This window comes from Dermacentor variabilis, chromosome 9 (assembly GCF_050947875.1).
Source record: "Dermacentor variabilis isolate Ectoservices chromosome 9, ASM5094787v1, whole genome shotgun sequence".
NCBI classification, from domain to species: domain Eukaryota; kingdom Metazoa; phylum Arthropoda; class Arachnida; order Ixodida; family Ixodidae; genus Dermacentor; species Dermacentor variabilis.
The window spans coordinates 72535007-72679185 of record NC_134576.1 but is presented as its reverse complement, the minus strand read 5'-3'; positions in this window follow the sequence as shown (position 1 = coordinate 72679185).

The window sequence follows — 144179 nt, the reverse complement described above, 5'->3', positions numbered from 1 at the left end:
GAGAGGATAAGGGGATGGACTCGAAATTCACTTTGGTCTCCCGGTACATGCTCGAATCTTGTCGACTGCTTTATTTAGCGGTTGTTTCTTCATTTTACTCCCACATGGACACGTAGTAAAGTGGTTCCCGAAAGCCGGGAAAGGTACGGGCAGACGTGGCCGAGGGCGAACTTACATTTGAGTGTCCTTTCCGGGAGGTCGAGTTGCCTTGTGTTTGTGTTGGTGCGCTTCGACGTGCTTATCGCCATACCGTTATGAGCACTCGTCCTTGGGTAACTGTCATGAGGGCCATTCTACCGTGTAGCCATGGCGGTTAATATTGAAGGAGCTCTATATACGAGTATAGTCAGTGTACGGCCAGTGTTTCCATGTGAATCTGGGCGCCTCTTAGTTGGGGATTTTTCTTTTTGCGATTTAGATTGCCATGTTTTTGTGACGATGCCCCGAATATGGAAACAGAGCAGTGGTGTTCTTTTCGGTGTTTTGAGGCGTACCAAACTCTCAGAAGGTGGTAATACTGCTGGATGATTTTAACTGCGTTTGCACGGCTTATGATCGTGCAAACTGTTCACGCGTTCGCGATAAGAGTGCCGAATTGATAAATGCGGTGTTGCACGATTAAGACCCGCAAGATACCAGTTGTGTTTTTCCAGCGGTACTCACCCCAAATTTGGGCACTTACTACTGCATGATTGCCACGCTCGCTTAGACTGTGCGTGTCAGCGGAATTAGTGTCCTTGTGTTGTTAATACGAATTGCAACCTATACCATATAGCGATCAATGCTTCGCAACTGCCACCTTTGGAGAAAGACAGAGCAAACGCACTTTTCATTGGGACTTCTGAAAATTGAACACTCGTTTGTTGGATAACGATGGTTTTGTCTATGCTGTTATGACGGAATTAGAAAACCTTGTTTCAGACAGGCCAGTGAGCTTCGCCGTTCAATGGCAATAATTTAAGGAGAAAGTAAAACCAATGGCCATTGAAACAAGCCGCGTCATTCGGCCCAACCGGAAACATCCAGAACCAAAGCTTCACCAGCAACTGCAGTTTTGGCCAGCATGGAAAGTGTCGACGCTGTTGTGTATGTTAACGAAATACGCGAAGTGAAAACTGAACTGCAAAGGTCAGCTCGTGATAAATGCAAATCGGCAGTTGTGAGATTAATGTCTGAGAAGGCGGGGAAGGGAAAATGCCAGCGAAACGAGCTCTCTCAGACGAGAAAAGGTATGCATGTCGGAGGGAAATCGGCCGCCTGGCAGGAGGCAATGACATTACGTCCGACAATAGTGACGTTAAGCAAGGGATCGTTGATCCCTTTAAAAGTCAATCTTAGGTCACCCACGCGACCTTAAATATGGCTATCAAAAATAATTTCTCTTATTTATGTCAAAGTTCGATGAAGAATTTAGGACATGGCTTGAACAGTCAATTGCCCCGACTTTGGTAGACTGCGCAGTGCCCTAGTTGGTCATCGGTAATGCATCTGGGCCTAATTGGTTTAGGGGCCACTTTATATAAAACTATAAAGTCAGCGTTGGCTCACGTTCTTCATCTAGTTATCGGCGAAGCGTATGACCAAAAAGACTGCCCTTCTCCTTCACAATCTTGCATATTGTGGTAATTCCTAAGAGTGATGTCGAAAGAAAAAAAGACGTTTGTTCCCAGGGACATATTGCCAGACAACTATTGCCAACGTTGACTATAACCTACTCACGTCAGTTTTAGGGAAATCATTGGTAGGTCAGCACCAGACCTGTGGCATTAAAGACCGCAATATCACAATAAATGTACACGTGGCTCGAAGTATGCTTGAGTGTTGCGACGCGATTGGCAGTAATGCGAAACGATTTAGCAAAAGCGTTCGACCTCGTCTCGCACAAAGCTTTGCTCTGCATACTTGAACGTGCGAACATTGGCAGTTTCATAACTGAAGGCGTCACGATAGTGTACAAAGACTGCTCAACGCGATTCATTGTCAATGGGCACCCAACGATAGCTTTCGTGTGCTCTCATCGAAGCCGCAAAGATGCCCGCCTTCGCCCCTTCTGGGTGCGGCAGATGTCAAGCCACTCTATGTGGTCAATAAATATAGTGAACGCATACCAAGCTAATGACTACAGGCAGCTAACGTAACACTTTTGGCGCATGCATCGTGATTTTCTACACACAAAGCGAGCGTTACAGATGCAACAGCCATCGTTGAAAAGTTTATCGATTCAACCGGAGCTCATGTAAACTGGACTAAAAGTCACTTATTCTGGCATGGCAGTTGGAAAGAGACGCCGGAGACGTTTTATCGATTGAATTGGCTGACGATACCAACAGAGTACTTGGGGTGTTTCACGGAAGCTACCATGAGTCTTAACCGCACGTAGTGGTTCGATCAGGTTTCGGGAGCTAGGGAAAAGTCTGACGGATGGAGAGGAAACAGTTGTCTATGTATTGAAGAGCCACTGTCTCCCACCTTCTTTTTAACATCGAAAATATGGTATGTAGTGAATGTGTTGTGTGCTGCGCGGCTAAGCGTACAAAATATTCATTGCATTCTCGCTATTTTTAGTTGGGTCTATCTGAGAGAGGATGAGTCGAACGAGTTTGTTTCTCCCGGTCAAGTAAGGTGGGCTCGATCTGGTTATTTCTACTACAAGTAGTGTCATGCATTGGGTTTTTACGTGATCAAAGTAACCTGTTCCTCCGAACAATGATACGAGTACGACTGTGTAGACTTCTTCCAGGATTTGTCATTTCGTCGGTTCAGAATACGCAGGGATCCATGACTGGGTACCTGCGTGAAGTGGTGCGGTCATATAGGCTGCTGAATATACGTTTTTCACAGCAATATCTGTCCACCGTTACAACGAAAAAAGCTCAAGAGAGGACTTGCGGACGGGATGCTTCCTGTACTACTGTACCGTCCTCCACACTGTGGAGGCGCAGGACAGAGTGTTCTATAAGAGTGAAGAAAACTGCAGTGGGCCGTCAGCTAAACCTTTCTTGTTCGAACTGCAAACCAAAACACTTCCCGTTAGGAACTGGCTTCATGGCAAGGGTATTTTCATCCCCTGGAACACCGACTACTTTTAACGTAAACAACTGGAAACAGAACATGTACTCCTAGTTTGCTGGGACCCTATCTTTCACTGGGACGTACTAAAGGGACATTGAAGAAACAGTTATCATTAGACCCATATGGAATATAGGCTTCTTGCTGGTGGGTATTTTCGAGGATGTACCGTACGACCTCATTATGGTCTTGGGCCTGCAGGCTAAGTGGAAAACTCGAATGCAATTTGAGCATGCAGACGTCGTTCTTCGACCGGTTCCTCAGCACTTCATTGAGAGTGTTGGATGTGTGAGAGACGCGTAAACGCAGCGCCCGGTCCACCACAATGGATGTCTGTCCTGGATGAATTGATGTTGCTGAAAATAGTTTAGTACCGTGTTGGTCCAAGTATGGCTGGCCCGTTTTATCCTTTGTAGGCCCTTGTTTTGGACTTCGAAGTTGGGGACGAGAAAACCAGACGTCGCAGAGTGGTTAAAGCGATGGAATCGAAATCTATTAAGCCCTCCACGTACAAGTTCGAATCCTGTCTACTGCCTGATGTAGCGCTGCTTTCTTTATTTTACTCCCGCTTGAATGCGTAGTAGAGCGGTGCAGAAAAGCCGGGAGAAGCCTGTGCAGCCGTGGCCGATTGTTTAAAGTGATGGACTCAAAATTTTCTCGGTGGTTCCGGGATGACCGACAATTTGCCTGCGGTGTCAGCGAACAGGTTATATTGGCCGAGACTGCTGCGTTCCGCGGTGCAAGCTTTGTAGGCGTTTTAGACATGGTGATAGCCAGTGCGCTAAGACTTATGTGACCGTACAAGCCACAAGGGACTGGAGGGCCCCATTGAGTACATCACTGACGAGGTAGACGCCGTGGAGGCTGCGAGAGTCAAGGCCAGCAACCTATGTCAGTAGCAGTTGAAAGTTCCGACAGAATGAATGTAAAAAATGTTCAAAGTGACAGTTGTGATGAGCCATGTGCACAACATGGAACCGCCACCACAAGGTGCGCCGTAAGTGATGTCATTGATACCACTCCGGCCTCACCGAGTAACGGTCAAGAAAAAAGTGGTCGTCCCAAGCAGCTCATTTGCGAAGCGGCCCACGGGCAAGTTTCCGAAGGCGACGGAGGATGCTTCGAGAAGGTACAGGAATCGCCCAAAAAAGAAACTCCATACCGCCGTCCATGTTGCAAGCCAGAACCTAACGTTCTGCGTGATCCCAATCCAACTGCATCCAAGGCGCCCCATGCACAGTAACGAAGGCGCCGCCCAGCAATGCTTCTTCTACGAGGTGAGGGACGGGATATGTTCGTTTCGAAAGTTCGGCCGCTTTTTGCGTATGAAAAGGTTTTTGCGCCTTCTGCCAAAAACTATACGTAAGGGACTTATTAAGCTAGAGGCCGGGTTCTCTTTCACGAAAAAAATTTTACATCAGATTCTGACATAGCGCTAGGCATTGGTACGCGTAATATCCGAGGCCTGGGGGCCAGAAGGCGGAGGTATCTCGTCAGCCGGTTACTTCACGAAAGTGGTTTGGAAATTTTTTCTCCACAGGAAACAAGAACTGAAAGTGAAAAACGAACAGGCCGAATGGTTGACCCATTTAGAACGCAGTTCAGTGCGTGTGTTTCCGACGCTGTCGGCAATTCCGGTGGTTGTGCTTTGTTTTTGGCCACGCTCTTGAAATTGCTGTGCAATATACATTTGCTTGTGATAAAAGTCCATAGATCGTGTATGAGTTTTTGCTCTGGGAAATACTGAATGGCAGGCAATTTTCATATACGTCCCAAATAATGAAACAGGTCGCCGTGACTTCTTCGAATCAGTAGATGTCTATTTCAAATATGAGCGCTATATCACCTTGCTGGGAGGCTTCATTTGTGTTTGTTTTACTGAATACCGCAATGGCAACGCGCTGATTCGTGATTGCAGTGAGCATTTCTTGCTCGCAGCTATGAGAGAGCGAATCAGAGGATGTTGGTGTTATGTTTCGCAGTGCAAAGGAAATGTATTTAGAACCGGGCAGTACCGCGAAATTAGATCGAACATATGTATCAGCGAGACTGGATCCGTTCTGCAGAAACTAAGAGGTGAGGCGCGTACCTTTCATCGACCATAGTCTACTTATGTTCTCGCTCGGCAAACAAAAATAAAACCGACCTTTGAATTGGGGATGAAGAGAATTCAACGCCATGCTTCTGGACAATGTTACCTTTGCCGTGTTTGTAAAGGAATATATATGAGAGATGCTTGCTTGTGAATTCGGAGGGTTTATGGCGATGTGGGAAGAGTTTAAACATCACTTTAAAATAACAACTATAAGAAGAGCATGTAGGCTGCGCTTCAATGAAAAATAAGACACAATTAAATACAAAGTAAGTCTAACATATTGTTGTCGATAGAACGCACACAGCCAGGTGAAATGTCAACAGATATAAGGATTGTAAAAAAATCAGCTTCAAATCATTGATATCAAGAAATAATAGGGTTCATGAATACCACGGCGTTGAGACCATTTGTGGCTGGGGGAAACGACCTCAAGAGGGGCATTCGGCGATGAGGAAAGATACATGTAACTGTATGCAATAAAGTAAATTGAATATGGCAGCGTGCGTAGTAGTGATATTATTTAATATGCAGTGCGCCTTCGCTGAACTCTACCCAGAGTTGTGAAGCTGTAAAAGATGTAAAAGCTGGCTTTTACATGTAATGCTTGCCTTTAATGCGGAGACTGGATGATGACGTAAGGACAGTTCTTGAGGAAACGATTACGTTGAGTGAAACCGAAACAGCAATTGACGAACTAGAACCTGGAAAATCACCTGGGCCTGATGGGCTTGGCGCGGCTTTCTTTAAGGCATTTAAGCATGAAGTAGCGGCCGTTTTACAACGTGTTCTATCCGAGGCTTAAGATATAAAATACATGCCGCCTTCTTTCCGAAAAATCCATACCGTGCTGCTTCCCAAAAGCGACGAACCTGTAGAGCTGTTCTCGGTAAGGTCGTATGGTCCCATAAGCTTGCCGGATGTAGATTACGAAGTAATAATGAACGTGGTCGGAAGAAGGTTGCCGACAGTGATGACATCAATACTAGGCCCGCAACAAACTTCTGGCATAAGAGGCCGGTCGATACTTAATAATATACGTGTAGAAAGAAGCCATTCTTGAGTGTTGCGATGCTTGGGAAGACAGAGTTCGAATGAAGGCATTCGATCGTGTTGTGTAGTGTGCTCTTTATACTAGAATACGTGAATCCTGGCTCCATCATATCAGAAGGATTAAATTATCTACGCAGGGTATAGCAGCAAATTACTAGCAAATAAACAACTCTCTGGTGACAATCCAATTTTTAGAATCATAAAATAAAGATTTCCGGCTTCGTCGCTTCTTTTCGCATTATACTTAGAGCCTTTTTTCTTAAAAGTTACAAACAGTGAGAAAATTCGGGGTTGCCGTTTAATAGCAAGAAAAGTCAAAATTATCTCGTGTGCAGATGGTTTTGCCGTCTTCTGCGGGGACAAAGAAAGTGTTAGTGGAACTGCTAAAGAGCCTCTAATCTATTGCAAATGTTTTGAAGTGCCGTTAATTTATATACGCGCGTTAGATTTTCAGGCGGAGGCTGGTATGGGAATCGCATTGCCTTTGATGATGATGATGATGTGTGGAGTTTTGTGGCGCAAGGGCCAGGTTTGGCCAAAGAGCGCCATGACAAGTGGTAGTGTTAACGATGTGTTATGGAGGATGTGACTAGGCTGTAAAGTGGCCTAAAAATAGTCGCTGTAAAGTGCGTAAAATCTACGTGCTATAAAATTATGGCGATGACTAATGACGAATGCTATGAACATTAAAATCCATCGTAAAAGAATGATGCATTGTTTAAAATATGCGAGGTGTTAAATTGCTTACAGCACTACTGCCTCGCCAGAGCCCTTGAACCACAAGGGCCTAGAGGCATGTGCTATTCAAAATAATTATCGCAGCGGCATCCTCTGGAGAGAGGAACCGCTACGAACGTGTGGGGCTAATAACATGCAACACAACATCTTTCAAAAAACCTAGGACGGCGTTGGTGCCAAAGAGTAGTTCTGGACCAAGTAACATAACACGATGAAGGGGGATGTGCTGCCGGTATGCTAAGAGAAAATGCTTTTTTCTTTCGGATTCGGCTTCCCGACACTCCAGTAGGACGTGGAGGACGGTCAGCCTCTCCCCGCATCTACCACAGTTTGGAGGCTCGTTTCCCGTGAGTAAAAAGTTATGTGTGCCAAAAGTGTGTCCTATTCTTAGACGGCAGAATAGGACATCTGTCCTGCGGGATTTTGTTGCAGGATGCCAGAAACCTAATTGTGGCTTTATTACATGCAGTTTATTATTTATTTCTTCGTCCCACATGCGTTGCCAGTGGTTTCGTAGTTTCCTTCTTAAGAAAGGCTTCAGGTCTGTGACAGGGACCGAAGCAGTAGGATTAACTGCATGCAATGAAATTGATGTGGCCATCTGGTCGGCTAGAACGTTTCCCTCGATGCCCCTATGTCCAGGCACCCAGCATATGATCACATGTTGGTTAGTTATATATGCTTTGCACAGTGCAGAGTAGAATTCATTAAATACTGGATTTTTGTGATTACTGAAAGACATCAAGGCCTTCACAACACTGAGGGAGTCCGTATATATAATTGATTTCTGGAGTTGTGATTTATTTATATGCTTTACGGCCGACAGCAGTGCGTAATAATAATAATAATATTTGGGGTTTTACGTGCCAAAACCACTTTCTGATTATGAGGCACGCCGTAGTGGAGGACTCCGGAAATTTCGACCACCTGGGGTTCTTTAACGTGCACCTAAATCTAAGCACACGGGTGTTTTTCGCATTTCGCCCCCATCGAAATGCGGCCGCCGTGGCCGGTATTCAATCCGGCGACCTCGTGCTCAGCAGCCCAACACCATAGCTACTGAGCAACCACGGCGGGTGACAGCAGTGCGTAGGCCTCAGCCGTAAAGATACTAGTTTCCGGATGCGGTACGTCGGATTCCGAGAAGGATGGACCGACGGCTGCATAGGACACCCCGTTGTGTAACTTTGATGCGTCTGTGTAGAACTCCGTGCAGGAGTATTTGTGCTGGAGTTCCCGGAAATGAATCTTGATTTCAATCTCTGGAGCGTGCTTTGTGACTTCCACGAAAGATATATCACATTGTATGAGCTGCCACTCCCAAGGAGGTAGCAGCTTGGCTGGATGCATTAGGCGAAGCTCGAGGATTGGAACGCGCATTTCTTCACTAAGCTCCCTCACACGCAGCGAGAAAGGCTGTCTTACGGAGGGGCGATTGCGAAAGAGTGTAGCATGTCATTAATGGTATTAAAACGGATGTTGAGGATTTGAGTGGACTTTCAGAAAATATGTTTGGCTGATGTATGTTCTCTGCAGATGAAGTGACCACTCATTTGATTCTACATATAAACTTTGTATGGGACTCGTTCTCAAAGCGCCAGTGGCCAGTCGGATTCCTAGATGGTGGACTGGGTCTAGCATCTTTATTGCGCTCGGGGCGGCAGAGTGATAAATCACGGCGCCATAGTCTAGTCGCGATCTAATGAGGCTTTTATAGAGATTCATTAAGCACTTCCTGTCACTACCCCACGTAGTCTGGGATAGAAGTTTGATTGTGGTCATTGTTTTTAGACACTTTTCTTTAAGATGTTTAATTTGGGGGACGAAAGTGAGTCTGTAGTCAAGTATGATACCTAGAAATTTGTGTTCTTTGTTTACAGGTATCTGTTGCCCCACATTTCTAAGCAGGGATCCCAAACAAGGCCTCTCTTCCTTGTAAACAAAACACAGGAACTCTTATGAGGATTGATTTTGAATCCATTTCTCTCTGCCCACCCTGATACCTTGTTCAAACTATGCTGTACCTGTCTCTCGCACACTGCGAGGTTACAGGATTTGAAACCTATTTGAATGTCTTCCACATTGACGGAATACAAAATGGACGGTGGTAAGGAAGCACGACGTGTTGTCATCTTAACAATAAAGCGTGTGCTACTGAGCACGCCACCCTGGGGTACTCCGGTTTCTTGTGCAAAAGGACGTGACAGCACATTGCCTACTTTCACCCGGAAGGTACGATTGGACAAATAGCTTTTTATTACGTTTAGCATACTACCATGAATGCCCATTTCTGACAAATCTCTCAAGATTCCGTAGCGCCAGGTCGTATCGTACGCCTTCTCCATATCGAGGAATATCGATAAGAAAAACTGTTTGTATACAAACGCTTCACGAATATGTCCTTCAATACGTACAAGATAGTCGGTTGTGCAGCGCCCTTCTCGGAAGCCACACTGAAAGGGATCAAGCATTTTGTTTTGTTCAAGGAAATGGATGAGTCACCGATTTATCATTTTTTTCAAATACCTTACACATGCAGCTTGTGAGCGCTATCGGGCGGTAACTTGCCACTGAAGAAGGGTCTTTCCCTCGTTTCAAAACAGGGACAAGAATGGCTTCTTTCCATGCCGTTGGAAGGTACCCTGCGTCCCAGATAGTGTTGAAAAGTGTAAGTAGTGTTACTTGCGTGTCATTGTGTAAGTTTTTGAGCATTTCATACATTATTCTATCGGATCCCGGTGCAGAGCTCTTGCATGCGCTCAAGGCAGCTTTCAACTCGGCAGCACTAAAAGGGCAATTGTACGGTTCATTCTGTCGGCATTTATTGATGAGTGGCTTGTATTCTTCTATTTGTGCATATTTTAGGAAGGATTGCGAATAATGATTTGAGCTTGATACACTCTCAAAGTGCTCCCCAAGTGAGTCGGCCTGATCTTTCAGTGTATCGCCCTGTGTATTTACTAGAGGGAGTGAATACGTTAGCCGCCCTTTAATCCTATTAACCCTGTTCCAGGCTTTGGCCTCATCTCTAAACGAGTTAATACTCGATAAAAACTTGCGCCAGCTTTCTCTTCTGGCTTGCCGGCGGGTTCTCCTACCTTGGGATTTTATTTTTTTAAAGTTGACAAGATTCTCAGCGGTGGGAGAAGCTCGCAGCAACCCCCACGCCTTGTTCTGATTCTTACGGGCGGTCCGACATTCGCTGTTCCACCACGGTACACGTGGTTTGCATGCCAAACCGCTTACGTCGGATATGCATTTTGATGCGGCATCTAATATGAATGCTGTAAGATAGTCCACAGCAGCATCAATTTCTAGAGAAGACAGGTCAGCCCATGAGATGCTAGAGAGAGTTCGAAATTTTTCCAGTCGGCTGTGTCTATCTTCCACCTAGGAGCTTGTGGGGGATATTCGTTTTCTTTAGATGTTCTTATCAGTATGGGGAAGTGGTCGCTCCCGTAAGGATTGTTCATAACTTCCCATTCGAGTTCAGGCAGTATACACGGGGAAACTAGGCTGAGGTCAATTGATGAAAATGTTCTGTTGGTGAGAGAATAATATGTGGGTGCCTTCTTATTCATCAGGCATGCACAGAAGAGAAGAGGAACTGTTCAACGAGACGACCTCGCGCATCTATACGAGAGTCGCCCAACAGGCTGTTGTGCGCATTGAAATCCCCAAGTACAACGTAAGGTTCTGGCAATTCATCTACGAAGGACAGAAATTCATGTTTGCTTAGTTTGTAGTGTGGGGGTATATAAATCGAGCAAATAGTGATGACTTTGTTGAGCAAAACAATTCGAACCGCCACTGCTTCAAGGGCCGTTCGTAGCTGTAAATGTTGACATGCTATGCTCTTTTGGATTACAATCGCAACACCTCCCGATGATGCGATTGCATCACCGCGATCTTTACGAAAAGTAACATGCTGTCGGAGAAAGTTTGTGTGTTGTGATTTTAGGTGTGTTTCCTGTAGACACAGCACTTTTGGATTGTGTTTGTGTATAATCTCTTGCACATCATCAAGGTTCTTAAGAAGACCTCTGACAATCCATTGAATGATTTGTGTATCCATGTTGAAAGTAAATAGGTGCTGTGTGTACGGAAACGGAAGTGCTTAGATTACAGAGCTCTTTCGAGGCCCTGTAATCCGGATTTTGCCCTTTCTGGAGCGCTCGAGCGAGCCTCGCCGCTCCTTAGGCGCTTGGCGCGCCGTGGGGATAGGTGTTGTGTCCATTGCCTCTTGTGAGGCGCCGGACACGTGCTCTTCCGAGCGAGAAGTTACCAGGGAGAGTCCCGCCTTGGAAGGCAAGACCCCTGCCCCCACCAGCCCGGAGGTTGATGGGGCTCCCTAGGGGATTTGGCTGCGCCGGCTGTTGCCAGCGCTGGAAGGGGCCGGGGAGGTTGGGGCAGTCTCGGCTGCACCCACCTTCGGGGTCGATGGCCCTCTCTGCTGTGTTGACGGAGCAGCGCTAGCTGCAACCGCCGCGGGGGCAGATGGCGTAACTGCCGACTCACCGTCTGTGGGTCGGACAGCCGCCGGAGGCCGTTGTGGCGCTGCCCCCCTATGCGCCACATCGGCAAAGCTGCTCTTAGACAGGTATGACACACGCCTCCGTGCCTCTTTGAAAGTGATATTTTCTTTTACTTTTATGGTCACAATTTCTTTTTCTTTTTTCCAGGACGGGCAGGACCGCGAGTATGCGGCATGCTCGCCATCACAGTTGACACAATGTGGAGTGTTCTGGCATGTTTCGGAAGAATGTTCTTTGTCACTGCACTTGGCACAAGTCAACCGGCCTCGGCAGTTCTGTGAACTGTGACCGAACCTTTGGCACTTAAAGCATCTAAGGGGATTGGGCACGTATGGCCTAACACGAAGTTTGATATAACCGGCCTCGAGCGACTCGGGAAGGACACTTGAGCCGAAGGTGAGTATCAGGTGTTTCGTTTTGATCTCTTTTCCATCTCGCCTCATCTTAATTCGCTTAACATTGATAACATTCTGGTCACTGAAGCCCTCCAAGAGTTCAGCCTCAGTGAGCTCCATCAAGTCATCGTCAGAGACAACACCACGGGTGGTGTTCATCGTGCGGTGCGGGGTTATAATTCTTTGAGTTTCCCCAAATGAAACTAGTGTTGACAATTTTTCATATTGTTTTTGATCGCGGAGCTCCAAGAGGAGATCACCGCTTGCCATCCTCGACGCCTTATATCCAGGACCAAAGACTTCAGTCAATGACTTCGAAACAAGGAAGGGTGAGATAGTTCTTACTGGTTTATCTGGTTTTTCAGAGTGCATCACGTGAAAACGAGGGAAAGATTCTTTTTGCCGTCCAAAAAACTGGAATACTTCATCGGTTCGCCCTCTTTTCTGAGGGCGATCAGGAAGTGGAGGGAAGGGTGTTGCCATAAAGGAATTGAATTTTCGGCAATAACGTCAGCCACCCACCATGGAGTCCTACAAGGGGACGCTACAGAGACTGTAAGAACAGGTCCTGTAAATGCCAGCTGTACGTCTTCACTATAACCAAATATGAAATAACCTAGGTTGGCTAATCACACAAGGTTAACCCTTGCTGCCTGGAAAATTTGGAAGTAAGCGGAAGAAAGGAGAAGACAGGAAAGATGAAAAGTGAAAGAAAGATGAAGGCGGGAGGGAGAGAGAGACAGGAAAAGGCAACTACCGATTTCCCCCGGGTGGGTCAGTCCGGGGGTGCCGTCTATGTGAAGCAGAGGCCAAAGAGGCGTGTTGCCTCCCCCGGGGGGCCTTAAAGGTCCAAACACCCGGCATCGGCTCAACCTCCAGGATCCCCTTTTCCCCAGACACGGCTAAGCCACACACGGCTACACGCGGGAGGGGCCAACCCTCGTGTGCTCGGGTACGTGGTGTCGCAACACACCAAACGCCTGCTGACGCAGACGCCCCTGCGGGGCATTGCCTTTGAAAACTTACAGTGAACAGTCTCGCCTGCAAAATATCTAGGGGCACCACTTAACTGGTATGACTAGCCTTCAGAATACCGAAAGAGCGCCAGAAAACTACCAATCGTGGTGGGAAAAAAATATCCATATTTACTAGTTCAACGATTTGCAATGTGTTCCTTGTTGCGCGATAATCGTATGCGTTGCAGGTGCTCGCAATGTCCCGAACTAATGTTCAAAAATTGGGACTTGGCTTAGCTCATCCTTTCCAGAGGCAGATAATCTGAAGGCTTTTTTTCTTGTGGGACCATCACGACCCCTTCTCGCATGTTGTGCTTCAAGCGAGAATGCACAATGCTATTCCTGAATTCAATATGTCATCGTGTGGTGTTACAGGAGGTGGGTTGTGTGGTTATCTACGTGAAATTGTAAGTGCTCTGAAAATTATTAAACTAGATTTCTCCTTAGATGAACTCACTATTGTAATAAATAAACGATCTTATAAAGATCGTGATGTGATGCTTCCCGTGCCTTTATATCGACATATGTTTTCACTTGGCCTGCGTAAGGACGTTTTAAAGAGAGGAGGAGGAATGCTAGCTCAGTCGTCTGTAGAAACTTTGGCTGTAGGAAATAGGTTTATCTGTTACCTCGTAAGATGACTGCCGTTCATGCCGCATACCGGAAACCGTAATGCATGTTCTCCTGGAATGTTACAATTCAATACTTCACTGAGACCTTTTCCTGAGAACGCTGAAAAAATGATTTCCTCCTCACACCGTATGAAGTCCATTTTCTTGCCATAAACGATGAAAGGGGAGTGCCTTGTGACATGTTTATGGTATAAAGCCTGCATAGTATTTGGAACACAAGAATGACAATCAGACATGCAGAACCCATTGTAAGATGCGAAATGTGAAGAAATCTCAAGATCATGGGCAAACTAAACTGCACTTTGAGCAAGAGCACTTCAGTGTACTCAGTATCATTAGGGTGGCGCTCTGCTAGCTCGATAGAAAAGTGTTGTTTCAAATTGGTGACGATGGCGATCAAGAGTCAGAATGCAAAGCATATATTTGTTAACGTAGAAATGCCTGCTCAAAAACAGTTTGTTACCGTGAGAAACAGCATTTACACTCAACTAAGTGCATGTGAATTAATTCATTACAATCTCAATGACAATATTAATCAGCACGAGCGAAGAAAAGGCAAGACTTTACCAGTACTTCCCCAAACGATGCGTTCCGCCAAACAACTGTTCAGCCCCTACCCGGCGTGGCCGTGAACAGCCTGAGACCAAGTGGACCTGTTCTTGCTGTTCTTTCTTCTTTTGCAGTGTGGCAAATGTTTTTACCTTGTAACATTAGCAATTTAAACGAATGTTAATGAAAATTACTCCCTACTGTGGTTTCAATATTGCTTATTTTTTACTCATTGTTAACGAGGCATCACACTTCTCCGACAAGTGCGCTCTGCAGTAAGTGTCACTATGTGTTCCCGTGTGGCAGCCCACGAATGACGCTAGCGACGAACTGCACTCCCTAAAATTGCACTTAAATTCTCCCGTGTGACGTCGGTATAAGACAGTGCGAATGATCTCACCATTTCTTGAATTTCGCTTCAATCTACAGTATGACCAGCTGTCGAAATTTGTAGAATTTGGGCACGTTCCTGTTTTAGCAGGCCCACGCAAGTCAATGAACAAAGAGCACGGTGTCATCTCGGACGATGACCTCCTCGAACTCGGTGAAAGCGAACTGCTTGAAGAATGGAGAGAAAAGAACGCAGTCAAGACGCAAAGTGTAACAATAAGGAGAGATGACAAAGAAGTGCCTACCAAACACATAATCATCTTCCGCAACCAGCTACCTACCTGAAGCAATCGAAACTGGTAACTGCAAGTTTCGTGTCAGACCCCACACACACCGCAACCCCCCCGGCACCCCCACCCCCCCACGGAGGGGCGTCCGCGTCAGCAGGCGCTTCGTGTGTTGCGGCACGACGGTGCGCACGAGCGTTGAACCCTCCTGCACCAAGCGTGCACTACTTTGCCTTGTCTGGGGAAAAGAGGATCCTGGGGGTTAGGACAATGCCGGGTGTATGGACTTTTATGGCCCCTCGGCAGGGAAAACACACCTCATTCGCCTCCGCTTCACGTAGACGGTACATCCAGACTGACCCTCCCTGGGGAAATCGTTAGTTACCTTTCCTGTGCTCCTCTCCAATCTTCGTTTTTCTTCCTCACTTTGAATCTACTTGTCTTCGCCTCCCTTCTGCATTGCTTTCGATTTTCTAGCCAGCGAGGGTTAAGCCTGGGTAAGCAGCCAAACCAGGTAATTTCATACTTAAGTGTAGTGCTAACGTACATCTGCTGTATGCGGAACCTGTTCGACAGGTCCTGCAGCGTCCCCTTGTAGAACTCCATGGTGGGTGGGTGGCATTACTGCCAAAAAATACACACTCACTCATGGTACGTTCCTTTCCCCTACTACCTGACCGCTCCCTGAAGCGGAGAGACACCGATGAAATATTACTTCCGAATGTAACCAAATTAAAAATTTCGCAAGTAACATGGGATACATATCCTACATGAAATGAAGGCAGTACATACAATATCACCATTTGTGGTCGCAAGATCTCTTACAGAAACAATTGGGTGAGGTTACAAAGTAACGAAGGTGGAATGTGGCGACGTTATTTTGGACGTGCGTGACAATCTTCAGTATAGAAAGCTGTCCAAACACACGTCGTTTGGGGACATTGCTCTGTCAGTGGGCGCACACAGATCAAAGAACCCTGTGCTCAGCGTTATCGCTGATGGAGACCTGCTTGAACTTAGTGAAAGTGAGCTGTTCGATGGGTGTCAAGACCAGAACATGGTAAAAATGCTAAGGATCAAGGTAACCCGCAACAATACGGAAATACCAACCAAACACGTTTTAATTACATTTGGTGCAAGTAGCCTGCCTGACTGAATTGAAACCGCGTATTGTGAGCTCTGTGTGCGAGCGTACATTCTGAATACGCGCCGATGCTTCGAGTGTCAGTGTTTTGGGCATGGGTCGCAAAGCTGCCAAGAGCACTCTACTTGCGAAAAATGTGCATATAAAAACCATTCCTAAAAAATCTGCACTTCCGGAATTGACTGTGCCAATTGAACGCCTATTCGCGATCATGCCCATCGTGGAAAAAAGAAAGACAGAATATAACTGAAGGTGAAACTATACATCTCCTTTCCAAAAGTGCCCAAGTGTTTTTCTGCCTTTAATCAGCCAAATCCGTCGTAGCTTAATGTAACGCCACATGGGGCAGCGCCCCATTATTCGGCGGCCGCACTTGTCGCACGAAGTGGGACAGCGGTCACCATCAAAGCGAAGAAGGGCTTTGCCCTTCTTGGCTCTGCCCCAGCCATGAAGGGCCGGTAGACCTCTGGGCCTGCCGGTCCTAGGGCCACAGCCCGCACAGAGAAGCCCGAAATTCCTTTAATGGGCCCGCCGAGTGGGCTTCATTCACCGCCTCTGATTTTTGCGATGAATGCAACCAATCCTCCTTGAGTGTCGCAGACGCCCAAGGAAAGTACAGTTCTGTGGAGCATGCAGGCAAAACAGTAAAATCTAGTATCACGGGGAATGGAAAGGCCGCGTGAGCTATGTTGATCTGCCTCTAGTCCCACACATCACAAAACGCTTCCAATGTGGCTACACCAATACTTCATTGGAACTTCAGGGGGTCAACTCCACAATTTCGATGTCATAAAGGAACCCCTACGCAAGTTTAATCCATGGGTGCTGTCTGTGCAAGAGACACACCTGAATTGTAGACACCAACTTTCTGCGGCAATATCGGGCGGTGTTGCCATAATAGTTTATAACAATACCGCCCGCCAACATGTACAACTGCAATTGGCCCTTGAGAGATTTGCAGAACGAGCAGTGCTTTTTGGCAAGCTGTTGACATTTATGCCTTTATACATCCCTCCCAGCTATGAATTTTGCAGAACAGAATTTCAAAGCTTCAATTTTGGGACCCTTACATTGTCGTTGGCCACCAAAACGCAAATAGTACCTTGTGGGACGACTCTCGATGTGATGCGAAAAGGTGCCTGGTGGAACAGTTCCTCTTATATACAGGTGCACGCTTGCTAAGAAATAAGCGCCTTTTTATAGGGTCGTACAGAAAACATTTTCATCCTTAGATTTATGCATTCCGTGAACTACAGTCATGCGGTACTTTGAATCGAAGCTGGTTAAGAACCCATACGGGAGTGGCCATGATCCAATAATTTTAAATTAAACAAAATGGGACGAATGCTCTCCATGTGTGCCCCAGTGGAAAGTCGACTGAGCGCATTCGCAGCGCTTCAGAGAGCTGAAATATTTGACCTGAGATCAGATAATCGACGGCAAATATCTCAGCAACAATCGGTTTGTCGACGTCATTGTTCTATGCACCACCACTGCAGACTAGTTACTATAAATGAATGAGGACCTTAAAAGAGACATTGTAAGAGTGGCTTTAAAGATTATCATGCGTAACAAAAAGATATTTCTGAATAGCCGGGCAAGGGAACAAGAGTTCAGGATCGCCACTCAGCCTCTAGAGCCTGTGAAGGAGTAGGTTTAGCTAGGTCAGTTAATGACAGGGAACCCTGATCACCCGAGGGAAATTCATAGAATAATAAAGATGGTTGGATAGAATCGGCAGGCATTGTCAGCTCCTGACCGGAAGCTTATCATCATCACTTGAAAAAGAAGGCCTACAATCAGTGCATTTTACCGGTGCTGACATATGCATCAGAGACTGGGAAACTGAGAAGGAAGCTTGAGAACAAGTTAAGGAACGCGCGAAGGGGCCACGGAACGAATAATGCGAGGCTTAACGTTTAATGGCAGTAAGAGGGTGGTTTGGATCTGACAGCAAACGAGTATAGCCGATATTCTAGATGACATTAGGAGAAAGAAATGGGATTGCCCACGTCGTGTAATGCGCAGGGTATATAAACATTAGATTTACACAATGGGTACCAAGAGAACGGAAGCGCAGTAGAGGACACCAAAAGACTTGGGGGCCGATGAAATTAGGAAATTCGTGGGTGCTAGATGGAATCGCTTGGCGCAAGACAGGGGTAACTGGGGATCGGCGGGAGAGCTCTTCATCCTGCAGTGGGCATAAAATAGGATGATCATGATAATGGCATCCGTATGCTTAACATCGACTAACGACATTGTAGATTTGTCATATATAAGAGACATATGGCCTAAAAAGACAAGAAAAGGACAATGTATGCGAATCCGTCCGAACGGCGCGACCCGAGCTGTGATCGGGAGAGAAGCGGCGCTGGGCTGGCATTATCGACGGGGCTCTGGGCCAAGAAGGTTGTAGCGTAAGCATCGCAATGGCGACGGGCGCTACGGAGGTTCGGTCAAGGCCATGACGCTAGCGATCCACTGTGTGGGCGTCGACATGGGCAATGTTCGAGCAAGGCTCCTTGGACCTGCTACAGCCTCTTATGGCGGTGCCGCGAACCCCAGGAAAGATCCCCCCCGAGAGGCGGACCAGCACGTACGATAGTCCGGTGGATAGCGGGGGAACCCGACGTTAGGCCGGAGTGCCAGGTCACGAACGGAGTTTGGGACACCGGCATCAAAAGATGGACATTTGGACTGGCCCACATCAAGCCAGCGACGTCTGCAACGTCGGCGATGAGGAAGATCCGACAGGCATCGTATTCGGAGGATACAGGCGACGACAGAAGGCTGTAAGGACGCTCCATCCTGTTAGTGCGCAGCCATAGGCTAGGGTAGCCGGTCTTTCGTGTATAAAGCACTGACTTATGTGGCCAGCAATAGGGACATGTTAGTCACTGTTAAGTAGGTGGCTTAGATGCTGGCGTCTCTTCATGGTGTTTTAGTCTCACGAGTTTTGTTTCGGGCTTTTGAGTTTGGGTAAATAAAAATATGTTTGCTGTGCCGCCCCGCGTCTCCCGACTCCCTCTCTTCCCACATACGCATGCCCTCGAGATAAGTTACGCGCGACCAAAGTTGGCAGAAACATTTAATAGAATTTATTGTCGATGTAGCATCGATATGTACTACGCCACAAATGTATCGCCTTCTAAATGACGTGTGCCTTGGCGTTACGACGAATGCAGCGAAGCGAGAAAAAAACGAAACAAAATAAGGTTTGTAACTACCTCCGTGACCCTCCAACTACAGAAAATTTCATCAGCTTCAATGAAATAAAGTAGCAAGGTAGAAGAGAAAAAGCGAAAGGGCAGGTGTGAAAAAGAAAGCTGGCAAGAAAACATCTCCGTCATTAACTTGATAAGTTGGAATCTTGGGCGTGTTGGTGATTCAATATCTACATTTGTGCACAGCACAAAAGAAGACAGAAGAAAGAACATAACACAGGCGCTGACTTGAACTTATCTTTATTTGCGACATCGTCAGAACTGCATACACGAGCAAAAGCTATGAAAAACAACTTTTGCATTATGTCACAAGTGAACCCTTATTGCATCACAGGCAGATACTTGATTTCGTTTTAGGTGAGAGCAATAGACGGCATGATCATGCAAAGGCCACCCCGCAGCTGTATCTTTTCAGCCTCTATGATTTCACGTGTAATCTGTTCTCGCTGTTTGGAGATTACAACGCAGTTTTCAAAACCGGGGTCACAATGGCAGTCTCCGCAGTGAATACCAAGAAAACCTTTTACGCCGGCGTAAACATTGTAAAAATGCTTTTTCAATGGCTCATTTTAACAACTGCCTGTTTGGCGGAAAGAAATACGTTGGCCGAACAGACAGATGTTTAAATGAACAAATGAAACAGCATTTTTTCAATGTTTACGTCACCGTAAAAGGTCATCTTGGCATTCATTGCGGAGACTGCCATTGTGATCCTGAATTTGAAAACTGCGTCGTAATTTCCAAACACCAAGAATGGATTACACGTGAAATCGTACAGTCTGACAAGATACAGCGGCTGGGTGACCTTTGCACCAGTATGCAGTCTATTGCCCTCACCAAAACGAAATCAAGTATCTGGCTGTGATGTAAGAGGGTTCATGTGTGACCAAATGCAAAATTTGTATTTCATTCGTTTTGCTCATGCATACAGTTTTGGCGATTTCGCAAACAAAGATTAGTTGAAGTCAGCGCTTCTATTCTGTTCTTCAGTTCTCGTCTTTTGCGCTGTACACACACGCTGATCCGGGAAGCCTTGTACCGAGGAAAGAAATTCCTGGAACCCATTAAACAAAATAGAAGGCCGTGAAACTCGCCCTCTACCATTAGTAAATAAAGAAGGTGACATTTCTAAGGACTTGGCTGGTTGTCTAGGAGCACATTTCCAGTGCATCACATTACAAAGGTACATTTCCAAGGTACTAGAGACAAGCAGAGCTACAGCGTCTCGGTCGGAAAGGCTCAGCTAATGAAGCATAGAATCGCTCATTTCACATGGCGGAGTTTCAGCCTTCCCTTGATTGTGTTAGCAAGTCCATGCTACTATGTAACCACTCATTCTATGAGATGATCAACAACTTACACCCTGAAACGCACGGAACAGTACTATCACACTTTAAGATCAATTTCTCTGCCCTGTGCATTCCGTCCGACTGAAAAGAAGCAACAGTAATTCTTATTCTCTAAGAGGGCAAGAAACCTATTCGGACATTAGTTAGACACCGATAGGTCCGACAAGTCGTCTATGCAAACTTTTTTCGAAGATGATTAACGGACGCCCCATCCATTTTCTTGAAACCAACAGAATACTCGATCCCATACGGTGCATCTTCAAGGTAGGCAGATCCGTAACATCACGTTGCCGCATCAATACAAATATCCGCGATTCTTTTTTTGCTTATACACTTTTTCTTCTCAGGGTTTTTAGATATGTAAAATGCATATGACACAACTTAGCATTTTGGAATTCTCCGTGATCAAGAAAACGGAAGTCCGAGGCTACTTAGTATACGTGATTCTGGCCTACCTCTCTTTTCGCACGTTGCGTGTCAGAGTTCGTAATGCCCTGTCTCGATAATTTAAGCCGGAGGCTGGTGTATGAAAAGGTGGTGTGCTGAGTTATACGTTATATTGTGTCAAAACAAATGCGCTCCAAACTATCATGCAACGACGAATGTTTCATTCTGTATATTTTGATGCCATCTAAATGGGTTACAAATCACGTAATCCTAATATCTTCAAGCAACGAAGAACGGCTTGGCTTAAATAGGTTGCCTTAGTGAGAGGATGAGTACGATTTCGAACTAAACCTCCAAAAAATACGTGCCTACTCTTCTCCAACCAGACCCCGTTATATGCCTTCATGGAGAACGACAATCAGTCTGCTGCGAAGAAAAATTCTTAGGTATAATGTTAGACAATAAACTAACATTTATCTTCCATCTTAAGTATCTTAAAACGAAGTGTCTGAAGACTACGAACATATTGAAGCTTTTGTCATCAACATCCTGGGGTAGCTACAGGAGATATCTCCTAAGCTTGTATTAACGCCTAATGTGATCATGCCTTGATTATGGAGCCATAGTCTAACTATGCTACGCCTAGTGCTCTGAAAATATTAGATGTCATCCCAAATTTTGGTGTCCGCCTTGCTACAGGCACCTGCAGGACAAGTCCAGTACAAACCCAGTACATTGAATGTGACGAATGGCCTCTGCAATGGCCTCTACAATTCAGGAAATTCAAAATGACTTAAACCAAAAGTGGGGCATGCTAAGCTTCGGCACTTGCAGCATACAATGGCAAATTTTATTCGCTTCGCACCTTAAAAATTGTGGGCCTTTCTAAGAAAAAAACAACGCAATTAGCCATAATCTACACGAGGGGATTATCATCAATGAAAATCACAATAGTGCGCAATATTTTTATGAATACTCCCACAGTGTCCTTTCTAACTCTGATACTACTACACTTCATAAATGCGCGCCATGCAATTCTGCACCTGATAATGTGTCATTACCAGGTATTGTTTCAATGCTACACAACCTTAAAACTAAATCCTCCCCAGGTCGAGATGACATACCCAACGTTTTTTTGAGGAAGTATGCCGAAAAATGAGCACCTTTTATAGTTATTATATTTCAAGTGTCCTTGTCTTCAGCTACCCTGCCTAGAGATTGGCTCTTGGCACGTGTTGTACCTGTACTGAAGGAAGGTGACGCCACACTAGTAAAAAGTTATCGTCCTTTATCACTGACTCCATCATGCTGCAAACTACTTGAATATATCAGAGCTAAGGATATTAATAAGCTCGTAGGAGATAACAACATACTTTGTTCTTGCCAACATGGTTTTCGCAAGGGTTATTCGACTGTGAGACAATGAACAACAGTTATCCAGAATTTTGCTAGCGCTCTTGATAGGACCGGTCAAATTGATGTAATGTTTCTAGATTTTAGAAAGGCGTTCGATCTCGTATCACACAGAAAACTCATTAATAAGCTAGAATCAATATAACCTTCCAACCTATTTAGTGAATTGGGTGGCTGCTTATCTGGCTAACTCAACGCAGTTTGTTTCAATTAATGATCACTCATCGAACGAACTTCTAGTATCACGCGAAGTGCCCCAGAGCGGCGTACTGGGCTTCTTTACTATTTGTGATATACATTATTGACATTACAAATGATAAAGATCTCCGGTTCAAATTAGATTATTTGCGGACGATCGTGTACTGTACAATGAAATTAACTGCCGGGCAGATCAATTGGTGCTGAACTCTAATCTCCAAAGCATTATTTCGTGGTGTCGTCAATGGAGCATGAAATTAAATACTTGTAAAGCAGTATTCATGTCAATACCTAAAAAGAAAATTAAAACTATCGTTTGTTTACAAATTAGGTTCCGCACTGCTTGCGGAAGTCAGCAAGTATAGATACTTGGGAATCACAATAGTCAACAACCTCAGCTGGAGTACTCACATCTCTAACATATGTTACTCTTCATTCAGGAAACTTTGCTTTCTCAGACATAAGCTAAAACATGCACCTATTAAAACTAAGTTACCGGCTTATACATATCTAATTCGACCTAAACTCGATTACGCGAGCATTGCCTCGTATCCCTATACAAAAACTAACATCGATGCTCTTGAAATGATACAGTGTAAAGCTGTCAGGTTAATTTATTCTAAATATCGTACAAGTGACTCTCCCTCTAGTCTAATGACGCAGCATAACATTCATACTCTAAAGTTACGAAGAAAAAAAAAGAATAAAATTTTTATTTTCGCTCAGTAATAATCTCTTCTCTCTAAACGCAGATTCTTATTTAAAACCAATAACATCACGTCGAACACGCCATCCTCACGCTGAATCTTTAAGACCTTATAACACCCGAACTAATTTTTTCAAACATTCTTTCTTTGCACGCACCAGAACAGATTGGAACAACCTACCTTTTTCACAGTCATCATGCTAAATATTTAGACCATATAAGTATCTAACATCACTGGCATTAATGTATTGCGCATTTATGCCTACACTTATCTGTTTTCTTGTGTTCGGTTATCCAGTGTCTCGTTGGATTCAGTGACGGCATCGTAAAATGTTATTTTTTCTGTTTTTGGTGCATGTATCAGCCTGTGTGACATGCTTTTGACAATTTCGTTGTGTTTCAAATGCGTAAAAAACTTTATATCATTGTGTTGTTACGCTTCATTGCCCTACACTTGATGTTATTTGCTAATATTTGTACGGTTCGTGCCTTTTTCTTTTCATTTTTCTGCTTTCACAATTATTACTCCTCTTTCTTGCTAGGTATATGACCGTCTTACACGTCATTATTTGTACGGGTTGCTTGGATATATTTTATGTATTTTTGACCCTCCTGCTTGGGCCCACTTTCGAGCACGCAGTATTCTGTAACTAAATAGAAATAAATAAAGGGCAAATTTCAGCTTCTCCTACACCTTGAATATGAAATCAGGAGTAGATCATACGTGCCATTCAACCAACCGCGATTTGTCCACGGCTAGGCCTTTCCGTAACCGCCCAGCCACTACGCCACGTCTGTCCCTTCGGATAGAAGCATTGTCGAAAGAAACATACGCCCCTATTTTAAGGAATATGCTGATGGCTCCTACTCGGCTTCAGCTACCTTGGGAGTGGCAGATGATCAAACGTGAGATCTTTTAAGTAGAAATATCAAAAAGACCACCTGAGGCACATTACATTCACATTTCCTTCAACTTCAGGAGAAGTATTCTTGCACTGAATTTTATACAGATGCATCGAAGTATCCTGCTAGTGTTCTTTACGCAGCTCTGGGACCATCGTTCTCAATATACGGTACATTGACCCCGAAGAGCTTCTGAGTCAGCAGCTTTGGTGTGTTGCGGCACCAGGTACCCGAGCACACGACGGTTGGATCCTCCGCGTCTAACCGTGTGCGGCTTAGCTGTGTCCTGGGGAAACGGGATCCTGGGAGTTGAGCAGATGCCGGGTGTTTGGACCTTTACGGCCCCCCGGCGGAATCAACGCACCTCTTTGGCCTCGGCTTTACGTAGACGGCACCGCCGGACTGTACCACCCGGGGAAAATTGGTAGTTGACTTTTTCCGTCCTCCTCTCCAATCTGCTTCTTTCTCTCTCCCTTTCGATTTTCCCTGTCTTCTTCTCTCTTCTATCTGCTTCCGACTTTCCAGGCGGCGGCGGTTAAACTTGTGTAGGTGGCCAACCTTTGGCGCTCCAGATTGGGTTATGGTAGCACCGTACAACTGGGGAGGGCTTGTCTTACTCGTACGATTTGCTCCGTCCCCATGTTGCGCTCGGTGGTGAGCGGTTGACGCTGCTGCCGAACTCATGATTTCTATATTATAGCTTGCAGTAAACCGCTTTCCCTTAATAGCCCTCTAAAAAGATGGCGCACCGATTCAACCTTCCAATTTCTTTTTGACAAACAATGAAGAACACTTCCCTAAGTACCATGTAATCCACAGTGCAGGCAACACGAGCGTGCGCATTCTTCCCCTTCTCGATGACGAAATGCTTTGCATAGAACCTGGCTAAAAAGCACCAAAAATGACGAATGGAGACCTGCTCCTTGAACTGAAGGACAAAACTCAATATGAGGAAATCAATGACTAGAAATGTATTGGCGATGTAGCAGTCACTGCCGGCACAAAAAACTATGAACATGAGCCGTACCGTAATGTCGAAAGGCGACTTCTTGGACCTTGGTGATGAAGGGCTGTTTGAAGCTTTTCACGATCAAAATGTTATGAAGGTAGGACGAATCCTAAGCCACAGGAATAATTCACAGCTTCGAGCAAAGCACATTGTATCACCCTTTGGTACTAGTGTACTCCCTAGCACACTGGCTGCAGGCTACATCAAAGCAGGCGTGAGGCCATACACCCGAAATCCTCGACGGTACGGTAATTGCCAGAGATATGGGCATGGATGTCAGACATGCCGAGGAAGGCCGAATTGCGCAAAATGCAGCTCGAACAATCATGCGTCAGAGACTTGCGACTCATCTCTACACTCTGTGAACTGCGATGGAAGCCGTCCAGCCTACTCCACGACGTGTCCTAAATCGAGCAAAGAAACACAAATAATTCCACTAAAGGTCAAAGAAAATATGACATTTCACAAAGCAAGAAAACGCCTTTCGTACTTAGATCACACCAGCTTTTGCGAGATGGTGCGACGGGTGGCAGCGTCACAAATGCCTCGGGAATCTACCGCAATCACTGATAGTGGTCCGGCAATCACTCTGCCTGATCCCCTTGTGGCAGCAGCAGATCCTGCTCCAGCATCTTCGAAGGTGGGCCTGCAGACCTCGGTTCCGCAGGCTCCAAAACTAAACCGAATTCCACGGATTGGGACGCCACTTTCAGCGCCTATTTCACGATCCTCCAACGGCTCAGAGAAGGTTATGGAGGCCGATCATAGAATCCCGGCGTCATCATCGCCGAAAGATCAGACTCTCAGGAGCGCGCTAGGAGCGATAAAATTTCTGTACCTGCTCTGAGGAAGGGACCAGTAACCTAAACGGTTACCGTCCTTGTATACATATTTATCTATCCTCATCACATGTCCTTGAACAGAGACAACAAAATCTTCCTCTATATTGCCACACAAATTATTCAGTGGAATGCCAGGGGCCTATTTCACAATCTTGTTAACGTCAAAGACCTATTAAAGAAATATGACCCACGACTGTTCAGTATTTAGGAAACACACATAAAGTCCACACACAAGGTATTCTTAAGACAGTACATAGTTTTCCGTAAAGATCGAAATAATCCTAACTCTTCTTCAGCCGGTGTCTCAATTAAAGTCCAAAAGTCAGTCGCATGCCAGCATGCATAGCTCCAGAGTTCATTTTAGGCAGTGGCTGTCGGGGCTGTAATGTTCAATCAACTTATAACTGTTTTCTCCAGATCACGGGTATAAAACTATTTACACGATATATTTACACGATGCATATACACATAGCAGCCGAGATCCCGAGAGGTTGTTGCCACTTCGTCGTCTTCACCGTCGACAACTCCGTCCTCTTTTCTCACCGTAGCACGAACCTCGGCAGAAACAGCACCGTCCCGGTGCTTCAGACGGGGTCGTCAGTAATGACATAGAAGGCTTAAGCCGAGAGATGTGTACGACGTCAGGTGATGTGGAACCGGGTGGCATGAAGGAGGTCTCGGGAATTGTCTCGTAAGAGACATTGGTCACTTGACGTAGAACAGGGTAAGGGCCTTTGTAGCACGGAAGGAGTTTCACTTGACGTCAAGGGGACCAGGTTGCACGAGAGAGCCTGGTGAAAAGTATATGTCAGGATAAAGGTGATTGGTAAGCTTGCCATTGAGATTCCTGCGATGCCAACGGACGAGTACGGGCAAGCTGGCGCGCATGGTCAGTGTGGGCGATGGCGTTGCAAGTATACTCGGTCCTCGACTCTTGTATCGAGGGCAGTGAAGTGTGAAATGGTAATCCAGGGTCACGACCGAAGAGTAAGTAAAAGAAGTAATACCCAGCAATATCGTGGCGTGATGATGCACGTAAAATAAGGAGTGCCACATCTAAGTCCTTGTATTCGGGTGAAACGTATTTCGATAGCATGTCAATAATGTTCCCCCGATTAGGTCCCGATACAGTCTCGATACACTCTTTGACTATGGGACCCCCTTCGGTATATCATTCTTTTATATAACCTGTTCTATAACGAATATATCAATTTTATTTCAATTTCCAAAGTCGCTCAGTAATGCCGTTGGCGCCAGAAAACTACCAATCGTTGTGGGACAAAATATCCATATTTACTAGTTCAACGATTTGCAATGCGTTCCTTGTTGCGCGATAATCGTATGCGTTGCAGGTGCTCGCAATGTCACGAACTAATTTTCGAAAATTGGGGCTTAGCTTAGCTCATCCTTTTCTGAGGCAAATTCTCTCAAGGGCTTTTTTTTCTTGTGGAACCATCACGACCCCTTTTCGCATGTTGTGCTTCAAGCGAGACTGCACAATGCTATTCCTGAATTTAATGTGTCATCGTGTGGTGTTACGGGAAGTGGTTTGCGTGGTTTTCTACGTGAAATTGTAAGTGCTTTGAAAATTAACAAACTAGGTTTCCCCTTAGATGGTCTCACTATTGTAATAAATTAATGATCTTATAAAGGTCTTGATGTCATGCTTCCCGCCCCTTTATATCGAGATATGTTTTCACTTGGCATGCGTAAGGACGTTTTAAAGATAGGAAGAGGAATGCTAGTTCAGTCGTCTGTAGAAACTTTGGCTGCAGGAAATGGCTTATCTGTTACCTCGTAAGTTGACTGCCTTTCATGCTGCATGCCGGAAACAGTAATGCATGTATTCCTGAAATGCTACGCTTCAATATTTCAATGAGACCTTCTCCTGAGAACGCTGAAAAAAGGATTTGCTCTTCACATCATATGAAGTTCATTTTCTTGCCATAAACGATGAAAGGGGAGTGCCTTGTGACATGTTCATGGTATAAAGCCTGCATAGTATTTGGAAAACAAAAATGACAGCTAGACATGCAGAACCCATTGTAAGATGCGAAATGTGAAGAAATCTCAAGATTGTGGGAATCCCCTGGTCCCTTGACCGTCGCACTTGCGGCGAATGCCGCATCGCGCATACGCGCGCCAAACACGTTAGGGAGACGGGAAATCCTGCCTTCGAGGGCGGCACACGGCAATCGCAAGCGCTATCAGCGCCACCGGGTCTGTCGTTTAGATCTCCCTGACATTGCCCGTAGAGTTATGTGGTGGACACGCCTTAAAATGAAAAATCCTCTACAGTAACTCTAATCGCCCGGCTCTTTGGAAACCAGAAAGTGGCGAGTGCGGAAGTCTCTGCCACCGCTCCTGTTTTCCCGCGCGTGTTTAGTTAATGCCGTTTTCGCCGTGGTGATCGCCGCGGCCGCCCGCATCCCCGGCTGCTAAGCCGGAAGGCCTTCTTTAGCTAGCGTATTATTCTCTTCAAGGGAACCCTCAGTGACGTTTACTATAGCTAGCTGGTCTACTCGAAGTGTTAGGTGCAAACGTAATAAATGTTTTTCGAGCGCACACTTGGTTGTGGTCTATTGTTTCCTCGTGCTTGTACCGGACGGCGCTTGATGGGCAGACGTGCGCCAACCGCGGGGCTCGGTGTGCCGAGGCATAGCGTCGTGGGCATTTGGCCCCCGTATCCAGAGAAGATCAACGGCCAACATGGTATCTTACACTTCATTACCTAGTGTCATTAAGGCATTTTTAGTTGCGCGAAGTCAACAAGCTACTGGTTGGTGTTATTAGCATTTTTATGTTAGTTTCTCATTTAAATGCTGTTGCATTGGAAATAAAGAAAAAGCAAAACAAGAGCGTTACGTAGCGCTCCTTTATTTATTACGGCGAAGGCCTTAGACGGATCATGTGTCGAAAAATCCGTTGTCCGACGCTATGAACCAACATGGCGATATGGACGAACCCGTAATTTCTTAAAGTTAGGTGCTAACTGGCATTGTGAAGGTCAAGGGTCGAACCAATTACGTCTGGTGTTTATAAAGGCGAATTTGCTTAAGGTAGAGGTTATTAAGGCACTCGAACGCACGAGCTTTGGTAGGAGAAAACCAGTAATAGAAAGGAAATCGTATTCGAATGAAAATGTCAAGTACGTGGAAAAAAGGTTCATCGCCTTTAGCCTTTGCTAAAGTGACTGTCAATTGTTTTTTTCTTTCACTTGAATGCGTAGTACAGTGGCGTAGAATATCCGCTTGGGGCACGTGAAGTCGTTGCCGGATGATTAAGGTGATATGATAGACGGTAAATCCATGGGGGCATCCCCGCACAGGCTCCATCCAATCCTGTCGACAGTGTTATGTCGCCTTTCTTTATTTATTTTATTCTCGCGAGAATGCATAGTACAGGTGTGCAGAAAAGTCGGAAGAGGTACATGCAGTCGTGAGCGGGCCATTTGTTTTCCGGTAGTGGCGATTTCGTACATTTAATCATGTTCTCCATGGGCCGCGCATGGGTGTGAGCCTGAGCAGTCGGTTGGTGTGCTGCGACTCCATGAACCCGAGTGCATGCTGTCGGACCCTCCCGCGCTTAACGATGCGCGGCTTAGCCTTGTCCGCGAAAAATGGGGTACTCGGGGTTGAGCCAACGAGGGGTATTTGGACCTATATTGCCTCTCCGCAGAGGCAACACACCTTCTCGGTCTCCGCTTCACGTAGCCGGCACCCCGGAGTGACCCATGCACCGGAAATCGGTAGTTGCCCTTTCCTGTCCTTCTCTCTTTTCTTTGTCTTTCTCTCTCCATTTCCATCTCTCCTGTTTTCACTTCGTCTTACCTCCGAATTTCTGGACGGCAAGGGCTAACGTAGTGAAGTTATCCAATTTTTGTATATTAGGTTATAGCGGCGATGCATGCACGGCGTTAGCAGGTATTCTGCCAACCTTGTAGTATCCCATTGTGGGCCTGCCGAACGGGCTTCATTCACCGCCTCTGATGTGGCGATGAATGCAACGAATCCTCCTCGAGTGTCGCAGACGCCCAAGGAAAGTGCAGTTCTGTGGAGCGTGCCGGCCAAACAGAAAAATCCAGTATCATGGGGAAGGGAAAGACCGCGTGAGCGATGTTGATCGGCCTGTATTCACACACATCCCAAACGCTTCGAATAAGGCTACAGAAATAATTCATTTGAACGTCAGGGGTCTACTCCACAATTTGGATGACATAATAGAACTTCTACACAAGCTTAACACAAGGGTGCTGTCTGTGCAAGAGACACACCTCAATTGTACAACTTTCTGGGGCAATATATGTCATTCACCACAAATTCCGTGACGACGCTATCATCTCACTGGGCGGTGTTGCCATAATAGTTTATAACAATGCCGCCCGCCAACATTTAAAGCTGCAAACTACCCTTGAGACATTTGCAGAACGAGCAGTGCTTTTTGGCAAGCTGTTTACATGTATGTCTTTATACATCCCTCCGAGCTATGAATTTTGCAGAACAGAATTTTAAAGCTTCATTGCATAATTTTCGGACCCTTACATTGTCGTTGGCCACCCAAATGCACATAGTACCTTGTGGGGCGACTCACGATGTGATGCGAAAGGGTGCCTGGTAGAACACTACCTCTTATCTACAGGTGCACGTTTGCTAAGAAATAAGAGCCTTTTTTACAGGGTCGCAAACAAAAGAACCTCATCCAAAGATTTAAGCATTGCATCAAGTACAGTCATGCCGTACTTTGAATGGAAGCTGGTTAAGAAGAACATACGGTAGTGATCCACTATCCAATAATTTTAAATTAAACAAAACGGGACGAATGCTCTCCACGTGTGCCACAGGGGAAAGTCGACTCAGCGCACTGGCAGTGCTTCAAAGAGCTGAAATATTTGACCTGAGATCAGTTGATCGACGGCGAATATCTCAGCAACATTCGGTTTGCCGATGTCATTGTTCTACGCACCACCACTGCAGATGAGGTACAACAAATGATTGAGGACGTTAAAACAGAGAGTCTAAGAGTGGCTTTGAAAATGATTATGCATAAGGCAAAGATAATTCTTCATAGACGGGCAAGGGTACAATAGTTCAAAATCGCCACTCAGCCTCTAGAGTCTGTGAAGGAGTACGTTTACCTAGGTTAATTAATCACAGGGAACCCTGACCGCGAGAAGGAAATTCATAGAATAATAAAAATGGGTTGGATAACATACGGCAGACATTGTCAGCTCCTGACTGAAAGCTTATCATCATCATTGAAAAAGAAGGCGTAGAATCAGTGCATTTTACCGGTGCTTACATATGGGTCAGAGACTTGGGGACTAACAAGGAAGCTTGAGAACAAGTTAAGGAACACGCGAAGGGCCATGGAAAGAATAATGCTAGGCATAACGTTTATTGGCAGTAAGAGAGCGGTTTGGATCAGAGAGTAAACGAGTATTGCCGATATTCTAGATGACATTAGGAGAAAAAAATGAAACTGGCGACGTCATGTAATGCGCCGGTTTTATAACCGTTGGACCATTAGCGTTACAGAATGGGTACCAAGAGAAAGGAAGCGCAGTCGAGGACACCAGAAGACTGGGGGGGGGGGGGGGAGGAGACGATTATAATAAAAAAATCGCGGGCGCTAGTTGGAATCGTTTGGCACAGGACAGGGATAACTGGAGATCGCAGGGAGAGGCCTTCATCCAGCAGTGGTCATAAAATAGGATGATGATGATCATGATCATGACATCCGTATGTTTAGCATTGACTAACAAAGTTGCACATTTGTCATATATAGCAGGCATGTGGCGCAAAAAGAAAGGAAGAGGACTGTATGCGGATCCGTCCGAATGACACGAGCCCTTGAGGCACGTGACCCGAGCTGTGATCGGGAAAAAAGTGGCGCTGAGCTGGCAATATTGACCTGGCTCTTGGCCAAGAAGGTTGGAGCGTAAGCATCGCATTGGCGACGGGAGCCACGGATGTTCGGTGAAGCCCACAACGCTGGTGATCTAGGGTGTGGCCGTCGACCTCGGCGACTTTCGAACAAGGCTCCTTGGACCTGCTACAGCCTCTCACGGCGGCGCCGGGCACTCCGGGATGATCCCCCCCTCAGAGGTAGACAAGCACGTACGATAGTCCCCGGGACGTCTCGTCGGCACTCGAAGGCGTGGCGGCGGAATCCGGCGTTATGCATAGCCTGTGATGCCGGAGTGCCAGGTCACGGACGGAGTTTGGGACACAGGCATCAAACGATGGACAGGTGGACTGGCCGACATCAAGGCAGCGATGTCATCTGCGTCGGCGATGAGGAAGATCCGACAGGCATCGGACTCGGAGGATACAGGCGACGACAAAAGGCTCTAATGACGCTCCTTTCAGTTAGTGCGCAGCCTTAGGCTAGGGTTGCCAGACTTTGGCGTAGAAAGCACTAAGGACTTACGTGGCGAACAATAAGGGCATGTTTAGTCACTGTTAAGTAGGTGGCTTAGGGGCTGGCGTCTCTTCATGGTGCTTAAGTCTCATGAGTTTTGTTTTGAGTTTGGGTAAATTAAAATCTGTTTGCTGTGCTGCTCCGCGTCCCCGGACTTCATCTCTCCCAACATCTGCAAGCTCCCGAAATAAGTGACACGCGACAAAGTTGGCGAGAACATTTAACAGAGTTTCTTGTCGATGTAGCGTCGATAAGTGCTACGCCACAAATGTAGCGTCTTCTAAACGACGTGTGCCTTGGTGGAACGATGAATGTAGCGAAGCGAGAAAAAAACAAAATAAGGCTTCGAATGACCTCCGTGACTCTCCAACTACAGAAAATTTCATCATCTTTAAGAAAATAAAGCAGCAAGGTAGAAGGGAAAAAGGGAAACGGAAGGTGCGAAAAGGGAAAGCTGGCAAAAAATCATCTCCGTCATTAACTTGATAAGGTGGAAGCTTGGGCGAGATTGTGATCTAATATCCACATTTGTGCACAGCGCGAAAGACGAACACTGTAGTGTTACGTTTCGCCTCCGACGCACGGTATAGCCGGCGCGGATGCAACGGCCGCCGGGGCTTCGTTCAAAGCGGCGGACATTTGGCTCGTTCAGCCCTGCCGCAACGCTTCCTCCCAAGCGCGTCCAGGCATGTTTCAAAGCCACGTGCCTTCGTGTGTGTGTGTTTGTGTGTGTGTGTGTGTGTGTGTGTGTGTGTGTGTGTGTGTGTGTGTGTGTGTGTGTGTGTGTGTACATGTTGGTGCCCACGCTTGTCAAAGCGTGGCAGCCGGGGAGAGGAGCTCCCCAACTGTGAAGCGAGGAGGTCTAGCCAGAGCCGGCCCAGCGGATGCGTCACTTCTCGTCTCAACGTGTCCGGGTACCGCCGTCACGGGCGCCTCTCGCAAGCCGTTCCTTCTTGCCCTCGACTCCGAGAGTGTAAAACCAGCTGCCCCCGGACGCCAAGAGAGATGCTTCGAATTCTTCCGTCGAGTAACGTGCTCTCCCGTCTCACCACTTCGGTCGACCTGACCGGCCGCTCTTTCGCGATGCTATAATAAACAAGTTGTTCTGTTAGCAGTCGACTCATCCTTTGCCAGGACCTTCGGATGCTTCCAGCTGTGCCCCAGGCCGTCAGGCCAACGCTACCCTTGGGGCTTGCGACCCAGATGCAACAGTAGAAAGAACATAACAAAGGTGGTGACTTCAACTTATCTTTATTTGCGAAATCGCCAGAACTTTGTACACGAGCAAATGTAATGAAAAACAACTTTTGCATTATATCTCACGTGAACCCATATTTCATCACAGCTAGATACTTGATTTCGTTTTTGGTGAGGGCAATACACGGCTTGATCATGCAAAGGCAACTCCGCCGCTGAATCTTGTCAGCCTCTATGATTTCACGTGTAATCTGTTCTCGGTATTTGGAGATTACGACGCAGCTTTCAAATTCTTGGTCACAATGGCAGTCTCCGCAGTGAACGTCAAGATGACATTTTACGACGGCGTAAACATTGTAAAAATGATATTTCAATCGCTAATTCAAACATCTGCCTGTTTGGCGAAAAGAAATACGTAGGCCGAACAGGCAGATGTTCAAATGAGCGATTGAAAGAGCATTTTTTCAAAGTTTACGTCGCCGTAAAAGGTCATCTTGGAATTCAATGCGGAGACTACCATTGTGACCCTGAATTTGAAAACGGCGTCGTAATCTCTAAACACCAAAAAAAGCTTCCACGTGAAATCATACAGGCTGTCAAGATACAGCGGCTGGGTGACTTTTGCACCAGTATGCGGCCTATTGCCTTCACCAAAACCAAATGAAGTATCTGCCTGTGATGCAGCAGGGTTCATGTGTGACCTAAAGCAAAAGTTGTTTCTCATTCTTTTTGCCCGTGTATAATACAGTTTTGGCGATTTCGCAACTAAAGATTAGTTGAAGTTAGCGCTTATGTTGTGTTCGTCAGTTCTCGTCTTTTGCGCTGTACACACACGTCGATCCAGGATTAACCCTTATACAGATGAAAGAAATCCCTGGAACCGGGTAAACAAAATAAAAGACCGTGAAACTCTCCCTCTACCATTAGTAAAAAAAGAAGGTGACATTTCTAAGGCCTAAGCGGATTGTCTAGGAGCACATTTCCAGTACATCACATTACATAGATACATTTCCAAGATTCCAGAAACAAGCAGAGCTACAGCTTCTGGGTCGGAAAGGCGCAGCTAATGAAGCATAGAATCGCTCATTTCGCATGACGGAGTTTCAGGCTTCCCTTAATTGTTGTAACAAGTCCGTTCTATGATGTGACCACACATTCTATGAGATGATCAACAACTTGCACCTTGAAACACACGGAACACTACTGTCATACTTTGAGTTCAATTTCGCTGCTGTCAAAATTCCGTCCGACTGGAAAGAAGCAATGGTAATTGTTATTCTCAAAGAGGGCAAAAACCCTATTCGCCATTAGTTAGAGGCGTATAGGTCTGACAAGTTGTGTATGCAAACTTTTTCGAAAATTATTAACCGACGCCCCATCCATTTTCTTGAAAGCAAGAATACTCGATCCCATGCGGGTCGGTTTCAAGGTAGGTAGATCCATACAATCACGTTGCCCGCATCAAACAAATATCCGTGATGCTATTTTGCATATACAGTTTTTGTGCTCAGCGTTTCTTAGATATATAAAAGGCATACGACACAACTTAGCGTTTTGGAATTCTCCGTGACTTAGAAAATGGGAGCCCGAGGCTACTTATTAAACGTGATTCAAACCTACCTCTGCTGTCGCACGTTGCCTGTTAGAGTTCGTAACGCCCTGTCTCGATAATTTAAGCCGGAGGCTGGTGCACCAAAAGGTGGTGTGCTGAGCTATACTTTATATTGTGTCAAAACAAATGCGCTCCAAACTGTCATACCACGACGAATGTTTTATCCTGTTTATGCGGATGACATGTAAATGGGTTACAAATCACGTCATCTTTGTATCTGCAAGCAGCAAGTACGGCTTGGCTTAAGTAAGTTGTCTAAGTGAGCGGATGACAACGATTTCAAACTGAACCCCCCAGAAAGTACGTGCGTACCCTTGTCCAACCAGATCCCGTCATATGCCTTCATGGAGAACTACTATCAGTCGGCTGCAAACAAAAATTCTGAGGCATAATCTTAGACAATAAACTGACTGTAACGGGGGTGTTCACCTAGCAGCACTAGTTCTAGGTTGCAGCGATAGGCTTAAACAGGTCGGTGCTATATTGAAACGGGAAAGCAAGCACTCCTCGTCATCTTCTTCTCATTCACTAGCACCATGCCCACTGCCCAGTGCCTTCAGTACAATCACTCCCCACCGAAAGAGCAGCCATTCTGACGACCTAGGGACAGGAAAACACAGGGGGGTCATGGCACTGCTTGATCCGGGAGACGTGGACGATTTCCTGGCGGATGAACTGCTTTATCTCCAGTATTAAAGCAGAGATGTCAGCAGCGTGGCGGCCGAAATCCAACGGGGATAGATCCGCAGTCTCCTGCTGAGCAGCACGTGCTGATACACGTTGCTTGCGCAGCTCGTCGTACTGCTGGCAAAGCTGTATGACCTCGGCAGTGGTCCGGGGACTCTTCGCGACGAGCATCTGGAAGGCATGGTCATCGATGCCTTTCATGAAGTGTTTGATCTTTTCAGCTTCGTCCATAGATGAGTTGACGCGCTTGCAAAGCGAGAGCACGTCTTCAATATAACTGGTGAAGGTCTCGTCCTGGCGTTGAGCTCGACCACGCAAGCGCTGCTCAGCGCGAAGCCGGCGAACTGCGGGACGGCCGAAGACCTCAGCCAAAGTCGTCGAGAAAGCCGACCAGGTGGTAAAATCGGCTTCATGATTGCGGAACCATAGGTTGGCCACGTCAGTCAAGTAAAATTTGACATTTGTGAGCTTGGCGCGGTCGTCCCACTAATTATAGGCGCTTACACGGTCACATTCGGCGAGCTAGTCTGCCACGGCGTGGTCGTCTATGCCGCTAAATATAGCCGGATCGCGCTGCCGGATGACGCCATAGCAGACGATGGCCGGGGGCACGGGAGCAGCAGCCTGGGCTGGTCCCGGTTCATCCATTGCAACAGCTGGTGGTAGCGTCCCGCTGCGGAGTTCCAGGATGTTGAAGAGAAACCCAGCAGCTCCACCAAATGCAACGGGGGTGTTCGCCTAGCAGCACTAGTTCTAGGTTGCAGCGATAGGCTTAAGCAGGTCGGTGCTATATAGTTGTTGTTGTTGTTGTGGCCTGTGATGCGTGTGGCTCCTAACCACGATGGGGGATTGGCCAAGAGATGGGTGGATTATTCGAAATTATTATGGAGCATAAATTTCCTAATAGTTATTGAAATAGCATTGAATAGCGCAGAATTGCCTGTTAAATAACATCAGGAAGGTAATATTGAATTGGTAATAATTAACTTAAAAGTAAAAACAAAAATAAAGGAATTTAGCAGGGCATTCGTTTAGATTCCATAAGGAATGTTCGGACAGCGAAGCATGCATCCGTGTGGCTGAATCCCAAAGTGGACGCTCCGAACGAAAGAATTGCAGGTTCTGTCAAGTCCAGGCCAATTCTTCGAAAAGGTATTTCCAACCATCTTTTTCTAAGCGCAGTAAAGCGGCGACAAGATAGAAGAAAGTGGTGTATCGTCTCTTCCTCATTACAAAAAGAACAGAGGGGGGAGGGAACCAAACCCGACCTGTGTAAGTAGAAATTCAGCGAGGGTATGCGGCAGCGTAATTTGGTGAGGCAGACCTCCAGCATCTTTGTGTCACAGGATTCGCTATGCCAGGGAAATGCCAGGTGCTTATACTCTGGAGAAGCAGTCAAATGTGGGTTTGATAAGGCTAATCTTATTGATCGCATCCGAAATCTTGTCGCCGTGATCTGTGCTGTCACTGGTAGAATAGGAAGAACAGGGCCGGATAGTGATGCATTTGCCAGTGAATCAGCAGTTTCATTAAAAAACAAACCTTTATGCCCTGGCACCCAAATCAAATGAACACATCGCACATGGACAGGAACTAGTAAGCGGAATACTTTTAGCATGGGTGACTCATTAGTAGCGGTAAGGCAAGAGCATACTGAAAGGGAGTCAGTCAGAATGGCAGCTCTTGTAATAATTGGATCTAATTTACGTAAAGCTAGGATTACTGCTAACAACTCGGCCAGAAAAATAGGCACAAAATCAGGCAACCTTAAAGAAAAAGACCAGTCGAGCGCAGGACAAAATATTCCAATGCCAGCTTTTTCCTCGCACTGTGAGGCATCTGTTGCAATGATAACGTTTGTTTCTAGGCTGCTCAGGTGGTCTTGCAACATGGCGTTTAAAATGCCGTAAGGGAGGAGTTTAGCGTGGTTTGGGAAAATGTCATCAAACCTGATCTCTGGGTAATTTGAATGCGTATTATCATGAAGCACCTCGCGAATCTGCACATTTAGTGGTTCAAGTAATGTTTGCACAAATATAATCTGTGGTCTATGAAACCTGGGCCAACGAATAGGAAAAAATAATTCTGGATTAGAGAGGAAAATAATTTGTAGGCGGTTTAATGGGGATTCATATAGCCTTAGGAAAGTCTGAACTGTCAGAAGGCGAAATCGGCATATTATGGGTGGGATTCTTGCCTCCAGGTATAATACGGCATTCGAAACGAATTTTGGGAGCCCTAAGCACAGACGTAGCGCCTCTCGTTCCAACAAAACTAGCGGCCGAAGCTTGTATGCTGGAACACCTGAGAATAAAACGCATCCAAATTCTAACACCGGACGAACATACATCTTATACACCATCAAGAGGGATTTTCTTCGCATACCTGTTCTTCGGTTGCTCAACTTGCGCAAAATGCCCATTGAACGAGCTCCTTTTGTCGCAATATATTCAATATGCGGCCGCCAGTTAAGATTTCCGTTGTAAATCACTCCAAGGTATTTTAGTGATTCTACTTGTGGGATATCTTCGAGATGATAGTTAAGCGATATGTATACTGGGTCTGTAACGGGAAAAACAAGGATAGCACACTTATTAGCATTCAGGTTTAAGTGTAAGCTATCCAGCCAGCCTTCCAGTTCCCTTAGATACGACTGCAGTATTTCGTAAAGAGAGTATATGTCGCTAGCCATACCAAAAAAGGCAATGTCATCAGCATAAACGTATGTACTGACAGCTGGGTGAACGGGGATTCTGCTCAGTAAAATATTAAATAATACTGGTGAAAGTACCGATCCCTGAGGCACACCTCTTGTTTGCTTATATTTACTGGAAGAATAGCCGCTTCGAAAACAATAGAACTCCCGGTCTTTTAAAAATTCATGCACCCATGCTACTATATAGCCTGGAAAGCAATGGCTCTGTAACCGTTTCGTTAAAATTGTATGTTCAATGCTGTCATAGGCTTTGCATATATCTAAGGTAACTAGAGCCGCGTATTGTTTTTCCTGTCTGGCGATGTTAATGCGACTTTCAAGGTCTACATGCGCGTGCCATATTGAATAGCCAGATCGAAATCCAATTTGACACGGACTCAACAATCGATTGTCGTCAATAAACTCTAAAATATGTCCGAGAAGCACTCTTTCAATAAGTTTCACTATGTTTGATGTCAACGCAATTGGTCTGATGTTGTCGATAGTATACCCTGCCCCTGGTTTTTTAATTAACGGAATAATTTTGGCGATCTTCCATTCTTGTGGAATCCATGCGTTACTAACAGAGTAGTTTAGCAACTTCAGAAGCTCACGTGGAGCTTCTTGAAAGAAAATCTTTAACATTGCATTTGTTATGCCGTCCGGGCCAGGCGCTGTAGTTGGCAACTGTAACATAACCTTTGCTACTTCCGAATAGGATATCTCCTTGTAGCCTGAGAATGCAGGAGAAAAAGCAGAAGTTTGAAGACGCGTTGCGAATCGACTCTCCAGTCCTTTAGCTAGTAGTTCTAAGGACTCCTGCATTTCCTGTGAGGTATATACGACTGAGTCTACATTAATGCTCATTGGGAGTTTGTTTCTAAAACGAAGGTAATTAAATAAAGCACGTTTGTTTTTGGAATTAGATAGATAATTAAAATGGTTTTTATCGTACTCATCTTTTGCATGTTTAATCGTACGTTTGAAGGTTGCCGAAATAAATTGATAATCTTTCCAATTTTGTGGGCTCTGATTATGTAGAAGTTTTTTCCAAGCAGCTTTCCTTCTTCTATAAACTCGTGTGCATTCGCTATTCCACCAGGGACTAGATGAGGAACGCTTAGCTGTCTGAATTACAAATTCGGACTTTTTTCGGGACGTCTGTAATGCTGAGCAAACATACAAGCCAATTTCTTCGTCATTATTATTATTTAGTGATGCAATGGTGGACCGCAAGCAGTCCTTAAATTTTTTGCAATTAACAAATATTCTGCCTTGTCGTTCAACTGATGTCAAAGGGCATGCAATTTCAAAGTATACCGGGAGATGATCACTGTTTGTACAGAAATCAATCGTTGTCCAAGATGTCACAGTGACACTCGTGCTAGAAAACGTCAAATCTAACACTGAGCGAGATTGTCCGCGGACAAATGTAGGTCCGCTGCTATTAAGGCATGAAAGGTTTTTATCTATGGTCCAGTTCCACAGACGTGTCCCACCAGAATCTGTTTTGTAACCCCAAGACACGTGATGCGAGTTGAAGTCACCAGTAAGAATGACTTCATTTTTGCAGCTGGCAAGCGCACTATCCAATTGATATGTACTGTGTACGCCCGTAGGGAAATAAGCATTTATAATTGAGAATGTACGGTAGCCTGGGATACTAAGGTGCACTGCCAAAATTTCACATTCCGAAGACATTAACTTGAAAGCTATTTTCGCCTTATGGCAGAATTTAGATGACAACAAAATCATTAAGCCACCTCCTTGTGTAAGGCGATCTAATCGAAAAGATCGAAAATCTTTAAAATGAAAATTTTTCTCAGGAGTAAGCCAGGTTTCTTGTAAGATTATGACATCAGGATTAAGATGAGCTGTTAAGCAATATAAGTCCGTTGAAGCAGAAACGGGGAAGCAAGCACTCCTCGTCCTCTTCTCATTCACTAGCACCATGCCCACTGCCCAGTGCCTTCAGTACATAACATATATCTTCGATCTGAAGTATCTTCAAACGAAGTGTCTCACGACTACGAACATTTTGAAGGTTTTGACATGAACATCCTGGGGTAGCTACAGGAGATATCTCATGAGCTTGTATAAGCGCATAATATCACCATGCCTTGATTACGGAGCCATAGTCTATAATTCTGCTGCGCCTAGTGCTTTGAAAATGTTAGATATCATCCAAAATTTTGGTGTCCACCTTGCTACAGGAACCTTCAGGGCAAGTCCTGTACAAAGCCTGTACGTTGAATGTTACGAATGGCCTCTACAATCCAAGAAATCCAGAATAACTTAAAATATAGGTTAGGGCATGCTAAGCGTCGGTACTTCCAGTATACAATGCCAAATTTTATTCGCTTCGCACCTAAAATTATTGGGCCTTTCTAAGGAAATAGAACAAGGCAATTAGCCATATTCTACACGAGGGGATTATCATCAATGAAAATCACAATATTGCGCAATATTTTCACGAACACTTCTACATTGTCTTTTCTAACCCTGATACTACTACACTTCATAACTGCGCGCCATGCAATTCTGCACCTGATAATGTGTCGTTACCAGGTATTGTTTCAATGCTACACAACCTTAAAACTAAATCCTCCCCAGGTCCAGATGACATACCCAACGTTTTTTTGAGGAGGTATGCCGAAAAATGAGCACCTTCTATAGTTATTATATTTCAAGTGTCCTTGTCTTCAGCTACCCTGCCTAGAGATTGGCTCTTGGCACGTGTTGTACCTGCACTGAAGAAAGCTGACGCCTATAGTAGTAACAAGTTATCGTGCTTTATCACTGACTTCATAATATTGCAAACTACTTGAACATATCACAGCTAAAGAAATTAATAAGCTTGTTGGGGATAACAACATACTTTCTTCTTCCCAACCGAGTTTTCGCAAGGGTTATTTTACTGTGACACAATTAACAACAGTTATCCACAATTTTACTAGTGCTCTTGATAGGACCGGTCAAATTGATGTAATATTTCTAGATTTTAGAAAAGCGTTCGGTCTCGCATCACATAGCAAACTTATTAATAAACTAGAATCAATTAACCTTCCAATCTACTGAGTGAATTGGGTGGCTGCTTATCTGGCTAACCGGATGCAGTTTGTTCCACATAACGATCAGTCATCCAAAGAACTTTCAGTATCATGTGGAGTGCCCCAGAGCGGCGTACTAGGCTTATTTACTATTCTTGATATACATTTATGACATTACAAATGAAAAAAATTTCCGGTTCAAATTAGATTATTTGCGCACGATTGTGTATTGTACCATGAAATTAACTGCCGGGAACATCACTTAGTGCTCAACTCTAATCCCCAAAGCATTATTTTGTGGTGTCGTCAATTGAGCGTAGAATTAAATACCAGTAAAACAGTATTCATGTCAATAAGTAAAAAGAAAATTAAAACTATCGTTTGTTTACAAACTAGGTTCTGCACTGCTTGTGGAAGTAAGCAAGTATATATACTTGGGAATCACAATAGTCCACAACCTCAGCTGGAGTACTCACATCTCTAACATATATAAATCTTCATTCAGGAAACTTTGCTTTCTCAGACATAAGCTAAAACATGCACCTCCTAAAGCTAGGTCAACGGCCTATACATATCTAATTCGACCTAAACTCGAATACGCCAGCATTGTCTGGTATCCCTATACAAAAACTAACATTGATGCTCTTGAAATGATACGGCGTAAAGCAGTCAGGTTCATTTATTCTAAGTATCGTACAAGTAACTCTCCCTCCAGTCTAATGACGCAGTTACGAAGAAAAACACAGACCAAAATTTCTGTTTTCGCTCAAGAATAATCTCTTGTCTGTAAACCCAGATCCTTATTTAAAACCACTAAAAGCACGTCGAGCACGGCATCGTCACGCTGAATCTTCAAGACCTTATAACACCCAAACTAATTCTTTCAAACATTCTTTCTTTCCACGCACCAGAATAGATTGGAACAACCTACCTTTCTCGCAGTTATATAATGCTGATTTTTTATACCATATAAGTATTTAGCATCACTGGCATTAATCTACTGCGCATTTATGCCTACGCTTATCAGTTTTCTTCTGTTCGGTTATCCTGTGTCTCGTTGGCTGCAGGGACGGCCTCGTAAAATGTTCTTTTTCCTTTTTTTCGTGTGTGTATCAGCATGTTTGACATGCTTTTGGCAATTTAGTTGTGTTTCAAAGGCGTAAAAAACTTTATATCATTGTGTTGCTACGCTTCATTGCGCTGCACTTCATGTTCCTATTTGCTAATATTTGTACGGTGCGTGCCTTTTCCTTTTCATTTTTCTGCTTTTACGATAGTTACCCCTCTTTCTTGCTAGGTATATGATCGTGTTATATACCAATATTTTTCCGCGTTGCTTGGATATATTTTTACGTATTTTGCTTCCTCCTGGTTGGGCCCTCTTTCAGGCATGCAGTATTCTGTAAATAGATAAAAGTGAAATAAAATAAATCAAAATAAATTAAGGACGTATTTGCGCTTCTCCTACACCTTGAAGGTGAAATCAGGTGTAGATCATCCGTGCCATTCAACCAACCGCGATTTGTGCACGCCTAGGCCGTTTCGTAACCACCCAGCCACTACGCCACCTCTGTCCCTCCGGTTATAAGCATTGTCGGAAGAAACATACGCCCCTTTTCTAAGGAATATCCTGGTGGCTCCAACTCCGCTTCAGCTGCCTTGGCAGTGGCAGACGATCCAATGTGAGATCTTTTATGTCAAAATATCAAAAAGACCACTTTAGGCACATTACATTCACATTTCCTTCAACTTCAGAAGTATTTCTGCACTGAATTTTATACAGATGCATCAAAATATCCTGCTTGTGTTCTTTACGCAGCTCTAGGACCATCGTTCTCAATATACGGTACATTGACCCCGAAGGGGCTTCTGCGTCTGCAGCATTTGGTGTGTTGCGGCACCAAGTACCCGAGCACATGAGGGTTGGATCCTCCGCGTCTAACCGTGCGCGGCTTAGTTGTGTCCGGGGGAAAGGGGATCCTGGGAGTTGAGAGGGTGCCGGGTGTTTGGACCTTTACGGTCCCTCGGTGGAGGCAACACACCTCTTTGGTCTCGGCTTTACGTAGACGGCACCCCCGCACTGACCCACCCGGGGAAAATCGGTAGTTGCCTTTTTCTGTCCCCCTCTCCGATCGGCTTCTTTCTATCTCCCTTTCAATCTTTCCTGTCTTCTCTCTTCTATTTAATTCCAACTTTCCACGCAGCGACCGTACGGGCGAGCTGGTGCGCATGGTCAGCGTGGGCGTTCGCGTAGCGGGCATACGCGGTCCTCGAATCCTGTATCAAGGGGAGTGAGGTGTCCAATGTTAATACAGGGTCCCGACCGAAGCGTGAGTAAAAGGGGTAATAACGAGCAATATTGTGGCGTGATCAATTATAGGCGAACGTGACATAAATAAAGCCACATCGCAGTCCTTGTAGTCAGGTGAAACGTATTTCGATAGCATGTCAATAGTGGTCCGATTAAGTCGCTTAGTAAGACCGTTGGTCTGAGGATGATGGGAGATCGCCAGTGCGTGCTTGCTAGACCATGAGCGTAGCGTATCTGCGAAGACTTGCGAGAGGAAAGTGCGGCCGCAGTCACTGAAGAGCTGTCACGGGCCGCCATGTACTAAAATGACATCCCGGAGTAGGAAATCTTCGACGTCGGTTGTGCAGCCCGTGGGAAGAGCCAGACTGATGGTATAGCGCGTCGCGTCATTAGTAGCGACAGCGATCCACCTGTTGCCGCAGCTGGACTCAGGGATAGGGCCAAGGAGATCCAAACCCACACGAAAGGACGGCTCAGGTGGAATGTCGATCGGCTGTAAGTACCCGGCAGGTAGCGTTGCTGGCATTTTGCGATGTTGACAGGGCTTGCAAGCAGCTACATAGCGCCGCATGGAGCGTGCGAGGCCGGGCCAGTAGAAGTGGCGGCGCACGCTGTCGTAAGTGCGACGAAACCCATGGTGTCCGACAGTTTGGGCGTCATGAAGTTCCTGAAGCACGCTTTAGCGGAGGAGTTGAGGAACGACAAGAAGAAGGGGCGAACCGTCACGATGAAATCTGCGTCGGTACATTATCCCGTCATTGAGGACGAACCACGGTAACGATGGATGAGTAGGAGCAGATTCCATTGGGTCAGTGAGGGTCCTCAAAGTAGCGTAATGGCGTTGCTCGCTGGTCATGCCCAAAAGCTGGGTAACGAAAAGAACACTTGCGGAAGCGTCCACGTCGGCGTTGCGCGCATGTGTACAGGGTAACGGGACAAGCAGTCGGTGTCCTTGTGTAGGCGACCAGACCTATACACCACGGAATAGGAATACTCTTGCAGCCGCAAAGCTCATCGTCGAAGCCTTCCGGTGGGATCTTTTAAGGACGAAAGCCAACAGAGGGCGTGGTGGCCGGTTACAATAGAAAAGGGCCTGCCGTATAAATAGGACGAAATTTCGCCACTGCGCACACAACGGCCAAACATTCGCGCTCGGTAATAGGGTAGTTCCGCTCCGCAGGGTTCAAAAGACAGCAGCGTACGCGATGACACGTTCATGACCATGTTGAAGTTATGCCAAGACGGCACCGATTTCGGGGCCACTAGCATCGGTACGCACCTCTGTAGGGTTTCAAGCAGTGTAGTCTCCTAGAATCGGTAGGGTGGTGAGAATGATGATGATTCGAGAAAAGGCGGTGGCTGAAGAGGATCCTCATGAAAACGGCACACTTTTATTTAGGATATCTGTGAGAGGGCGTGCTATGGTGGCAAAATCTTTAACAAAGCGGCGGAAGTAAGAGCAAAGGCCCACGAAACTTCGGCCATCTCTTGCGGACCGTGGAACAGGGAGCGCTTTTACGGCGCGAACTTTCTCTGGGTCCGGTTGGATGCCAGTCACATTGACATGTCCAAGAACAGTAACCTCACGGTGACTGAATTTACACTTCTTGGAGTTGGGCTGTAGAGCGGCATTGCGAAAAACGTCAAGTGCAGTTGAAAGGCGCTAAATGGGTGTGCTGAATTAGGGGGAGAACAAAACAACATCATTTAGGTAGCAGAGACAAGTCGACCACTTAAATCTTTGGAGTAATGAGTCCATCATACACTAAAATGTAGCCGGAGCGTTCCATAACCCAAAAGGCATAGCTTTGAATAGCTTTGAATTGAAGACCGTCAGGGTTCATAAAGGAGGTTTTTTCACGATCTAGATCATGAACAGCGGTTTGCCAATATCCGGACCGCAGGTCGATGGACGAAAAATACTATGCCCCGTATAGGCAATTGAGGGCATTATCGATACGAGGCAGTGGGTAGATGTTCTTCTTCGTTATGCAGTTGAGGTAGCGGTAATCGACGCAGAATCTCCATGAACCACCCTTCTTTTTGACCAGCACGACCGGGGACGCCCAGGGACATGATGACTCAGTGATGTATTTCGCTATCATCTTGTCTACTTCCGTTTTTATGACGTGGCGCTCTGAAGCTGAAACTCGGTATTGTCGCTGATGGATGGGCGATTATCGCCTGTATGTATATGATGTTTGACAAGTGACGTCTTCCCTAAGGGTCTGTTGTTCAGGTTGAATGTATCCTTGTAGGAAAGCAGTAGACTGCAGAGCTATTGAGTCTCCGTAAAAGTAAGATTCGGGGCGATCACTTTCCTAATGTCGCTGTTCGGCAGTTCGGAAAGGCTCATAGGAAGCGTCGGCGGCAAAGGTCTCAACGCAACTAACTTTGAAAGCAGTGACTGTAGCCACGTGATGTCTTTAGGCAGAATTTGCTCAGCGAGTCCGAAATTCACCACAGGGAGATACGTGCAATTATCTGTGACCTTCACTATTGTATGCGGGACGGCAACGTTGTAGGTGAGAACGATGGAAGTTATGGGAGCGGAGAGGCAATCACCATCGGGAACTGGCGTAGAAGGCGACATTTCGATGTATGTCAAGACCTGTGGTGGAACGTGAACAAAATCAGTCCGTCTTAGGCGAATTTCGTGTGATGTCGGAAGAAAGTCCAGTTGAGGCAGCTGGAGACGCACCGTACTTGAGGAACAATCAATGAACGCTGAATGGATGGAGAGGAAGTCTAGGCCTAGTATAAGGTAAGGGGGGCATTGATCAAGCACAGTACAAAGGGCGATAGTATGGCGGCCGCAAATGCTCACACGTGCAGCACACATTCCGACCACGGTCACCGTGCTACCGTCAGCGATTCGTACGAACCGAGTAATGGTAGGCGTAAGGTTGTGGATAGTGAAGATGACGAAAAGGCAACAGCCTCTACGGATTGTCGGCTGCTGTTTATATACGCATCGTGTAAATACATCGTGTAAACAGTTTTATATCCGTGACATTTTGGTGGACGTACGGGGTACGCTTCTTCACCGCCGACAACCTTGTCCTCTATTTCTAGCGTAATAATATCGCCTTTCGAATTCGAAAAGCTGACACAGCCGAATTCGAAAAGCTGATAGACCAACTTCCTGAACCCTATATAGTAAGTGGAGATATTAATGCTCACAGCAAATTCTGGGGCGACTCAATATTGTTGCGTTTCGCCTGCGACACGTGGTTTTGCCGGCGCGACTGCGGCGGGGCGGCAGACATTTTGGCCCGATCGTCGTCGCCGCAACACTCATCGCCAGGTGTTTCCAGGCGCGACTGCGGCGGGGCGGCAGACATTTTGGCCCGATCGTCGTCGCCGCAACACTCATCGCCAGGTGTTTCCAGGCGCGACTGCGGCGATGCGACCGCCTAGGGATCATCCTCGCATTCCAGTCATTGTGCCCGAAACAGGCGATGCCAAAGCAGGGATCTCATTCCAGTCATTGTGCCCGAAACAGGCGATGCCAAAGCAGGGATCTCGTTCCAGTCATTGTGCCCGAAACAGGCGATGCCAAAGCAGGGACCATCCTCTCATTACAGTCATTGTGTCCGACCGGCAGCGCCACGACAGGGTGCTACGAGATCGTGCTCGACATGGTGCTACGGCATCGCTACGACAGTGTGCGTCACCATTAGCCCATTGTACATTCACGTGCTCGTCTTTTGAGGGGTTCCTTCTTGCCCTCAACTGCGAGAGTATAAAAACAGCTGCCCCCGGACGCCAAAAGGAGGGCTCCGATTTCTTCTGTTGAGTGAAGTGCTCTCCCGTCTCTCTACTTCGGTCAAACCTGACCACCAACTCTTTGCGATGTTAAAATAAACAAGTTGTTTCGTTGTTACCAGTCGACTCATGCTTTGCCGGGACCTTCGGATGCTGCCAGTTGTACCCCAGGCCGCCAGGCCAACGCTACCCTTGGGGCTTGCGACCCAGGTACAACCACGGGCGTCAGCGCCGAGTTCCCAACAGATCGTACCAGCAGTCCGATCCAAACATCTGGTGGCAGCGGTGGGATCGCCTCCGACTTCAGACAACTGTCTGCCAGCGGTGAGATCGCCTACGACTTCAAACATCTGTCTGCCAGCGGCGAGATCGCGACAACGGAGGCCAGCAGCGAAGAGATGCAGTTGACGGTATGCTGAGCAGCTCAACGACGATCCGGGAGCAGTGCAACGAGCCCTGTGTGACGACTGGTTGCCTGCAGCGGAACGACTGCGCGGAATTCCTGCCTGCGAGGTTTGGTGAGTGCGGGACTTTCTTCTTCTGAGCTTTGCCAGGCTTTTGTTAGTGTTAGAAACAGAGCTGGTAATTGTGGTTGTCGTTGCTGCCGGGTTAGTTGCGGCAAGACAATAGTAAGCAGTAGAGAAAGCAGCATTCAGAGCAGCCATGGATTTGAAGTCGTTGCGCAAACCGAAATTGTTGGAGCTTGCAAGAGAGTTGGGTCTGGATGTCTCAGACAAACTAAGAAAACCGGAACTGATAAAGGCTATTCTTGAGTTAGAGGCTGAGGATGACGAGCTGTCGGAATGCCTTGAGACCATTGAAGAGAGAGAGACTGCAAAAAGACAGGAGCGCGAACTTAAAGAGCAGAAAGAAAAAGAAGAGCGTGAACGTAAAGAACAGAAAGAGCGAGAGCAACAAGAGTGTGACCGTCAACACGCTTTGGAAATGAAGCGTCTTGAGGTAGAGATGGAACGCGCTCGTAATGGAAGTCAGGCACACGGTGCAGGAGAACGCGTATTGTTCAAAATGACTGACCTGATGCGGCCGTTTAAGCTTGGAGAGGACATTGGTTTGTTCCTGGTTAACTTTGAGCGAACGTGCGAGAAGCAGGGGTTCTCTCGGGAAACGTGGCCACAGCGCTTGCTCACTTTGTTACCCGGCGAGGCGGCCGACGTAGTCGCTCGCTTGGATAGAGAGGAGGCAGAGGATTTCGACAAAGTAAAATCGAGTCTGCTAAAAAAGTACCGGCTGTCTGCGGAAGCGTTCCGTCGGAAGTTTCGGGAAAATGAGAAAGGCAGAAGTGAGTCATATACAGATTTTGCGTATAGGCTTATGTCGAACATGCAGGAGTGGCTCAAAGAAGAGAAAGCGTTTGGTGACCACGATAAAGTTCTGCAGTGTTTCGGGCTAGAACAGTTTTATAGTCGGTTACCTGAGAACGTGCGATACTGGGTCTTGGATAGGCCAGACGTGAGTACGGTGGCTAGAGCCGCTGAGCTAGCCGAGGAGTTTGTGACGCGTCGAGCTCGCGGAGCTAAGGACGGTCAAAAGGGTGAATTTGGCTCGAAGTTTGAGAGGCCGAAGTTCACACCCATGAGAGCAAAGGGGGACACGCGTAGTGCGGATGCGAGCGAAAGCAGTCCGACCAAACGTAAAGAGACGGCGGCAGCCAAACGCAGAAAGCGGTTCGAGATGAGGCGAGCGCGCTTGTGTTATACGTGCCAGAAGCCGGGTCACTTTTCGGCGCAGTGTCCGGAAACAACGCCAAAAGTTGTGTTTTTTTCAATAGGCAGCACTGACGAGAACATGAAGCTTCTCGAGCCTTACATGCGAGACCTCCTCGTGAACGGGAAAGAGTGCCGAGTGCTTCGCGATTCCGCAGCTACGATGGATGTAGTTCACCCGTCTTACGTAGAACCCCATATGTTCACGGGCGAGTGCGCATGGATCAAGCAAGCCGTGGAAGCTCATAGCGTGTGTCTGCCGGTAGCAAAAGTGCTTATTGAAGGACCTTTCGGAGCGCTTGAGACAGAGGCGGCAGTGTCATCTATGCTGCCACCCCAGTACCCGTACCTATTTTCAAACAGGTCCGATCACCTCCTGCGCGAGAAGGGGCTTTTGTTTGGTGAAGCTAGTGTTCAGGCCTTAACCAGATCGAAGGTTCGGGAGCTCGCTGCAAAGGCGGTAGTTGCGGGGCCGACGTTATCAAACAACGAAAAAGGGTCAGAGGCGCAGCAAGCTGATATTCAGAGCACGCCCGAACTGAATAAAATTGAGTCTGTAGCGTTGAAGGCGCCAGATACTGGAGAGGAAAATCCCGATTCGGGAAAGTTAGAAGAGCTATCTACTGATTTGCTCATCGCGCCTACGTCAGACGGACTTGATAGGTTGCTAAAAGTCAGCCGGTCGGCTTTGATAGCCGAGCAAAAAAAGGATGGCAGCCTGGAAAACGTGCGCTGCAATGTCAAAGAAGGTATCGCCAGGAAAACTGCGCGTTTTGTGGAAAGAGGTGGAGTCCTGTACCGGAAGTATCTAGACCGAAGAGGAGTGGAGTTCGATCAGCTGGTCGTGCCTCAATGCTATCGTCAGGATCTGTTGCGCTTGTCACACGGGGGTTCGTGGTCCGGACACCTAGGAGTTAAGAAAACTAAGGACCGTCTCTTGCAAGAGTACTATTGGCCAGGGTGTTTTCGGGACGCAGACCATTTCGTGAGGACATGTGACACTTGTCAGCGGGTGGGCAAACCAGGGGACAAATCGAGGGCGCCGTTGAAATTGGTACCTATCATTACGGAGCCTTTTAGACGGCTCGTTATTGATACTGTGGGACCTCTGCCGGTAACAGCCACGGGGTACAGACACATTTTGACTGTGATCTGCCCAGCGACAAAGTTCCCTGAAGCAGTGCCGCTTAAAGAACTCAGCTCAGTTGAGATAGTCAATGCACTACTGTCCATATTTGCGCGAGTTGGTTTTCCTGCGGAAATTCAATCAGATCAGGGCACAGTGTTTACTAGCGCTTTGACGACAACTTTTCTCGAAAGGTGTGGGGTAAAGCTGCTACACAGCTCAGTGTACCACCCACAGTCGAATTCCGTTGAGAAGCTCCACTCCGTCATGAAGCGCGTGTTGAGAGCCTTGTGTTTTGAACATCAAACTGACTGGGAGCTGTGTCTGCCTGGGGTGATGTTTGCTTTAAGGACCGCGCCGCATGCGGCTACGGGGTTTTCGCCAGCTGAACTGGTGTACGGTCGCTCGCTTCGATCTCCGCTTCGCATGCTTCGAGAATCATGGGAAGGTAGGGGCGACGACCCAGTCGTGGTGGAGTACGTACTTAAGCTCCTCGAACGCTTAAGAAGGGCACAGGAGTTGTCAGGTGAAGCAATGACAAAGGCCCAGCAGAGGGCCAAGGTTTATTATGATCGGACAGCCAGGGCCCGTCGTTTTGAGGTTGGCGATGAGGTCATGATATTGCGCACATCGCTAAACAACAAACTAGACGTGCAGTGGGAGGGCCCAGCACGAATTGTTCAGAAACTGTCGGACGTTAACTACGTGGTAAGTCTGCCAGGAAAGCGGAAAGCACAGCAAGTTTACCACTGTAATCTGCTCAAACCTTATAGACAAAGGGAAGCAGTGGTGTGCATGATGGTAAACGTTCCTGAAGAGCTTCCGGTCGAGCTTCCAGGACTAGGCTCAGTGACGAACAGGGAAGACACCGGTCAAGTCATTAGTGACCTTATCAGTAAAGCGCCGCTGTCGCCCGAGCAGAAAACCGAACTACACCAGCTATTACAAGAGTTTCAAGGTCTGTTCTCTGAGAGGCCTGGTAGGACTTCTGTACTTACTCATGATATAGAACTTACCTCCACAGAGCCAGTACGATCCAAGGCGTATCGGGTGTCACCCCGCCAGAGCGATATTATGGAGGCTGAGGTAAAGAAAATGCTACAGCTCGGTGTTATTGAGGCAGGTGAGAGTGATTATACCTCCCCTTTGATTTTAGTTGAGGTACCGGGCAAGGAACCTCGTCCTTGCGTCGACTACCGCAGGCTTAATTCCATCACTAAGGATCAAATTTATCCGATCCCTAACATCGAGGAGCGCCTTGAGAAAGTTAGTAGCGCTCAGTTTATTTCCACCCTAGATCTTGTCAGGGGTTATTGGCAGGTTCCACTTACAGAAGAGGCTAGTAGGTATGCGGCGTTCATTTCACCAATGGGAACATTCCGTCCTAAAGTGTTGAGTTTTGGTTTGAAGAACGCGCCATACTGTTTTTCAAGCCTCATGGATAAAGTGTTGCGGGGACAGCAAGAATTCGCTTTACCGTATCTAGACGACGTAGCGATATTCTCCGCATCCTGGTCTGAGCATATGACACACTTGCGGGCAGTGCTAACCCGCCTGCGCGAAGCAGGCTTGACAGTCAAGGCTCCTAAGTGCCAGTTAGCACAGGCCGAGGTTGTCTACCTCGGTCACGTGATTGGTCAGGGTCGTCGCCGCCCCTCTGAAATAAAAGTGGCCGCTGTGCGAGACTTTCCGCAACCGCGCACCAAGACCGATATTCGGTCGTTCTTGGGTGTCGCCGGCTACTATCAGAGGTACATCCCTAGGTACTCTGATATCGCGGCTCCCCTGACGGATGCTCTAAGAAAAACAGAGCCTCAAACAGTCGTCTGGGACGAGACAAAGGAAAGAGCTTTTAGCGCCCTAAAGAGTGCCCTAACAAACCAGCCTGTGCTACGATCGCCAGACTATACAAAAGGGTTCGTTGTTCAGTGCGATGCTAGTGAGCGAGGCATGGGCGTTGTACTGTGCCAACGGGAAAATGGAGAAGTAGAACACCCCGTCCTGTATGCTAGTCGTAAGCTGACCAGTCGTGAGCAGGCGTATAGCGCCACCGAGAAAGAGTGTGCATGTCTCGTGTGGGCCGTTCAGAAATTGTCATGCTATCTAGCCGGCTCGAGGTTTATCATTGAGACGGATCACTGCCCTCTCCAATGGCTGCAGACCATCTCTCCCAAAAATGGCCGCCTCCTGCGCTGGAGCCTCGCTTTACAACAATATTCCTTTGAGGTGCGTTACAAAAAGGGGAGTCTCAACGGTAACGCCGATGGCTTAAGTCGAAGCCCCTAACGTAGGAATCAGCCTCAAAATTGTTTGTTACTGATGTTTTCTTCCTGAGGCAGGATTTTTTTTTTAACATATTGCTTTTGTTTAGTGTTTCAAAGTGATGATATGCTTTCTAGTGCAATTTTTCAATTTGTGGACGCGTTCTGAGTGATGCTAGACTACTGTAAGGAACTAGGCAGTGGTATAAAAAGGGGAAAGAGCCTGGCAGGGCTTAGTGAGGGTTGTGCCGTGCTTGCTGACTGAGCGGTTGAGTTTCAGCGTAGTTCTAACGCTTGCCGGGAACGAGAACAAAAATGTGAACTCTCCCGAAGTCACTTTGCAGTGTCCCGTGCGAACCTGAACAAGAGAACGAGGCCTTCTCTGTGCGCTGCGCTCAAGAAACGTCGAGGGACGCCCGACTTCGGTTATGAGCATCATCGAGCGACATCCCTCCGGACAGCGGATGCAGTCCCCTGTCCATCGGGATCTCCTTCCCCCGGCGGGGCGGTCTGTTGCGTTTCGCCTGCGACACGTGGTTTTGCCGGCGCGACTGCGGCGGGGCGGCAGACATTTTGGCCCGATCGTCGTCGCCGCAACACTCATCGCCAGGTGTTTCCAGGCGCGACTGCGGCGGGGCGGCAGACATTTTGGCCCGATCGTCGTCGCCGCAACACTCATCGCCAGGTGTTTCCAGGCGCGACTGCGGCGATGCGACCGCCTAGGGATCATCCTCGCATTCCAGTCATTGTGCCCGAAACAGGCGATGCCAAAGCAGGGATCTCATTCCAGTCATTGTGCCCGAAACAGGCGATGCCAAAGCAGGGATCTCGTTCCAGTCATTGTGCCCGAAACAGGCGATGCCAAAGCAGGGACCATCCTCTCATTACAGTCATTGTGTCCGACCGGCAGCGCCACGACAGGGTGCTACGAGATCGTGCTCGACATGGTGCTACGGCATCGCTACGACAGTGTGCGTCACCATTAGCCCATTGTACATTCACGTGCTCGTCTTTTGAGGGGTTCCTTCTTGCCCTCAACTGCGAGAGTATAAAAACAGCTGCCCCCGGACGCCAAAAGGAGGGCTCCGATTTCTTCTGTTGAGTGAAGTGCTCTCCCGTCTCTCTACTTCGGTCAAACCTGACCACCAACTCTTTGCGATGTTAAAATAAACAAGTTGTTTCGTTGTTACCAGTCGACTCATGCTTTGCCGGGACCTTCGGATGCTGCCAGTTGTACCCCAGGCCGCCAGGCCAACGCTACCCTTGGGGCTTGCGACCCAGGTACAACCACGGGCGTCAGCGCCGAGTTCCCAACAGATCGTACCAGCAGTCCGATCCAAACAATATGTAATGCGAGCGAACGGGCAACAGAATAGTTGCTTCTTTCATCTGGAGCCTGTCTATTTAACAGGAGCCAACTTTTTACAGTTCTACACACAACACGTATTCATGTATAGATTTAGCCATAATGTCAGCCTCACTTCTTCGATACCTGGATTGGAGGGTTATTACTAATCCATATGGGACCGATCGCTTCCCCATAATCCTAGAAGCAACAAAGTGGCACGATTTACCAGCTTACCCACAAAAAATGGAGACTTTATAGTGTAGACTGGTCAAAATTTTAAAAGCTGCGTAAACTGTGCCTAGAAGATGTGGACCACCTAGGTGTAGAGGAACTGACCAGCTACATCACTGAACATATCCTCTGTTCTGCTCAAAACTGCATACCTGAGTCCTGCATAGACAAATTGAAGCCAAAACCATGGTGCAACAAAGACTCACAAAATACAAAGACACGCTAGAACAAAGCATGTAGCAGCTTCTCACGCTACCCAACAACAAAACATCTATTAAATTTTAAGCGGTGCAAAGCGAATGACACTCGTATCCGCCAAATATCCAAAGGAGAAAGCCGGATACGTTACGTATCCACAATAATTTCGTGCGAGAGCGTGAGCAAAGTATATAATAGTGTCACGTGGTAGTGACGTTAAAGAACACAGTAGCTGTACTGTGAAAGACAAACGAACTTCTATTGGGCGAACCTGTGCCCACAAAAACAGGCTACACTTAAAGAACCGCGACAGCGGCGAACACAGTCGGCGATCGTCGAAAATCTGATCAGCAGGTCAAACGCATCGGCTTTTTATAAATCGGTCGTAGAATGTTCCAGAGTATTTGCTGGCCCCCGTGTGCCTTCCACAAAGTTGTACACCATTCCCATCAGGCATACCTGCAATCAGATTACACAAGGTTCGGTGACAACAGACAGCGCATAGAAGCATCGATAGCATTCTAGAAACTTCCGATACATGTAGAAGCGTCCCGCGCTGAGCGATACTGAACGCCTTTAAATGTCAACTATCAATTTCTACGTGCTTCCTATGCGACTGAAATATCCTGCTCAGAATGCTGAGCGAGTAAGGGTAAGCTCGCGTGAATTTTTTGCCTTTACTATGTGAGATCGGCTCCAGACGTTCTTTATTATATTTAGCGCTCTGGTTGTTTTATTCCAATTGAAAAAATACGGATAACATGAAAGCAGATATATTCATGCCTGAGGGCTAATAGCTCATTCCGAAAGCAATATATTTGTCCTCACCTAACCAGCTTTTCTTTTTTTGTCACCTACCGTAGCATGCGGCATATATTTGAACGTGGTAATGGCTTTCTCAAAAAACAAAGACAGTTTAGTAGGTATTTTTCTTTAAGATAACAGCTTATCTAAAGCCCACATAGCATTGGGTTAGTGGTTAGATTGCCGTATTTGCGTTATTAGAAGGGTGTTTTTCAAATATTTTTTTTCGCCTGCCCAGAGCGTTTACCTGGCCCACTGCCCTTTCGCTTCGCGTAAGTGCGGCGGGCTGGTTAGGGTCACTGCATTTCGCGCCATAATGTTTCGCCTGATATAGAACGCTGATAGCAAATTCGATCCAAATGGTCAGCGATGCTTCAGGAGGAAAGAGGTCCAGAACCAATTCTCACCGGTATCAGCAAGGGGGCTTAGAGATTCTGAAGTGATATAGCGTGACTGAAGCGAATGAAGCGTGACTATGTGAGGTGGAAACAATAATTGAGAAAGAAAAGCCGTGTTATAGTTATAACACGACAGTTCGATTTGATTGAACCAAAATAAAACTCGTAAGCAACGTTAATGCGTTATGCGAAGAAAAAAAAAGACCACTCCATCTTACTTTATCATTCACTATGTATACGTCTTGTCCGCGATCGCTATAAAATTGCCATGAGCCGTTCACGCCGCTATCAATAGCAACACAATGCAGGTTTCCAAGTGTGCAGAGAGGCAATGTCGCAAAGTTCAGCTGCTGCTGTACGCCCCCTTCATACGTTGAGTTGCTCTGCTCATCAACCTTTGTCTGGAATCTGGCGGCGTGGAGTTTTTGAGCTGTGTTTCATCGTTGTTTTCTACGTGTTTAGTCAAAAGTAGTGTGTTACGACTACCATATAAGCTTACATTAGCTGCCTTCATTCGGCTGCGTTTACCACGTAAAGCGTTATGTGGCCTGCAAGAAAAGTATGTTGGGTGCATGGGCCCAATTTCGACACCAATACGGCTGACGGATTACTCCATCGCTTTTCGCGCTAAAGGCTTGAAACGGGCAAAGAGAAAAATTCGAGGCACTTGAAAATACAGCCTTGTTGGCAAACCAAGGAAACGCATTTCACAGCTTCGACATCGAAAAGTACGTCACTTGTGTCTTTTATGGATATGGTGTCCCAATGTCTTTGTTCCGCCGGAAGCGCTCCCTCGTCATACTCATGGCGCTGAGCCCCGTGAACTGCCGACTAACTACGATGTTTTGAACATATGGGCTTCTTCCATACTTCGCTGCCAACATTGCCGCTTCGATGTAGTCACAGTGTTACAGTCACAGGCACTTGGCCGGAAGCGCAGGAGACAGGATGTCCTGTTGAAATAACTGGAGGAAACAGCCATCTTAGCGGAAGGGTAGACAGATATTGACGCGTGATGAAATCATGTGGGACGTAACTCCCACAGTAGAAAACCACTACTGCTGGAACTGCGAGGAGAGCAGGTGGGTGTCTTATTCGGCTATTGGCTTGCAGCTTGTTATGACCATTGCTTGTAACTTGTGCATTGCCGGGGTTAGAGGAAGGAAACCTGACCAGAGTGGGGGCAGATGGATGTCGGCGTGAACGCCAAAACGGCTAGGGTCACTGAACAGCGCGGGAGGGTCAGGCTCTCACTAAATAGCAATGATGCAACTACAGCTCTGAATTACGGAAACATAAATAGCCAAAGAAGAGACTAGAAATCAGAACAGTGCAAGGCCCGCCGCAAGAGCATTGACAAAGGCCGGAACGAGGAGAGGTGGGTAAAGTATGCGAGCCTTCTTAAAGACGTGTTGGTGCCCATGCCTACTCACGAACCGCTCGCTCCAACATGGCTTGGTGATGTTGAGGCGACACTTGATTCTTACGAAGTGCCGTACGAGTGTAGGGTAGGGTTGGTGTTGCCTCTGGCTTTCTCGTTCATCTGGGTACAGAGCAAAGCAAACATTACAAGGTTGTCAAACGAACCGTGCTTAAATGACTTCGATTATCTTCCGCAGTGTATTGCCGAATGTTTATTCAATCAAAAAACCGTAGCAGTAAGACACGGTCACAATTTGCAGTAGGCCTTGAAAATTACCCGAGTTAATACCTTAATGTGGACAACGTTTGCAGCGTTTAGCAAATTAAGGAGTACGAAGGTAACAGACAGGCTTCGCGACCCTCTTGTTTCGGAAGGCCGTTAGCGATCCAGAACGAGGCACGGAGTGCTTCCGCTAGATATTGCCGAACCGGCGGAGAGCTTCGAAGAAATCAAGAGGGGAATGACCAACTCAGGCGAGGTAGCGGAAGGTGAAAAGACGAAAGCGTTTCCTGATGCATGCAAGATTTGACTAGGGGCAACCAAGACAACCAACAAAATGAGCAGGCAGTGCTGCTCTGCCTATAATTCTGCAGAACATTTCGCTCGTGACTGCTCAAGTGCGCTGGCGGGCACAGCAGATCTGGTGCGGATGGTTAACTCGGACACTGAGAGTGCGCTCAGTGCGGAGATGTTGTATCACGCGGTGAGAGCCCCATGCTCTATGCTGTCTAGGCTATAAACTTCACGTGCGGCAGGTCAGAGCTTAAAGGTAGCATTGGATTCTGGATCAGAGATTAGTGTCATCCGAATCTGCAGTTCCGGGATATGAAGCTACGGGAACTAACATAAAACTGACGGGGGAATTCGGTCAGCAGGCAGTGGCCGATTTAGTCTGTGTTCCGCTCAGAGTGCTACGGAAACCCGGATATGTTGAGTGTGAAGGAAGGGAGCTAGAGATATTGTGCGCTGTCAATGATAAACTTCTAAATGATATGTAGCCACTCATAAAGCCAAAGGCCTGCATGTACTTAATAAATGAAACTGCCTTTGTACATTAATGCCCGTCGATGTACTGCCCAAAGGCTAAAGAGCAGTATTGAACAATACAGGTTACAGCGCAAATTCAGGCAGTGTGCGTCGATAATGAAACACGCCAAACGAATAAACCGGAATGGGACGAAAATGTCCGCGAACGAGAGCGTTTGAGGATAAGCCAGGTGGATGACCCCGCCCTAAAAGCAGCGCGTGTACAGGCACGGGCAGACACCCATGGACCCATGGACACCCACCCATAAATGATGGGCTACTGTGCCATAACTATAATGTGGTCAGTGGCAAGAGGCCGCACACATATCTAATCGAGCTAAATGATGACAGCCGACGAAGCATTCGTACGAATCAGTTGCGTGGGTACGTAACTAGGGCAAAGCTCTAAGAGAGTCGCATATGAAACTGACGAAGCGCTCTAGGATGTGCAATCCTTGCCGAGTAGCACGCAGGAAAGCAAAAACCTATACGATGGAGATGATCGGTTAACAGACACACACAGATGTATTTCGCGAACGCGGAGAGTGTGCATCGTGCCGTAAAACAACGGCATTTACTACAGTTCGAGTCTTCTCGCATCAGCGACATATATACGAACCGGCTTCTTTACTAGCGATTACCTAGTGAGAAATTTACTTCTCCCCACCTTGAATTACATCTCCCCTCCTTGCGAATTACCGCATAACTAATACGTCAAACCTCGGTAGGTGTCACGGATGAGGATGCCGTTCTCGGCGAATGATGACGTCAGCATTCGTTCTTTCTATATATCTTATCTACATACGGCAGTGGGAAGTAACAAAGGGCATCCCCTTTTGGGTATCGTCTCATGTCCTTTTTGTTTGTGTTATCACTTCCTCCTACTTTCGTAACATATATTTTCTTGATGCGGTAGCATTACTGGTGTCAAAGTAGACATATATAGAAATATATATATATATATATATATGTATGTATATCATAAGAACTCATATCATAAAAAGCCAACAAGCATCGCACGCGAAATGCGAAGGTTGTGGGTTCGGTTGCCCCTGCGGCAAGTTGTTTTTTTATCCACTTTAATTTCCATTAATTTATCGTTTTATTTCATTTATTTCATTTATTTCTTTATTTCATTTATTAAGCAAAAGTAATTTCCCCTATGTTGTCCTTGGTGTCAGTGTTTGTTGGCTTCTTATGATATGACTAATAAAAATTGGGCCCCTCGGTTAACCCCCTTTCTTCTCGTTCATTACATAAGAAGGGTCTCGAATCCGGCTACATTGATACCTTCAGGTAGCATATGTGGGTTTATTGACCAGTTGCCTTCACCCAAAAAGATCACGTTCTCGTGACGCCTGCGGCAAGAAGGACGTTCTACGTCCGCCGCGAAGGTCTGTCAGTGGTGGCGCTGGCTAACACTCCCAGGGTTCTACTAGGACACATAAATACTCAAGAAAGTGGATGGGGAAACAGCGCCGCGGTAGCTCAATTGGTAGAGCATTGCACGCGAAATGCCAAGGTTGTGGGTTCGGTTCCCACCTGCGGCAGGTTCTTTCTTCATCCACTTTAATTTCCATTAATTTATCGTTTCTTTATTTCATTTATTAAGCACAAGTAATTTCCCCTATGTTCGCCTTGGTGTCAGTTTTTGTTGGCTTATGATATGACTAATAAAAATCGGGCCCCTCGGTTAACCCCCTTTCTTCTCGTTCATTATATATATATATAATGTGATATAGATTTAGCCAGGTTATGGATTCTGTCTTAAAGATGTGTACATGCAGCGTTTTTTTATGTGCGATGCGCATTGTAAATCTCTCGGGACACCATCTTTTTGGCTTAAAAATAAAACACAGTTCAACATGCACTCTATACAAAACGAAAATCAGCAATAAGCTTTTAGCTTGCACGCTGCAAGTGCAGTCATACCTCACTCGCTACTGCGCATCAATGTCATTACCTTTCTTGCCGCGAGAATGATTTTGCTGGTCCCAATCCCTGAAGCAACGTTATCATTTGAGTGGGTGTGATCCAGAAAAAAAGAAACATTTCTGCGTTCAATTCTGTCTTAATAAGAAACTGTAATTCTCCGCCACAAACCTGCCAGACCACTCTTCATTTTATATCCGCGAATATTTTCTCTTTTTATTCAAGAAATTATTCTATAACGCATAATTTCTTTAGTTTGTTGCTCAGTGTATAAATGAGTGATCCTGTGCCTGTGGATCGTAATGTATATCAAGTATATAAGCAGGAATTACATGCAGGCGTTTGAGGGAGAGCTATAGAGAAACAGCTAGTTTATTTACAGGAAAGACAGAGAGTGCCTACGTAAACTGGTGTGCTCTAAGGTGCCGTTCTGCACTGTGGAAGCTCAAGAATGATTCAAAGTCTAAAGACGGATGACAATGATGAGAAGAGAATGGATGAATGCCTACGTGTATTAGACGGCAGCTCTACTACAGCTACTCGCCTTGTTTCGTGTCGTACAGAAACTTCGACAGCGCATTTGTGGTCGGAATGGCATTTGCAGTGTCAGACCATGTACCAAGAATTATCCCCCCTCGACAGAGGTGGTTTGACAACCGGCGGCAATGAGTCTGTCACAACATGTACAGTTCCGGCATAGACTGTGGGGCAATAATAATGAGCATCGTGTGTTGGCATCATCGCAAGATTCGATATAACTCTAGTATAGAAATATTGAAAGACGTCAACCGATCGAAGCATATAGAAATATATGAAGGCAGCGACCTTCCACTACGGAAGCAAATACCCAATATTATCAAATTCTACTATTTTAAATAGTTTCTTATTTCTTGTAGTGAGCCAGCACATAATAAAACAGAATACTTTTCATGTGGCCATTTCTAACTTCTGAAAATTCTCGGCGCCTCAGCCCCCTCACAGGAGGCTGAGGGGCTGATTCCGTCTTTTTCAATCGCCTGAGCTAAAGTTACTCTCCCCGTCTTTGTTTTCATACCTCCTGGGATGGTATTTAAAAACGTTTGCTATCGAAGCTGACTCAAAGGTGTCATTGAGGCCTATATACCAGACAGTCTAAGATTTTTTTTTGACGACGGTGAATGGCCATCTTTGATTTGAGCATGTTTAACAGCCCTTTTCTCACAAGCACCAAGTCTGCAATGTCTGTTCGTAGTATCGCTGTGTATTTTTTTATTTTATCGAAGTTCCTTGCCTTTTCATAATACTTGACTGATTGCTTTATTTGCTACATCTCCGTGCAGCGTAACAGGAGACGGAAGAAAATGCCGTTCAAATGAAGGCTTGAGGGATCCTGCGCGCCTTTGTCAACACTGACAGCAGCTGAAGGCAACACAATATTACATCACTGTTCTGTGAATGACAAATTGTTTTAAATAAGGGAAACAGTCATAAAGGAAAACTTACAACATAGCCTATACATGGCTTATACAAGATACAAAGCCGCTGCAATCTCCTACACTCAGATAATAGACTACCTATATTAAACAAGAGCCCCCAGTTCTGCTACACTTAAAGGAGACACATCTATTCCATTAATTTAGAATTCATGGAAGAGAACATCGAAGCATTTGAAAGTCATAACTAGTATGAATGTAAGGAACGTTCTAAATTTATGCATTTCTTGTTTCATAGGCCTTTTCCTTCAAGCAAAATTCGCCGCCTCCATGAGCAGAAAGTTTGAGCATTTGCCGATAGAACAGTGCCCTCGTTGTAGTCTGTTATGATAGAGGTCGTTAACTTTGATTATCCTATTTTTTTTAAATAGTGGGTCACTAGATACTAGAAGTGTGGCGTTGTCTATCAGCCTCAGTATTTTTTTCTGTATTCCCAATTATTTTGTTTAGCATGCATCTGTAGTTTTTCCCCAAACCAAGAACCAGTAGTTAAGATCAGAACTAACGAGCGATTTGTCTATCAATATGACACCGATTTGGGGATAAGGTGCCGGATGAGGCTTCAAATTCCAGTGATCTGGCTTAATTTTATTTAAGTAATATTCAAATGGTGATCCAATTCCGAAGAACAGAAAAGAGGCACCGGAGTTCTTTGACTGAAATAATTATTTCTATATTTGAGCCTCTAAATCCAATGTTTTCTCGAGGAAGAATTGTTCACCCTTGGAATCAAGAACTACGGCTTTCATTTTAGTTGCTTTTATTTTAAGCTTACTGTTACTTGTCACTGGCCAGACGGGGTCACTAACAAAAGCCTTCGCAATCTCGATGACGAGTCCGTGTCCCATCTGACTGACTACATCAACGATTGCTGGCGCAGTGGTGCCCTTCCAGCTGCCCGGAAGACTGACAACGTTATCCTAATCCCAAAGCCTGGCAAGCCATCTAGCCTCAGTAACTTAAGGCCCATCTCCCTCACTTCATGCGTAGGCAAGGTGATGGAACACGCCTTCTTAGCACGCATAAACAGTCACCTCGAGCACAACTCTCTCTATCCCCACACCATCATTGGATTTCGCCCTCACCTTTCTACTCAAGACGCTATGTTGCAGCTCAAACATCAAGTGCTAAACGATCGTTCCCGTAACATGAAAGCCATCCTCGGACTCGACCTCACTCAAGCCTTTGATAACATTTCCCATGCAGCTATCCTTGACCAGGTCTCCAACCTCCACCTGGGAGAGCGAGCCTACAATTAGATCCGTGTCTTTCTCTCCAATCGCACGGCTACCCTCTCGGCCGGGGATTTACGATGAGACCAGCTTGCCCTTGGCAGCAAAGGCACCCCGCAAGGTTCAGTTATCTCTCCCATGCTCTTTAACTTAGTCATGATTGGCCTTGCCAAGCAACTACAGCAAGTCGACAATATCAACCATACCATCTACGCCGATGACATCACCATCTGGTCGTACCGAGGCAGTGATGGTCAAGTGGAATCAGCCCTCCAAACGGCGACTGACACGGTTGAAGCCTATCTCCAAGGGACCGGACTGTGCTGTTCACCGGCTAAATCGGAGCTTCTGCTATACAAGCCCATTCGCGGGGTTGCCCTCCCAAACACCAATCTGATCACCGACCCTGTGACGCCATCACCCTACACCTTCAAGATGGCAGTCCTATCCCACACGTTAATAGTATCCGGGTTCTCGGTCTCACCATCTCTACCAACGGCACCAACGCCTTGGCTCTCAACAAGATCCGTGCCCAATCTCAAAACACCCTACGACTTCTTAAACGTATATCTAACTGACGAGGGGGACTCAAAGAAGAAAGCCTTCTCCGACTCGTCCAATCCTTTGTCATATGCTGCATTACCTACGTTGCTGCGTACCTCAACTGGTACCGGGCTGAGCAAAACAAGCTCGACACCCTCATACGAGGGGTCTACAAGCAAGCACTTGGTCTCCCGCATTGCACCAGCACTGAACTCTTCAACCAACTGGGAGTTCACAACAACCTTTCTGAACTCATTGAAGCCCAACAACGCTCTCAGCTTGAACGGCTCACCCTTACTGAAACGGGGCGCTTTAGTCTGTACACGCTTGGCTTCACCTGCCATCAGCAACAGGGCCCCAAACAACCGATGCCGACCGACATCCGTAGCTGGATCTACATAGACCCTATCCCTAGAAGCATGCACCCTGAATATAACTGGGCCCGGTGCCAAGCTCGGGCCGGAGCTATCATAAAAGCCCTTGCCCACGTACCTGGCGTCACATTTGTTGATGCAGCCCAATACTCCCATGGCACACGATTTGTGGCCATCGCCACACCACGCCTGCAGCGTCACTACCCCCACTGCCGAGACGGCTGAAGAAGTGGCCATCGCGCTGGCCACCTTAGATCTCACCTGTCACACCATAGTGTGTGACTCTCGCTCAGCCGTGACTAACTTCAGCAAAGGCCGTATTTCGCCCCAAGCTCTTCGCATCCTCTGCCAGGCACCACGCTCTAAAGACAGCATAATCTCCCTAACATGGATCCCCGCCCATGCGGGCCCTGTCGACCCACACCTCTCCAATCTCAACGAGGTCACCCACTCCATTGCGAGAGGCCTAGTCAACCGCGCTGGAGTCACTGGAGATGAGTTGGACACCAGGGACAATCTGACAACTTATAACGATCTCGTTAAGGCCTTTTACCTCAGTCGCCGAACCTTCCCCCCGCCTCACCCAAAGTTCAGCCGGGCGCAGGCTACCACCCTGCGTCTACTACAAACAAACACGTACCCTTCACCCGCCCGCCTCCACCTTATATTTCCAGACGTCTACACTACCTCCAACTGCCGGTGCTGTTGAATTCACCCGGCTACGCTTCCGCATATGCTATGGGAGCGCGCAGCACAGTACACACAGACTAACACCACGACTCTCTCGTCGAGGTTGCATGAGGCTCTGCGGAGCTCCGCCCTCGACGACTAAACCTGGGCGACCCAGCACGCCCGCGAGGCAGCGGCGAGGCAAGCCCTCGACGTCCCTTCGTGGGAGGCTTAGGCCCGGCCATCATAAAGTGCTGGTTCTACAATAAATGTTCATTCCTCCTCCTCCTGTTACTTGTCCAGTTGTCGAACTTCCCTGAGACGTCAGTAGCTTTACTATGACGATTAACATCTGATTCGGAGGTGACAAATACACTCAAGTCATCTGTATATATAATAGACGTCTGGGAAAATAAAGACTACATCATTATTATATAATGTAAAGGACCAAGAATGCTTCTGTGTGGTTCGCCAGAAGTTACTTTCTTCTTATGTGATACTGAGTAATTTATACACACAAATTAACATCCATACGCCAAAGAGCTTTTAAGTAACTTGAGTGGTTATTCGCGAATGTTACAATGGTTTATTTGTCAAACAATAAGACGTGGTAAATGTAGTTAAATACTTGTGTGAAATCCGCAAGAATTCCAATCACTTTGGTTTTCTGTTCGAACTGCTGCGGCATATATTTTTTTTTATCTACTAGGCAGCGTTCTGCAGAAGTGTTTTTGTAAATCATAATGCAATTTTGTCATGATGTATTTGTTGCAAAAACAGTATAAGCGACTAAAAATATTTTCTTTGGAAACCTTTCGAAAATGAGGGGAGAATAAATATTGGTCAATAATTTGCTACGTGATGTTTTTTCGCGTTTGATAGAAAAGTTTTACGTGTGCCGAACTTATTTCATCAACGACGTACTTTACTGGCAATATTTGCCCGCCATCGATGGCGCAGTTCCGACTGTTTTTTACGCCGATGAATACTCTGCGGACTTCTTTTTTAGTAGTGGGTGCTAAAAATGTGTTTCTAGGTTGTATATTTAGGCCTGGAAAGGTGGTAGCCACACTGGTTGCTGCATTTTTGTCGGTAGCGCACTCTTCCCTTCCTTTAGACTCTCGCTGTCATCCTCGGAGGTTTTAGTTAGATTTTAAAGCTGAGTGCCCTGGAGCTTGTCTGGCCAGCCAAGCCCACAGACCCTGCTGGCTCAGATATCGGCCAGTGTGCTTGTCAAGAGTGAAGGCCAAGATGATGGTGAAATTCTGGTTCATGAAGTGGCGCCTGATGATGTGATTCCTGGTGAAGTGGTACCTGATGAGGCCCTTGAAGTGGCTGCAGAGGTGATGCAAGGCGCATCAAGTGAGCTGAAAGCAACCGATGCTGTCGAGAACATCTTGGTGCCCGACGAGGACATGGAGGAAGTTGAGTTTCATGGCACGGTGGTGCAAGCGGTCGAAGAAGTGCAGCAGGACATCACTGCGGCAGAGGTGATGGCTCCTGCAGGAGTGACTGTGGACGACACCACCGTCCTTTGTAAGGTGGAGCCCTGTGAGAAGAGCAGCGAAATCTGGGTGCTTGGTGACATCATAACAGTGGATGAGCAGGCACACTGCATCCTGGCCGAGCACGTTGCCGGTCAGGATGCAGTGTGCATCCTGGCCGGCAAGAACTATTCCAATGCGTTCTTATTTCAATTTCCTGGCGTCAAATCTGCCTAACCACCGATTCAAGCGTTGGGTGGTAACCCACAGCGCGGCTTGAAAATCCCAATGAAACGCGCTTCTCGATTATAGGATGTTACTTTTTAGGTTTCTAAGCGAATAACACTGCCACCATAGAGCAGTTTTTCTTATCTAATTGGGTTACAAGAGGCCAGGAACACACTCAAGTGCATAGAGTTCGATGGGGCGCAGCCGGCGCAGTGAAAGAAGATAACCGGATGAAGATTGTCGTGCCGGCGTCTGCGATTGGCCTGTTTCTGCTTGCGTAGCTTGAGGTGGCTGGTCGGTCGAAAATAACGGCAGCCTGCAATGGAAGGTTAAGAACGCCGCTAAAACGGATCCTCAGCAAAGAATAGTTGCCAGGGCGATGCCGTACACCTGCTGAAAGGGCTCGATGACGTTACATTGCCACTCAAAATGTTTTCTTTGACTCAATTAAATCTCAGCTCCCCGGCAGCTTCACGAAGACAGTGCCAGAACGATCAGTGGGCAGCCATCGTCTATTCCTTTCGGAACGGGGCAGTCTCCAAATATTCAGAAAAAACTTGAGTTTTTTCGGCGTATTAATTCATCTTTAACGCGTACACGTCCATTTGGTGCGATGACAGGCAAAGTGGGTGCAGACCGAAAACGTTTGATCTATACCAATTGGTCAAACGACGCCTTTTCGCTAGTGGCGAAAAAGGCACGGAATAAGAAATTATCATTGTTCCTCCATTCTACCTAATCGTGCATAATCAGTGTGCGGATATCATATCAGATGTGGAGTCCTTACGGTTTTCGTGACGCCGCGTGACAGACAGGCTTAGTGGAGGTGGCCCGCCCGTCCAGGACTGATTGGACCATTGGAATAGAATTTTTTTTGTATAGCTTTAAGTTATAGCGCCCCAAAGTTGGGCATGCAGCCCATGATCTGTCATTAAAGTCTCTATAAACTAAGTATGCATTCAAAAGATTGGCCACAGTCTGTCCAATGACCAAGGTTCCATAATAGAGTACCTCCTTAATTTGTTCTGTTCAGGGATTGCGCCCCATAAAAAAGTTTATTTTATTCCAAAAAACACCTGCTCGTTTTGGGAACAATGTTAATGCACCAATATGAAACAGCTTGTTTGATGTCTTCGTTTCTTTGCTTAAGGCATTACAGAATTTTAGTTCAATTGGGTCAATTTAGGTCCATTTAGGTCAAATAAATTAGGTCTGCCTCGTGGTACATGCACATGAATTTTCGAAATAATCTGTCTTTTTCGTCAATTTTTCGTAGAAGTTCGCTTGTAATTGAAGGGTTCCGACAAGCTTGACGTTTATTGTGTTATTTATATGGAAAATGCTTTATGTATACACAAACGAATGTATCCAGCACTGTGTCATAGGCTGCATTCGCATCAGCTGCGTGAAAAATGTCCCAATCTCTGAAAAAGCTGTCAATGAAAAGCTGCCATGAAAAAGCTGCCAATCTCTGAACAGAAGGCATCTAAAGCAGCTGGTGAACCGTGCTGATGACAATAAGAAATGTCATTCCTTATTAGCTTAGCTTCACCTGTATTTGCTTAACATATCGCTCGCCATGTGATCACTGATATGGTAGGTAAGGACTGCAGAGGTCACACACGAGAGATACCACTTTGTTAAATATGTCTGTGGAGGTCTATGGTATTGAATCCTACAGCGTAATTTTGGTAGACTTATTTATGATATCATTTAAAATATATTTACAAACCTCGCATGAAATAAGTTGTAATGTCACACTGTGTTGTGCTGTCGCGCACCATGTCAAGAGTGAAATCACCTCCCTGTATAAAAGTGTATTCAATGTTCATTCACAAATGTAAAGACGTAATTTAAAATGCAAAAATACCACACAAAATACCGTCGGTTGGACGGTAACACACAGCACCTAAGACATCTTGAAACTGAATACATATCACCTGAGCTGTAATTAAAGTAAAATTTTCGCATAATACAGCTGGTAAAGAATAATCAAGTGACACAGTGACACGACCACCTCTTCCACGACTTGGCCTAAATCGGGAACACATTTCATATGAGGCAGTTTAAATTCATTTGAAATATCATATTGCAGGTTTCTGTTAGCATAACCACATCAAAATAACATTACTTTTGGTTAAACATGCACTCGAGTTCGTTTACTTTGTTTGCCATTCGTTGTACATATTAATGAGAGCACCTAAATATCATCCTTGCATACGTTCAAACGGCTTCACTAAATCCCGAAGGGCGATACATCTGAGTTCGCCCATTTGATATAGCAGTTAAAAGAGTAACGAACATCACAAAACAAGCTCATCAATTGCTCTGACAAGCCATCCTCACAACTGATGACCTCCGCGCGTTCTGCACTCTTCCTACGCACAAAGACTTGTCCATTTTAATGCACTACAATGTCATAGCCAACTCTCTTTGGCAAAATTTAGGCTGCTACTGAAAGGCTGGTAACGCTTGGTCATATTCTCGTTTTTGTAAAGATGTTCTTCTTTCTGTCTCAAGGCCTTCCTTGTTTCAAGACACATATCTCTGAGGTGCTCGTGCAGAAAGCGAAGGATCAGTCCGTGCTCTCTACCTGCCCTTTATGCCGTTCCGTAGATGCCGGAAATATCAGCCTGAGCAAGTTGCATGAAATTCAAGTTTTTCGCCATGTCATTTTCCTTGCTAAAATGATTTTTCCCATCCAGTCTCAGGAATTCCATACCATTCAACATTCAGACGTATTCTGTGCAACTCGAGGTCATCAAAGTCATTCTTAAGCTGGCGGAGACCCTTAGCTGGATCCTAATCGTTCTGAAGTTTGTCATTCTTCCATATAAAGTTTTTGATTTCCCTATGTTGTCGGACGTTGTTTACTTCGCTCTCTTCGTTTCTTCATTCTATTGTCAATTGACACGTTGCTTAAACTCCTAAACACCTGGAGGCGTCTCGGCTCGTAAGTAGGTTAGGTTGCTAGTAGCAGCAAAGAGCAGTGTACATTCCAGAGCTGTTGTATAGGACGGCTATGATGGGCTACCGCCACTTCAAGGCTGCACTTCCATCCGCCTGGGAAGCTTGTATAGATATTTATGCACTCTGCGAAGTCTCAAATTGATTGCCCAGTTTGTCCATTAGCTGAGTGCTAATATTGTGCTGTGAACCAGAGCGTACCTCGACGTCGCTCGTCCCATTTCTTAAGTTATTGGCTCCGAAATACAGTGCCATTGTCAGACGTTCACGTTGTCAAACAGCTTCAGGCTTAAATGAGATCACAACGTTGGCGTCTTCTTTCCCCTGTTTTGGTACCGCCATCCCGGTACATTCATCTACACACAGCAGGAATGCTTGCGTTTTCTTCACGCTTCAGATTTTTTTCAGAGTTCAGAGAAGTCCACGTGAATAACTTGAAATGGCACACTCGGGCCATTCAGTAATATTATCTGATATCTTGGTTGTCTAAACTTTATTCACTTGGCATCTGTGACTTGGCTGCATGTATCTTTTCGTGTCTTCTTTCATGCTGGGCCAAGTAAACATTTTCGTCAGTTTCATGTAGGTCCACCAAAAACCATCGAAGTTAAGGTTCAGAAAACTACGAAACATTGCGAAAGGTACTGCAATTCTACCTGTTTGTGTCCCTTGGAAAGTCAAGTTCCTTCCCAATTTTTGGCGACACCTATTTTGTCGTGTGGCACATCAGCAAATATGACCCACAATCGAGGCATAGTGTCCGCACCTTCCACAGAATTTTCTGGATGGTGAATCATTTCAAAGTCGAACTGCTCAAGCTTGCTTACACACTGTGCGGCTTTCCTTTTGACTCTGCCATTTGTAAAACATGGGTGTACGTGATCTGTGTACAACTACAGTCTGGTACCTTCCAAGTAGGAACGGAAGTACCGCATTGCCTTTTAAACGGCTATATCTTTCTTCTCTGTCGTCGTGTAGTTTACCTCCGCTTTGTTAAATGTGCAGCTATTTTAGCCACATTATTGGAGATTATTCGGCTCGCTTGCATCTTCCTGGAGTAGTATCGCTTCCGTTCCGTAGTGCAGGGTATCGGCATGAAGCTGAAATGGTAGAGGAAAGTCCGGAAGTCGGAGCACTGGGTCTAACGAGATCACTCGTACCAGCTCTTCAAGCGTCACTTCGCAGTCACCCGGCCAAGAGAATTGTACGTCTTTTAGTGTTAGTCTAGTCAAACACAGAGTTTTGAGAGCATATTCTTGGATAAATGCTCTAAAACGTCCTGCCAACCCCTGAATATGCGAAGTGAGCGCACATCAAGAGGTTCACGAGTTTTGCAATGCGTGCAACCAATTCTTCATTTGTGTTCTTTTTAGTGCCATCCATTACTCTGCCCAAGGAAGTTACGTTGTTCTTGAAAACTTACCCTTCTTAAAATTGACATTTAGGCTGACTTCTGCAAAAGCAGAGAGGACAAGTGTCCGCTGTTGTCCATGAAGACGGTCGCTTCTAGAATACACAATAACATCGTCTATGTATATATTGAAAAAGCGGCCTATGAATGGATCCAGCACCACATTCATCATTTTATGAAACTAGCTTGGCGAGTTCTTCCATCTAAAGGCTAGGCGGTTCTATTCGTGGCTGTGAAACGCAGTAATTAAAGCCATAGACTGCTTTGTATCCTTTTCATGTGGTACTTGCCAAAAGCCATTAGGAAGGTACATCCTAGAAAAACAAGTACACCCATCTGTGCTGTCAATAATTCTACGTATTCCAGGCATATGGAATGAAATGAGCTGTGTGTGGTTATTAATTGTTCGGTAGTCCGTGCAGAGTCAGAGGCTTTTATCTTCCTTTAGTGCTACCGTTATTGGCGATGCATATAGGGATACTGACGGATAACCCCTGCGTCCTATATCTTCGCAAGCTCTTCTTTCAGCCTACTTTGCTTTCAATGGGGAGGTTGACAAATTTCCTCCATTTTGCGCTTGTGTCATAAAGTTTGAGGGGAACCTTAGTATACCTATTACCTGAAGGATAGCCCCGCAACCGTATAATTTCGCATATCTTATAGAATGTCATCTTCTTTCTTCACAATGTGAAGTGCTTTCTCCTTTCCCACAGGTTGCGGCTCATGCAACCTGTGCATCTCTGCTATAGATGCTTACGGGTTCAGGCTGGCGGGCTTCTTCAGCATGCTGAGTAAAGTCCCGAGCATCCACCTCGGTGCAATCGCACTCAAGCGGCAGCATTATATTTATAGCCGTGACTTCAAGTCTGTGAAGAAGACGGATCGGTATCATTCGTACTCTCTCATGGGTTTTCGCGCTTGATTAAAGCAGACGCGAGAGTCTAAACGATAGCGGCCTTGCTGGGAAATTAGCTTTCATTGAATTAATACGGCTCGAATAGCTGTCGGTAGCTCGTCAGATGGAACTGGCCGACGCGTGAGAGTTCCTTCAGATGCAGTGGAATATTTACTTTCACGGAATATCGCTCTAAAAGTTGATCTCACGATGCAGAGGCTTCATCCAGAATGAGATTCGGAAACTTACGTGTACTGACGTGTTCGGGAATGCCAATGACGACTTGGTCCTCAACTTGATTTTTTGAGTAGCAAAAAGTTGCTGCGGCATTTCTCAAAGAAACTCACCCACATATTAGTTCGAGTCGCCCGCTGCACTAAATCAGTAACAAGGCCGGACATAATAAACAGAGACATTAGTCTTAAAGTCGACATATCTAACCTATTATTTATTCTCATATACTCCCCAGCCCCCTTAGTGCGGATTCTACCTCGTCTTCTTCATCAAGTGCCTTAGAAAGCTTCATTGCTTGTCACGTCTAGACCTGTGGTCATTTTAGCGGCTGGCAGAACAAAAATTGTCTGCCGCGGTTACGTCTCTGCCACTACAGGAGCACTAGTAAAACAAAAAAAATAGCACGTAACTACACGCGGATAGACTGTTATGATCTCTGAACCAAAAAATGGGAATGTGCAGCGCCGCGCAATCTTGTATTGGTATTGAAATGTTCAGCAGCTATATACATTGGCCTGCCTAAATTAAGACACATTCTGTAGGCTTACTCAATGCGAATCGTTCTTTTTGAATGACCGAAACTTATTGATGTCGCTCAGGTATTGGCGCATCAGGCGCTAGAAGCGCAGTTCTGCAAAATAACTCTTTCGAGTGGTAATCGCTTACATTTTACTTTATTTCGCGTCTCTCGAATATGCACAGGTAATTTTTATATAGTTATATTCGAAGTTTAATCGGGCCAGCACAAAGCAAGCGAGGTCGGAGCTTAACGAGGACACTGGCTTTATTATATTTGCAATTCTCATGTATTCTTTATGCTCTGATGCATTTATATTTTTTCGGTAGTTCAGTTTCACATTTCTGGGTCTAAGTATCTGCAGTTCGTTGCGCTATATTTGTTATGAGCGTCAGCAATTGGTGTGTATGTAATCATGTATAAAAGCTCAAGATGAGGGGCATTTCAACCCTTGAATTAAGCTAAATCCTCGGACTGTCGGTCAAAACTTAGTGTCATATTGTCGCAACAAGATTAAACAAAAGACAAGATCACGTTGTCACAAAGTCAACATGGAGCTGACGCGCCAACTCCGTATTCCTTGAAAGAACGGTAAGCGCTGCCGATGTCCCTGGCTTTCCTGACCAAGACACCCTGGCTTTGAAATGTCGCATTACCCTCCCTTCCGAGATAACATGGTCTCAAAGCTCCACAGTCGCAGCGTCAGGAGGTGCAAACTTTCAAACGCCTGCGATGCAATTGAGCCAGTTCGACAATTTATGTTTCATCCAGGCCCCATGCACACCCTCTTAGGCATACCGTGGTTATTATCGGGAAGCACCCGGGAGGTGACAACAGCGAGACAACGGAGAACATTATGCAGCCGAAGTAGCGTCTCGACAATGTTTTCTAGAGGCAGAGACGACGAGTAGGAGTCCACACCGAGACGCTTTCTACGGGCTCGTACGTGACTGCTCGTTGGCGACGCTTACAGCGCCTCTAGTCCTAATCCTGCTTGAGGTGGATTCCTACGGGTTCGAGCTGCCGCGATTCTTCAGCACGCTCTATGAAGACCTGAACATCCATCGCGAAGCCATCGCACTCAAGCGGCAGCATTGAATCTAGCATAGTCTCGACTTCACGATCGTGATGAAAGCGTAACGGTAGCATTCATGTTTTCTTTTCTTGAGCCGTGCACAATGCAAAAGTAACATACGGCATGACCTCATCGCCGTTCTGATGCTCCCCATCAACGTTCTTTTGTCGTTTGTTTTGATTGTGTTCTCTTCTACCTTCTCCATTGCGTATAACCCAACGTAGCGTAGCCAACGGGTCTGGTAACGAAGCCCACCAATCTTTACTTGCATATACATGAACACCATTTGCCTATTATCGCTACGGCGAAACAGCGTTCCTTTACAAACACCTATGAGAGCTTCGCCTAAACCGTTTCTCATAGCGTGTGACATGCGCAGAATGTTTGAATTATTATTCACTCGCGCGATGAACGCCTCACGCCTCAACGCATTGGCGCCGTCGCCGCAACTTTTCTTTCGTTGTTTTCTCGGATATCGGCACGAAAACACAACTCCCTACACTCACTTCTAAAATATATATTTTTGTAAACCTTTTTGGTAAATACTCACGAAGCGATTACTCAGCCGTGCTCGTCACCAAGCCAAAGGCTCGCCGAACTTCTACTGAGCTCCCCTCCCTTATGACTCATACTAAGGCTCATCAATATTCTCCTCAGCCGGGCCTTCTCGGACTCGCAAGTTTATCTGAGTGTGTACACTCATGAGGCAGTTTGCCAACCTCTTGTGACTTCACCTCCGTCTACAAAAACGGTGATGCCGGCGGGAATAGCTTTTTGGGGAGCCGTAAACATCGCGTTGTCCGGTTGCAGTAATTATGCTCCCGACGTTGTAACACTTGGTTGGGCGGCAAGCTTTTCCCGTAATATCAATGCTGTCAGTTTCCATTGACGCGTGCTAGCCGATATGCGCCGAACTGCTTCGGCGCAACTGCGTTGGTGCGGAGGAGAGCTTGGCGGAGGTAGCGTGGAGCCACTTTGAAGATTTGTTGTGGCCAATAGCTGGGACACCATGGAAACGTCTCTATCGCAGTGGTTCTCGCAAACAGCGCGAAAAAAAAATCAGATGCATCGCAGTGGTATCCAGTGTCATGAAACGGGCAATTGCCGTTTTCGATGGAAGCCCAGTAGCCGGCACACGAGGATGCGGCACAAGTCTGCCTTACGAAGTGGGAGTATACTGGTGGGTGCCCCTTGGTAACAAGAAGTAATGGCCGATTGGTGAGTATTACGACGAGGTTTGCGAAGGCATGTTAAGCGAAGAGCTCATCGACTGTGGCTTGGGCAGCGGGGTCACTAGAGGCGAGGCAAACGACGGCGGGTTGCGCGTCACCCACCTTTGACGACGCACAGCTGACGTGAAGTTTACAGAGTACTGGTTATGTATTGAACATTAGAAATAAGCAGCTTTTCTTACTTCTTGCCGCAGACTTTCAGCGACAGAAGGAACCGCAAGCTATTGCAGAGCAAGGACAAAGAGCGAAGCCGCGACATCTTCACACGCATCACTCTGGCTAGTGTCCAGAATCCGGAAATCTTGATTGATCACCTGGGTTGGACTGGCAGCTGCCACATCGGTAAAACGGGAAGCTCCTTGACTGGGCTAGATACAAAGAGGTTGCTTCAAAGTTTAGGCCTCGTCGGCGGCAACTGCACTTTTGGAGAGGTATAGGTGCGGTTTTAGACTGAAAGTGCCCCTCCACAGTGGAGTCCAGAGCTTCGAGCGGTGGGTTCCAGCCCCTCCACCAGAGTCTCAAAGTGATAAAACTGGATACAAAATCAGGGTGCGATAAGGACAAACTTTGTATTCTCAGAGCAGATGCGCCAAAATCGCTTTCGGATGAAAAGCGGAGGCTGCCCAGGTTCCTTGCTTTGTTTGCTTTTACAGCCTAGCTTTATAGTAGCAAAATTTATGGTTAATTCTATGATTACCACATCGAACATTTTACGAAAACCATTCAAGCAAATATCCAGTTACCGCCGCACCTTCCGTATCTTTGACATGTTCGAATGCATTTTATGAAACACAGTGTGTTGATGTCTATCACGTTGAAAAAGGTCTTTTGTTAATCTATTAAGTAACCATTTTGCAAATTTTATTAAACGCTACAACCAGACAGTTTGTAATCTAACCTAGGGGAAATTGTGGATTGCTTTCGTCGTTGCCTCATGGTGTCAAACGGCTCTATCTCTGAGTTTAGGATGTCTCCCATGACCAAATAATGTAATTCTTAAGGCTGCAATAGTCTCTATGAACGTGCCACAAATATTTGTAAGCATTTGTATATTTTCATACGTAGCTTATATTTCAGTTTTGTAAATTACGTAGGAAAGTTTCGCGTTGACCAAATTGGAGCAAGAATTGTCTAAGGAATGGGTAACTCCCACAGGAATTTCAGTTTCTTTATCAAAACTACATGAATTGATTCCGTTATTCTATATTTTTTAGGCATGTAAGGTTTACGAAATGGGCTGCCGAGTCTTCCTAAGCGCGATGTCGTTATGTGCCTGCTAAGAGGGCCCCCTTTTTGTGATCCAAGCGAGCGCATCGTGCACGTTATTATTATTTTAAACGCGACTAGCTGTATGGACTCTGGGTCGCAGGGAACCTGGCGACCAAGTCTTCCGATTCGTTCGAGATCGAAAGTTGCCGCGTATGTGTAGGTAGGTGTATATGACAGAGCAGCTTATCCACTCCCGACGACTCGCCCTTTCGACGCAGGACAAGATGGAAATGACTCGTGTCTCGTGGCCTTTCGAGTGAGAGAAGCAACCATATCAACCATTATTTTGACCCCTGCTCGTTTTAAGTGCTGTCCGAGGTCATCGTCGGAACGCCTGTATAGTTTGACTAGCCGAGTTCACGGCCGCCTACGTGCGTCAGATTCCGGTACTACAAGGCCAGTACCGCTTAGAAATCCTTCTATATTGAGTTATCCATCGCGGCCAGCAAAACACACCTATGGCACATTAATCAAACAAGTTTTTTGTCATGCAGGATCCTCTGGGCTGTACTTTTCGGTGATAAGGTAGCCTCGCCGCATCAGGGATTATCTAACTGTGCAATGTCGAATGCTCGGTTGCCATAGTCGGAATTGCGAATCCTTCTATAGTTTGTTTTAAGGCTGACAATATTGAACTTGAGTTTCACCTGCTCCAGTGCACTACATCTGCAGGCTGGAGTGACGCCTGACACCGGCAAAAGTGCCGAGAGCGAGTGGGGCTATACTAATCTAGGTACAACCAAAATTAGGAAGGGCCACTAAGCTTGAACAAAGACAGTCCCTCACCAGACCAAGAATCGGCCTCCCTGGTGCAGTATTCGACCACCACCTCTCCAATGATTCCTGCAATTAACGCATGACACTGAGTCCCCAGAGCTGCAGAGCACCTGACCAAGGCGGTGGTCAGACCTGTAACGCAGCAGGGGATGCTAAACATCTCTGGGTCCGGGCAGGCTACCAATGCATACAGACCCTGTCAACATTTAACAACCGAACTCTGTAGAGTGAGGCTAGCTTAGGAGTACTCTTTGAGGAACTGTAAGACATTGTGTGGGATATCATCGGCCTTAGGGAGATTAGAAGCACTGGTGAATTGTTGAATAACGGCCATGTCCTATAGAGGCCTCCCACATAAGAAGCAATACGGGGTAGGATTCCGAATCCATAAGGACATAGCGGGCCACATTGGCAAGTTCTACAGAATTAATGAGAGGGTAGCAGCAGTCGTAATCAAACCTAATAAGATATATATAATAAAGATAGTACAAGGCTACGCTCCAATATGCAGCCACGATGACGGTGAAGTACATCAGTTTTATGAACTTGTTGAACTAGCGATGAGAAAAGTGGAAACTCAGTATACTGTAGTAATGGTCGACTTCAACGCAAAAGTAGGAAAAAAGCTGGCTGGTGAACAAGCAATTGGCAACTACGACGTCCATTCTAGCAACGTTAGAGCCGAGAGGGCTGGTAGAATTCGCAGAAAGGAACAACCTTAGAGTAATGAACACATTTTCAGGAAGCGTAGCAACAGAAAGTGGACCTGGAAGAGCTCTAATGGTGGAACAAAAAAGGAAATTGATTTCATACTTCTGCCGATCCCAGTATAGTGCAGGATGTAGAAGTGATACGTAGGGTAAAGTACAGTGATCATAAGTTAGTGAGGGCTAGGATTCACCTCAATTTGAATAGAGAAAGAGTAAAACTAGTAAAAAAAACAGGTCAACGTAGAGCCAGTAAAGGTAAAAGCAGACAAATTCCGGCTGGTACTTGCAAATAAATATGCAGCCTTGGAACAGAGAGATCATCACATAGAGGTAGTGAATGAAACCCTATGTAGGCTGGCTTCAGAGGCAGCATTTGAAGTTGGAGGCAAGTCACCAAGGCAACCAGTAGTCAAGCTCTCGCAAGTAACAAAGGACCTAATGAAGAAACGACAAAGAATGAAAGTGTTCAACTCAAGAGATAAAAAATTTCGCGGAACTGACCAAACTAATCAACGAGGCGAAAATAAGTGACATTGGAAACTATAACGAGAGAAAAACTGACGAAGACGTAAAAAATGGACGCAACCTGAAATCGGTGACAAATATACTTGGCATAGGACAAACGAAGATGTATGCACTGAAAGATAAGCAGGGTAATATTATCAGCAATCTCGAAGATATAGTAAAAGAAGCGGAAGAATTCTATACTGACCTGTACAATACCCAGAGGAGCCAGGATAACTCCATTACTACTAGTAACAAACAGGATACAGAAAATCCTCCTATAACTAGCGATGAGGTCTCAAGGGTCTTGCAAGACATGAAATGAGGAAGACTGTCAGGAGAAGTTGGAAAAAGTCGTTTTAATCATAGATGGAGCGTACATATCGCTTGGAAAACAGGCCGCTCTTTATACAAAGTGTCTGTCGACTTCAAGGGTCTCGGAAAAGTGTAGAAATCGAAGCATTATGCTAATCAACAAAAAAAGAGAGGTTAAACAATTGAACATTATATACTCCTTAGCTTACTCCCAGTATTATATAAAATATTCAGCCAAATAATATGGAATAAAATAAGCGCAACACTGGACTTTAGGCAATCAAGGGAACAGGCTGGCTTCAGGAAGGGATACTCCACAATAGGTCACATCCATGTCACTAATCAGGTAATCCAGAAATCCGCAGAGTACAATAAGCCTCTCTATATGGCTTTCATAGATTACGAAAACGCATTTTATTCAGTATAGATATCAGTAGTCATAGAGGCATTACGTAATCAAGGAGTACAGACCGCTAACGCAAATACCTTGGAAAATATCTACTGATATTCCACCGCTACCTTAATTCTACACAAAACCTTGGAAGATACAAATAAAGAAAGGGGCAGACAGGGAGACATAATTTCTTTGATGCTATTCACTGGGTGTTTGGAAGAAGTACTCAAGGTATTAAACTGGGAAGGTTTAGGAGTAAGGATCGACGGCGAATATCTCAGCAACCTTCGCTTTGCCGATGACATTGTTCTCTTCAGCAATACTGCAGGCGAGTTACAACAAATGATTGAGGACCATAACAGAGAGAGTGTAAGACTTGGGTATAAGATTAATATGCAGAAGACAAAGGTAGTGATGAATAGCCGAGTAAGAAAACAAGAGTTAGGATCGCCAGTCAGCCTCTAAAGTCTGTGAAAGAGTACTTTTACCTAGGTCAAGTAATCACAGGGAACCCTGATCATAAGAAGAAAATTCATAGAAGAATAACAATGGGAAGAATAAATGGGTAAAAATGGAACAAGTTCAGGACCGCACAAAGAGCAAATGAACGAAGAATGCTACGCATAACGTTGAGAGAAAGAAGGAGAGGGGTTTCAATCATAGAGCAAACAGGTATAGCCGATATTCTAATTTATATTAAGAGGAAAAAATGGAGCTTGGCAGGTCATGTAATGCGCAGGTTAGATAACCATTGGTCCATTAAGGCTACATAATTTGTTCAAAGATCGGGGAAATATAGACGAGGATGGTAAAACACTAGGTGTTGGAGCGATGAAATTAGAAATTCACGGGCAGAAGTTGGAATCGGTTGGCGCACAGACAGGGGTAATTGGAGATCGCAGCGAGAGTCCTTCGTCCTGCAGTGCACATAAAACAGGCTGATGATCATGATCATATATTGGCTCAATGTAACGGTAGAGAAATACAATTTCGATATATTTTCTTTACTACAATGAGCACGCGAAATTTCAACGCATTACAATCACTCTTTTACTTTCTCATTCAGATTTTACACGAAAATTGTTAGCAGTTCACATGTATTGTCGTATCTATGGATTTTCGCTCACATCTTTCTCCGATGTTCGCCTTGCGTTGTTCTTATATTGTTTTGAGTAGAAAACGCTTGCAGAAATACCCTGCTGATTTAACCCTTTAAGGACGAGACATATAAATTTCGAGAAAAAGTGCTCATTTCCTATCCATATGTGAAGAGCGCATAAAAAATAACCATAGTCAACAAAAAGAAAAAGAAATTGTGTATATCTTTTCGGCAATACGGGGGAAACCAGAGGCAGGTAACTAGAAGTGCGGCTCACCCCAGCCATCTGAGGCTTCGGTTCCAATTTGTTTAAACAGCTCTCATCAAATGTGAAGCATAGGTGCACATTTTACCAGTTTTATATTGCACATGTGACACCAGTGCAGTTAGATATCTTGCATCGGCCTGTACCCTCTGACCTTGCTTTCAAAAGACAAGTGAGTAGTGTGTGAAACTTTTCCCTCGTCCAGTGTTGCTGCTCTAAACCAACAAATAATGCTTGCTGCCTGACATTCAGCGTGAGCCGAAAACATTTAGCCAGAAACTTCGTACTAAGTACTGAAACTCGGCAAGTAAAAGTTACAGTGACGTTTCACTTCGTAAACACAGGTGGCGCGCAGGCTTATTGGTGCTATAGCGCACAGTACGCCACCAGCCCTCGGCGCCTTGACGCGTACACGGTCTGCATCGCAGACCGTGTACGCATACGGTCTGCGATGCAGACCGTATGCGTCTTGCATACGTCTATGTCTATATGTCTATGTCTATGTCTATATGTCTATGTCTATGTCTATAGACGTATGTTGCATACGTCTATGTCTATACGTATATGTCTTGCATACGGTCTGCGATGCAGACCGTATGCAGGACAGTGCTCGCGCGGCCGCGCCATATGCAGCAACTGCCTGAGTAGAACGCACCGTTGTAAACGTTCGCTTAAAATTTAAATTACTTAGTATGGTGTGAGCACGCAAAGGCAAACATGAACGTTTCACACTCGCTGACAAAACGCTGGCGTGAGAAATCGCGGCAGCAGCAGTGATAGAAGTGGCCTTCCTGCTGTCTGTCGCTAGAACGCAAACTGAGCGGTCCAAGCATAACGCACGCAAAGCTACGAGCGGTCGGGCAACCTAGAATGTGCCCCTAAAGGAGATCGCTTTCAAGATAACGCCCGCGCAACCATGCACGGCCTAAATACAACTCCTCCATCCGCTTCCGCGGTGCCCTGCGCGCGACGGAATACGGCGCGCTTCCTCCCCTTGCACACGTGAGATTGAGCCGCCATCGTCGGCTCATCATCGCATGCTTTCACTCTCACACACAGCGTACGTTCCACGAGGAGGATGTCCCCGCGCGACGAACCCAGTAGGGATGCATCGCAAAGAAAATCAGCAGCGACTGCCAGGGGAGGTCAACGCAGCGCGCATCCACCCACCTTCCTCCACGACGCTTCGCCATGTTTCTCTAACCCCACTTCGCTCAACGTTGCCTACACATTTGTCTAGGTGGCGCCACTCTGTCGTGCGAGTGCGCTCATTCGTACTTTCCCCGGCGTGGGCTCTTCCTCACGTCCAGGCGCTTTCCTTGTTCGCTTCCTTCGCGGCCCCACATATATACCACCGATTTGAAGAGAAGGCCAGTTACGTTCGCGCGTGAGAAATTTTTTTCCCGGTATGTTGCCAGTGGTATGTTGCCTGTTCAGTAAAGGTTTACTAGCACGCTGTCTAAAGGAAGTGATTTTAAGTTATCTTCCGGTTTGCCACCACACTGCACAAATATTTAGTCACTTTGAAAAGCATCGCAGCCCTCATGACCCAAAACTCACGTAATGTAGCTCTTTCTGAATTTGTGCTGCGTTTTGTCACTAAGCAGGTCACAGCAACACGTTATGGCTTTTCTTTTTCGCTGTTTGCAAAACATTAATCCATTCCCCATGTACTCTACGGTGAAGTAACATATTCCTTTGTCTTGTTAATTTAGCCTGCCGGATATTTGTTGCCTATTTTGATTCGGTTTGTTTTGGCACTACGAGTTTTTGTACTGTGTCCTTGTATTGAGCCCGGGCCCGAATCCTCAAAGGGCTATGTCAGGAAACATAAAGAAAGAAGAACAACCAAGCAAATGATTGCGATATATATTATTAGGTATCATTACTATCAGATCGAACTCTATGAATGAATTTCGATGCATAGTCTCTATTATTTACACATATCAAGTTCGCAGAAAAGACTTTAACATCGGTTTCCAAAGACCTTCCCTTGATTTCACAGCACATGTACTTGTATTTCCCTTTCTCTTTTTTCACAGAACCGTGCCATACTATGGGACAACTGCTGGACGTGGAGCCTTTAACCGAGGAACAAAAAATATTACGTCAGCATAAGTACGTCGGATGACATTTTGAAAACATATCCACATACCAAGCGAGAATAATGCCTTCGGTAGAATTTTCAGAAATGGTCTATAGTTTAACTGAGTACGTGAAAGTGAAGGACAAAAACCCTGAGAACTTCGAAGCTTATCAAACCATAAATTTCTTAGGTTTCTCGTCCCAAAAGATCACTGTAAGACACACCGTAGCGTTAGGATAGAGAATTACGGCAGCCACATAGGTTCTTTTGAGGTGCTTTTTATAGACGTTTTTTTTAACACGTTTGGTTCCACCATCTTCCCAACCCTAAATCTGTGGCGTTCTGTATATCCAGCCTGCATTTCTAGTCTTGCTCTCGTTTTCATCTGAACAATGTTGTGTTCATATACAAGGGCACCTATTTCATCTGCACATGTTAGCCGGTATTCTCGTGACGTTATTGATACTAAAATAAGTGTTTCCCTTCACGCAATTAGGTATTATTCTCAGTGGTAGGAAATGGCGCATATTTATTGGACATTCTTGTAGATGTAGCACGCTCTGCCTATTTCAAGAAAAAATGGTGGTCAAGCGTTCTGAAATATCTTGCACTTCAATTGGATACGTGGAACTCTAATTGAAACCATGCTTTATTAAAGTGGTGTCAAATGCGTGTCCATAAACAAATTAAAACTCTGCTTTTTTGCATTGTATGCAGAATTGCGGTGTAATGAATTGTATTTTTGCTATGCACCGAGAAGATCACAACTTTCATGTAGTTTAAATTTTATGCTTGTGCAGTACTCCTTTTGGAGTGGAGGGCGAAAATTAATAATCAAATAAGGATGCACATGTGTGCGACATCCACGTAGGGTCGTCACAAGTACGGTACTTCAAGCACTTTACGGAGGCTATGTATGTATGTATGTATGTATGTATGTATGTATGTATGTATGTATGTATGTATGTATGTATGTATGTATGTATGTATGTATGTATGTATGTATGTATGTATGTATGTATGTATGTATGTATGTATGTATGTATGTATGTATGTATGTATGTATGTATGTATGTACGTAAGAGTTCTTCCGCCAATCTGGGTGTCAGTGGGTAGCAGCTGGTGAAACGGGTTGCGCATTGAGTTGCTGTTCTGAGGGAACAGGCTTCGAAAAAAACAGTCCGGCCAACTTGGGTCCCTGATGTAGTAATGGGTGCCACTCTTCCGCAGATACCTTTCACGCTGACACGGGTGTTATGATTGGGGGTTCAATCTCATAGCTCGTGATCCGTTGTGAAGATTGAAGTCGGGCATGAATTAGAAGGTAGCTGGCCCATGCCGTCGTCCAACTGATCCACGCTGAGGACGTTGATGAAGTGAAGGACTGCTTCTCCTCGAGAACGAAGAATATGGGTTTATTTACAGTATTTATATCAGTCTAACATGACTGCTTGAGAGAGAGTGCCCTGAGCAGCCGCACAACAGCGGTTTTTAAACACTCGGTCCTCCCCCGATACCCAGGTGACGGAAATGGCCGTCCAAGCACCGTAGGCGAGTTCACCAGGCGCCGTAGGGGAGACCAAGCACCCTAGGGGAGACGACGAGGCACCGTAGGCGAGTTGACCAGGCCCATTGTTTGGCGTCCAGGTCGGCGCGTGTGAAAGGGTCTCAGTAGACGTTTCCGCGGGCTCAGTAACAATAGTTGGCCCGCCGAGCCCGTTTAGTCACACTGGCGACTTCGTCAAACTCGGCTCCAGCGACGGATAGTCGAGGACGCACGTATTGTTGTTCACACACAGTCGACTTAGTCACGCCGTGGCTAGAGGTGTGCGGTGTTGCAATTTTTCTACGTTTTTGATACAACCAGGCCAGTAGTGTTCCATAATCAATCTTTCCTTTGATTTGTTTATGCCTAGGTGGCCGGACCACCCATTTCCATGACAGAGACTCAGAAGGTCCTCCCTGTACTTAGTAGGTACGACTAACTGATCTAATATCCTACCCTTTCGATCTCTGTAGTGCCGATACAACAATCCTCCTCTCTCATGTATCGTCACGTTGCGCCTAGCAATGCCTTCTTTAGCTGTGTCGTGTAATTTAGCTAAGCTGTCATCATTCTTTTGCTGCGCTGCCAGTGACTCTCTGTCCACACGTAAGAGCTGATCAATGTTCTTTGAGGCCGGAGATAATAACGACCATGTCTCGCTTGGATTGCGTCAGCTTGCTCTTCCTGCAGGCTTGAACTTTGACACTCTAGTGCTACGCTCTCATTGAGCTGGTCAGCTGGCAGGCTCTCCTCAACTGTTTTTTTGTCCCTCGGGCCTAGCTCGGATTCGGGTATTGAAGTTATCCTCTTTTCTGCTTCCGCTGGAGCAGCTTGTGCATTTTCAGCCGAAAGCCACGCGATTTTATGAGCTTGGCCGCGGGTCAATGCCTGTACTATGCCCTCTCCCAGTTTAAGACCTTCGTCACGCAGTAACTGATTGGAACGATTCGAAAAGATGTAAGGGTACTGCAGTGACAAAAATTTGGAAACTGCAGCTTCAGTCTCTAGCTCTCCGAATGGTCCACTGATTTCGACTTTGGCCATGGGCAGACATACGCTGTGTTCTTCTACAACCTGTTTGATCCATGCTACTTCCCCGGTGAAGTCATCTACCGTCACGTACGACGGATGGACAATATCCGTCGTGGCGGCACTGTCTCTTAGCACTCGGCGTGGTTTGCCATTACCTTCCAGGTCGTGAAGATATGGACTTAAAGTTCCATATTCTTGTCTTTTTCCTCCACGTAGGAGAAAACTACGCTAGGCTTCCCGCAGTTTACAGCTATATGTCCTAGTTTGTGGCATTTATAACTGTGGATCGGCCTAAAAGATTCGAATTTTATTTTCTGTTTCTTTTGAGCGGTTTCCCCGTTAAATTTCTCCTCGCTCTTTTCTGCAGGCTTTTCCTTCACTTCTACAGGCTCCGATCGTCTAGTCTGCCAACCCTTTTTGAACGTAAATGGTTTCCGTGGTCCATTTCGACCGTCCCAATTTCCGTCCTCGGCGTTCAACTTTCTACGCGTTGCGTACTCTTCGGCTAATTCAGCCGCCCTCTCCACAGTGTTTACATTCCCTCTGTCTTGCACCCACAGTTTCACAGCTTGGGGGATGGTTTTGTAAAACTGCTCTAGACACATGCATTCAATGATCATGTCTCTGCTGTCGTACGCTTCCGCGCTTTTCAGCCACTCGACTAGGTTGGGCTTTAAGCCGTATGCAAACTCCGGATACCTGTCGCTATCTTTCTTTCTTGTGCTTCTAGACCTTTGCCGAAAAGCTTCGGCTGAAAGGCGGTATTTCTTCAGAAGACTAGCCTTAACTTTTGCATAATCATATGCATCCTGTGCACTCAGTCTGGCGATTACTTCCACCGCCTCGCACGGCAACAAAGACAGCAACTGCTGTGGCCATGTACTCGGGCCGAAGTTCATCTTCTCGCAAATCCTTTCAAAATTGCTTAGGAACAAGCCTATGTCGGTCCCGACCTCAAATGGCTTCAATAGCTTGTCCATGTTGTATGATTCTGCCTCACTTGATCGTCCCAGAGCCCCTTCATTTCCTTGAGACCACTCCAAACGTTTGCTTTCAACTTCAAGTTGCATTTTTCTTAACTTTCGTTCCTCTCTCTCTCTGTCCCGTTCTTCTCTTTTTTTTAGAAGTTCCAACCCCACTTCAATTTCTTCCTCACTGGCCTGTTCGGAAATTAGCTGCAATAATTCCGATTTTGGCATTTCCTTGCGTACATCTATGCCCAGTTCCTCACCAACAATCAACAATTCGTCTGTCAGCAATCTCCTTAAGTCCATGATTGCTGCTTTACTGCCTTGATCCTGCTCGCTAAATCTAGGTAGGAAAACACAACCTAGCTAACACTAAACAATCTAGCTTCCCAACTGTTCTAAAGAGAACAACCACAAAATGAAGCCTAGAGAGTCAAAGCAAGAAGCAAGCACTCACCGCAGACACAGCACCACGTCGCAAAGTCCGTCTCACCGCTGTTAGCCAGTTGTGATTGCGGGTTCAATCCCATCGCTCGCGATCCGTTGTCAAGATTGGAGTCGAGCATGAATTAGAAGGTAGCTGGCCCATGTCGTCGCCCAACTTATCCACGCTGAGGAAGTTGATGAAGGGAAGGGCTGCTTCCCATCGAGAACGAGGAATATGGGTTTATTTACAGCATTTATATCAGTCTAGCATGTCTGTTTGAGAAAGTACATCAGTCTAACATGACTGCTTGAGAGAGAGTGTCCTGAGCAGCCGCACAACAGCGGTTTTTAAACACTCGGTCCTCCCCCGATACCCAGGTGACGGAAACGGCCGTCCAAGCACCGTAGGCGAGTTGACTAGGCACCGTAGGGGAGACGACGAGGCACCGTAGGCGAGTTGACCAGGCACCGTAGGGGAGACGACCCGAGCTGCAGCGCGCTCACCGGCTGTCCATTCTTTGGCGTCCAGGTTGGCGCGTGGGAAGGGGCCTCAGTAGACGTTCCCGCGGGCTCAGTAACAATAGTTGGTCCGCCGAGCCCGTTTAGTAACAATGGCGACTTCGTCAAACTCGGCTTCAGCGACAGCGAGTCCAGGACGCACGTATTGTTGTTCACACACAGTCGACTTAGTCACGCCGTGGCTAGAGGTGTGCGGCGACGCTCCAGGAAAGTTGCCGCCACAGTCGCAACTGGCCGGCAAAACATGCACTGCAGCTGGCCTTTCTTAACACGGGTCACTGTAGGTGTGGGGCTTGGTAGGTTCCTATGTTAAATGAAACTGTATTACGTCGACTTGGAGTACAGGGTATGTTCCGCTCGGTCTGCGCTAGCCTTCACTTAACCTCTTTCACGCCAACTTGGATCACTGGGTACACGCCACCAGGTGTGTACCGCTTTTTAACAAACGTATTTGATGCCAACCTTGGGTCACTGCTGGGAATGTGCCGCTCTACAATGACAAAAAGGATCCCTTCGATTACTTCGGTGCTCAGCGAAATGAGATCCACGTCACAAGTGCTCCTTAAGAACACCATCTAGATGCTTTAGCAGGCTGCGCCACAAGTTTACTTCGTAGGTGCCGCTTTTGAATGAGCATATTTGACGCCAACGTTTCAGAGCTGCGTCATGACTGCACTGGCTATGTGTAGCTCTGCGATGAGCTCTCGTCAACTTGGGTCACTGAATATGTGCTACAGGGCACATATTCTAACCGTTCACAGGCACTGGCGCGCCACGCTTTTTGTCACGGATGCCACGCACGAACATATTGGCAGCGCCACTAGACGGCGCAGCTTGTCCATAAAGAAGTCCAGATAAGCAGGATAGGTTTAGAGTAATGGCGGGAAAAACGTAGGGAAGAAATTGATACGAACTGATCAGTTACAGGCATAGGTAGCGATACAAGGTGGATAGCGAAGCTTTGTTGAAAATAAGATTATGGAGATGTGTACAAAAATGCTAGGAGAGAAAGGTCGCAGAGTAAACCGGAATAAATCAAGCCGGTTGCTGAATTTTTTTCACCGCCCCGTTTCAAAGGACATGCTAATAAATCATCATCATTATAACTATACTACGATCATTATCATCCTCACCGAACCGTGAGAGGGGAGCCCGGTTACCGCATCACCAGTTTCTGAACAATCGCGTGCACCAGCGCACCATGCATTTAGGAGACCACGTGCAGGCATGGTGTGGCGGCGACAGACTGGGAGCGCTAAGGGGAGCGCGAGCGAGGATTACAACTGCAGTACACGCCTTATACATACCTCGTTTCAAAGATTGCAACACGCTCTGTCCCTAAATTGATTCAATGATAATGCTTTACCGTTGTCAGTCACCGTGGCATTGATTCTGTCAAATTTTATTGCTACTATTCCTATTGGTTTTCTTGGGGAATTTCACCCATTTTGCCGTGTCTATCAGTGTCGTTATGTCCGCGCGTAACCCATTTCCCACGAATTTGAGTCACTAGGTAAAGCATGGTCAAAGGGGTAGAGAACCAACCTACTGTGCTGGAAAAACCAGGTTCAAAACCACCTATCGGACCTGCCAGAGTCACTGGGGATGTAACTTTGGGCAGGTGGTGCATTTCAATGAACCTCCTTTTCGCCGACTTTGGTGACAAGGTATGGCCACTCCGTATGTGTCGATTTTCAGCAGACTTTCTTGATGTCATTTTGGTTCAGTAGGCAAGTACCTCCTTTGATAACAATCAATATGTAAACATACAATTACCAATTACCCAAAAGCATGGAATTGTTTGCAAATGGAATTAAAACGCCAATCATCTCTAAAAGATAGGTCCGCCACCATATTTTGTAAAATTTAGCATAGAACAGACGATTTTAAACCGCAAAACCTTCTTTAATGAAAATTACGCTACTTGTGATTACTGCGCATATGCTACCTGGAAAATGTACAAACCGTATCTTCTTTTAGGTTGGAAGGGTCTTGAACCTTTGCTTGTTCTCGATCAAAAATTGTGATTATAGAGCAGCGCAATCACATGGACCCTTGCCTCAGGGCTTGAAACTGGGGCCAAGTCACTGTGCACAGCGCACATATAGGGCCAACCCCACCATGAGAAAACTCGGAGCATCGGTCTGCTTAAATTCTTTCAAACCACTGCCTACAGGATCAACCTATAATTTGAGAAAGCACATAAACACAAGGAAGACAAATGTTTTTAAACTGCACGTATCCGCTAGAATAGCCCAAACATTTAGACTGCGCTAACTCCAGGATTTCTCTACGAAAAAAGCCAGAAACACAGCCAGCAAGCACAGATAGCAACGGGTAATTAGCAGAAGGAAGTACTTGCCATATGTCTTGATAGCCTTTTTCTAAACTATTGTAGACCGCTTATATTTCAGCTTGATGAACGCTTTATCGAAAATCACTGAACCGTCAAGTGTTTTAAAAGTATCTGCGGCTGGCAACAACACACGATTTTTACCATGTATATTTAGAAGAATCGTTGACGAGGAAAAATGCGGAGCATTTCAGCAACCTACGGTTTGCAGAAAACCTTGTGCCTGTTCAGCACTTGTATATATCCACTCGTAAAAAGTTATCCCTAGAACTTCGCTGAAAAAGTGCAAGAGTAGATTGGAAGATTCATATGCGGAAGGTTATGGCTATGTCCAGCTGCAAGGCACAAGAACAAGAATTTACGATTGGCTGTTAATCCCAATAATCTGCGCAAAATTTCGTCTATTTAGGCCAATTAGTCACAGGTGTTGCTGATCATGAGAAGAAAATTCAAATAGCAATGAAAGTGAGGGGGAGCGCATAGGGTAGGCATTGCCGAGTCATGACGGTTGCTTGCCGCTGTCTTTGAAAAAAAAATAGCACGAGCAGTACACTTTAACGGCACTAACAGGCGGGGCAGAAACTTGGAAGTTACCAACTGCGCTCGACGAAACATCTAGGAATCTGTAACTTTTGTCGGAATAAAAAACAATACATAAAAAACAAAATCATTAGCAATTCCACTCTGTGAAGGTGGATGACCCGCGAAGCTGTGTAGCACTCGACAAAGAGGTGACACAGAATTGTGAACAAAAGTACGAACATATTTGTTGTCTTGATCGGTGGTCAAAGCTACGAAACATTCGAAGACGGATAATTTTTTATACATCCGGATTCATTCGTGCTAGACATTCGTTATGTACATTCGTATTTTTTTTATTTTGGTGATATATTGAGCCAAATAATTTGACACCAGTGGGGCAGTACTGTAAGCCCCATCGCAGGGGGAGGGGCAGCATGAGAACGCTGGCGTAATGAGCGGCAACAGGGCCAGCTATGGAAGAAGGCGACGACGAACGCGCGAAAAGTGGCACGAGCCATTGCTGATGATGATAGTTTTTTGATCGCACGGTTTTGTTGAAGAACACGAAAATAACCCTAGTCACAAGCAGCTTCGCTGCCACACAAAAGTCATTGGAAGGCTTCCTGGAGTAACAGGTATACTTGGCTGATATAACTTACAGCTATTCCAAAATTTCAAAGCGAAATCCTTAGGTGCCTATGTTGGCGGCGAGCTCGGCCAAACTGCAACTTGCTTAAAACACGTTGGCTGGCTAGTTGGTTTGAATCCATGATAGAGGGTGTAAGCGCGACTGAATGAGAACGTAGATGCGTAAACAGATACACAGAGACTGCGCTGCCTTTGAGCCACGGCTGCTTCACTGTCCTGGCTTACTAAATGTGTGCCTATTGCGTGCCTGATTGAACACGTTACGTGGCCACAGAGACGCACTTGTGCCACGGCTCGCTTGTTCGTCGTCGTGTTCTTCCACTCTTGGCTCCGACGCCGCTCATCATGTCACTATTCCCGAATTGCCCCTCGCGCTCGCGCCACTGTTCACGTGTTCGTCGTCTTCTTCCCTCGCTGGCTCCGTTGCCACTTCATCATACGAGCGTTCCCATACTGCCCCTCCCGCACCGAAGACCCTGAAGACCCTACCAGTAGGTGACAATAGGAGAGAAAAATGCAGCTGCTGAGGTCATGTTATGCTTAGATAAGATAATGACTGGTCCAATATATCTAACGAACTGAATGTGACAGGCAGTATATTGATTCATTACTTGAAGATCTTATGGGATAAATACATAATATAGCACAATCATATCAGTAATATTTAAACGTACATCGCGGAATAAAACAACAACCTCTCCAACAAATGTTTTCGCTGGAAAAGCGTACGTCTCACTTTGAGCAGAAAATATTTATTCCTAAAATAATAGTACGAAATTCGTCTTCAGAAACCCCGAAACTCCTGAAACTCTCACGTATATTTTTTTTTTTGTCCTGGGAAGCACTGTTGTACAGGAAGATACCAGCCGTGGTTGCTCAGTGGCTATGGTGTTGGGCTGCTGAGCACGTGGTCGCGAGATCGAATCCCGGCCACGGCAGCCGCATTTCGATGGGGGCGAAATGCGAGAACACCCGTGTACTTAGATTTAGGTGCACGTTAAAGAACCGCAGGTGGTCGAAATTTCCGGAGTGCTCCACTACGGCGTGCCTCATAATCAGAGAGAGGTTTGGCACGTAAAACCCCATAATTTAATTTTTTTTTGTATAAGAAGACATGTTCATCTCCACCTTTATTTGTGTGGTCGATGGTGGGATTCAACCAAGTTCCCCCGGAAGAGACTCCCGATCTTCTACCTTTTAGAACACGTTCGCACGCATACCTCTGTCTTGCAAACGCCAACTAGCATTTTAAACGACCGCAGGGTGCCTTCGCGTCACATAGCCATTACGTAATTATAAAAAGGGACATCCTAAGCACGCGCACTAAAGAACGCATAACTGTCACGTGTGGTAAACAGTCCACCCAAATTCTCCTTTGCATGCGTCTCAGCAAATAGAAAAGTGATTCTAAAAAAAATTGGACCACCCTCGGGGTCAGCTACGTTATAACGGAACAGATATTAGCGTTTATTCACCGGAGGGCAATAATTAAGTACTCAAGCCAATGAAGTCGCAATCATGCTGTACTCGTCAACTCGCTGCTCTCACACCCTTGAGTCAGAAGCACGCACTAATTCTCGATTTGCGATAACATATTTGTCCATATGATCGGGCTTCGTGAAACACCGTGCTAATGCTGGAGAGCCCGCAACGTACAATGTGCTCACAAAACATCAGTTTCCACAGTGCCTTGAATTCACACATTTTTCCTAATGAAACGTATTTTTCATTTGAAGTTCAGTTGATTTGAGGGCATTCTATCGAACGCGCTTGACCACGTGTGTACCAAAAATATATATATCACGGGTGAGGCAACCGTCCCTTCTCGACAAATGCACGATGTGAATGCCAGCACTTGCGTCTCCAGGTAATTTCATTTCAGTGTGGAAATTGCTAGCAAAGTTCAGTCCCTAACATGCGATGCCACTAGACGATTTCAATAAAATGAGTGAAAATGAGCTATTCTCGTAAGTAAATGAACAACTATGTTTTTGGAAGTACACATTCACGCCGTGATGCATATCAAGGGGACGCAGTTGACTAGTCGAAAATCCCGCACTTGATTCGAACTAACCTTTAGAAGCGGGTGGTAGGCACAGATAAAAAAATACATGTCATTCCAGAGGAAAGTATCAAAGTATTAATCGAGTGAAAAAGCACGCCAGCCCTAGTGACCTCTAGTTAAGCACCAAAAAAGCTTTGCACCCTTTGGGTGATATATTTCCAGACAATAATTGTTGTCTGTCTTGCTTATGCTTTCTTTGAAAACCGTGCGTTAACTACTTTTCAGCCAAAAGGTTTATCATGAAACCCTTGCCGTTCTTGGCATGGAAGTGCCACACACACAATGGTAAAAAAGTAAAGGTAGGCAACGCAGATGACAATGATTGTTAAGAGGAAGATAAGCCCCGAAGGGTGAAAACATAGAGTGAACCTCAAATTATTTTACCGTTGTAGTAATCTGCTGTTCAGCCTTTCAACTTGCCATCCATGTTGTTTCAGCGAACTATGGACGTCAATTTCGGAGCTATTAGGCCAGTATGGAGTCTACACATACCAGGAGATTCACGAAATTGTTGCCATCTTGGAGGATGCAGGCATCAGGAACATCAAAGCCTTTGCCGTGCTTGAGCAGAAGGACCTTGAAGCCAAGAACATGAAACCGGCTGTCATACATATTCTGATGAATAAGGCTGAAGGTGAGAAACACAAACTATTACGGCTTTCTTCGACTGCGTTACCGAAGCATAACAAAGCAATCAGTCCTGCGAAGATGCAGCACTGGAACATAGACAATACTCAGCAGGTGTCATTCAGCTTGCTAATTGCACTGCCAATTTCGCTACTATGACAGGCTGCTCATGCTTCGTTATTCAGATATTTAAAGGTAGGACGGTGGTGCACGTTGCATATATATATATATATATATATATATATATATATATATATATATATATATATGCGTTTTCTCCACCCAATTCATCTCTTGTTATTGCTATTCCCGCATCTGATTTTTCGCTAGCACAACAAGGTTCTCCCATTATTCTCGAAAAAAAAACATACGAAAGAGATAGAGACGAAAACAATGATGTAATAAAAGTCACGAAGCGAAATCATTCAAAAAAAAAGTCACAGTTTCGCACGCAAGGCGAAGTATCGATTGCGATAGAAAATTAGTCGACTGCTATACTAAGGAAGGATAGTACTTTTATATGCCGTATAAAGTAGTAAGCATAGGCATACGAAGTAAATTAACAAGCGCGGTGTCACGCGTGCTCAGGCAAACACAAACATACCTCACCTGATGACCGCGGAAAGAAACTATCAAAACACTGGAGCGAGTAAGGGCCGCCCCAGCAGCGAGCCCATTGACCTTCCTTCAGCTCTCGTATCAACGCGAACGAAACGTCGAGAGTACAGCACATAGGAAGCTACTGGCACTGCACGCACTTTGCAAACATGGCAGATAGCTTCGAAGACGAGGACCGCGCGGGCGCCCACTTAGCTATCGTCGCAGATCGCTTTCAAGATCCGCACCCGCGCCGCCACGCTGTAAGAAGCAGCCGCCTGAGAAGAACGGCCCCCACACCACCTCCATCATCGCCCCCTCGTGCCCAGCTCGTGACATCAGAGGACAGGCACCCGCCCGGCCTTTCTCGCTCGCGCACGAGAAATTGAGGCGCATTCGCTGGTTCACCATCGCACGTTCCAACTTTCGCCGAAATATAACGCAAGGAAAGCACTCGCCGCAGCAGCACAGTTTACTCAGTACCGATCACAGCTCAAGGAGGGCAAGCTCCGCTTTCAGCGCAGAGACGTCGATGTAGCTACAACGCACGGTGCTCATCTTGACCAAATTGCTGAAAATTTTGTATAAATAAATACGAAATGCGTTTCATTCCCTCCGGCATATCAGCAATAATGCATGATATTTTTGTGAATGAAGAATTCGACCTACACTATGGCGCATACCTAGTGACACCAATTGGCACTTACGAGGCGGAGTAAATAATGGCACGTAATCCATGGCACAGTTGTTGAAAGGCACAAACTTAGGGGCGCATAACCAAAGCTGGCCTCTCACAGTTTTATTAAAAGGTGCCACATACCTATGGGCACATACCCAGTGACCCAAGTTGTCATCAAGTTGGTTTATAGAAGAGTGGTACATACCCAGTGGTTCATCCCCAGCCACTCAGGTTGGAACCAAAGAAGATTGTTGAAACGCGGCACGTTCTCAGTGGCACATGCTCATGATTCAGGTCGCCATCAAAGAGGCTGACTGAAGAGTGGTCGGACCCACTGTCACATACCCTGCGAGTCATGTTGTTCCGACCGTGGGCCTCGAGCCGCATTCCCTCGGCCCAGCATCCCAATGCTCTACTCATTTGACAGTTCACTACCAAGTGACGTATGTCAGCGGGTAAACTGGTAAAGACCCAGATGGGGATACAGGGACAGGGAGATAGTCCCCTGAATATACGTGAATTTCCCAAGAGATATTACTGGCATAAAACGTCCCTATTATAAGAAGCCGAGAGTAGCAGAACAAATGAAAAAAAAAACACGATGGCATCAATACGTGCATGGAACGAGCAGCGTTGAGTTGTATTTCAGTCAATAAGTGGTGGTGTAATAGAAATGTGAAAAGTTGGTGTCACCAATGTGAAGGGTTTGTCAATACGGCGGGTCGCAACATTGCTTCAATTCAGTCACACTAACGCCGACATTCATCGCGCAGTGAATTCTGTAGGATTTTTTTCTAATGTTTATAAGCGATAACAAAACATTGCCGATAGTTTTATGGTATATGTGCGTCAGTGTGGGCTCATGCGCTGTTGGTACTTTCGTGTGACCACTTTGTAAAACGAGCCGCTCGGAGAAGCATGGCAGACGATTAGCCAATCTGACACTTGCAAATATATCAGAGCTAGAATCTTTCAATTAAGAGGAAGCTTTAGCTCGGGCCCAACTCCGTCGCGGCCTATTAAGATACATGTAGAACGCAAAAACGTTTTTTCTGAGATAACGCCTGCATCTATTTTAATGAAATTTGTTGCATTTAAGAGAAAAAGCTAAATTTTAGTGACGGTTGCAAGCGGAATTTCCATTTAGGGCTTGAAATTTGTTGCGAAAATTCTCAAAAATGCAAAAATTTCAAGAAAAATAGAAGTACGCAGTTTACAAACTCATAGCTCTGCATCAAGAACAGATATCGTGGTTCTGTCAACGGCATCCATTACATCATTGAAAGTGGGCAAATTCGATATGTAATTTTACATCTTACGTGAATATGTGACGTTGTTTACAAGGGTTCTGCAAAAGCTCTATTTCCATATTACAAAGTTTTTTAGATTCCTGTATAACATATCAATTTTGTCTGCTTTAGATGTTCTATTAGATGCAATGCACAGAATTGCATTACCATTTTTGGTTGGTTAGGTACAGAGTTGTAAACTCGATAGTTTCGTTTTTCGAAAATTTTCTGATTTTGCCAATTTTTCATAAAATCTCTACGACCTAAATCGAAAATTCGTAACAAGCAGTCACTAAATTTTAAGTTTTTCTTTTAAATGCAACAAATCTCTCAAAATTTGGTGCAGTGCTTGCCGAGAAAAACGAATTCTCCTTTTACATGTATTTATATAGGAGCACCAGAGCTAAAGCTTCCTCTTAAGCCGACTCATTGTGATCCACAGAAGGGAAAGATAATTTGTCAGTATTCTGGCAAGTGGACAGCTAGTTCCCTTTCAGCGTTTAAAATGTAGATGCTAAATAGAGCTGTGTAAACTGAGGCAAAGCCACCAACTAGCCCACCAGTCTGTTCTCTTGAAGTAGTTGTGTAGTATACAAAAACCAACGATAAATATAGCCTCTTTCTTTCTCCTACAGAAATGAAGAGGCCGGCTGCCAAATGATTGAAACGTTCTTTCAGGATAAGAGGTTGTCATGTATCAAATGGAAGCTTTCCTCGAGCATTCTGATTGTCGTGAGGAACATGTCCTAGATATTCTGCTTCGTCCTTTTGGCTGTCAAGTATTATACACTTGCCACTTTGTCACCATGTATAACACAAAGGATGTTTTGAAAATAATGGTGATCTGTAAAGATATGTTTACTCACCATTCGTAACAGGTACTGCGAAATAAGATTTTGCTGCATGGGGAATGGTACACAACCTGTTGAATCTGTTCACCAGGCGCTTCTTCTTAAGACTTGAAATCCCGGAATGACCTACTGTTCATTTTAATTTGAAAGTTCTTTGTAGAGTGTGTCCTTCTTCTTTTTCTCAAATTGTTAACAAGTCATAACAATGCCTACATCACCACTAATGTCCAATGCATGCATTGTGCACACTGACTATGCAAATTCAATTTAAGTTCGCCTGCTCTTCTTCCTCGGAATGACGTGCAAAGCGCCTACATTAGCCGGTCTTTTTTCTCGGTACGAATTCAAGAATGCTATTGAGTTTATTGAAGTACGCCAAACGGCGTTGAAAACGCTGATACAATGATAATATTGGATGTTACTGCGCATTCTCGTTCTCTTTCCAGCCTTTCATCAACTTCATTGAACACTGCACAACGCACATGGATATTCTAAAAGAGTGGATGGATAGTCTGATTTACGTCAAAGTTTTTAAAACTTAACTTCGTCGCGCGCACTTCTATATTGTCTATTTTAGGGAACTGATTTTCTTGTATTAGATGTTACAGAAACAAAATGCTTTAATGTGAAGACAAGCTCCAACAAAAATATACAAATAAGGAATGGCTGAGGACTAAGGCATTCTTCAATAGCGGTATACACACTTGGTAAAGGATGCAAGGGTCATCATGTGCATACTGTGATCACACCAGACGAAAGAAAAATAAGCGCAAAATATAATGCGCTGTCTTCACAAGGTTGTCACTCGTAAGCCTTCTTTAAGATGGGAAAGGCAAACAACTCAGTTTTTCATTTGTGTTGAGCACTATCTCCTGCGGCTTTTACACTTTAAACTGCAGCAGAGTTTACCTATTCGTCTTGGATTGACACATCTATGGAAAAATCAGTGCAAAAGGATAACAAGTAATTTGATATCAAGACACATGCCACTTCCCCTCCCCAAATGATGTAAAACAGACAAAGAGGTTTAAACTTATTTAATTAAGTTATAGGGTTTTACGTGCCGAAACCACTTTCTAATTATGAGGCACGCCGTAGTAGAGGACTACGGATATTTCGGCCAGGTGAGGTTCCTTAACGTGGGCCTAAATATCTAGCTACACGCATGTCTTCGCATTTCGTCGTCATTAAAATGCGGCCACCATGGCCAGGATTCGAACCCGCGACTTCGTGCTCAGCAGCCCAACACCATAGCCACTGAGCAAACACGGCGAGTAAACAAAGAGGTGCAGAAGAACTTTAAGAATACCGAAAAGGTGTTAACTTCGTTTTTTTTTTTCAAATTGTTCCAGTGACACCTTTTTATAAGGTAAGTCTTTTTTCTCTCTCTTCATGCACACCAGCTGGCCGAAATATAGATGTAATTAGGGTACATAGCTTCAGCAAGCTTCCTACCTCGTGTAATACAAAGCTACTAACTCATTAGACAACAGTTAACCTTCCAAAAGACTGTGATTGCAGGGTTTCCAATTTTGAAGTCCTTATATATTTTCCATTGGTTCTTGTTTATTAATTAATTATAGGTTGCAAATGTCTGCTTATAGTCACATTCATTTTCCCATTTCTATTTTCCTGTAGGTGAAAGCTCGTGTTTGTTTACGCGTCTCTAGCGTTTCATTTTGTTGTAACTTTTAGATTATTAAATGCGTTTTTATATAGGAGGTTCAGTGAACCCGTGATCAATGGGACCTCATTCCCTACAATTTACTATGTAACAGATATCAGTGAAAAAAAGAACTATATCAGGCGCTAAAGCATCTCTAGCTGCCGAAAGGATTGATCGGCAGTTCCACTGGAGTATTCTTGGGCAAGCATAGGCAAGCGGGCAAGACGGTAGGCAAGCATCTGCTGCTGCTTCGTCCAGCACACTATCATTCAGAAGGTCAGACCTCGGAAGTGATTCTTTCGCACACATTTTTTTGAGTTACGAGAATTAGACAATTAGGAGGACAAGGAAGAGGACCTTAGTGTTGAAGCAACTAACCACAGTCTTGTGGGCATCATTATTGAGTGTGCAAAAGAACTCGGTGGTAACACCGTTAGACAGGATACCAGTAAGCTATCGCAGGAGACGAAAGATCTGATCAACAAACGCCAATGTATGAAAGCCTCTAACCCTACAGCTCGAATAGAATTGGCAGAACTTTCGAAGTTAATCAACAAGCGTAAGACAGCTGACATTAGGAAGTATAACATGGACAGAATTGAACATGCTCTCAGGAACGGAGGAAGCCTAAAAGCATTGAAGAAGAAACTAGGAATTGGCAAGAATCAGATGCATGCGTTAAGAGACAAAGCCGGCAATATCATTACTAATAGGGATGAGATAGTTCAAGTGGCTGAGGAGTTCTATAGAGATTTATACAGTACCAGTGGCACCCACGACGATAATGGAAGAGAGAATAATCTAGAGGAATTCGAGATCCCACAGATTACGCCGGAAGAAGTAAAGACCTTGGGAGCTATGCAAAGGGGGAAGGCAGCTGGGGAGGATCAGGTAACTGCCGATTTGTTGAACGATGGTGGGCAGATTGTTCTAGAGAAACTGGCCACCCTGTATACGCAATGTCTCATGACCTCGAGCGTACCGGAATCTGGGAAGAACGCTAACATAATCCTAATCCAAAAGAAAGGGGACGCCAAAGACTTAAGAAATTATAGACCAATCAGCTTACTGTCAGTTGCCTACAAACTATTTACTAAGGTAATCGCAAATAGAATTAGGAACACCTTAGACTTCTGTCAAGCAAAGGACCACGCAGGATTCCGTAAAGGCTACTCAACAATAGACCATATTCACACTATCAAACAGGTGATAGAGAAATGTGCGGAATATAGCCAACCCTTATATATAGCTTTCATTGATTACGAGAAAGCGTTTGATTCTGTCGAAACCTCAGCAGTCACGGAGGCATTACGGGATTAGGGTGTAGACGAGCCGTATGTAAAAATACTGAAAAATATCTATAGCGCCTCCACAGCCACCGTAGTCCTTCATAAAGAAAGCAACAAAATTCCAGTATAGAAAGGCGTCAGACAGGGAGATACGATCTCTCCAATGCTATTCACAGCGTGTTTACAGGAGGTATTCAGAGACCTGGATTGGGAAGAATTGGGGATAAAAGTTAATGGAGAATACATTATTAACTTGCGATTCGTTGATGATATTGCCTTGCTTAGTAACTCAGGGGACCAATTGCAATGCATGCTCACTGACCTGGAGAGGCAAAGCAGAAGAGTGGGTCTAAAAATTTATCTGCAGAAAACTAAAGAAATGTTTACCAGTCTCGGAAGAGAACAGCAATTTACAATAGGTAGCGAGGCACTGGAAGTGGTAAAGGAATACATCTACTTAGGTAGTGGCGGCGGATCCGGATCATGAGACGGAAATAATCAGAAGTATAAGAATGGGGCGGGGGTGCGTTTGGCAGGCATTCTCAGATCATGAACAGCAGGTTGCCACTATCCCTCAAGAGAGAAGTGTATAATAGCTGTGTCTTACCAGTCATCACCTACAGGGCCGAAACATGGAGGCTTACGAAAAGGGTTCTACTTAAATTGAGGCCGACGCAACGAGCTATGGAAAAAATGATGGGTGCAACGCTAAGCGATAAGAAAAGAGCAGATTGGGTGAGGGAACAAACGCGAGTTAATGACTTTTAGTTGAAACCAAGAAAAAGAAATAGGCATGGCGCAGGACATGTGATGAGGATGGAAGATAACTGATGGTCATTAAGGGTTACGCACTGAATTCCAAGGGAAGGGAAGCGTAGCAGGGGGCGGCAGAAAGTTATGTGGGCGGGTGAGATTAAGAAGTTTGCAGGGACGACATGGCCACAAGTATGGGAGAGGCCTTTGCCCTGCAGTGGGCGTAACCAGGCTGATGATGATGATCATGAATTACACAGTTTGTTGTTAGGCGATCTTGTGCGGTTAAGAACTTGAATGTTCATATCCACATCTCGATTTCCTAGAGAGTCTAAATCACAATGGCATTCACGATGAACCTCGCGTGGAGCCGAAGACCTTGCTAAATCAAAACTTTTGGATACAGGATGTGTCTGATACTTAAGTGACTTTGTAAATGAGGCGGCCAAATTATGTACGCTGTTTGTTATTGTCTGAGACATACCAGACAATTGCGTGGATATTACTGTATCCAAAGAGTCAGATAGATTTAGTAGAATATGTTATAATGTTTTTTTCGTCGCTTTTTCTGTCACTGTTGCAATTGCCTTGGAAATAGACGAGTTCATGTCAAGTAACTGAGGGGCTGTTACACCAACAGAACCCTGCTTCCTGCTCTGAACTTCTGCAAGAGCTCCTCGAATAGAGTGCCGCCTCCCCTCAATAATATCGATTAGCGGGATCTCTTCGATCTTGTAGAACAGTTGGCGTAGTCAGCAGCATCAATTACATTCTTCAAACATCATGACTGAGCCGGAGACATGAAATCGTTGGCGAATATTGCCTTCCCCGCATCAGCGGCAACGAGCTCTTGATTGACAGCCATTAGCGCTGTGTCCGTAGCGCCGTGCGAGTATGCGATACATGCTTTTCAATCCACCAATATTTATACATATTCACAATCTCTTTTTCTTCCAAAAGACTTCTCTATATGTACCTTGTGCCACCCCTATGCAACTTCTACATGGCATGCCACTTGGAGCAATAATATGCAACAGCAATGCAAAGGGCGCACGTGTAGGCGCTATGCGGCGCCCGTCTGCATCGCAAAACAAGTGGCACATTACGATGCTAATGATCATGATTATCATCATTTACTTGCATCTCCGCTTTGAAGCGCGCTGGTGACATATTCACCTAGCCAGCTTGATTTGATCAGGCACACAATATACACACATATATATGTTATTTGGCATTTTTGTATACATCTCCTTCAACTTCATTTTGTTCCTTAAACCTCACCTGTCTTGTACTACGACCTGGGCATCTGCTACATGGCGTTCTACCTGCTGTAATAATTAGAAACTGCAATGTCAAATATTCACCTTCACCCATTGACGCTACGCGGCGCGCATGTCACATCGTGTGTCTCCTCGCGCGCTAGGAGGGGTTTGTAAGGCATTTTTTCGCTGCCTGCTAGCAAGCGCTGACGGGGTTGAGAATGGTGTCATTTAAAAATTCTTGCAGTCATTTGGACACACATGAGTATCAAATACAGACATGCTATGCTGTCAAATCAAAGTTCAAAATTCGGGCAATCAAACACAAGCGTCCAGACACGAATTGCATTCAGGAATGGGATCAAAGGCTGCAACCACACCACGCACTTTACCCCCTCTTCTCGAAAAACAAACCTTGTTGAGCGAAGTGGCTCGGCCTGTCTGTCGATTGTTCGTCTTCTCCATAAAGAATAAAGTCCTAATAACTCATAATTTTATGCAATAAAGAAAAAAACGTTGGTGTCGTTGAGTGGTAGAGTAGCTGACTCCCACGCAGTAGGCCCGGTTTCGAACCTGGCGAGAACGGGGAATTTTTTTTCGCATTCCCAGCGATAGCGGCTACGGACACAGGTGGCAGAAGTGGTGGTGGACGTCATCGCCAACCGAAACGGCGTTTGGAATGAGCCCATAACAGCTTATGCTGTAAAAGGTTCACTAGGCCAAGAACCGCTATCTCAAGAGGAAAAAAAGGTTGTTATGCCGCATTGCCTAAACACGGAGCTCCATACATAGGTAGCAAACACCATGATGGAAATATTGCAACCTAAGGCACGAGCTGTGCCTGTGAAATGCCTGCAGGATATACATAAGGAGAGCTGCTAGGAACGCATTGCAAGTTTCAGTTCGGCTAAATGTGGACAACTTCCACGCCTACTAGTTGTTAACCTTACGTTGTACTTCTGAAACTTCCGCTGACAAGGGAAAATTAGTATTGCGTTATTGAGAGAGGGGTACACATAAGTACTGGAAGTCTTGCCTCCACTGAGTACCTGAGAAGTGTGTTTGCATCGTACACCATAGACCGAGCGAAAACTTAAACTCTTCTCAAAGTTTATTGTTGCACCACAAGCTAGAGCAAAATTGTTGCGGTATGGCAAGGGCAGTCTCTATACTTTTCGTGTCAGCACAGAAAAAGGCTGTTTCATCTGCATAGGCAAGTGCCCGGGCTTCACTGCATAGCAATTAGGACCCGTTGAAGGCACGAACCTCCAGCATTCGGGCGCAAAGCAGTTCCAAGTACAAAGACAATAATAGAGGGGACAAGGGACACCCTTGCTTCATTGCTTCAGTATCCGCTCTAACGCATGTAAAAAGAAGTGGTGATTAACATTATCAAATTATTTTTGCCAAATCAACTTGAACTATTGCGACCTGACCTATAGCCTGTGCTACACACTCTAGCGCCGATTACGCAACATGGATATTTGTTTGAATTGATCTTCCTGTAATGCCGCATGTTTGATGGTCTCCCACCAATGATAGGATTACACCTTGAAAGCGACTAGCTAATATCTTCGCATGTATATTATAAGCCACGTTGCAAAATGATAATTGGGTAATATCCTTCGACCTTTTGCAATTCACTTGCATCACTGCTTTTTGGGATGAGTACTGTGTGCCCTTGACAGTGCATGGCGGGTAAGTATCCAATACTGTAAGCTTCCTCATACACTTTAAGCAGAAGGGGAGCCGATATGGAAAAAAAGCACTGATGAAGCCAACAGGCCCAGGAGTTTTGCCTTTAGCTAGCGAAACAATGGTTGCTTGAACTTCTGTGATACTTATGTCTCTGTCAACATATCATGTTCTTCCTGACGGAGCTGTGGCAGCAATGAAAAAAAATGTTTTTACAGCTTCACTATTAACTTTTTGGGACACTGAAAGATATTCTCATAATCTTCAGTAAACGCTTTCATTATTCTCGCCTGGTCATTAACAATCTCTACGGTATACTCTTATCTCGAACACTTGGTTCAACAGGGCATGCCAAAACGCATGACCACGCAAACGACTACAAAGCTATTGCTCACAATACCGACAAGCACGCATGTGGACTAGCGCACCTCTGTATCTCTCACTGTCTATTGTTTGTATTTGTGCCTTTAAGGGGTAAATGCCATCAATGCACTTGCCAGGAAGCAGGCATTGAAGTTTGTGTAGCTGATGTGGCAAGTGGCACAGCTCTTTATATTTTCTTTTTTTCTCAACCGGCAATATGGAAACTTCTTCAACAGCTATCATTTTAACTTGCTTGAGTTCCTCCCACTGCGAAAAGAGAGGTAAAGAACTGCGACTTGATACTTCAATAAGTATTCTCGGGACGCGCATGAGAAAAGGTTTGTGCGAGAGTAACATGTTATGATTTCCCATAAGTTCCAACACATCCGACTCCAAACAATGATCACTGAAAAACACAGGGTGCGCACTGTAGCCACATATTCTTGGGAGAACAGGTAATGATACATAATCCGATCAAGCCTTGCATGAGATGTACCTTGAAAGTGTCTGTAGAGAAATTGGCTGGTACATGTTCTTAAGCTAAACACCCACACGTGCAGTAATGCAACCAAATTGTGCATAAATGACACACTCTATGAGCTAAACACACAAGCTTTCACAATGCGAATGTATCTTAACCATATGAATGTGCTGCACCGCGTTGTGTAGGTTGGTGCGCGACACAGACAGATACGCAGTCAATGAGTTGATAGGGAGTGATGAATGGTTATATGGGCCTTATCGCATTTATTAATGTTTCGATGTGGATGGACAAGATGTTAAAGCGCGATAAAGACTCATAATGGTCGGAGTAATCCTATAAGGTTGATAATGAATAATAAGGGTTCATAGGTGTCGGAGCAAGTCTGATTAGGTTTAGGGTCGAATCAGATAGTATAAGGTGGATAAGCATACATAAATCTTGTAAGGGTGGGATCAAGTCCGATAAAGTTTATAACCACTGATAAGGGTTGATAAGGGCCGGATCAAGTTTCATGAGGTTGATAACTTCCGATAAGTGTTTGCAAGGGTCACATCATACCAGGAAAGTTTGGCAACGCCCCATGAGGGTTGATAGCGTCGGATCGAGTCCAGTAAGCTTCATAACGACTCAAAAGGGCTTACTGATAAATGTTTATAATTATCGTATCAAGAGCCAAACGACGCGAAAATGACGCCTCCCGACGCGATGAGCACCCATCAGTGCACAGAGCTGACCTCATGACGATTGAATATCGGTACTTCGGCAGGTCCATCTCGTTCGGCCGTTCTGACAGCGAACGCTACGGGATTCGTGACCGCCGCTGGCTCCTGATGTGCGCTGGCCAGTCGGCTCATCAGCGGAGGATGCTTGAACGCCGTACTGAACGCCACACACCATTCCCACTGTCACAGTTTTGGGAACCCCTTTCTGAGCGGGTGTTTACTCTGAGCCTAAAGTGCTGTATTCATGGCTTTATTTGGCGTATGGCCTGCAATTACTACGCTATCAATTTCCCCAAAGGGTGTACGCTGTAACCAATTAGGGACTGGGCGACATCGCGTAGCTCGACCACCATAACGCCTTGGTTTGCAAGTTGTTTCTGTTTATTAGTATTTTATTCTGCCCATTGTGTGGGGCTCGGTGGCGTTGCGTAGGATACGATTACTATGCGTTTGTGACACTCTCCCTTTTTGCGTTTTCTGGTGTATGTTCTTTTAGGAAGGGCAGCAACCTTAAACTGAGGCCGGAAAAAGGGTGCTTAGACTGGGCCCAATGCTTGAACAGCCAGCGGGCACCTCACACGACAGTCGTCGTACAGGATTGGCGATTGGTGTGCCGGCAGACTATCCTAAAAACCACCTGGTGGCGATTGAGCTATGACTAGTTGGGGCGGTGCACCAAGGGATACAAAACGAGGCGCAGATGCCCCGACCAAGCGCTCTGGGCTCAACTTGAGGAGATATGCACCATCGGCTCTGCGGATATGGACTCGCCGTATATGTGTTCCAGTTCCAGCTTGCATTTCTACGTCTGTTTCCTGAAAAACGTTGCAAATGCAAAGTGTTACCAAGTTTAATCTGTGTTTGCTTCCAGCCATGAGAAGCCTCCAGCTAACTTATCTCCGTTATTCTTAGCAGCAGTATTCACCGCTTGGACAGACCATCTCTGGCGGCGCATCTCGGACGCCCAAGCTGAGAAGTAGTAAATCTATCATCGATTAGGAGGAAGAACCTGCATTTTAGCTTTCCTCGTGATTTGGCGTGACCGGCCTACTAGAGCGAAGCTGTATATCGCTAGGATTCAATATAATTTCATGTCTGTGCATCAAAAATTATAGTGCGACACCGGGCCGACCCGCGGTGGAGCTTCATTACGCTTCTAGCACTCCACCTCAAGATATAATAATAAAATTTTTCGGGTAATAAATAAATAATGGTGCCTATGCTTCAGAACACTCCCTCCCCTCTCCCCGCGGGCCGGAGTGAGGTAACTGCTTTTACGCATATAAAAAGCAGCTGCCGAGAAGGACATTCCATTTGTGCTCTGCATTCGCTAATTGGAAGCCGTGAATAAGCAGGGCACCCGATGAGCAACATTCCTACGAGGAACGACAACAGGGAACAGCAACGGCATTGTCTACAGTGGCGACGGGCTGCAAACACCAAGGAAGATTGTGCCCAGAATACGGAGCGGGTGCGGCAAGCCAGATAGGAGGCGAATACAACGAGACAAGGAATGGTTGACTAGGTTTGTGCTAGAAGAGTTTGGTTTGAAGTGCCACACCACTCCAAGTCACTCAAATGCTGAACAACGGTCACGTATACATTTAATTTTGACCAATAATCTGTCTAAGGTTGTAACCGAACAAACAGTGTATACCGCAGTAATCCCACCGGCGACGCGGCGGAGGGGCATTGCCTCTGTCCCGACGTGGGAGCGGCTCGCTGCGCGCTAATCGCGTGCACCAACTGACCTCAAGAAAGTTATTCATTCATCCATCCATCCATCCATCCATCCATCCAACCATCCATCCATCACTCCACCCACCCACCCACCCACACGTCCATCCATCCATCCATCCATCCATCCATCCACCCATCCCAAAACTGTAATCACTACCATAACCAAATGATGAAAATAATTACCCGTCTCTTTGTCTAACCCTGTGTGATCCGCTACAGCCTCACTGGTCATTTCCCTTCATATATGGAATGGCTCCTTAATTTTGCAGACTTTAAGCTCTTACAAAAGGGACGATTTCATTACTTTGCGGTGTGCTGTTCAACTGGAAAACATTAAAATGTACGACGCAAGCACCGATACTTATTCGCAGAGTAGGAAAAATGAGCAAGCGGAAGCGTAATTAGCATCCGTATATCGCAGGTTCAAGTGCTTCTACAATGGGTGCTTCTTGAATTAAATAGCCTCTGCAGCGAATGAACAATTTTGTCCACGTTCTACTATGGAGTGTGTCGCCCGCTATCTATACGATGATGTGACCTATATAACGGCTAATTTCTGAGGCGTTAAGCACTTCACTGTATGGGCGTTCGACTTACTTAGTCAAAAATTAGCCAGTGCGCCATATCCCTGTTGAGGGTGCACCACCGCAAACAGAGAAATGTTAAGGTAAGTATGCCGTACGCACACTTTGGGGAAATGCAGCGAGCAGCTTAGGGCAAGCAGTGCTCACACAAGACCACAGTGGCTGTAGGGCGACCTCAGCAGTGCCCACAAGAAGCGAGAATTAGCCGTATCGTAGGTATAATCAGTGGTACTTATGTATTTAGCATTAATGCCATCGTAAATGAACCACATTAACGCTAAAAGAGAGAAAGTATATTTACATAGTGGTTGAAATGATTCGATAAATAAATGTGATTATTATATCTTGATCGTCTCTTTGTCTCTTTTTCATTTTCATTTACCAATTGTATATCTTATTTTTATCATATTTCCTGCGAAATTAAGTCGACCTATCTCCTTTCGTGTTAACATTCGGCTGACAGTTTCTTTTTGCCACGAACTTGTTTTACAGCGTACGCTGTTATGGGCTCATTTCAATAGCCGCTATTGTTGGCGATGTTGCCCGCCACCACCGGTGTGCGCCACATTTATCGCCAGGTTCCTAACCACTACCGTGATTTTGCCTTGTCTACATAAGATATATATCTAATATTCCTAATTCGCCAGAGATAGTAATGTATGCAGGCGATACTAATAGGCTTTTTACATAGCATGACATATGCGCGTCGGAATAAAGGATCTATAAATGCTTATCTCTAAACGATATCTAGCTGGCCAAAAGCCAGTAAACTTCACTTGAATACAACAGAAACACCTTACGTCATATTCAAGCCAGTCAAGCGAAAAGTGAAGTCCGAGATAAATATCACCTTTCATGGAATTCTTCTGGAAAGAAGAAAGGAGTGAATGTTTTCAATTCTCTGGTTAAGGGAGGAGCTATCCTGGAACTGCAACATGAAACACATTTCCAATGATTTCTCAACTGTAGTAGGAAGCATACACAAGGTATCACATTTTGTACAAATTTCTGCGAACATGCAGGTCTACAACGCACTCATTTATTGAAAACGACCATCAAATATATTTATCCGCGAATTACGGCACTACAGAAGAAAATTCCCCGCCTGAATGTAAATTAATATGGTCGCATAATGGACTTACAAACTGCGCCGCTATTGCGACATATTCAATGATACGTGGGGATTAGATCTACTTTGTAAAGGTACTGCAATGCATATGTGAAAACAAGCTCTACAATAATAGCGATCACAAACACATTCTCATGTAATCTTTCTGAAATTTTCATGTACACACTCAACAGCTGAGAACTATGGAAAACAAACAAGTTTGAGTCATAGTATCTATTTATAAACAACACGGAAGGCCACCTTCAGTTTAAATGGTCGCCTTGCGCATTTAAAAATAAAATTATGTCCTTACTTAACACGACAATACTGAATTTTATGTGGGATCAATAATTTTGAACAACTTTGAGAAGATGAGATCGTGTTGTGGAAATTCATCTTTGCTTATGTTGTCTTGATCGGTATGCCCTTACGAAGAGATATCTAATGCGAGTTGGATGTACCTGTATATATATATATATATATATGTGTGTGTGTGTGTGTGTGTGTAGAATATGACTCCTTCCATTTTCATTTGACTACTGTAGCGCAACAACAGTCTCGTCTAATTTAAACGTGACCTCCGTGGTCCGAACTGTATATGGGAGCGGGGACTTCTGTCAGACACCTAGGTGATTAGTCGTCGCTTCCCCCTCCTGTTGACCTTTCAAGCAAATTCACAATGGGACATTGGTCAAGAAATGGTTAGATTGTCCTGAGGAAGGATTTGAAGACTAAAGAGATGTATAAAAATCTAGAAAGGAAAGCATGTATGACATACCTGATTAAATCAAGCAGCCAAGTTGACTGTTTGTCACCGTCCTGTTTCAATTGGGGTGTCAAAATTCATCATCACCAGCAGCAGCATTAGCATCGTATCGTGGCACTTCTCACGATATGTCACACGCGCGCCGCGTTGCGTCGATACGTGCAAACTTAGCATTGCAGTTGTATTCTATCAGGTGTCGCATAGCATATAGCAGTTGCATGTATGAGTTGCACGTAGCTCGAGCTGGTTAAGTCAAGCAGACTAGGTGACAATTTGTAACCGCCCCGTATCAAAGAGGATGCAAATAAATCATCACCATCCTCAACAGCATCGTACCGTGCCATTGGACAAGGGATGTCACGTTGGCGTCGCCTAGTCTGAATTCCTGTGTTTTGTGCGTTTTCTCTTCGGTGTACCTTATGGCGACTCCTCGCAAGGCACCAACCACTGCTGAAGGAGCGAATCGTACAGCTACACGCGCGGCTCAGCAGGCCACTTTGCCGAGAGCAGCACAAGCCGTCGCGAAGACTCGCTAGTGCGTGCTGCCGAAACTGGCGCGCCTATGGAGCCGCTCCTCACGCTTACGGTGTGACTGTTGTGCGTGTGCCGCGCAGGCCTGCGACTTTTCATCCGGGCATCACCGAAAATGGTTGCCATGAACGTACGTCCAAATTGTCCATACCAAATCGTTAGGAATGCGGGCGTATAAAAGTTCTAAACGTTTGCTTTATCAAAGTATTTGAGCCCTCGATATGGTATGTTTGCCAGAATGTGGACATTTGCGTATAATTTTCTTTTTCATGTGTATCGCGCGAGCCCGTGACGCGCATAGTCATTTAAAGACGTAGTATTTCGCTCTCATCTTCGCCTCGGATGTACTTATGATGCCTGTACGGGGTGTAGTCTAGGCTGCGTGGAAGCGCGTGTTCTTGCTGACGCTGACATTGCTTCACCCATGGAGAGAAACAAAAGAAAGCCCTGTGCAGATTTCTGAACATGTATTTGTTGATTGTGCATCGAAACTCGCATTGCTTCTTAGAATAGTGCTTTCACTTTCGTGCTGTTACCAATTGCTCTGAAAGAGGGGTGAACCGCACATTTTTCATTTTCGTAAATGCATTGGAAGTCACGTAACCTTTAATTTGACGACACAAAAGTGGCCAGACCTTGTGGTCTCAAGAATATCAAATTATCCTCGAAAGGTAGGGCCCACAATGTACAGCGCTGCTTCTTCCCTCCAATGCCTTTCTGGCACTCCGTGCTCTTACTATTGTAAAGATCCAAAGCTGGCATTACTTTACAGATTACATCACCCCCCGCCCCGATTGATATGTCTGCAAGGAAATACGTATTCAACCGAAAAATTTATTGTAACTTTAGTTTTAAGTAAATGAACATCTGCTAACATCTGGGAGGTACAACTAGCATAGGCATAGGAAAAGCCCACATCTATGTGAAGGAAGCATGCATCAATAAAATTTCGAGAACACCTAAGTATTTCTTACGAGTTGTGAATGTCAAAGCATTGTTGTCTAATCGAACGCCGCTGAGTGGTCCTTCGAGTTATGGACCCCTCGCGGGCAAGCGAGTGAGTTGAGACTTCAACTTTCACTTTCACCTCATTACCTTAGCGGCCCCATTGGAGGGGGGTATTACATAAGGGGTGGGTGTACGAAAAGGAAGACACTTTGACCATTCAAAATAAGTAGTCATCTCTTACAGCGTCAATGAAGGCATGTTGGCTGGTGATCGCCAGAATGACGTGGGCAAGGCCATACCAGTCTACAGTGGTGTGTGGAAAAAAAAGAGGACGAAAGGGTGAGGTATGATTATGGGTCTTCCTTTAATAAATATATGCTTATATTGTCACAATGCGATGACAATGCGATCTAGTGACTGTTGGTTTCGAATTTTCGTTTCAGGTCGTCTATGTTTTCATGAAAATTGGAAAAATTGCTAATTTTCAGAAAACGAAACTAACAAGTTTACAACTCTAACTAAACAATGAAAACGGATACCACAATTATGTGAACTGCATCTCATAGTACATCGAAAGCAGACAAAATTGATATGTTACACATTAACCTCAAGGAAGTTTAGTAGCATGGAAATATAGCTTTTTCGGAACGTTTTTACATAATGAACTTATTAACATGAGAAATAAAATGACTTATCGAATTTTATTGCGTTCAACGATCTAATGAATTCTGTTTACAGAACCGCGATATATTTTCTTGATACATAGCTATTAAATTCTACTGCGCTTCTATTTTCTTCAAACTTCCCAATATTTGAAAATTCTTGTAACGAAATTTACGCCGTAAATTGATATTCCGCTTGCATCAGTCACTAGAATTCAACTTTCTCTTTCAAATACAACAAATTTCATTACGATCGGTCTCGGGGGTTGTCTCAGTAAAACGTTTTCGCGTTTTACATGTATGTGAATAGGCCGTGTCAGAGTTGGACCCGAGCTAAAGCTTCCTCTTAACGTCGTTTTATGCGTTGAAGTACAAAAGCAACTGAAACGCGAATGCATTTTTCCGCAACGTTCAGGAATAATTATCTCGAAACTAGTGTCATCCTGAGAATTCGTTGCACGTGGATCCGCCTTGCGAACTCCACGACTTGAATTTGTAAATTACAATATGGGCCACAGGTACCTTAGTTAAAATTTTAATTCGTGAACCTTTGTTAATTAGAGAAATACAGTAGTGTCCCCTGCTTCGAGCCGACAACTTCATGGACTAGAATTCTGCTATCTGCCACAGGTAGCCTTTAAGAATTTTTAAGGAGCCTAAAAACTGTCGCTGTAAATGGCGTAAATTATATAGGTACCAAAATAATAACAATAATTAGTTAGGTATGTGGGCGATGGCAAATGTATTGTGGTAAAAACACACAAAAATGAAACACCAGTTACGCTAGAGTATCAAGACAGCCCTCGCATACAAGCGCTGAGCGTGTCCCGCTTGTTCTTCTCGATTTTCATTCGTTTGAGGAATGGTGCCATGTAAGTAATATAACTGATAAAGAAAGCTTGCAAGACCCTGCGTACGTTGTCCTCCTTGAATCCTCCCTTTTGGGGTGTGATTGTAGTGATGAGTCGTAGTATATTTTTTTGTCTGCGTGCCTAGCTTGTTTACGGCTTCTGCAGAACATGGGAATGCAGAAGAATTCATAGGAATCATAGGAAGAAATTAGAATTTTCATTCCTAAAAATTGGGTTTTTCGTTAATTACTCCAAATATTCTCTCCTTCGGAGCTTTTTCATTGGGTTTTGGCCACAGGAACAAACGCGTGGCCATTTTCGACTATCTCTGTCAGACAAGAAGGCTACCTTTTTAATTGTCGGAATCAATAATTGGATAGATTATTATATCGCTGATTGTGTGTTCGAAATTATTTTATTACCACCAAAAAATGAAACACAGAAGTTCTTTTTATATATAATTACGAACAATATTATTTCTGTATCTACCTCGTAAATCTATTTCTTAATTGACATGAACGTTATACTTCATCCTGATTTACTTTACCGTGTAGCTTTTCCTCTCTCCCCTTCCCTTTAACCTTTATTCGCCAGCTTCTTGGCCAATTCCCCGTAATGAGTAAGCGCCACAAGTGAGGAGCAGGCAAACAAGAAGCGTGGCAGACGAGGGAGAGGATTGTATCCCATGCGAGGTGTAAGAGCGAGTTCCCCTCCGATATTCGCTTCAGTCTCCCACCTGGTCCCAGACATCATCGTACCCATTTGTGTCGTGCCCATTCCTTTCCGAAGCGGTTAGCGAACGTCGCAAGGGCATGAACGCGGGACAACGCAGCGTCTCCGGCACTTTGCCCAAGCTCCAGCTGCGGAACGCCCTATGGTGTCCAGTCCGCTTCCAGGTTGAAGTTACACCAGCGTCGACCGTAACCAGCTGGACAACGCTACGGCAGCGTCGGTAATCGTCATTTTCTACGCAAGTCCCAGAGCATCGCTCTGCCTTGAGCCTGTCTTATGACCGGTAAAATTTCATTACAATATCAGTTATCGACCTTTTTCATGCTTACAAGCAGAGTTTCCAGAAGGCTTCTGGTTAAGACCTCCGGAACAACGCGTTACAATAGCGTATAAATTTATAGGGTCCTCTAGCTGGCTCCAGTTTTGCTCCGGGCAAATGAATTGTGCTGTGCAACGAAAAAAGCTCATACATGAGCTCAACTCATGGCGCACGTTCTATTTATCTTAAAACATTAAGAATATGTGCCTGCAGTAAGCCATGCGACAAAATACTTCTTTTTTGTTAACTGGACTGTCAAAAATGGCTCATCGGAAGTTCTCTGGGGTCGTGGGCGCACTGCTACAACATCGCGCATACAAAGGGTCTATACTCGGTTCTATACATAGCAGTGAACGCTGTGGAAGCTACGCAAGAAGTTGTCACGAAAAGTTATCACTCCGCGCGTTCCGCCTATGCCTCCCTGAGCATTCCGTCGATGTTTCGCTGCATGCAAGCAGCGTGCATGCACGTGAAGCTCCACGCGAAGGGCTGCAAATAAGAAAACCCGTGAAGAACAACAACAATCGCCTGCGGCTTGGCTGAGCTAGCCGTGGATATGCAAAGCGAAAGCTTGGTTTAGCCTGGTTAAGTCCTGGTTTCACTTGGCTAACCTTTGATTTAGCTGAGATTATTATACTTATGTATACAATCATCGTTAAGCCAGATATGATGGCTGTGCTTAGGTCGGTGGCTAGGCGTGACTGTGATTAGGCTTGGGTAGACATCCATCATTCGACGGTGTGACGCCTGTTGTGCCACAAGGAAAGAACAAGTGCTAGACATGCAAAGACAGGCCGCGAACAAGCGAAGCGTCGAAGCACAAAGGGACAGGGCGCGAATGCGGTCGCTACATTGATCTCGAGGGTGCGGCGCCTGTTGCATTCCGGACCCTCTCCAGTGAAGTAGGTCGCAGGGATATATCCGCGGGTTGGTCAGATCCCGCTTGGCGACGACGGCTCAAAGCCTCCCGCTCCCGCGCAACGCTCACAGAAGACGGCCCCTCTCGCTCTCATTCATGCCAAGCTCGCACTGACAAGGCGAGCGCGGCGCTCGTCTTAGCCATGAGCGCGGTGAGTCACGTGGTGAGGCGGCGACCCAGCTCCGGAGAGCGTATGCGCCAAGCCGCCGGCGGCGGCGGAGCTCGGCGCGGCAAGTCACGTGATGCGTTTCCAAGGCTATGGCGCAGCTGCGGTCAAATTATGGTCAAATTCGCGACGACGGCGAAACTCAGCTCGACGGGGGAAAATAAACATGATTTAAGACAACGCATTTGCCACCGTATAGCACAGTGTGTTTGTTTCTCAAGGATTAGAACTTCTTTAATTTTATACTGAGCCTATATATACGACAGTTGCACACAAACATTGGTCAAAAAACATCGAACTATATCCAAGTGCGAACGAAGCCACTGCAAGAAATCTCTCTAACCTGCACAGCGTTGACTGCTATGTACTGAACGGAGTGCAGTCGTCTCTGAAAGTTCTCGTAAAGAATAAATTGCAGTTTATACTCGCTTCTTATTTAGTCTTCCTTGTGTGAACAAATTTTTGTTCGCCGTGCGGCTTTGCTGCCAGCCTAGTTTTTCCGGCTTTTTTCGGTGTCTTCCTTTGAGAAGAAAACAAGAATCGCATAGCTTCGTGACAACAACCCGACGAAGATCCTAAGGTAGACAAAATTGATAAACAACGCACGGCTTAGAAATAGATGCATAATTTGTACGTAGCACCGGGGCCAGATACTCAATGTAGACTAGTACGATGATGATGTGAAGAAATAAGGTTTTTACGGCGAAGCTGTTTAGGGCTAGGATCTGACGGCTGTCATCTCCGTGGACATAGTCCGACAATAAATACTCCTCTCAGCCGCCGACACCTCTCTCCCAAGTTGTGTGTTTTCTTTACCACGAGCGCCGTTCCTCTCCCGACATTGCGCAATACCGTGGCGCGCGCGCTCTTCGGCGGCCACCTGTGCGACGCACCAGACCGCACGCCCTGATTGGCGTAGCCGCGCTATAATGAAACGTCATTGTCTCTGTCCACCAATCGTGTCCGACCGTCTATAGTTTTGCCGAAGGCTTCGCCATGATCGTCAGCGTGCGTGATGCCCAGCAGCGTGAAGGGGCCGCGAATGCGTTGCGGCAGTTCATCTCATCCGCAGACGTCGAGCAAGAGACTGTGTGTGGGACGTTTCGCGATCGACACGTTTATGGTGCACGTCATCATGAAGATTAAACCCGCCGGCCATACATCCATCTTCATCGTGGGATATTTTAATGTCGATCTAAGCAAAGCTGACGAGGCTTGGATACTTACCTTCACATTGGAGCGCTCAGGCCTCAAGTGTTTCACCGATGCCACCGTACCCACCACTCGTCACCGATCGCGCATCGACTTCGAAAAAAACATTAACACAGTGAAAGTGCAACCGCTTGCCGTATACCCCCGTGAACACAAGGCAGTGATTACAGTGGTCACAAATAAGTGGTGAGAGCCGGGATCTTTGAGTGAATGTCTCTTTATTCGCCCAATACTAAACTCCTAATAATCAAATTCAGCATAGCAAATTGTAAATATAGTCAAAATCCCAGCATATCAAGAGCAACCATAGCGCCACCTTCGCTGGACTTTCCTCTTCATATTGTGGAAGGGCTCTGAACTTCTTAAACTAGTTTTTGAGCTTGCGCCGGAGGTATATATTTAAGAATTTATTTGCAATAACAGGTCGTTTCATACCTCGAGCCTTGTCTCGTCATCCTCTTGCTTGTGTACGGTAATGTTGTCGCTTGTCTCTGAACATTAATTATCGAATAAAAAGTTACATACAGAATCTTCTGTGGGAGTTATCAAATTTCGTCACCTTATGCTGCTTAATTTAGTATCATTGCGAGAAACACAGTAGCGCGATTGCAACACCGAAATCCTAAATGAGACTAGCACCAGCCGACGAAGAAGAGGCGAATATTAGCAATGTTCACTCATGTATGAGATGGTGCGTGAGATGGTGCGTTTGCATGATGACTCTGCTCCTTCGAAGACGAGCAGAGGCCGATGCGTGCCGTAGTACGTGACGTAATTGGACTGTGTCAAGTTCAGTAAGCCTCGTACACAGACGCGGTCAATGACGTTGCCACCTCTCGACGCGAACCATTATCAACCCTGATCAACCATACTCCTACGGCGGCTGCTTACGGCGTCGCCGCGTGGGCCCTATCTTGGAAGCGATCAGTTATGGGGACAGAGTGCAGCGAGGGCAGATAACTTCGTGCGCGCTGTGTTCTCGCTACTCAGTTCACGTTGAAGTGTGAGACAGCACGAAAGTCAATTCACTCGCTGCTCCGGGCACTATCTTGGAATCGATCGTCTTACGTCACGAAGCGAAGGACGGATAGGCGGACCAATGCACGAATGGTTGGGTGCAGTTGCGTAGCCGTAGAAGTGATTACGCATTTAAAAACACCTATGTTTGCCACAAAGGAAAGTTTGCAATTGAAAAGTTGCTTCTGGTGTGAGGGTGGCACCACGTTCAAATCGTTTTCGCGGCGGTCGTTATGCCATCTCAGACAACCGGGAAGCTACCCGACAGCAGATTGATGCTGAATAATAAGGCCTAAGACGTACGGACCCCACGTCGGTCCTGGCTTTGATCCCCGGAACAGCAAATGTTTCCAGTTGCAAAGCGGTCTTTCAGAGATATCTGTGTGGGTTTCATTTGTAGCTTCCGCAAAACTGTCGGGTGAATACTAATTTTTATGCGATTAGGTTTCTTAGCCTATATCGGTTCTACTTACACGATTTACATACATTCCAAATGCACGTATTTTTGTTTTCCTTGCAAACAGCCCGCGTTTGCATTTGTTGTAACAGTTGTATCTAGCCGCCTACGTATATTACGCGTTATTTGCCTGTTACAGATATTTAAGCATTGCATCGCTAATACATACTGGTACTTTCCCCCTTTTTCTACAATAGTGCACGTAGACTTTTTCTCTACACACTATACCTCGTACGTATGGCCTCTGGATCCTGTAAGGTATTTTGAAATAAATGCAACCGTTATGTGATGGCGTGTCGCTATATTATGTATGCTCTAATCGCATTACCATCAACATTCATCGTAGGATCTATCTATCTATCTATCTATCTATCTATCTATCTATCTATCTATCTATCTATCTATCTATCTTCATCATCATCATCATCATCGGGGTCGCCGTCGTCGTCATTATGAGACTCTTAAAGGGCCCTTGAGGAGCATTACATAAGGGGAGGGAAGGCATAAGGGAACAGAACGCTCGAAAAGTAACATACTTATAACCCAAACGCTTAACAAGTAACAATGCTTATAAACATACGTAAACGTCACATATACACATGTCAAAGGGCGCAGATGCGTGGGCGGAGTATTAACGTGATACTGAGCAAAGATGGTTTGCTATTAATTATTTCAACTTTAGCGCGTCACGCTCTACCATGATCTATTCCAGTAAGTGCGTTCCATTCCTCTGTAGGTACGGGAAGACTTAATTTGTTAAATGCGCTTGTTCTACCAAAAACTCTTTGGGTGCTCATGGAGGTCAATAGGCGGCGTCAATAGCGGGTGGGAGTCGGTAGTAAGGAGCCATGCAAGTTAGGAAAGCAGTAATGCAATTTATGAAATAAGCACAGTCGAGATAGCTTGCGTGTGTCTGCATTGGTCAGCATTGGTCTGCATTATCCAGCGCGAGCGCCAGTTTTCTATCAAACAGAGATCATTTTAAAGTATATTGTGGTTTTTAGTGTTGGTTATGCGGCGGTACAGAACACATTTGCCAGCAAATGGTCCAATAGATGATGCAATTCCTGATGGCACATAATTTATGTGAATTAAAATGAGTAGAAGGCCAAGCACAGATCACTGAGGGACTCCAGAATTTACGGGATTGACAGCGGAGTGATGACCACCGATTACTCTGAACTGTAAATGATCGGATAAAAAGGATTTAAAGCATGAGAGGGGTAAGCGGTCAAGATTGAGGCAACAGAGTTTATTTAACAGGATTTTGTGTGCAGTGCGGTCAAAGGCACTAGAGAAATCTATGTATATGAGGTCAGTTTAAAGCAAGAAGTCTGTCTAACTGGAGGTCCGTGATGAATTCAAAAAGCTGAGTCACTGAAGAATGCCCAGCTCAGAAGTCGTTGAGTTTCCTAAAGAAGAAACGACTACTTTCAAGCTGATCGGCAACGTGCGAGTAAATAATGTGCGCAAGAATTTTGCAGGCGATGCAAATACGCGAAATAGGGCGGTAGTTTCGTGGGTTACTACGTTCACCCGATTGCAATGCTGGTGTTACCTTGGTTATTTTCCTCTTGTCTGGTATACTGCCTTCGAATAATGATTGAGCAAGTATGATGCACAATATGTGGCTTGTTATAGCGCCAGTCTATTTTAGTATTTTGTCAGGGATGTTATCAGGTCCGGAGACGCGTGATATTAAATGCGAAGCATTTATTGCCGAACATATGCTACTTTGACAGTATCTATCCAGCTGCCTACGTCTTGGTGCTCTCATGATCGTTTCATTAACATAGTATGCACCAATATTGGCATAGTATTTCAAGAGTATATAACGAACATAAATGATCGGTCATGAAAAAGCTGCCTACCTCTTTGCGCGGCATGGTCATTTCGTTAACTTGGTAGATACCAAAATTTGCATTCTATGGCCAGAGTGAATTACGAATATAAATGATCGGTTATGATATGATTATCATGGCGTGCGTGTCACGTAGGTCATGAGACAGCCACCTACGTCTCGGTTGCTCTCATAGTCGTTTCGTTAAATTGGTAGGTACCAAAATTGGCAGAGCATTCCAAGAGTGTATTACAAACATACGTGATAGGTGACGATATTAATAGTGTGAAATGCGTGTCATGAAATTTATAGGTCGGCCAATCGAAGCTAAGGTTCCTCTTGAAGTGTCGGGGTCATCGATTCCTCATAATATGCGGTGCGCATGCCATATTTTAAGCCTCGTAGCCACGGCCGACGTCAAGAAAGCCCTCAACAGAAGTCCCGCGTGCAGTCATCTCCACAACAGCACAATGGCGAAACGCGCTCGGTTCTGGGGCTCATCAAATGAACCAAAGTATGCGGATATAGCGGCATCAGTTGTCGGAAGACAGCTTCCAACGCCCTGCATCACTCGATAGAGCTATACCCCGCAGTGGATGTGCTCCTCATGAACAAAGAGAGTCAGAGAAGCTCGACCTACCATATATCATAGACGCGGAGCTTCTGGACGAGAGTTGCGGGACTCTCTACCCAACTGCTGCAGGTGAGGTTCTCTTTTCTTATAAATGTTTTCAAGTGCCGTCTACGTTTATTAATTGCAAATTACTTTCCATCACCATCACTGGAAGAAATCAGACCCCCCAGCTTACGTTTTAAATCTTCTTCTTTTTTTGCAGCAATTGACACCTTGCAGAAAAACAGCTGCGGCTACTACAGAGGATTTATGCCAACACTGGTCACGGTAGAACGGAATCTAATTTCGCTGAAGCAAAAAATCCGGCGTGGATCTCTCACCCCAAACTCGCCAGCCAACAACAGACGATCCTGCGTAGAGCGCAGGCGGGATCGCTTGCGCATCCCGTACTGATGAACCGCATGTACCCTGCGGAACACGATATGCTCTGTCATTTTTGCAAAACAGAAAAGGGCCCCCTGCTGTACGTCTTCGCAGAGCGCACAGAACTCAAGACCCTCCCCCACTCCTCCCCTTCCCACCACCTACCCCAGTCCCCAACCTCTTAAGCGATGGGAGACCTTGATATCCAGCCCCGCCCTACCGACTCAGCTCTCACTGACGGACAGGGGTCAGTACTAGAGAGCCACTTTGTGTAGTGCCTGCGTGCACCACCGATTTATTTCGGGCCCAAAAAATGTTGATTCATAATCTTCGCTTTTCAGAATCTAAGAGGACGAGGCAATACTTGCATCCTGCTGGGACCCATAGTTCAAGATGCGGGGGTCCTTAAGCGAAGTGTCAAAATATTCCAACTTTGAGAGCTTGCTCTTGCGAGCTGCAGAGGCACATGCACCACACAAGAAGGACACGTGCAACGAGTCGCCGTCATCGGCGGTGAGCAGTCGAGGTTTTTCTGGCTTTGAAGATAGAGACACTTTGGCTTCTGAAAGGTCAGGGCAGACTCACGTGACAGCGGAAGTATTTCGATACCTTGATCACGTTTTTTGCGAGTTTGAAGTGGAGGCACTTCGTCTGCTGAACGGTCACAACAGACCCTCATGAGAGCTGAAATGCCTCGGTACCTAGATGACCCGAGAAGATATTGCCATGCTGCACGCCTTTCCGGCCATGAAGGCTGTGTTTATTCGTTATAACGGGAACTTGGGCTCGGCTGCAGCCGCAGAGAGACTTCTCGTTCTCAAGTCCTGTGCTGAGGCCGAACCGACGCTGTCTAGAAGACAGCCTATTTGAGCAGCTGTTACTGCTTAAGTGCAATTAACGCTGCAAGGTTCTATGCGCTGCAAGATTATTCACAGTATTAAGGTGTACTTAATGAACGCTTTCGCGGAGCACCAACATCCACGAAAAAAAGAACTGTCCCAGTACCTGTATTTTTCGATCTTTGTTACTGTATATATATGCCGGGGCAATTTTATCTTATTTTGGGGGAAGTATCTCTGAAATATCTCGTTACGTTAAAGACCAATGTATCTGTGTATCTGCATTTTACGCTTCCTACACATGTATTCGATATCTGTATTCCACCATGCTTTTCTGAGTACCTAATCCCAACCCGGTGAGTGATGCATACGGGGCCTAGAGTTAAACACCTTTGCTGTAAAAATCCGATCAATCTCATAAGTATCTATTTGAGACATCCAAATGTGAACTTTGCAACACACGACACGAATTTCAAGTTTTGGACATCTTTTGAGGCATGATTGGAACAATGGGTCTAATGTCAAAAACCACGCGGGGTGTGTTACTGACGCCCCATGAATGCTGTGGGCTACTTGAGTCATTCGATTTCTTTTACAACCACCCAGTTTTGAGTAAACAAGCGTCTTGGATTTCGATGTTAGCGAAATACTCGCCGTGATTGCTTAGTGGTGTTGGGTTGCCGAGCGTGAGGTCGCGGGATGAAATCCCGGCCACGGCGGCTGCAAATCGTTGTGGGCTTAATCCGCTAACCCCGGTGCACTTACATTTAGGTGAACATCAGAGAACCCCAGGTAGTCCAAATTATTCCGGAGTCCCCCACTACGATGCGCCTTATACTCAGATGGTGGTTTTATCCCTGCCACGGCGGCCGCATTTCGATGGGGGCGAAATGCGAAAACACCCGTGTGCTTAGATTTAGGTGCACGTTAAAGAACCCCAGGTGGTCAAAATTTTCGGAGTCCTCCACTACGGCGTGCCTCATAATCAGAAAGTGGTTTTGGCACGTAAAACCCCAAATATTATTATTATTATTATCAGATGGTGGTTTTGGCACCATAAAACCTATATATCTATATTTTGTTAGCGAAATGCTGCTGCCGGGAAGCGAGCTAGTGACCCCGTGCTCAAAAACGAAACGGCCCAGTCACATAACCGTGGTTATGAGCACACAGACGACGACGACAAAGTGGCATTAACGGCGGCGTTGCGCGCGCCGGTCTGAGCGAGCAAAGTGCGCGAGACAATATTCGTAGAACGCGGCCAGCGTGGCAGACGAGGGAGAAGGTTTCGTCCCGGGCCACGTGGAAGCCAGAGTCCCCGGTTCATGTTCGCTTCAGGCTCCCACCTATAATTAGGCACAACATCGAACCCTTTCCTTTGTGCAGTGGTTGGCGAACGTCGCAAGGGCGTTACCATGGGCCCACCCAGCGTCTCCAGCCCCGTGCCCAAGCTTCGGCTGGGGAACGCCTTACGGCTGCCAGTCCGCTTCGAGGTTGAGGCTTCACCGGCGTTGATCGTCCCGGCCTGGACGACGCTACACCAGCGTCGGTAATCGTCAACTTCTGCGCAAGTCCCAGAGCATCGATATCCCTCGTTTGATCACCCGGTAACACTATTTTGCAGTAATATTTATGCTGTTATTTGAAGCTTCTCGTAAAGAGCTGTGTTCTTTTGTCCTCGGTTATTACTCAGGCGTCCTTTGTGAACATATTTCTTAGTCGCTTAATATCGTTCCCGAGAGCAGAGTGTTTTCAATTTCTTTATCGGTGCGTTCCTTTGAGAAGAGTAAACGCTAAGTGGGCCTAGTATCCTGACGGAAACCAGGTGAGACACCTCAAGTAGACAAAATTGCCAAAAATTTTGTGATTTGGAAACACATGCATAGTTTGTGTGTAGGACAAGAAAAACACAGCTTACTCACGCGAGATAATGTGAAAAAAACATTTTCTTGTCATGGTTTTCAAGCGTGTGCCGGAAGTTTTATACTGTTATTTTTAATGATAGTCAGTTGTTACTTATAGACTTGTGGAATCGTCTTAATGCTTGTCTGCAGCATGGTATTCCCTGATGTTTCATCATTGAGCATACTTAAAAAAATACGGGGGTTTTCCACGAGGGCTGGCGTTTCAAAGAAATTGTTACCGTCTGAGATAACCAGGATGCAAACCGACCGCCCGGTGGCACACCTAATTATTCAACAAATCAATATGCAGTACAGATCTAAAACGTAATCCCCGGACGTTCGACCTCCGAAAAATGAACGTATCTTAACTGCGAAGCCTTCTTTTGAGACGCCTGTGTGGGCTCAAATTATCGTCTTAGTTATAATGCCCGGTAGGTGAAAAATTTTATGAGATTAGTCTACTTGAGCTACTAGCATTAATTAAATTTGTTACAATGCAAGCAAGCGCATTTTTTAAGGCGAAAGCCTTTCTATGCTCATGGTGAAGTTTGTATCAGCAGGCGTGACCACTGGAGTGGACGCTAATGAAGATATATAAAAGAATGGAAAATCGCTGACAATGACAGTTAGCAAATAATAACGTTATAATTGGTAGAGGTTAATAATGACTCATGATGACTATTAATGACTACTAATGACTTGTAATGACTACTAATGACTCCGAAATGACCAATATGTCTAACGATGGCTTGAATGACCACAATTGATTAGAAATGAGTAGAAATCTCTAGTAATGAGTAGTATTGACTAAATAACGTCTAATGAATTGTAATGACTACTAATGACCAATATGTCAAAGGATGGCTTGTAATGACTACAATTACATTTGACTAAAAATGCTTAGTAATGACTAGTAATTACTAATAATCACTGAAATAACTTGTAATGACTAGTAATGACTACTAATTACCATTATGTCTAACGACGAATTCTAACGACTACAAGTGATTACAAATGACTCAATATGCTTACTAATGAGGCGAATAATGAGGAAAAGTAGGCATTCGTCATTCAGCTCTTAAGAGAGATCTTAAGAGACCCTGTAATTTTTTTTACTTGGCAAATAGCTCCTCCTTGCGTCTGTTGTAACCGTTTTATGTAAGGGATTATGTATATTGCGTGTTTCTTCCATTTTGTTGTTGCTCGTGTATTCATTTGCTACGACTAGTTTTTTCTTTGTGTACAATGATTCCTTCAAATCTTTTGTACACTTCCACCTGTTACGTAATCATCCTAGGGGCCTGTTAGGTATATACAGATATATATTTCAACCGCTAACTTAGGCAGGATGTGAGACGCTGGGCGCTTGTCCTTGCGGCCTTTTTAGTGTGCCGTGTCCACTCTTGCGCCAGTCACATCAGCTAATTTTCGGCGTGTCGCACCATTTCTCAAATGTAACCGCAATATTTTCGATAGTCGTCGCTAGATCTATCTATCTATCTATCTATCTATCTATCTATCTATCTATCTATCTATCTATCTATCTATCTATCTATCTATCTATCTATCTATATCTGCAGCCGCTTCACCTGCCTGTCATGCGATGTCACAAAACAGCAAGAACTCACCGCGTCAAAGTGACGTGTACGCGTTAAAGATGCATTAATATGTCGAACAAAACTGAATTTTCTTCTGAATAGCCGCAGGCTTCTCCGTTCCGAAAGGAATAAAAGATGGCTGCCTCCGATCGCTCATGCACTAGTTACTCGCACCTGCCTGAGAGCATGGTTTTATTAGCGTATGATGAAACTTTTTGCGTTTCCGTGTAACGTTTTCGAACACATTCGCCACGTTTGCGACCTCGTTCTGCCAATTCTTCTTTGCTGAGGATCGGTTTTAGCGTCATCATTAAGCTTCCGTTGCATGCCGCCGCGATTTTCAACCAGCCACCGCAAGCGAAGAGAAAGCGGGCCAATCGCAGACGCCGGCAGCACGTGCTTATCTGGTTATCAATTTTCAATGCACTGGCTCGGCCCCATCAAAAGCCTCTCCACTTGAGCTTGCACCTCGCCTCTTGTCAGATAGGACAAGCCTCTCAGTGTAGGCAATGTTATTCGTTTTTCAAACAAACAAAAGTGACCTCCTAGAAAGAGGGGAGCATTTTATTGGTCTGTTCAGACAACCCTGCGGGTCACCGCCCGATGCTTGCGTCGATGTTTACGCAAATTTGACTTCACGAGATTGGAATAAAAACATATTGGAATAGTTTTACGTTATACCGCTCCAGGCCACTATATAGCCGTGTTACACCTACGCTTTGAAACGCAGTTGATGCAGCATTTGGAAGGCATTCTCAGATCATGAACAGCAGGTTGCCATTATCCCTCAAGAGAAAAGTGTATACCAGCTGTGTCTTAGCAGTACTCACGTACGGGGCAGAAACTTGGCCGCTTACGAAAAGGGTTCTACTTAAATTGAGGACGCCGCAACCAGCTATGGAAAGAATAATGATGGGTGTAACGGCAAGGGATAAGAAAAGAGCAGATTGGATGAGGGAACAAACGCGAGTTAGTGACATCTTAGTTGGAATCAAGAAAAAGAAATGGGCATGGGCAGGACATGTAATGAGGAGGGAAGAGAACCGATGGTCATTAAGGGTTACGGACTGGATTCCAAGGGGGGAAGGGAAGCGTAGCAGGGGGTGGCAGAAATTTAGGTGGGCGGATGAGATTGAGAAATTTGCAGAGACAACATGGCCACAATTAGTACCTGACCGGGGTAGTATGGGAGAGGCATTTGCCCTGCTGTGGGCGTAACCAGGATGATGATGATGATGATGATGATGATGATGATGATGCATTGACAGCTCATCGCCTTAGCCTTGGCGCTCTTTTGCCATGCCTGGCCCTGGCACCGTTAACATCAATAAAAATCGCCAGTGCTTTACGAATGAGGTTGCTGCATCTCCGCTTCCCGAACTGTTGTAATTGGTTTCTCTAATTTAATGATCCACAGCGATTCTGTCGGTACGTGAAAGACGGCGGCTAGACTTACGGCGTTGATGCATGCAGAATACAGCCTTTTCGCGAGAATTATTGCGAGATAAATTGACGCAGTGCCAGCAACTCGCTATGCAGTGATCGATTGGGGCACGTACAAATGGCCTTCGCGCTGTTCATCGTAGCCCTGGCGATTTGCGACTTCTTGGTGGCATTATGCAGGCATCGACTGAGAGGTACGGGGGAAGGATAGAATTCGCTGTGCAGCGTTTCACATGGCATACTGTCATAAATTTCCGCACATGAATTTGTGCCACAATAAGGAAAAATGACTGGATAACGCTCATACTCGACGCTTACGAATACCTTCAAAAGTACTGAATGGGTTGGGTTTTATGAAGGCAGGTGCACCTTCACAAAGAAGAGGTTTCACTCCCGTGCAGATTTGCAATATAGGCGTGTGTTCAGGGATACCTAGCACACCTATAGTTAGGATGTCTGGTGATTAGCTTTAAACAAACCTCGCGTGGCGCGTGATTTGTTCGTTGAATTACGTTCTATTCTAACTTTCAACGCTGCCGAGTGCGACAAGTAAATTTACGTAATTCGAGTAATTGCGCAGTGCTGAGGACACCAATCCACAGCAGCGGTTGGCTGAGCATTCAAGCACTGACAGAAATCTGTAGTGGCCCGCAGGTCGGCGACACGCGTTAAGAACATAAAAGTAATATCGCAAGGTGTCCAAACTTAGCTAAACCTAAACTTTACCTATACTTAGCCAAATCGAATGACTAAAATTGTTTTCATGCTCCTACAATACAAAGCCCGAATGACTGGATTACGCCCATGTGTTCTTTCTTTACAAAGGCTTTCGAGAGCTAGAGCGGCTTGTTTTAAAAACGTTGGGTACCTTTACAAAGGGGACATCTTAGAGCAACGTTAGTGTTCCTTTTTCTATAGGAACTGTTAGGGACATCTGCAGGAGTAGGTGTTCCTCGGAGCGGTTTTGTCAACCTCGACACCTTGGGAACCCGAGCTTCCTTTCCCGAGGGCAATGGATTGTCATATGGCAGTGTACGCTTCTTAGTGGCCTCGCACATCGATCCAGATTCCACTGACGGTGGACGATCTTGAACTGGTGGCGATTCTGCCCATGACACAGTTGGTTCGTCATCAGGTGCCATAGTCCCATCCTCATGCCAGTATGTCATGGCAGTAAATTCATTTGATTCATGTCATTTAATTCATTCATGTCGCTGCAGCGTTTCAAATGTACATTGAAAAGATGCCGGAAATGAGATGTTTAACGGTGAATATTTTCAGTAAACTTGGAATCCTGCAAGCGTTCGCCTCCTGTAACAACTGCCACCTCCCAGAGGAATGCGTTCCAGAGGTCTGGAAAGAAGCGCAAATAAAAAATAGAAAGGCCTTGATCTATGTTAGACGGCATGTGACCAGTATTTTTGAAAGATTTCTAAATATGTATATAACAAGAAGTAATAAAGGAAGCGGACGACTGCGATAGCATGAAAATTTTACGCATGTTTTTCCACGCAATATTAGGCGGCTGATTTTCACGGGCTATTTCAAACAGACATTTTATTTCGTAAATCCTCGCATTGCTAAAAGATTCTCGAAAGTTACTGTATTCCGGCGCAGATAATGGCGCATAGCAGCAATCTACACAAGCGTGATTTATTTCTAAATTTACTTTATAAATTTCTGTGCCAGGCTTGCAGAAGACGCCCCCTACAGAATTTATGACTGGTAAAGCTGCTATATTTTGCCTTTTATTGGGACTTAATGTTCCCGCTTCAAGAATTTGTTGACGATCGAACAGATCATCCTTCTTGCGAAACGGAAATATAGAAGTGCTCGAAGTCAAAGGAATGGTGTGGGATTAGGAGGTACTGCACTCTGATTCGCGGGGATTGCAGGTCTACCTCCGGTCCATGAAGTGAGCTTGTCATCTTGTAGGAAGAAGAGACAAAATATGCTTACCTTGACGCGTATCTGGTTGCAAATATATCGAAAGGTGCCATATAGCTCTTTCTATATTGCTTCACAATTGTGTTCAAGGACCCGGTCGGACATCCGCGGCCGACAAGACAGCAACGACCACAACAGTACAACTCAACACTACGACGGCGACTACCCGCGCCCCTGAGAGACCCGGTGAGAATTGGAAAAATTGCGCATCTTAAAGGGGGAACCACGGAGCTATAAATAATGACGCGAATTATATCGTGGCTGGTGTGGCATGGCATGATAATGCACATAACACAGAGGCCCATCAATACAGGGGCACATGCACAACACACAGTGTTGTCTACATGTGTCTATATGTGTCTAGATATGTCTGTATGTATGTGCCTATTTGGTGCATGAGATGCGATCACGCGCATCAAAGTGTTTATTTTTTCTGTCAGAATATATTTAAGAAGTTTGGTGTATGCCATATTATAATGAGAGAGTGTCCGCGCATTGCTTTTTTTAACGGGCGCATTTTGTGTTCATCTATGAGCGGTTATCCACTAACGCCGTATTTCTATATAAAATCCAAGAATACTCATCTTCGAAAAAAAATGAAACAACTTCAACAGCAATCCACGCGATGTGTGCTTACTAGTGCGCTTGGTTAGAGGGATCCAGTGCTGCCCGGGGCGATGCTTCAGGAAAAAAGTATTGCGGTTTCGGCAAGCGCAGCAGGTCCAATTGCTTTACGTAGCCAATGGTCTTCATTTGTAAGATTTGCTTTCATCTTAATAAACATTTTCTCAGTAATCTGTATGACACTATGATTTGTATATTCCTTCGGCTTTACTCTGCTTCCATTAAATATCCTTGCAAATCTGCCTCACGCTCGGTAAGGGGAATGATTGCAGTAATGAAAAATAAAAGTGCCTTCACATATCGCACTGGTAAAACGCCAATATAGTGGAAATTTGGGCTTGGTATTTCGTGATCTTCGGATTGTATAGCGCAAATCGAATGAGAACAGAAAAGGAAAAGTACTATGATGACATAGAGCGCAAGTAACAACAAATGTTTATTTTTCCTGACCACAATTTTATACACAGGCAGATGCGAAAATTCTAAGAAAAACAAGTTCCTTATCAGAAACGCTAACAGATGAGGCGCTTATGCTCTCATGACCTATCAAAATATTTTCAGCCTCTGATTTTTCTTGTGAGCTTTTGATGCATAAAACATACGATAGTGCATAAGTTGAACAATGATTCACATCCACAGGATTTACAATAAGTAGCGAGCCAACCAACACGTACATTTTTGACATTGTTGTGTTTTAACGTTCAAGCACCTGCCCATCTGCCCGATACACTGATTACCAGAAGAGAGGGCAATTCTATAAATGACATTGCCCGTGCAGAGAACGAAGACGATTTTGGTACTTTTCATCCTTTCTGTCTCCTATTGCCGTCTTAACGTTGGCAGAGCTAAAGAAGTTTCCAAGGGGCTGGAAAACTACATTTCTTTATTGGTATGCTACTGTTTCTTAGTTGTGAGCTATCACACTGTAACACGGTATAACAGCTCCCTTTCTTGGTTCCGCTGGAGCCTGTTCTGGGCTTCGCGGATGCCGAAGATTTTCGAGCCAGGCTTGAGCAGTTTAAGTGTGCACCTGCAAAAAATAGCGTGTCTCTATCAGTCGGTTTGACTGGCTATGTTATCTAGCTGCTAATTCATGTTCACATGATTTTAGTCAGTGTCATTGTAAATAACGTGGATGTTAACTATTTCTCAGCACATACACCATTCTGTGTTTCATGCATGACACACGATTCCAACAGAAATCATTGAGGCTGAAAATATTTCGATATTAGGACCGAGTGCACGATCATCCAACTTGGCGCTAAGGAACCTTTTAAAACTAAATTATTTGCGCATGGCTCCATGCTAGCGTATCAAATAGTGGTGAAGAAAAATCATCCTTCGTCCGTAGTAGCGCTCTGTCTCGACGTGTTCTGTTGTTTTTTGTTCTTGTTTTTGAGGGCGTCGGGCGTTTCCTGTGCGACAGTTAATCTGAGTGTAAAAACCCAAAAGATGTTTGTGAAGGCATAGGTACATGCCGGAAGCAAATATTACAGGATCTTTGAGCCCGTGCCAAGTTGCGACAGATGCTTCTATAGACGCTGGCTTTTTTTTGCTCATTCGGTGACTTGATGCTTTCGCATCAAAAAGCACCAACGTTACGATGATTCTTTGAGTGATGTGGGCAGGCGCATGCAGGATGTTTTCCAGTGCAATTTTACTAGAGATGCCTTCTAACAGTGACTAACCTACTTTTACCAAATGACGGTGCAGGAACAGGCCCTGAATGACCATACTGACGATGTGCATCCTTTGAGGGCTTCATTTCGTCCTGTCGTTGATTATATACATCAAAAAAGGTAATACTCTTACCAGATCATTTAGGATGCTATTGCGGTAGCTCGGCAAATATTTATCAGTTGATGAAAAAGGAAGTATATTAAATACAGAATTTTTCACGAAATTTGAATTTTAAAAAGGACATAAAATTTGAGGGTTGTTCGATAGGCTAATCCAAGAGTATAATCGACAGTTTTCTATAAACTGTGCCCGCTCCTAAAATTTGTGGAAAATTTGTTGCTCCATATGAAAACTTTAGGAGAGAATCTATCGAATTAAAACACTTAAATAGCGCAACGCTAATGATGGTTAGATGTCAGCGGAATACTTTGCTGCAATACGACGAAATATATGCTGGTGAGCCTGTGTCGCCGAGGCCCTATGTGGGAAATACTTAGTTTATCCTTTCTCGAAACCAAGATAATGCAGCTACCGACTCGCTAAACGCAATCACCTTCGCAACAAGTTTACAGATGCACGGTTTGATAGCCGTAAAATCTGGTCCCTAATGAATGGCTTCAGAGACTACTGGTAAAAAATTACTTAACAATACCAACACCCTTTCCCACATTTATTTGCTAGCCAGAGTATAGCAAATGATCTTAACGTATTCTAGACTATGAGGTGTCACAAGAAAAGAACCCGAATAATGTACAATAAATATGGGCAACCGGCAATCGGCCTACGTATCACTGCTGACTGATTGTGACTGAAAATCATTTCGTTTTACTATTAATCTCAACAAGTCTGTAGTCACGCATGCCACCTCCGCCATTCAGCTTCAAAGAAGCACAGCTGCATCAAGCCCGTTTTGATAGCAATAATTATTCGCATCTTGTCATAAAGCAATTTTCCAGTAAGAGTGAAGATTGCAATCGTTATACCACTCAATAACAAATGGCCTCGAGGCTACATAGAAAACTGTCGCCGAATATATATTTCAGCTTGCATGGCACACATTTTAGAGAAGCATATGCTGCTTACTATGAATTTCTTCATTTATACTCACACATATTTGAACAGCAGCAATACGGTTTTATAAAGGGCAAAGGCACTCAGGTGCTTTTGGATGATTTTTGGGTTTGCTGAATTTCTGTTTAGAAAGTAACTATGTTTCTTGGCGTAAGAAAGGAATTTGATAGTGTTTGTCATGACTCATTGTTAACAAAGCTTTCGATGATGGTATTCGGTAATTTATTCGTTTCACTTCTCGATTATTCTTTCCGAGACCAGTTTCAGTACGTCCTAATTCGAAACTTCCACTGCAGGCTTTGGCCCATCAGAGCCGGTGTTCCTCAAGGTTCAGCATTAAGCCTTCTCCAATTTAACGTTCCCGTTTGCTATCTGCATACCACAGTCCCCATTAAAACATTTCAGTGTGCAGCCGAGACAGTGAGTCTTCCGTGCAAATCATTATTCTCATGCAGCATATCGTTTATAAGAAGCAGTAAAGAAACCAATGGATTGACTTCCAGCAAATTTAATAGATATTAGCGTTTTAAAAGCGCAATTCGTCTGCTTTCGGAGCACTTAAAAGAAATTACCCTCGACTCGACAAATATTACATAAGTATCATTGTAATCGATGTTCCTGCAATCCTGTCGAGTTTACATCAACCGTAAGATACATCGACTTGCGTTTGGCCGCGATCTCTCATGGAATTCGCATGCTTTCTTACGTTTGTCTGAGGCTGTGCTTGCTTTACAAAATCCCCCAGCTCAACCCGTTATCCTTGAGGAAAACCACATCGCAAGCGTCATCCTATAGTGTAGTCCCATACGGGATAATTGCCTGCGGTCATTGTGCTCGTCGTTGGTGAAAATTCACTAATGCGCTCACTTCTGAACACTATCGATTATGACTTGTGTCTCGAAGGCAACACCGATATTTTAAGGTAATTTCACTGCCAGATTTTCGTTATTTTTACTACATACAATAGCCCTGAGACATTTCTCGGACAATTGTTTTAAAATGCCTTGTGTAACTTCCTGTTGCCTTAAACTGAAATGGCGATATATATACGATGCTGTCCAATAAAATACCGTAAAGAAATCGCGAGTACTATGTTCCAGCGTTGTTTAACTATTTACCCTGTAATCTGCTGCAGTCCACACCAAATTTAGGCTCAAGAAAACACTAAAACGTGCTTATTTAAGCGGATGTAAGACAAACAGACGTCCCTTATCACCTTCTGTACACACCTACACAGTGGCTTTGGTTGAAAATGTGATCAGAAAATTTCTTTCAGCGAAGCTTTCATTGGAGGATTTTTAGTTCTTTAAATAATTTCCTCGTTTACAATCATGTACTCCATTTTATTGTGCATTGTAAAGTAATCGTGTGGCACGGTGATAATTGTAAGCGCCAGATGTGCTTGTAAAGACGTATGTGTGTACATGTCTGCATGTCTTATACAAGCCCAATGTGGCTTTGGCAGGACTGATGCATGTACAATGTTCTTTAGAAATAAGAGTTGTTGTTGTTGTTGTTGTTGTTGTTGTTGTTGTTGTTGTTGTTGTTGTTGTTGTTGTTGTTGTTGTTGTTGTTGTTGTTGTTGTTGTTGTTGTTGTTGTTGTTGTTGTTGTTAGGCACTAAGCACTAAGCGTATTTGCTTAGTGGCTTTGGTGTTGGGTAGCTAAGCGAAAGGTTGCGGGAACGAATTCCTGTCACGGCGGCCGTATTTCGATGGAGGCGAAATGCGAAAACGCCCGTGTACTTAGATAGAGGTGCAGGTTAAAGAGCCGCAGTTGGTGTAAATTTCCGGAGTTCTCCGCTACGGCATGCCACGAATATAGCAAGGTGCCTCACCTGACCTAATCTAACCTTAAAAGAACCGAAACTAAGCGAAATCGAATGACTGATCTTTTTTTTTAGTGCTCCTACACTGCTGAGCTCGAATGACTTGATTACGCCCATTTGTTCAACTGCTTTCGAGAGCATACTGTGCTTTGAGTTTTAAAGTGCGGGGGTATCGTTAAAAATGAGGCATCTTATGACTATGTTAGTGTTCATTGCTTCTCTAGGAACTACTGTAAGTGATGCCTCTAAACCCGTTTGTCGATGTTCTTTTGAATAGACTGCATTGCTTCAAATGTAATTTTCAAAGATACCGTAAAAGAGGTGTTTTACGGTGAACATTTTCACTAAGTTGGCTATGTTGTAAGCGTTCGCATCCTGTTTCACCTGCCAACCCTCAAGAGAAATGCCGTGCAGAGGTCTACAAAGAAGCGCAAATAAAAAATTTTAAATGACTTGATCTAAGTTAGATTGCATGTGACCAGTACGTTTGCAAGATTTGTAAAATTGTGTAGCTTAAAAAGTAATGAAGTTAGCGGACTGCTGTAAGAGCATGAAAGTGTTTTGCTTGCTTTGCTACACGATATCAGGTAACTGGTTTTCAATGGCTATTATTTCAAGGACACGTTATCTTGTAACCTTCCGCATTGCTAAAAAATCCTTGAAAATTAATTCCGGCAGAGCTAATGGCGCATAGTAGCAAGCTACACCAAACCTCATTTACTTCTAAATTTTAATTAAGAAATTTCCGTGCCATGATTCTTGAATGCGCTCCACTACCGAAAGTGATTACTGGGAAAGCTCCCACACTTTGCCTTTTATTGGCGCTTAAAATTTCCAACATCAAGAATTGGTTCACGACAGTACACATCGTATTTCTGGTGAAACGAGTATATTGAAATGCTCCAGGTGAAAGGAACGGCGTAGGATTGGCGGGAATCGCACGTCTACCTCCGGCTCATGAAGTGCGCCTATCATCTTGTAGCAACAACGAACAAGATATGTTTATGTTGCCGCGTATCTCGTTGCAAATACATTGAAAGGTGTCGTGTAAATCTCCCTGTATTGCTTCACAGTTGTGTTCAAGGACCCGGCATGACGACAACCACCAACAAAACGACGATGACTCCAGCACAGCTTGACGCCACCTGGACAAACCTACGGCCTGAAGAGACGCGGTGAGAATTGGGAACATGGCGCATAGTAAAGAACCACGCATCTCTAAGTACTAACGCGAATTAGATTGTATTTGTTGTGACGCACATGCCAATTGATATGCATGATAATCCACACAATACAAGGAGGCCCCTGCATACAAGGGTACAGGCACAGCAGGTAATGTCCCTGGTGTGCGTATGTATGTGCCTTTCATGTGCATGAGATGAGATCACATGCATTAAAGCGGTTACTTTTCATCTCATAATATATTTAGATGTTTTCTGTATGACCAGACTATAGTGAGAAAGTGTCGGCTTCTTGTTCTTTTGAGCAGGCACATTTCGTGTTGATCTATCAGCACGTATTTACTAACGCCGAATTTGTACATAAAATCCAAGAAAATTCTTCTTCGAGTAAAAAAAACGAAACCACTTCAACTGCGATCAACACGGCGTCGCCATTTGCGAGTGTACTAAGTACAAGCAACCCGGTGCAGTCCGGGATTACACTTGAGAACGAATGAGTTACTGCTGTTCCAGCAAGCGCAGCATGGCCAATTTTCTTATCTTAAAAGATTTGCTTTGAGCTTACTAAACGTTTTCTCGGTTATCTATATCATGCCATGATCTGTATATTGCATCGGCTTTGCTCTGGCTGCTTTAAATATCCGACCAAATATGCCTGAGGCTCGTTAAGCGGAATAATTGCAATAATGAGATTGGAAGGGAGGTTGCATATTCCACCGGAAAAACATCAAGATATTGGAAATTCCCATTTGTGTTCTTAAGACCTTCGAATTGTATAGCGCAGATGGAACGACGAAATAATAGATGACACAGTGTGCAACAACCAACAAATGTTTTTTAAGCACAATTTTGCACACTCCCATAGAGCCATCGCATATGCGCAAATAATTAACTTCTAAGAAAAAAGTTCCTTATCAGAAAGATTATGAGATGAGGTGCTGATGTGGTTAAGAGTTACTATCGAAATATGTGTATCAGCTGGACGCCCGGGTAGAACAAAAGAGGACGTTGTGTAATGATGCAGTTCCCTTTTTAGGGTGATGAACATGTGAGCCGCCGACTCCTGCTTGCGTGGCTGATAAGCGATACTCATGAGAATGCAGTGTCAGTGTGACGCGCGATAAAAGTACACAACACTCCTTTCTCCTAAGATTCGTTACACAATTCCAAAATGTCTGCTTAGTCATCAATGCCACAACGTGCGACAGGCCGTCTAATGCGTGTTGATATTTGGGGCTCGACCGGGTCGTGGGTGGCTTGGCCCGGTCTTGCCCCTGTGGTTGCTTCCGCGTTGGTCGGCACCTGCTGTGGCCGTGCGGCTATAGGAGGAAGCCTGACTTGGTAGTCACCACTTGTGATTGGGTCGGCTTCGAGCGTCGTCCAGGCGCTCCTCAACTGGTTCCGGTGCCTGTGATGGCGCTCACCGTTGTCCAGCTGGACCATGTATGACAGCGGGCCTCGGACTACCACGACCCTAGCCGCCTTCCACCTTGGAACTGGGCAAAAGCTTTTCACCTAGACCACGTCAGTGACACAGAACCTCTTAATCTCTGGTCGTTGCAGTTCAGGCGCGTGTTGCCGGTCCGGATGAAGTCTGTCCAAGGCTGTATTCAGCCTTCCTCCAATCATTAATTCTGCCGGAGATTTTCCCGTGACTTAGCGTGGTGTCATGTGCTGTTTAAACAGGTACCGCGAAAACTTGCGCTGCGTCGAACCTTCCTGTTGCTTCTTTAACGCTTCTTTAACTTCTCTTACCATCCTCTCCACCCTAGCATTGCTGGCGGGATTATAAGGTGCAGTCAAAATAGCACGCACACCATTATACTTTAAGAACGTTTGAAGCTGCGAGCTACTGAATGTTGTGCCCTTATCTGAAACGATAACGTCTGGCACACGTATGTCGCAAACGTCTTCCTTAAGCTGGTGATGATAGCTTTAACCTTCATGGATGACATGACTTCGACCTCAGCCCAGTTTCTGTACGCGTCTACCCCGATTAAGAATACTTCGCCATTAACAGGGCCAGCGAAATCAATGTGTAGGTGACACCAAGGCTGAGCTGATTTGATCTAAACATATAGTGGAACCTTGGGATCGCTGTGCCGGTCCCCTGACATGGCTGACAGTGCCGTACAATGTCGCCAATTTCGTGGTCCATTTTAGGCCACCACATGAGCCCTTTACCTGACGCGTTCGTGGCACTCATCCCAGGGTGCTTTGCATGCAGGTGTTTAAGCAGACTTTCTCTTGCTTCGTTAGGAATTACAAAGGGATTCCCCCACAGTATGCAACACAATGCAACGACAGCTCTAACTTCCTCACCTCGTAAGGCGCGAACTTGCTGTCCAGTTGTGTTGACGGCCAGCCACTAAGGATCCATTCCTTTACCATGAATAAGACTGTCCTTCGTGATCAGGGCAGCGATGTCCGCCGCCTGGAGCAGTGCGCACTCAATCGCTTCCAACAGGAGCACGTCCCCAAGTGGCTGTGGCTCGTCTTCGTCTCCTGGAGCAGGCAGACGACTGAGTGCATCGGCGTTGGAGTTGTCTAGGCCTCGCCTGTACTGAAGGCTGTAGTTACACGAAGACAACCATAAAATCCAACGGAGCATTCTGGGCTACACAACTTAAGGCACTCTCTTGTTCATGTTAAACAGGCGCAGAATCGCCTTGTGGTCTGGTATAACCGTAAATTCGCGCCTAGTAAAGTACTGGTGGAACCGTTTTACGCCAAAGACCACAGCAGAGGCCTCTTTATCAATCTGAGCATAGCTACGTTCACTTGCTCCGAGTGTCCGGGAAACATAAGCTATGGCCTGTTCCTCCCCGTCAGTCACACGATATGCTAGCACGGCCCCCACTCCCACAGGAGATGCGTCGCAGCACAAAATTAAAGGACGCTTGGTGTCATAGGGCACGAGTACAGAGCCGGAGCTCAGCAATTTTTTGTCTATCAAACGCACGTTGGTGCTCACTTGTCCACTTCCATTCGTAGTGATGGTCGAGCAGTCGATAGAGTGGTTCTGCCGCTTCAGTCTTGCCCTTGAGGAAACTGCTGTAAAAATTCAGTAACCCCAAGAAGGCTTGCAGCTCCTTTTAGCTTATGAAGTCCCTGTTGCTTTCCCGTATTCCCAATGTATTCCCGTGTCGTCAATACTGTGACCCAAGAATTAAATGCACGGCTGGTTGAATTCGCACTTTTCCTTATATGCTCTTAACTTCGCATTCCCCAGACGCGATAGCACGGTCTCCAATCTCTCGGCGTGCTCTTCGGCGTTACGGCCAGAAATCAAGATATCACCAAGGTACGCTTTCACGCCGGGAATGCCTGCTAATGGCGTTTCAATGACTCGTTCAAACACCCACGACGCCCTTGCTCGTTTCAACTTTCCGCTTTTGCCGAGGCGTCATCTTCCGGGCCGCTCTACTTTCGTCTATTTAACGACAAGCCCTCGCTATATGTCCAACCCTTTTGCATTTGAAGCATGCGGATTTTATAAAACTGCATAAATGTGGAGCGTGCTTATCGTCTCAACGTTAGCAACTTGAGCCCTCTGCCATGACGTCTTGCTTTGTGCGGGTTCATTGTATCATGCCCTGGCAACCCTTTGTCTCGTCTCGGCCTTGGATGCGCATGTCTCGCCGTTGCTTGGCTGCCGGTTCTGCGGTCGCTTACATGTGGTACGCACCCTTGAACGTAAGGTCGTGTTCTGCGAGAAGTCGCTGTTGAACTCCTTCGTTCTCAAGGGCCGTATACGAATGTCGCATGATGATGTCCAACGGGAGCTGCTCGTTCCCAAAACCGCAGTCTTCGGCTAGCCTCTGAAGAGCCGCGGCCTAGTCCGCAAACGATTACTCGGCAGCCTGGTTTCTCTTCTAGAACAAGAACCTTTGCTACAGCTCTGAAGGCCTTGGGTGCAGGTGCTTGCGAACCACCGTCCTAATTTCCTCATAGGTTGCTGCTATCGGCCTTGCTGGCTTTACCAGAGTTCCGGTGAGCCCGTACGCTTCTTCGCCACAACAACTTAGCAGGACGGCTCTTTTCTGTTCTTGTTTCGCTATCTTGTTCCCTTCGCACAACATTTCCAGCCTCCCGACAAATTCGACCCGAGACGCGTTCGTGCCGTGACGATACTCGACGATCCTGCCGACGGCCATCGCCATCGCTTCGTCGTCGTCAACTGTTGTGTATCAGCCGGACGCCAGGACGGAAAAGAAGGGAACGTTGTTTAATGATGCAGTGCCCTTTTATAGGGTGATGAACATGTCATCCACCGACTGCTGCTTGTGTAGCTAATGAGCGATACTCATGAGAATGCAGTGTCAGATAACGCGATATCAGTACACAACACTCCTTTCTCGTAAGGTTCATTACACAATTCCTAATTGTCTAGTCAGTCATCAATGCCACAACGTGCGACAGGCCGCCTAACGCGTGTTTATCTTCGCGGCTCTCGGGTCTTGAGTGACTTGGCCCGGACTTGCCCCTGTGGTTGCTTCCGTACACAACAAAGTACACAACAAAATATTTTCAGACTCGCTAAGTTGTGAGCTTCTCATGCATGAAACATACAACAGTACAAGGATGCACGAGCTGAACAATAGTTCACGTCTACATGATTTACAATGAATAGCGGGCAATTTTCCCATTGTTGTTTTCAGTCGTTAAAGCACTTTGCCCTCTGCCCAATATATTTTATCACAAAAGAGGGAAATCCTTTGAAAGACATTTCTAGTGCAAGGAACAAAGAAGATATTATGTTTCTTTGAACGCTTATTTTCGTCTCCTATTGCCGCCTTTACGATTCTTGCCAAAGTGGTTACCGAGGGGCTGACAAATCTGTTATTTTTTATCGTTGTACTACTTTATTCCAATTCTTGGATATCTTGTTTACCACAATATAGCCCAGCCCGCTACCTTTCGTTATGCTGGAGGCTGTTCTAGGCTTGCCGGGTGCAGAAGTTTATCGAGCCTGGCTTCCGAAATTGAAGTGTGCACATGCAAAGGATTGCGTGCCTCTAACAGCCGGTTTGACTAGCTGTCTAAGCTAGCTGCTAATTTATGTTCACATGATTTTAATGAGACTGACATTGTAAAGTCCTATTGATGTGAACCATTTTCAGCACATTCAAAGTTATATCTTTCATTCAAGGCAAGCTAGCAAGGGAATTCATTGAGGCTGAAAATACTTTGAGATGAGGTCCTGAGTGCACAACCACCCCATCTATTAACCTTGCCGCTAAGGAACATGTTTATTTAAGGGTTGTAGTTTTTAAGTGTTCAAACGTTGTGGCTGTGTGCGAGTGTATGAAATTGCGCAGAAAAATATACCTTCGTTGGTAGTTGCGATCTGTGTCGTCGTGTTGTGTGATGTGGTCGCATCCTGTGCGACAGACAATCTGAAGATAAAAGAAAGATGTTTGTCAAGCCATAGGTACATGCGGGACTCTAAATATTGCACGATCTGTGAGCGTGTACCAACTAGCAATGTTGCACCCTCTAGCGAAGCATGCGCATGGTGTCGAACCATGGTACGGCGCATGGGACATCGTCTTTTACCCCTCCGGCCATTCTGCTTATCAGAAACGTGAAAAGAGGTACATCTGTAACAGTAAAATTAAGTGTGTTTCACCCATGGTGCAGTGCGTTAAATAGGCGCACGCAACTTCGTTGGAGAGACACCGATCTGCTAGCGTAGTCTTTTTACCTGGTGGGGCACGCTAGCCATAAGCGCGCGTATTGGGAGGCACACGCTAACGACAGCACACGCATGTGCAATACAACGTCTTCACAGCAGGTGCCACCTTCGTTAAAAGAAGGGAAGTTGCGCCGGCCCTAGTAGATCCCTGATGATTTTGCCGCTACCTGTACATCTTTTATCGATTTCCATATAAGACATGTCATAATTCTGCAAAGCTGAAGATGTACACACAAAAGGCATTGAGCGCGTCTCCTGACACGCATAGACAATCATGCTGCTCCTGCTCCTGGTGCCGCTGCTGCTGCTGCTATTACCTCCTTCCTCTCCCCATCCCCTCGTGCAGCGTGGTTGAGGTGTTGCCAATCGAGAGAAAGAACGAGAGAGCGAGAGAGAGTCACTATGCTGTTCTTTAACCAACCCTTGCTGATTGGGCTATTTGGTGCTTTCACATGAATAAGCCCCTGTGTTACGATTATTCCTTGAGGGATGAGCGCGGGAACAAGCAGGAGGTTTCCTACTGTAATTTTGATAAAGATACCTTATCACATTGAGTGACCTACTTTTTCCAAATGATGGTGCAGGAACAGGCTCTGAAGGATCCCATTGACGACGTGCATCCTCTGAGGGCTTCGTCCCCTCCATGCATTGGTTACCTACATCGAAAAAGGTAATTTTGTTAACATACCCTTTTTGAAAGTATTGCAGTGGTTCGCGAAATACGCATGACAAAATTTACGACAGGCAAAATTTAGAGGCAGTATACAATGTGGGGTTCTCCTCCCGTACTCTTGGGACAAAGGAACGACAACACAGTAGCGCAAACAATCACAAGGGCATTTATTGCACGTTTCATAGATCAATGCCTGCTAGCTGAGTTGCTATCCACAAAACATGCCGATGGGCGCGCGACAAATCTAGAAGTCCGACTCACCGCGACCGGATAGCGAGCGAATATGATCGCCCCATGCTGGATCCCAACGCCTGGTCGTTCGCGCGTATGGTCACGCGAACGGTGGCGCGCTCGAAGGCGGCCCCGCGAGACGGTCTCGCAGAGGCATGGATCGGCGCACGCGCGGCACGTCCACGCTGCTCGCTGTCCCGAACCAAAGAGGCAGCCTGTTCTCCCCTGCGCCCCCAAGTAACCCTGCCGTGAGGCGGCGTTAGCAGCGCAACACTCGCGCCATCTCTCGCACTGCGCCCCAACCACATCGACCGCCGCGGGAATCACGCAGGCCACGCGGCGAAGCCGCATTACAGGAGACGCGCTATGCGGGAAAAACATCAGGGGACGCGCGAGAGTCGCGCATCCCCACAACAACTACACACAAATGATGTCAGAATCCAAGGTTGCTTGACAGGCTAGTCCAACAGTATCATCAGCACAGTTTTCTATCAGCCGGGCCCCCGCCAGAAATTTATGGAAAACGTATTGCTCTTTTTGAATACGTTAGGAGAGAATCTATTCGAATTATAACAGTTAAACCGCGCAGATGGCTAAATGGCAGCGAAAATCTTTGAAGCCTTACAAGGCAAATATCTATGTAGGCACCTGTATCGGGGACCCCTAACTGCGACACACTTCGTTTAACCGTTAAATTTTGCAGAAGGCAAGTTTCTGTAGCTATTCGTCTCGCTAAACGTCATCGCTTTTGCAACAAGTTTAGGGAAGCCCGACTTTATACCCTTCAAACCTGGTCCCAAGCGATTACCTCAGGGATGCTGGTAGGGAACTACGTAACGATAACAGCTTTTGTTCCCAGTTTTTGTTAAAAGGCCAGCGTACAGCAAATTATTTGAAATATTTCTTTTCTAGAATATGACGTTTCACAAGAAGACATTTCTACATCAAAAACGAGCAAGATGTGATCGGTTTATCGAGCATTTCACACTGTGACCTAAAACTCAACTAGTGAGCAGGAACGGACATCTCCATTATTGAGCTTCAAAGAAATCTACTATAGCAAACCCGTTTAGATACCAATAATTAATAATGGGGTGATCTTTCCGAAAGAATTAAAACGTACCACTCTTCACAAGAATCACGAGGCATTATAAGCTATCGCCCTATAGATATTTTACCTTGCATGACACACGTTTTAGAGAAACATACGCTGCTTACTACGAATGGCTTCCTTTATACTCACTACATATACTCATAGTAGCAGTGCGGCTTTATATTGCGCAAAGGCACTCAGGAGCTTTTGCATGCTTTCCCGATTTCCTGAATTTTCGTTTAGGAAGTAACCAGGTAGTTTTCGAATAAAAAAAATACCAGATATCGTGCGCATTTTTTATTGACATAAGCAAGGCATTTTACAATGTTTGTCATGACTTAGTTTTAAGAAGCTTTTGACGATGGGATCCCATAATTTGTTCATTTCAATTCTCGACAATTTTCTCCGGTACCGGGTTCAATACGTCCCATTTTGAAAATTCCACTGCAGCGTTCGGCCAATCAAAGCCGATGTTCCGCAAGGTTCAGTGTTAAGACCTCTCCTGTTTAACATTGACGTTATTTATCTGTGTAACGTAGCCACCATTAACATGATTCAGTACGCAGGGGAGACAGTGTTAGTTTCTTGCGCAAACCACTATTCTGATGGAGCCTATCGTTTACAAGAAGAGGCAACAAAAGCAATGGACCGGTTTGTAAGAAATTTATTCGACATTTACGTGTTAACCACGTTGTGCATCAAAATACCCTAAATGAATACGCGAATACTATGTTCCGCCATTGTTTGATTATTTACCCTGTGATGTGATGTGGAAGATATCTATAGCGGCTTCACAGCCACCGTAGTCCTCCACAAAGAAACCAACAAAATCCCTATAAAGAAAGGCGTCAGACAGGGAGATACGATATCTCCAATGCTATTCGCAGCATGTTTACAGGAGGTATTCAGAGGCCTGGAGTGGGAAGAATTGGGGATAAAAGTTGATGGAGAATACCTTAGCAACTTGCGATTCGCTGATGATATTGCCTTGCTTATTAACTCAGGAGACCAATTGCAATGCATGCTCACTGACCTGGAGAGGCAAAGCAGAAGGGTGGGTCTGAAAATTAATCTGCAGAAAACTAAAGTATTGTTTAACAGTCTCGGAAGAGAACAGCAGTTTACGATAGGTAGCGAAGCACTGGAAGTGGTAAGGGAATACATCTACTTAGGGCAGGTAGTGACCACGGATCCGGATCATGAGACTGAAATAACCAGAAGAATAAGAATGGGCTGGGGTGCGTTTGGCAGGCATTCTCAAATCATGAACAGCAGGTTGCCACTATCCCTCAAAAGGAAAGTGTATAACAGCTGTGTGTTACCAGTACTCACATATGGGGCAGAAACCTGGAGGCTTACGAAAAGGGTTCTGCTGAAATTGAGGACGACGCAACGAGCTATGGAAAGAAGAATGATGGGTGTAACGTTAAGGGATAAGAAAAGAGCAGATTGGGTGAGGCAACAAACGCGGGTAAACGACATCTTAGTTGAAATCAAGAAAAAGAAATGGGCATGGGCCGGACATGTAATGAGGAGGGAAGATAACCGGTGGTCATTAAGGGTTACGGACTGGATTCCAAGGGAAGGGATGCGTAGCAGGGGGCGGCAGAAAGTTAGGTGGGCGGATGACATTAAGACGTTTGCAGGGACAACATGGCCACAATTAATACATGACCGGGGTAGTTGGAGAAGTATGGGAAAGGCCTTTGCCCTGCAGTGGGCGTAACTAGGCTGATGATGATGATGATGCTGCAGTCCATACCAAAATATAAGCTCAAGACAACACTAAAACGTGCGGATTTTAGCGTCTATAACAGACAGAGAAGTATACCTCCCTTTCCTCCCTTTGTATAACCGCTGCAATGTGGCTTTGGTTAGAAATGTCATCAGAGAGTTTCTTTCAGCAAAGATTTCATTGGAGTATCTTTAGTTCTTCATCACAATCATGTACTTCATTTTATTGTGCCATATAAACTGTGTGCCACGGTGATAATTGTAGTTGCCACATGTGCTTCTCAAGGAATGTGTGTGTGTACACGTCTACATGTGTTAAAATGATGCGAGTGTATGTGCGTAATGCGGCTTTGTCAGGCGCCTGAATGCACATTGTTCTCTAGAAAGAAGAGAAAGATTATTATTATTATTATTATTATTATTATTATAATAATAATTATTATTATTATTATTATTATTATTATTATTATTATTTCAGTAGGAAAATCATTGTACGTTGAAGGAATCTATGTCAGCGTCAGCTTTTAAGCCTAGCTTATAAAGGCCTGACCTCAAAAGGGTTCTTTTTGGTTTTCGGCAAAGTAAACCACCAGGAGTAGATGGCATATCAGTAGGCATTCTGCAAAGAAACTTCGATGTGCTTGCGAGCATCTTGCTTTCTTTAATTATTGGCTTTTTAGAAACTGCACTAATTACCGAGACTGAAAACGGCTATAGTTAGGACACTATATAAGGGAGGCAGTATACTCTCCCAGAAACTCAAAAAATTCCTGTACGAATGCATGACGTCTTTCTTAATAAAGTTTTCGATTTTATCAACCAGGCAGTTTGGTTTCATTTCGAATCGAGGTACCACAGCCCTATTAGAAAAATTATCAGATGAAGCATATTGCACATTTGAAAACAATTATTCACCTGTATGCTATTTCTAGAGTTGGCAAAAGTTTTTGAAACAGTCAATCATAACAGTCTACTAGCCAAACTGACTTTAATGGGATTCAGAGGACCATTTAACAACGTACTGCGAAACTACATGTGTGGTAGGTCACACATAGTTATGGCCGACAAGGGAACCATCAATAGCAAGCAATGGCTTACATCGGGTATTCCCCAGGGGTCGATTTTATCACCTCGCTTGTTTACCATATTTGTAAAGGATCTTCCTCTAGTAATTTCTAAAAGCACTATCTATCAGTATGCTGAAAATACAGTAATATTAACAAATCATATAAATTATGAAAACGCTGTGGGCGCACTGCAATATACTATACAAAATATAATCCACTGGTTTGCGACCAACTGTATTAATGTAAATATCAGGAAGACACAGGTAATATGTTTTAGAAATCCCGTAAGGAACACAGCAATAAATTTTCCAGTATTCTTGCATGACCAACGCTGCGTTTCATGTACATGCACCCCTGTTCAGTACGTAGGCTGTGTGAGATATCTCGGTTTATTTATTGATAGCAGCATGTTGTGGCAGCAGCATCTGGCCTATCTGTGTGGCAATATTAGAAGTGTCGCTTGGTTGCTTTTTAATATAAAAGGTTTTAAGCCATTATCGATAAAGAAAACCATAGTGCATGCTCTCGCG